This window comes from Vicugna pacos, chromosome 6 (assembly GCF_048564905.1).
Source record: "Vicugna pacos chromosome 6, VicPac4, whole genome shotgun sequence".
Lineage (NCBI taxonomy): Eukaryota > Metazoa > Chordata > Mammalia > Artiodactyla > Camelidae > Vicugna > Vicugna pacos.
In genome coordinates, this window is record NC_132992.1 from 63,419,232 (window position 1) to 63,520,758 (window position 101,527).

The 101,527-nt window shown below is 39.8% G+C and overlaps 2 protein-coding genes and 1 long non-coding RNA gene across 7 annotated transcripts; 1 reads left to right on the forward strand and 2 right to left on the reverse strand.

Moving 5' to 3' along the window:
* Positions 1–2,450: 2,450 nt before the first annotated feature.
* On the reverse strand, positions 2,451–6,312 carry LOC140696950 (uncharacterized). Of its 2 annotated transcripts, none has more exons than XR_012073676.1 (2): positions 6,148–6,312; positions 2,451–3,413 (listed from the first exon to the last, which is right to left on the reverse strand). It is a non-coding gene; the product is annotated as an uncharacterized lncRNA (long non-coding RNA). The 2 variants fall into 2 exon arrangements; XR_012073675.1 differs by having other exon boundaries at positions 5,869–6,312.
* Positions 6,313–8,533: 2,221 nt separating this feature from the next.
* LOC102534605 (coiled-coil domain-containing protein 170-like) lies at positions 8,534–45,350 on the reverse strand. Of its 4 annotated transcripts, none has more exons than XM_031679130.2 (10): positions 44,853–45,350; positions 40,013–40,335; positions 34,246–34,374; positions 22,010–22,266; positions 18,965–19,112; positions 16,964–17,275; positions 15,944–16,144; positions 11,937–12,164; positions 10,927–11,139; positions 8,534–8,797 (listed from the first exon to the last, which is right to left on the reverse strand). In XM_031679130.2, the coding sequence occupies exons 2-10, from the start codon at positions 40,148–40,150 to the stop codon at positions 8,636–8,638; spliced, it is 1,788 nt and encodes a 595-aa protein (XP_031534990.1). In that variant the 5' UTR covers positions 40,151–40,335; positions 44,853–45,350; the 3' UTR covers positions 8,534–8,635. The 4 variants fall into 4 exon arrangements, with proteins under 4 accessions (XP_031534990.1, XP_072819310.1, XP_072819308.1 ...); XM_072963209.1 differs by lacking the exon at positions 44,853–45,350 and adding an exon at positions 42,032–42,895 and having other exon boundaries at positions 18,965–19,100; XM_072963207.1 differs by lacking the exon at positions 44,853–45,350 and adding an exon at positions 42,032–42,894.
* Positions 45,351–45,729: 379 nt separating this feature from the next.
* Positions 45,730–97,221, forward strand: MTHFD1 (methylenetetrahydrofolate dehydrogenase, cyclohydrolase and formyltetrahydrofolate synthetase 1). Its single transcript, XM_006206972.4, has 28 exons — positions 45,730–45,912; positions 57,128–57,212; positions 63,066–63,125; positions 63,541–63,594; positions 64,441–64,577; positions 64,699–64,799; positions 66,575–66,711; positions 67,618–67,729; positions 71,896–72,023; positions 72,517–72,614; positions 72,793–72,966; positions 73,634–73,770; positions 75,837–75,883; positions 76,511–76,618; positions 76,747–76,821; positions 79,109–79,211; positions 81,133–81,209; positions 81,834–81,974; positions 83,183–83,251; positions 83,547–83,658; positions 83,754–83,893; positions 86,152–86,193; positions 88,526–88,626; positions 89,441–89,618; positions 91,950–92,057; positions 92,752–92,904; positions 95,608–95,701; positions 97,084–97,221. The coding sequence occupies exons 1-27, from the start codon at positions 45,872–45,874 to the stop codon at positions 95,695–95,697; spliced, it is 2,808 nt and encodes a 935-aa protein (XP_006207034.1). The 5' UTR covers positions 45,730–45,871; the 3' UTR covers positions 95,698–95,701; positions 97,084–97,221.
* Positions 97,222–101,527: the final 4,306 nt, after the last annotated feature.

The window sequence follows — 101,527 nt, forward strand, 5'->3', positions numbered from 1 at the left end:
GTCCTCCTTAGAAAGGGAAAAGTGTATAGACTTATCTTTTGGAAATTCTTCTTCCCCTTTGCCCAGTTATCTACAACAACAACAACAACAAAAAAAAAAAGGGAGAAAAGGAAGAAGAGGAAACTAGTCAGGGATAGCTCAGATCAGGTGGTTCCACAGTGACAACCAGAGCAGACTCAAGACCTGGAAGAGTCCCTCCTTCAGGCTGTCCCTAACATTTTCAGGGACTCAGGCAAGCATACAAATGAAGGCTAGCATGCTACTGTTTAAAATTTTAAACATGATAAATAAGCTAACAAATTGTTAAATAAAATGTACTTATTGTACAAATATATTTTGCAAAGATATCTTTGAAATGACAAAATTGAAAGTTATAGGTAAAGCTATGGTTTGCTAGGACTAAAAGTTGGCAAAATATCCAAGATGACTAAATTTAATTATTATCGTGCACATTTGGGTTCTGTCAACGGGACAACGATAGGATAAATAATAACATTTGAATGAGTAATAACATGAAAACATACATAATTCACAATTATTCCCTAAAAGTTATGGCTTTGGTCCTTTTGGGCTGCTATATAATAAAATCACAGACTGGATAGCTTATAAGCAACAGAAATTTACTCTCACAGCTCCGAAGGCTGGAAATCCAAGATCAGAGTGCAGCATGGTCAGGTCTTGGTGAGAACCCTCTTCTGGCCTGTACACTACCGCTCATCACTGTGTCCTCATGTAGCGGAAGAGGTAAGGGAGCTTTCTGGGTTTTTTTTTTTTATAAGGGTGCTAATCCCACTCATGAGGGCTCCACCCTCATAATCAATCACTTCCCAAAGGCTTTACCTCCTAATATCATCACCTTGGATATTAGGTTTCAACATGAGTTTTGGGGGGATACAAACACTGAGATCATTGCAGTTATATTTCTTGCCTTTGCTTCAGAAATTCACCAACTTTGTTATAATTGAATTTTTATATAATTTGTTTTATTTTCTTAAAAAATAAAATGTAATTTTAAAAAATTGTAACTTCAAGTGAACAAACTGTGGATATATATTTACCCACAAAAGTATTCAAATAGAAAAGTTAAAATTGCTTTTAAATGTTTTCAAAAGAGCTATTTACTTCTAAAACATTTTTAAACTGCTTACGAAAATTAACAGGCAAAATGTCAAGTTTTAAAATATTGAGGTTTTAAATTAAAATTATTTAAAGCTTTATTTAAAAATTAACTATATAAAATATTTTATAAAAATAAAACTAGTCACAACTGAAGCATTTAATGTCTATCTGGTTGATGCAGTAAAGAAGCTTGTCTAGACTTACCTGTAAGAGTTAATTTGGGGAGGAGATCAAGATGGCAGAGTAGGAGGATGCTGAGCTCACCTCCCCCCACAGACACATCAAAAGTACATCTACACGTGGGGCAATTCTCACTGAAAACAAACTGGAGACTGGCAGAACGGCTCTTATACAACTAACGCTGTAAAGAAAGATCCACAGAGTCAGTGGGAAGGGAAAAGAAGTGATCAGGAAGGGATCTGTGCCTCTAGGAGGGGACACAGAAGTGGAGGTACCAGATGGACACAAAGATCCTGGGGCGTGAGCAGTCTGACCACATACTGGGGACCCTGGCCCTGGGATCAGGCACCAGAAAGATGATTACCCTTAGCTGCTTTGAAAAACAGTGGGACTAACAGGAGGGCTGTAAGAAACCTAGATTCCGCTTGTAAAGGATACACACACACACCTGCTTCCTCCTGGGAGCAAGGCGGAGGAAGCAGATTGAAACTGCCCAGGGCTCTGGTCAGTTTCCCATGACCACCCCAGTGCAGTCCCCAGCCCACACTGAGCACCTACTCTAGCACTTCTTGCTCCAATGCAGCGCCCCACTGGAGCGAAAGCTGCCAGTGCCAAGGAGAGTGCTCATTTGTGGTGGTCAGAGCAGGCTTGGACCTGGCATTGCATCTGAGGGGGTGAGGCGGCCATTACTGCCACTCACAGAGGCGGTGGATTGAGAGTTGTCTGGAGAAATCAAAGAGGAAATCAGAAAATACCTCAAGACAATGAGAGTAAAAACACAGCTTTCCAAAACCTATGAGATGCAACAAAAGCAGTTCTAAGAGGGAAGTTCACAGCAATACAGGCTTACCTCAAGAAACAAGAAAAGTCATGAAATGTAGTATTTGTAGTCTCAGATTCTGTATGCTTGCCACTCAATAAATGTGAAATTAAACTGAATGTTAGTCCAAATTCTGAATCACTAAAGAAGAAAGATTACACTTCTTTATTTGTAATTCTTCCCCATCCCTCCCTGTCTCTCTGTCTCTCTCCCTCCTTTCCTGGTGTTCCAATTTTTTTCTTACCTGATTTGCAAATCATTCAAAATTTAGTAAACAATTTCACCACAATAGACACGCAGAAGGCACTAGCAAAACAATCGCAGTCAATAGTTAATATTCACAAAGTTTATTATTTGCATCTGAGCATACAGAAATGAGAAAGATTATGTAGTACCCTTCTGCCTACAAGCAAATGAAGATGATCTGTAAACAGGATAATAGATTCAATGTAGCTTTAAAAATAGCTTTATTGAAGTTTAATTAATATACTATAAACTGTATACGTTAATAGTATACAATTTAATAAGTTGTAATACATATATACACAATGAAACCACCACCACAATCAAGATACTCTCATCCCCAAAGTTGCCTCATGCCCCTTTTTAGGCCCTCTCTCCTGCTGTTTGCCCCATCCCACCCCATCCCATCACATTCAAGAACTGATCTGCTTTCTGTCACTATTATTTTCATTTTCTAGAATCACTTCCTGGCTTGTAGTATCCTTACATGGTAGAAAGAAGAGAGCTCAGGTCTCTCTTCCTCTTCTTATAATGACACTAATCCCATCTGGAGGGTCCCACCATCATGACATCATCTAAACCTAATAATCTCCCAAAGTTTCATCTTCAAATGGCATTACATTGAGGGTGAAGGCTTCCAACATATGAATTTGGGTGGATAAAATTCAGTCTCTAGCAGCTGTCTTTCATATCTATACATTTTCTATCTTTCCTTTAAAACTATGTCTATCTTGACTGAAATTTGCATTCTTTCTTTTACTATCATAAATAATGCTGTGATAAACACCTTTATACATAATTCTTTGTATACATGTATAAATACTTGTGTAGGATAAACTAGAAGTTAAGTTATCCAAAGAATGTAAACACACAATTAAATTTTAGATAATATCAAATCACCCTTCAAAAAGTTGTAAAAATGTACACCACCTCAAAAAGGAAGAAATGCTGTTTCTGTAGTAACTGCCAATATGAACACTTAAAAAGCAAAAGATTTTACATACCTCTCTTACAAATGGATCATTCTCAGTCTTCATTCTATCTGATCAATCTGAAACATTTGACATAGTTAATTACTACTTCTTCTGCAAAACACTTTACTTGTCTTCCAAGGCTAAATCCTCACCTCATCTCCAGTGCATTTTCCACCTAACACACTGGACTCTCCTTTTCAATCTTCCTTCCTGGTTCCTCCTCATCTCCTTGAATTCTAAACACTGAAGTGTCTAAGGATCAGTCCTTGGTCCTCTCTCTACCTCCACCCATCCCTTGGTCAGATCACATCCAACCTCATGGATTTAAACCCCTTCTCTCCACTTGGATGACTAAGTGGCATCTAAAAACATCTAAAGCTGAATTCATGATTTTAACCCAAAAGCCTGGTCCTTCCACAGTGTTATCCAATATATTTCAACTCAGTAAATGGCGACTTTATCTTTCCAGCTGCTCAAACTAAATCTTTGTTTTCTTTTTCTTATGCCCCAGCTTCCTCTCTTCTTTCAGATTTCTGCTCAAAAAGACAGCCAGATCCCGTCTCTCACCATCATTTCCTATACTCTTAGTTTGCCTATTTTTTTTAAAGAAAGCCTGTCTCAATATCTAAAATTAGAGTATATATTTCTTCAATTGATCACTGTCTCCTCATCGAATATAAGCTGAGGGCAGGAATTTAGCTGATTTACTATGGTATCTCTAGAACTTAGAGCAGTGTTTTTGGTTTTGGTGGCATAGTGGTCACTTTATAATTATTTGATCAGTAAATGAATGAATTGTACAGGTCATACATAGATAATATAATTGGAAACTAGGCTCATGAGGTGGCAAAGGCAACACATTTAGAGATAAAGCATCCAGGGTTGGAGCCTAGCCTAAGCACAAACATGTAACTTCAGGCAACTTATCCTTCAAAGTCAATGTTGTCATCTGTAAAATGGGGTTTGTGCCATATTCTTCACAAAACAAGACACTTGGAATGGTTACTATCTACTTGAAATTACAATACACAAAAGTTTCACTACCTGCAACTTCTAGGAACATTTGCTTCAATTCTCCTCTTAATTTCACCTGCTCAGGTATAACACAACTTGAATGTACATTTTCAGAGGTTCTTACGTTGTATTTCCAAAACATCCACTTAGGCAAACTTTTGAGAATAGTAAAGGCAATCAGCAGGAAAAAAAAATCGCCAAAGATTCTCTAATTTCGTTACAGTGATGGTTGCAAAATTCTGTATATATGTTAAAAATCACTGAATCGTACACTTAAAACAGGTTAATTTTATGGTATGTAAATTTCAGCTCAATAAAACTGTTAATAAGAAACAGAGATTCTCTAATTCCATATATGCGGCTCCTGTAAGATGTCATCAGAATTTAAGAATAAGGAAAAGCCATCTACCAAAACCCCAAAACAAAAAAATGAATCAAATTCAATAGATGAGCTCCACCATTGATTACACTATCCGAAGAGATGGTTTGTAAAAGAAACCATTTGGTCAAGCCCAAAGTGACCTGAGTAACAGGAAAATTATAGAACTGTATCAGGGTAACGGTTTGTCATCTGAGCGCCAAAAGAACCAGTCAAGTTCCCTGAGCAGAGACAGCACTCAATGGATTCAACTTGCAGGACCAGAGGACTGTTCCTCAATCCTCCAAACATCCAATCTCACTTCTCCAGAGTGGACACCTATGGGGAGGAATGTCCACCCTTGTTGGTCACTTGGTATCTAACTCCAGACCTGCATGGGGGATCTGACAAAATCTAGACTAGAAATCAAGCAGGACCCTGTGGGGCCCTCCTGGGCACAAAATCCTTTCTGTGCCCCCCATTTCTTATTTGCAGGAAAAAAGCTACAGGCTCCTAGACATTCCTTAATATCAAAGAACAGATTCAAATAGTTACTAGACAGGGAAATAAGGAAAGGAAGAAACAAAGGAGGAACAATCAAGAAACTATAATGTAGCCATAAAAGCAAGATCCTCGTTTCTCCTCAAGGGATATATATAACATCTTTGAGTTCTTCTGTAGGAATGAAGGTCCCCCACCCAGGTGGAGGATGGCAACTTCAGGCTAAGCCCGAGTCCGAGCACCATGCCTTACCACCAACCAATCAGAAAAAATTCACACACCCTGCAGCCCTCACCCCAAATGTTACCTCTAAAAACTTCTCCCTGAAAACCATCAAGAGTTAGGGGTTTTAGAGCACAGGCCACCGGTCTTCTTGCTTGGCCCTTCAATAAACCTTTCTCTGCTCCAAACTCCGACTTTTGGGTTTATTTGGCCTCACTGTGCAGCAGGCACACAAACAGGCCTTCCATAGCCAACCTGCAAGGCTGAGGACCCTAACGCACACTGGTCAACCAAGGGGCTACCCGCTCAGCCTGAAGAAGCCACACGGCCCTGAGGTTGGGGTGGGGCGGGGGAACCTGAAACAGTGCGCTGGGCTTCGACTTGGCCGAGCATCAGATTCACCCCAAGGGATTTAAAAACAGGGGGGCCTCTCAGACCTTCCGATTCGGTATCGGGGTGGGAGCCCCACACAAGTCTGACGGAGCCCGGAAGGGGACTAGAACGCCCAGAACCGCCGCACATCCGGCAGGTGTAACTCCTGGGGACAGCCCGGCGCCCCACCAGGCTCCGCGCGCGGGAGCGAGGCCAAGACTCTCCAGCACAGGACCCGCGCCTTCAGCCCGCGCCGGCCTCCCGCGCCCCGGAAACTATTCTCCCCCGAGACCGCCCGCTCGGTTCCGCCCTTTGCCCCGCCACGAAACAGCTGGAGTCGACACCCGAACCGCTCTTCAGCTGGTTCCCGCCCCCACTAAGGCGCGATGTGGCACGGCTCCTTCCACCAGCCAATCACTTCCGTCAGCTAATCAGCACTATTTCCCTCGCGTCTTTTTGCCGTTTTCCGCCTGCAGCGGAACCGCAGCGTAAGTTCCCCACAGCCGAGATCCTCGCGCGTCCGCTCCCCGTAGGGCTGCGCACGCGCAGCCAAGTTCAGCGGGGCGCATGCGCAGTAGCGCGGGCTCGCGAACGGACGTAAGCGAGTGGAACGAGGGTTTCGGCGTGGCAGGAGGTGTTGCATCCCCAGTTTGGCTACGTCCACAGTGGACTTTTGAGTAGGAGTGCTGCACAGGAAGATGGACTCTGCCTAAGCAGTTGCTAAGATGTGTTGGACCGCAGGCGAAGAGTAAGGAGTGCAAGTCATAATGGCTCTTCTTTTGCGGAAGGGGACACTTCTAGGGGAAATCCGCAGTCGCCTAGACTCAGAAGAAGGGCTTGAGGTCAGCCTGTCAGACCCGTAGACAGGCATCTTGCGGCTAAGGAAAAGGGCCCTCGGCATAAAGTGCCTAGTGGTTGTGCTGCTGTCTCCTGTATTTATGTGGCAACAAGCTCCACTAATCTGACCTGAAAATGTTTCTGCCAGGGTAGTTGCAGCTGCCTGGAATCTAGAGTTGGAAGTTAGAAATCCAGATCACATTTCATCTACTTTCGAGATGAAGAAAATTCAGGTTCAACCGAGGATGTAACCAAGGGTTATGAGGCTGATTAGTTATAGATGTTCAATAACTAAAGTCTCCTTGCAGGCCACTGCTTTTTCCACCAAGGTTGAGCCTTAACACATGCGAAGTGGAGCTCCAGAAATTGACCGTTTCTCCTCAAACTCATGCTCTCCTCTATATGCTATCTCCCTAGCCTTGGACCTAAAGCCACTTTCTGGTTTGGCTTCTGAGACAATTCAGCATTCCAGTTGACCTCTCCCTCTCGCACACCTAAAAGGAAATCTGAACGCGTAGCTAGTGGATCTGGTTGTCCTGTTTACTCTTGGTCGTTTGGGTGGGTTCCAGTTTGGGACAATTAAAAACAATGCTGCCGTGACTAACTTTGTAAATGTCTTTTTGTGGAATATATACCCATTTCTGTTAGATATATATGTAGGAATGGAGTTGCTGGTTTATAAAGCAGGCGTGTGTTCAATTTTAGTTGTGGACTGTGGCAGGTAGAATAATAGCTCCCTAAAATCGTACTTGTTCTGATCCCGGGAATCTGTGAGTATATTAGGCTACCTGGCAAAAGAGAATTAAGGTTGCTAATCAGCTAACCTTAAATAGGGAGATTATTCAGCATCGTCCAGGTGGGCCTAATGTAATCACAGAGCCCTTAAAAGAGGAGGAGGGTGGCAGAAGGAGGAGAACCAGAGAAATAAAAGTTTGAAAAAGACCTTTATAATCGGAAATACTTGATGTGGCATGCTGAGATCCCTGCCGTGCTCCAGAGTGAGTTGGCACATATTTGAAAACCATGGGTGTGACCATTTAGAAGTGGTTCTCATTTTTTTAACTTGAATGAGTATTCACGATAATCATTTTCTTCCAAACTGTTATTTCTGTAAGGTCCAGTGAAACCTGACTCCTTGTACCCTGAAGATCCCTCCAAAAGTAAGCCCCACAGGAGATCCTTTTGAATGACTGTAGTAGGCATTGAGTGTCCACCTGTCCAGATTCTGACCTGTTCCTACAGAAGACATCTTGGATAAATCTAAAAGTAGTTTGGAAGATGAGCAGTTTCCTATTTTTAGAATTAGAATTATAATAAATTAGAAATTATACTATTTAAAAAGTCGCCTATTAGCTTAAATATTGGTCTATAACTAGGAAAACACTGGCAGACACTATTAAATACTAAGAAAATAAAAAACACAATACAGTCTATTGTACATTTTTAAGAATTTTTTTTAAATGGAGGTACTGGAGGTTGAACCCAGGACCTCATGCATGCTAAGCATGCACTCTACCACTGAGTTATACCCTCCCCTCCAATTTTTAAGAATTCTTAATGACTTTCCTACCCTTCAGCACTTCATATCTGATTTTCAAACTCTCAGTTAAACAAATAGATTAGATTCAAATTATGGACTATAACTTTACTTGGATTTTTAAGAGGGTATACCCCAAAAACTGTTCATTCTAGAAACAGGCCGTTAACTATAGATACGAATATTCCAACTAAGAACAAATGCTGATTAATATCCTATTTAAAATACAGTTAATAAATATAATTAGATAATACTATATATTACAACTAACAATCCAGACTAGACCATAAGTAAATGTATAGAACAAGATTACAACAAAGAAAAGTGAATTGGCAAATATCAAAGGAGAGAACAGATTCATGTGAAAAGTTTCCAATGCATTTTATTCATAATGTAACCATATTCAAGATGCTGGAGGAAAGGTCCATATCTGCTGAGTTCTTGTTAACAGAACTTCTTTATTCATTATCCTGCCCAGTCTGACACTCAGAAGCAATCTTTGGTTTGTTAGATGCTTCATATACTTGTATAATAAGCCTTAGGTGATTGATGATTTTCTTGTCTGCTGTTTTCACGTTAAATCCCAACATCTTCATAATAGTTTCTCGAAAGTCAGCAAGCTACAAAGAACCACCACAATAATCAACACATGTCATTAGTTTTGGTCACCTACTTACTGTGTACAATGAAACTGGTATTAAAAATTTAGTTTTATTAAACATTTCTTTATGAAATGCAACATATCCTACATTCAAATAAGTATTTTTAAGCTTAAAAACTTTTATTACAAGAACTCTAAAGTTAACGTTTGCATTTTAAGATCTGTTTTTATTTTTTAAAGGCTTATAGACTAAATCTAATTAATTGCTGCTTGTTACTCATCCATGAGGTAATTACTTTTTGGATTTCTGATTTGCTGTAGGTAATAGCAGATCCCTAAATACATATCTCTTTGCCCATCCTCCAAAAACTATAGTGACCAACAAGGAGAGCAGATAAAACCACCTATAAATCAATCATGCCTAAAGCCTAAACAGGGAATGCCAAAGACTTTCAGGTTGCATTTCAGTGGGGAAATAAATATCCTAAACCAACAGAGGCAGCTCCAGAGCCCACCCTTGAGGATGCAGCTGGTTTCCTCTGGTGTCCCAGAAACGGGACAGTTCATAAATGGGGAAATACTAAGAACAAGTATGAGACCTGGTAGAACAGAATACTTGCAAGTGGTGAAGGAAAGGAAAGGGGCTTAGAAGCATGTGAGACCAGAAATGGCAGTTCTAGAGGGCAAGGGTTTCTGAAGGGAGAAGTTGCTGCTTGAAAGGGTGAGGTGTTCCTTGGAGGCTCAGTGATAAAGGAAAAGAAAAAAGCAAGCACTGGAAATTAAGGGACTTATATAAACTAGAGTATTGCAGAATCAGGTATCGCATAAACCCCTTCTCAAAATTAAAAGCTTTACTTTCTTAACTTTAGAAACTGCACTCACTGTGTCAACAGAAGAGGGTGGTATTGAGCTAAGAAACCTAGTAAGTAAACCCTGCCCCCTGACTACCCTAAAGTAGAAATGCCTGAAATTAAGAGGGCAGGGCAAATAAAGGGATTTTTAAATGAATAGATAAATAGCAAATATCCATACAGAATTACTATAAGGAAACAGAAAGGCAGTATCATCCAAACTGTTCAAGTGGTGAAAATACTCCCTCCAAAAAACAGCCATGAAGCAAAGGAAATCTGTTTGACACACCTGATATGAATTAAATAGTAATTAAACAAGGATTTGCAGACATGGAGGAAAAACACCTTTCTTTTGCATCCGATATGCAATAATTCAGAATAGAAATGGACAAAAAAGATGTCTAAGATGCCTAATGGGTAAGGAAAATGTGATGATTGAATGCAGGTGAGAAAAGCCAAAATCGTCTCAGAAATGAAGAGTAAACTACAGAGTGCCCAAAGGAGAAGAGATGGGGATGAAAATACAAGGGACACTGAGGAGAAGAATAAAAAAAAATCAAGAAAATGAATATGCAGAAGTTTAAAAGTGGGAAAAAGTTAAATTATAATATCATGATTTTATGTTTTAAGAATCTCTTAAGGGAATTGGTTGAAATTTCATATTCCTTAAGCAACTAATATATGAAGGTGTGACATGCAATCCCACAATAACCCAAAAGTATCATTTAGGCTTTTAAAAATTCTCTTAAAATATCTTCTTTATAAATCTAGTGAAAATGTACCCAAATTTAGAAGCACTACATGCTTGCCCTAGAAAGTGACCTAGCCCAAACATATGGTTTCCCCTGAGCTTCCATTCTTTCTCATCCCTACCCTCTCTGGCTAGTTAGAGGATGTGTTCACAAACCTAAGCTAAGATGATCATATATCCCATTCCTTCCCGCCGTGAATTCACCAAGGATAGGCATTTAACCTAGGCTGGGCTTGTAAGACCCTTTCCTGGGATACTCCCTCCTGCTACAGAAACTCTAACTACAAAACTCTGTGGCTGTCAGTCAGACAAGTTAACAGAGAGATGCCAAGAAGAAATGGTGAGAAAGGCCTTATATTGGAGGTTCCAGGTGCTGATCCGGGGCCCAGGCGCACGTCTGCCCTCTCAGAGCTCTGGTTGTTTAACTCCCTTTGATTCCACAAGCCAATCAATTCCCTTTTGTCTAAGTTAGGTAGAGTATAAATTGAGGTGGGTGTTTATCACTTCAACTTAAAGAATCTTAATATAGTAATTTTTTAAAAAAACCTTCTCTTGTTGTCCCGGTACTTCTTCTGTGCCCTTTGTTGTGCAGAGCTCAGGAGTGACGGTTTCTAACATCGGATGGGCCCTCTCTTTGTTCCATCTTGCCTCTTGCTTAGCAGAGTCTAGTGCAGTTTTCAAGTCTGTTTCCATAACTGCCTTCCCTTTCATTGCTTCAGCTTCTATTAAAGATTGCCTAAGCTTCTCAATTGTTTTGTCCTGTGAGGGTAAGGGTTGGGGAAAGGGAGATGACTGTGATTAGATCTCCTCTAAATAACAGATAGGCATGATGCATGATAACTCATGCTTCTTTTCCTCCTTTTTTTTTTAAGAGCTAGATAATGGAAAAGAAAAAACATTCCACAATTTATGAATTAAGAGGACATTTCTCCACCATCAAACTCATCCATAACCAAGTCACTGAGCACTTTTATAAACTAGGCACTTGGGATTTAAAGAGGTTTAACATGTGTTCCATGTCCTCAAAAGTCTTCCAGTTTGAGCTAATCAAACACAGAAAGAGAAAATAACTGGCTGCAGTGAGAAAAATTCTTGATAAACTGGCAAAAAAAATTTTGATCAATAAGTATCTAGTGCATCTTCTGTTTAAAGCATAAAATGTATGCTTGAAATCCTACAACTGAACCTTGATATAGAGAAGATCCAAAGAGGATCCCCCCAAAATGACTAAAACTTTTAACTATTAACCCAAAAACACAAGTAAGATTAAACCAAAAAGCAAGGGATCTAGATGCCTAACATTTAGAATACCAGCAACATTTGAGGAGGATACCACGGGGCTTCACTGGGACTGATAATACTCTGATTTTTAAGATGAGTGGTAGATTTGCAGGCATCTAATTTTATTATTCTATATGCTTTACTATTATATATATATTTCATATGTATGTAAAATAATTTTCATGTTAATTTAATTTCAGTGAGAAACATGCAGCAAAAATACTAACTGACCCAAGCATAAATGAATTTTTGAAAGCCTCACTTCCTTTACTTACTTTAAGCACATTTACTCTTGTCAGTTGAGTTTTCATATTTTCATTTGACAATTTCAAATCACTGAGCTGTTTCTGAAGTTTCTGAACTTTCTCCTCTAATCTTTGAGTTGTAACAATCTGCAAATTCTTCTGAATAGTCCATAATGTTTCTTGCTTATTGTCTTTCTCAGGCTGCTTGAATGTCTTCTCATGCTCATCCACCTGGGAGGTCTTAATCCTGGAGTTTTCCTTCGTAGAAGTCAACAGTATCAAACAAGTTATGCTTTACAGTGGTACTTCACACTACCACACTAGATCTACTCTAGACTAATAAACTGCAGTCTTAATTCTTAGGTATTTGTAAAATATTTTTACTATAAATATGCATTATTAAAATAATCCAGAAAATAAAATATGACAATAAAAGTGATGGCTTAATGCTAACAAGGATACAGTTAAGTAGACAATGTTATAAACACCAGGTGATAGCATAAATTAGTTCAACTTTTCTAAGAATGTATAAGGAAATAATCAAATATTTAGATAAAGATTCAAGCACAAAGATATTCTTTACAACATTATTCATTACATGAAAAAAACAAAGTGAATGTCAAAAATTACATATGATTGATAATACATTTCTTAGAAATCAGGTTTTCCAAAAATTTACTAAGAGAAAGTACTAATGATATAGTTGAATGAAAGAAGCAGGATAAAAAAAGTTATGCCTATCTTAATAATGTTAAAATATTCATGGAAAATAATCAGAAGAAAACATACCTCTATGTTAACACTGGTTATCTCAAAGTGGCAGAATTACTGGTTATTTTAATTGTACTCTTTCTACTATTCTGTACTTTAAAAAGTTACTACCAGAAAAAAAGAGAGAGAGAGAAAGAATAGGTGCATATTTAATAAAGATACCATATATTTTCATTGTATATAACCTTAAAACTAATAAAATGTATTAAAAAGAACCACTAGTTCTTTCCAAAAAGAAAAGATACTCCAGGCAAGTCTGGTTAAAGAAGGAAGAAAATATGAAAATATGCAATATTAGGAAGGAGAAACACATAGAACTAATGTACGTAAGTTAATTTTATTATGAGAAAGAAGTTATTTAAAATGTCATCACAAATGTTTTAATCCATTAAAAGAAATAAAACAGGTAACATATTAAAGAACAAAAATCAGAATGGCACCATTTTTTCAATAACACATTGGAAATTAGAAGACAATGGAATAATGCGTTCAAATCTCTCTGTGAAAATAAAGTCTAAATCCAACTGAGTGTGAAGGTTAAAAACAAAAGACTTTGCTATTCATGCAAAGATTCAAAAAAATTTCACTCTGCAATATACCACTTCTTAGAAATCTATTAGAGGATGCACCCCAGCAAAATAAGAAAGTAAACCCAAAGAGAGGAATATAAGAGTTTCAGGAAATAGTACAACCTAATTAGGAGACTGGAGAAGAAAAGTCACAGGATCATAGCTGTGCCCAAGCCCACTGAGCACAGTCCAGACTGAAGCAAGAGAATTAAGGACTTTGGATGGGAAAGAATCATCTGATGTTGTATCTGGGGGGAAACTAATAAATGAATGTTGAAAATTATATATATGAAAACACAAGAAAAATATTAACTCTAGGAATAATAACATGTACTACAAGAAAAGAAAGGCGTCAAGAGTATAGTATTTGGCATTTTGTAAACATTAGCATCATAGCGAAGTAAATGCTGATTATGGATTTAGCTAAAAATATTGATATAACCATATTGGGAAGATGGAAGGAGGAGGTGGGAAAGTGGTATAAGAGAGAGAAATCTTCATCTATCATATAATAGTATGTCAACAGATAATGTCTAAAATAAATAACTAAAGATATAGCAGTATAAGCAAATTATTTAGGAAAATAGAATTTACTAATAGAAGTAATAGCTACAAGGGTTAAAGTTAGTTCCCTCTGGGAAAGAGGACAGGTGGAGATAGAGAATGGGGCTACTACTTTTCAATGGGAGACTTTTGGTATATTTGATTTTTTTAATGTACATGTCCATAATATATATGCATAAGTGTAAACAATAAAAAATCTACATAACTTTAGATCAAAGAAGAAATAGAAATCAACAGCAAAATTATACACATATATAAAACATGGTAAAAGAACACTTCATATTAAAATGTGTTGGGAGGGATATAGCTCAGTGGTAGAATACATGCCTAGCATGCATGAAGTCCCAGGTTCAATTCCCAGTACCTTCATTTAAAAAATAGATAAATAAACCTAATTACTCGTCAAAAAAACAAACAATAAAATAATAAATAATAATAAAATGTATTGGGCAAGCTACAAAGGAGTATGTATAGCCCTTGCTGCTTTTATGATTTAAAACAAAGAACCCAAAACAAGCATATTTACATAAGGAAAAAGATAAATTAGGAATGTAGATTTAAATAAAGATACCATATATTTCATTATTTATACATCAAAAATAAACTGGTAAAATGTATTTATTAAAAGAACCATTGGTTCTTTGGAAAGATAAAACAGATGCCCCAGGCAAACCTGGTTAAAGAGGAAAGAGAGGAAGTGAAAACACGTATAATTAGGAAGGAGAAACATACAGAATGCATAGATGTAGAAAAGATGAAAATAGTTCTAAAACACTACTAATTTACAGTTTATATTAAACTTTAAAATACTCACACATTGTAGTCCTGTATTCCCACATTTAGAACCCAACTCCATAGAGGGAGAAAGCACCAATGTAGAAACATATACGTATAAACATACTTATTGCATCATTATTTGTAGTGGCATAAAAAGTGGAAATAAGAATGACCAGTAGTATATTAATAAGGAATTTGTCGATTATGTAAGTTATATATACACACTGTGGAATACTATGCAGCTTTTAAAGGAATGACTTAAGCTATATCTTTTGACCTAAAGAAAGATCATAACATACTTGCTTCTTACCAAGTAAGAAGAGTATTTTGACTAGTACAGTCCCAATTTTGTAAAAAAACACCACCTACATGTATGTACTCATATATTTCCATAACCATGGCAATGGTTGTAGAAGACATAGGCACACTGGTTACTGAGGTGAAGTAGGCAGAAAGAATGTTGGAGAAGATTATGATTGTTTTCTTCAAAACTTTTAGCATGGATTCAAGGGTTGTGGAAAGCATGTATTATTTGTATATGCTTAAAATTCAATATAGTATTTTTAAAATTTGAATGGAAATGACTCATCATCAATTACATACTCAAGAGGAGAGGTAGTCGCTGGATTCATCTTTGGACTCTGTTGAGTACGTTGTCAATACTACTGCATCAAGGGCTGGAGGTTTTTAAAAGGTGAATGACCAAAACATGTTGGATCGATGAATGAGTGAATGGGAATGAGAAACTGAGTGAGTAGAGAGTGAATGAGTTTACGCTTTGGGGCATAGTAGTTATAGAAATAGTATAACATAGGTATGGGTATGACAGGCAACTCTGTGAAGAGGTAGAGAAATAGCATCAAAATGCCCTGAAAATGGATTATACTGCATCCTACCTATTCCCACCCCACTTTCAGGGTTGACTTTTTCCTTATAGATGCAGAGAAGCAGAAAATAGAGAAGTTAATGATCTATAAGATGATTATTGAAGAGTTTTATCAACAGCCCCTTCCCAATACCCATCATATCTAGCTGACACAGTACACCTGAAATTCCACCTTCAGAGAGTCATTCCTTTGCGTTCCTTTCCCTCGAATCCTTCTTAAAAAGTACATTAAGAAAAACATTAACAAATCCCCATACAATAAATATCAAACATGTATAGTAGAGAAATGGGAGATACGGAGTAAAGAGAGGCTTTTTGATAAAATCAGAAACTTTAAAAGTTTGTAGCAAATTTTCCTCTTTCCTAATATTAAGAAAAGTACAAATAGCATTAACAGCTTTAAACGTTAGATAATATAATGATCATTTTCATTGTCAAAGAAACACCTTATACTTCAGAAAAATTCTTACTTTGTTCATGTCCAAGTCTAATCTCTCTTGAAAAAGGTCATTAATAGCAGTTTTTCCTTCCAGACGTTTCAAGGGTCTTATTTGTTCTTTATACTTTTCATCAGTTTGGGATGATTCTCCAGCAGTTTTTTCACATTTAGGATACAGCTTCTCCAGTCGCTTAGTGAGCATCTGAATTTCCTGCTGGAGGCCTTCAGTTCTCTGCAGTGAAAAAAAGCAGATAAGACATCCTGATGGTCCATGATTTCTATTTCACCTCAAAACAATGTGCAAGTTCTACTTATACTGACATTGTAGTAACATTAAGTTACTAAATGGATGAATGGGGACAATTTTAAGAAGACTTGACATGTATAAGCTGGTTTTTAAAAAAAAGAAACAGGTTTGATATACAAAAATAAGACATTTTAGGGAGTACTGAGAAATAAAATTGTATAAAGGATTTTAAGAGAGCAGAGTGTAAAAACTTTGGAACTGTACAATAAAGACTACTAAGTAGCAGGTTTTACTAATACATTGAATTTAAGCAATACCTATCTTCATTTGAATTTTATGGTGGAGAGTCATGAAATTTTTACCAAAATGATTTAGACATAACAAGGAGATATACCACTTAAACTTGCTGGTTCAATCTTTTGATAGACTCGACCAGTAAAATCAAACTAATGACTGATTTTACAATTAATTTTATGCACAGATTAAACGGACAGGAACTATGCTTCCCCAACCCCTACCCCACCCCTGGTCCTGCCAAAATTTACAAATGAAATGAAAGCACAGAGAGGAAGTAATCTGCCCAAGAGCACACAGCTGACAATGGCAGAGCTGGGATTCAAACCAGGCCTCTGCTCTTGACACACTGCACTAGGTCTACTGTGATAATGGACATCCTTTTCCCTTTTATCACTGCAGTAATAAAAATAAAATCAGAGCCACAGAGTTTATGAAGTCAGCTAATATCAAAATCCACATCTTAAACAAATTTGAAAGAGTAAGTCATCTATCAGTATATATACTTACAGACTTCCAAGATTGCCCATTAGCACCAGTTTCCTGAATGCTCTCTTTCACAGCTTCCTCCATGGCTGGTATGGGTTCAACACTGTTGCTGGGAAGAGTAGACAACCGACTGAGGAATTTCTGGTAGTGGGATCGTGCAGTTTTAGTTTCCCAGCTGAATGAATATGGAGGTTTGTCTAACTCGCATATTTTTTTTTCCTTATGGTTCAAATCTTGTTGACATTTATCCCAAATTTTCTGCCCATGTTTTGGTCCTTCAGAGTGAAAAATGTCTCTCTCCAAGTTCTTGGCTAGGATACCTTCATCCTTATCCTAAATATGTCAACACACATGTTAAATGTCCCATTTGGAATTTAATATTGAGACATCTACTTCCTTTTTTGAAATATTAAATATAGACATAAGACATAAGACAAAACTTCAGGAGAAAAAGCTCTCAACAGAAAGAGTTACAGAGTCATGAGAAAGACAAGGGCATACTCAAAAAAGTAAACTAGAACATCAAGAGATATTAAAGTGATGTTATGGAGAAACTGTTTTGAGAACATAGGAAATTTAGCTTAGAGAAGCAGCTAACCAAACCACTCCAGTTTATGGGGGAACTCTTTACAGAAAATTTTGAGCTAATAAGTATAGAAAGCATGATAGAATTTTAAAACTCAGCATTTTGCTTCTCCTAACAAAATAACTGGTTCAGGCAAGGATCATAAGTGAATGCTAATACAATTAAGTGAAAAGTTGGCAGGGAAATGGATATTTTCATAAAGACTTAATTATGATTCTAAAACATCATTTAATAGTAACAGCTTTGATAATGTAAAAGCATAAATAAAAGACTTCACATTTCTTTCGCTCAACCTTTCCCTTATAAGCACCCTACTTCCATTATAAACAGGAGAAAAATAAAAGATAATGCTTGTACTTCTCCCCCACCCCAGCTCCCAGGAAGATTCTGTCTTTATAAATTCTAGTCTTCTTTCCACCCTCTTGCCACCTTCAACTCTGAAAGCTGAGTAAACATGTTTATTTTCTGGGTTTTTTGTCATGTGAAACTGGTAAATAGAAGGGGACCTAGAGTTGTTGAAATAATGATGGGTTTGTATCACTAAAAGTCTAGGAAAAAAACGGCGAATAAAAGAGCAGTGGTTAAAAAAAAAAGCAGATCTGCATGGACTCTGATGTGGGAGAGTTTTTCAGAGATGTGGCAGATAGGTCAGAGAAGTGAAAAAACAATGGGAAGTGCTACTGTGAATTACTTGAAAGAGGTGATTAAAAATTGAAATTACTATAAACTACTCTGAAAGTAGTTGCTGAATTTTTTGACGTGGAAGCCCTCACATTAATTGGATCACGATGGACCTTGTTTTACATTCAGATTGTATAATAAACAATGACAGCCTAAGGATTTCAAAATAGACTTTTACCACTTCCTTGACGACAGTCTGTCCCCCATCCTCCTCCAACATTCTTCCATGAAACTGCTACTCATCCTGAGAATTGCTGTCTACTGCGGACCAGCCTTACCTCTTCTTTCTAAACCCAACACATGCCATAATTCTAGACATCAGTGTCCAGGGTAGATGATCCACCAATTTAGTTCTGTGACTCCTGCGCTTCAGTTTCAATGACTTTCACCTACACCCTCCTTCAACCCTTATACCCAGACCCCAAAGCCCAGATTTTTGTCAGCAGCAGGTACTAACCAATACTGGAAATTTAAAACTCCAATATTTCACTCTCCAAACACCACCTCTTCTCCCAGATCTCTCACAGTTCCATTCCCTATAATCTTTTCTTTGGTAACATAGAGACCTTCAGATCCTTCGTGCCCTTTCTCTCCACATCTCAGAAAGACTTCCCATCTACTATGCTGTACTACTACCTCTGATCCTCCAGAGAGGAGGACCAACGAGCCACTCAACATTTGTCAATTATCTCCGAGAGTAAGACAAGGTAATAAAAATCTGGTTTCTTCAAAAATCAGTCAAAGTATATTCTCACCTTCATTTTGAAACTACTGAAGGAATCTTCTTGTCCTTCCATATTCATACAAGGGGTGAATCTGTTAGCACCTGCTAACTTTTTCTCCAAATGGTCTGGTTTTCTCTCTGCCTTTTTTCTTTCAACCAGATGTACCCTGTGTAACATACTGACAGGTAACCATATCATAAGACCAAGTCAATCAATTTTCAATAATTAAAATAAAAAGAAATATCTTCCATTTAAAGTACATTTAAATATACATATCACATAAAAATGGATTTCTTATGAAAAGAGCTATGCAGTTAACCAATTATTTCTAGAGAGAGATGAGAAATGGTACACAAATGGAGAGAAAAACAATCCAGCATTAAGTCCTGGGGGAGGTCAATTCTGAAACCATCCTTTTCCAGAGGAAATGTGCATATGAATACCTGTCTGCCACTATGGTAATATTGTGATGATCAGGAGGTTCCATGTGGGTGCAAGTACAGTGGGCCCTCCATATTTGTGGGTTCCACATTCGCAGACTCAACCAACCATGGATTGAAAATATTTTAAAAAAATTTTTAAGCAAAACTTGAATTTGCTGTACATCAGCAACTATTTACACAGCATTTACATCATAATACATACTATAAGTAATCTAGAGATGATTTAAAGTACATGGGAGGATGTGCATAGGTTAAATGTAAATCCTATGCCATTTTATGAAAGGGACTTAGCATCTACAGATTTTTGGTATCCTCAGGGGTCCTGGGACCATCCCTGTGGACACTGAGGGACAAGGGATGAAAGATAAGGATTAAGAACAACTGTACTCTTATTTTAGTAACACCTGAAGGGGCTCCTCAAATGAATCCCTGAATGGGATTCCATGAGGGGTAAAGGAATTAAAAATAATGATACAGCAATAGAGAATAGCATATGCAAAAACGTGTTTTATTACCAAATATACAAACAGCTAATTATTTGGCTCTTATTTTGATTACCAATTGCAATACTTAAAAGCATCCAGTTAGAATGGAAAATCAAATCTCTTTGCAAATAACATGGTCTTATATAGAGAAAATCCTAAGGAATCCACATACACACACATAAATACAAAACTATAGGCGCTAATAAATAAGTTCAGTAAGGTTGCAGGACACAAGATCAATATACAAGAATCAATTATATTTCTATTCCTTGAAAATGAACAATCCAAAAAAGAAATTAAGGAAACAGTTCTATTTCCAATGCATAAAAAGAATAAAATACTTAGAATTAAATCTAACAAAAGAAATATGACATGTATGCTAAAAACTACAAAATACTGTTGAAAGAAATTGAAGATCTAAATAAATGGAATGATGCCCCATATTCATGGATTGGAAGATTTAATATTAAGATGACAAAAAAAAAGATGGCAGTACTCCCCCAAACTGACCTATAAATTCAATACAATCCCTATCAAATCCTAGCTGCCTTTTTAACAGAAGTTGACAAATCAATCTTAAAATTCATATAGAAAAGGAAAGGACCCAGAGTAGCCAAAACAATCTTGAAAAAGACTTAGACTTCAAAACTTACTACAAAGCTACAGTAATCAAAACAGTGTGGTACTGGCCTAAGAATTGATATATAGACCAATGGAATAGAATTGAGAGTCCACAATTAAACCTATACATTTATGGTCAACTCTCTTTTTTAGTAAGATTATCAAGACAACTCAACACAAGAAATAAGTCTCTTCAAGAAGTGGTGTTGGGACAATTAGTAGATCTTCAAATGAAAAAGAATGCATTTGGATTCCTTAACTCACACCATATACAAAAATTATTCAAAATGGATCATAGACATAAAGTTAATTGCTAAAACAATAACTATTAAAAGAAAGCATATGTGTAAATCTTCATAATAGTGGATTAGACAATAGTTTCCTAGATATAACACCAAAGACACAAATGACAAAAAAAGAGAAACTTCATTAAAATTTTAAAATGTTGTGCTTTTATCATATATCTGATAAGGGTCTAGTACCCAGAATATGTAAAGAACACTTACAACTCAACAATAAAAAGACAAATAACTCAATCTGAAAATGGACAAAGAATCTGAATAGATATTTCTACAAAGAAGATACACAAATAGCCAATAATCCCATGAAAAAATGCTCAATAGCTTTAGTCATTATGAAGATGCAAATTAAAATCACCATGAAATACAACTTCCTATCCACAAGAATGCTATAATAAAAAAAATGAACAATGACAAGTGTTGGTGAGGATGTGGAGAAATTGGAATCCCTATACATTGTTGGTGGGAATGTAAAATGGTGCAACTGCCTTGGAAAACAGCCTGGAACTTCCTCAAAAATAAGCTCAAAAGGTTAAACATAGAGTTATTTATGATTCAGCAATTCTACTCCTAAGGCATATACCCAAAAGAGACGAAACATACAGTCATATAAAAGCTCATACAAAAATATTGTTAGCAGCATTATTCATAGAGCACCTACAAAAGGTAACAACCCAATGTCCATCAACTGATGGATAAACAAAATGTGGTATATCCTTATAATGGAATATTATTCAGCCATAAAAAGTAGTGAAGTACCAATTCATGCTACAAACATTGATTAGTCTTGAAAACATTGTGCTAAATGAAAGAAGTCAAACACAGAGGCCATGTATTATAAGATTGCATTCATATGAAATGTCCAGAAAAGGCAAGTCCAGAGAGAAAGTAGATTGGTGGCTGTCAGAGACTAGAGAGGGTGGAATGGGGAGTAACTGCTAATGGACATGGGGTTTCTTTAGGTAATGATGAAAATATTCTGGAATTAGAGAGTGGTGTTATTGCACAATCTTGTGAATATACCAAAAACTACTGAATGTATCCTGTAGAAGGGTGAATTTTAATGGAATGGAAATTGTATATCAATAAAATTATTTTTTAAAAATGTAATTTTGAGTCAGGTATGTGAAATTCTACTAGATTTAAGTTCTGTGATTTTGGAGTTTGCATATATTTACAAGCTTATGAAAAGTGACATGTTTGAAAACAAACTAGAAAATTCCCTACCTTAGAAGGTTTTCTAGTTCTAGAATTCTTTCAGTTAGATCCCAGTTGCCTCTTTCAAGATTCTGAATATTGGTGTTTTTCAAAGACTTAATTCTGGTTAGAGAAGCAATAAGTTCCTCTAGGTCCTTGATATCATCTTTCAGGGACATTATCCGGAATGACTGTTGCACATTATTTTCTTTGTAACTTTCTAGCTCACTCTTCATCTCTTGTAATGAAGTTTCTTTTAAGAAAAGTTTGTTTTGAAGATTTCTTAGCTAATGAGAAAGGGAAAGTGTTATTTTAAAATCATTTATAATTTTGGTTTTAGGAAATCATCATTTTAAATCATAATGGGTATTTAAGTTATACATTATTTACAATAAAGATTTTCAAATCTAATAGATTCCAATGTTAAATACATTTTAAAAATCATACCGAATTGACACATAGGTTTTGGAATAAGTGATTTTATTCTCATCAGCACTGAAGTTGTTCAGATCTTGTACTAAGTTATTCAAATAATACATTTTAAAATTCGTAGCAAAAAAGAAATCCTTGGTACTTTGGTTTCATTTTATGATGGATTGTTAAAGAGAGTGTGTTCATAGGCCTCTCTTCTAAAGAACAGTCTATGTTTACTCTACTTGGTTTCTGCCCTTACTTGTGCTGATCAGAGAAGTGAGTGGAGATGGAAGTCAGGAAAAAGAGCCAAGCATAAATAGATAAACAAACAAACAAACAAATAAATAAATTTAAGACAAATAAAGGAAAGAAGAGATCACAGAGCTATAAAGAGAAGTAAGAGTGATGGCTTGTGAGAGAGGGGAAGTGACACAAGAGAGATACCATAGGCTGCCATTGGAGGAAGAGACCAAAAATGATTGGGGCTACAAGAGGTACAGCTGCTGTGAGCTGATTTGTTCATCTTTGGGTAGCACCTAAAAAAACTCTGCTCTTTGATCTGATAAGGGAAGAATGTTCACTAGTTGAAGAAAACTGAGGCACTGCAAACATTAAAGGGTCAATTAACTTTTAATCTAATTTGTTCAAATTTCTTAATAGGCTCTGTATGATCCTGATAAACTAGTAAAAGAACAAGGGGGAAAAAGACACATCTGATTTGACACTGTAAAAGATTGTTAGCTTTATAACCAGAAAAAAGATTAGGAATATTTTGTTATTGAAAAAATAATTACATTAATTAGAAATGCTGTAATTCTCAGCAGCAAAGGAGGTATGAAGCCCAAGCATTTTAAACTACATTTTTGTCCGGTATGTATTTAAGGTGCTTTTTCCCCTATGTCCTAAAAAAAAGTCTGTGAAATTCAAACAATGAAATGAATTTTATATGTTCTCAAAACATACTTTTATGTATTTTAAAAACTATGTTGCCACTGAAAAAAACACACTTTAGTGAAGCCAGACAATTTATAGAGAAAGAAAATACAAAAGAGTGAAAAGACCTCAAAATTTGGAGGAGTAAGACAGACTATGGCCAAGGCAAATCAGTTAAATTTTCTTACCCACCTTACATTCTGGTTGTAAGAAATAAAAATAACATATATCAAGGGCCTATCATAGCATCTGGCACATATTAAAACATAAGTACACACTAAATTGAAGTTTGTGCTCCCTTAGAACTGGAAATTAAGCCATACAAAAAGAGCTCCACAAACTTCCTTAATTAGCTGCAGAACTGACTAAACTGTCTGAAATGGAGCAGGGAGGCAGAGGGCACAGACAAGGTCATAGAAATGAAGTGAAAGATTTGAGCTCAAGCTAACACCCATTTCTCCATTTCATTGCCCAGACACAACAACGATAAGAACCTTCTGTGCTTATTCTTCATCCATCATAATTCAATTTTTATATCGTTCCATCTCTCATCCCTTATGCCTCACCACGGAAACACTTCTCTCTAAAGTCACCAACGATCTCATATCAGATTCAACAGTTCTTCTCATTTGTCACCATACTCCACCTGTTACTGAAGCATTTGACACCACTGGGCATACTTTTTTGCTAGATGTGGTCATTGGCACTTGGTATCCATTCCTAACCCTGTGATGTCTTCTTGTTCCACAGAATTAGAAATAAAACTGTTATTTTTCCAGACTCCCTTGTGGAGGCTGGGATTCTTCTAGGCCAATGGTTTCTCAAACTTAAGCATGCTACAGGATCACCTGGAGGGCTTCTAAAAAAACACCTTGCTAGACCAAACCCCAAAGTTTCTAGTTGCGGCCTGAGAATTTGTATTTCTACCAAGTTTCCAGGTGATGTTAATGTTGCTGGTCTAGAGAACTACACTTTGAGAGCCATGCTATATGTAAACTGAGCTGTACCAAAGAGAGATGCGTTCCCATGAAATTTAGAACAAAGGAGAAGAGACCATCTTCCCCACTACTGTTTCTGCTAGTAAGCAAAGTCAAGGAGGGGGACAGGAAAAAACACCCCATTACCTAGTTACTAGCTTTGTGGAAGTTGAGAGGTGGCTGTGGCTGTGCACTAAAAGCTCAATGGCAGCAGCAGTAATTTCTGAACCTCTGGATCCCATCTACATTGGCGTGTCTTTGAACTCACTCATCCGAAGCTGGCTCCAGTTCCCACACACAGACCTTCCAGTCATTTCGCGTATACATAATTCCCTGTATTAAATCATTTTCCGTTTGAAATATGTAGAGTGGTTTCTGTTTTCCACAGTGACTCCATGACTGAGTCTTGACTTTCAGGAAACTGGCAGACTCCTTCTCCTCTCCCTTCCTGATTACTTCTTTCCATTCTTCTACTATGATTTCTTTTTCTCTTGCATGGAGGCACTCCTAGTGCTGGTATTAAAGAATAGTGCTAAGTTGGATGTGACAGACTCTATGTTGTGTGTGTGTGTGTGTGTGTGTGTGTGTGTGTGTGTGTGTGTGTGTGTTTCTTTAAATGACCATAAAAGAGGTAAATGTGTTTTTTTTAAAAAAATGCATCTTATAGTTCAGAAACCAGATGAAGCTTCCCAGGGTGAAGAAGAATCTCCAGGATTCAATAAACTCTCATGGTCAGTCCCATAGCCTCCAGGGCTGCATTGACTTCATCATTTAGATTGCTTTTTAATTTAATTTCCAGCTCGGGAATAATCTTCTTTATAAAATATTGTTCCATTTTCCCCAAAACATGCATATTAAATGCTACTCTATAGTCTTGACCCTTGAGCAATTCTCATAGGGTAATTACAACCTTCTACCACATAGGAAATGGAAATGGTAAATGGCTCACAGTGGGAAGTTGGGTTTTTAGGATATTTCCGGCAAAATTCTGAAGAGAAATCAGTTTTGCAGTATGAAGTAGTGAGAACAGGAGTTCTTAAAAAAAAATTCCAGCATTATTAAACTAAAACTTCCTAGAATAGAATACAACCATTAGTGAAATAAAATTAGCAAATTTTCTCTGGAGAAAAAGAGTGAAGTGGTTAGTTAAGAGAATTCAGCATCACTGGTTAATAATGAAACATTTTCATTCTTTCCACCTTGTACTAAACCGGAGGATCGGATTTTCCCCCCTTCTTACTTTGCACACAAGTGAAACTCTCACTCCTTGTGTGGAGGAGCTATTCTTTTATGGCATTTCTTGAGCACTTTCACTCCTTCCTGAGGCATTCGTTTGTCAGTTTCTACTTATTATCAAAGACTGTGATTTGCTTCATCCCTAAGTCTGCGTACAGCAAATCAGAACCTGTTTTAAGACCTATCTATTTAATCATAAATTCATTTACTAAAAAGAATGGGTTAAATATACTATGAAGGATGTATTTAGAAAGTATCTTTCAATAGAAAGACCAAATGTTTTAAAAGTAGCAAGTTTAAAATCCATTTATATTTAAATTCATTCACTTAAAAACATGTTAATTAGATCATAGTCATATTTGATTCACCCTTTTTTAAAATCTCCCCCCTCAAGTCTGTTCATTTTACCTCTAACGTGTCTTTCACATCTACCCCTTTCTTCCCATGACTTTGTCTTGTTTCAGAGCCTCATCGTCCATCTCATGCACTGTTTGTTGTAAGACATCCTACTTGGTCTTCCCACCTCCAATCTAGCAACTCTCTGAACCATTCTTAATTCAAAAACAAGCCTTTATTGTCTTCTATGTTCCAGTCATGTGCTAGGCTCTGGGGATCCTGAGAAGATTAAGAATGCTCAAAAATTTCCCAGCTCACCAGGGAGACCAATTTGAAAACAAATAATTAGAATATACTATAATGGGTACAGTAACAGTGGTATGAACAGAATGTTCCAAGAACACAAGCAAAGGATAGCAATTCTGTCCTCAGTTGTTTCAGACCATCTAATACCACTCCTCCTCAAAACCCTGGGATGATTCCCCATGAGCCACAAACTCACTATAGCATGTTATTCTAGCTACTTCATTGGCTCGAACCTACTTATACAGTCCTTCAGCCCTGTCTTCAACCTCTGTAAAGTCCTCAATGTCCTTCAAGGTTTGTCATAACTGCCACTGCCTCCAAGAAGCCTATGCTCACAGAGTTTACCTGGTATTTTCCTTCACTGTATATGTCTGTCTCCCCATTTTCTAATTTTTTTTTTGTAGATGAGAATCGTGGTTACTTAATTTTTCTATCCTCATCTCCCAAGTGCCTTACTTTAGTACTTTTCACGTGGCAGGACCTCAACAAATGTTGAGTTGAAACTCTACTCCTATCAAGTGGATCACAATTTCTAGTAATCACAGTGATTGCTCAAATCCTTCAGCATTTTATTCATTATTTTAACCAGTAAGTAAGGGGGTTCTCTGCACTGCAATGGTTACTGTTCACCAAAAGGTACCATATAAATAATGAATGTCCCCTGGAGTTGTGTGATGCAGGGGTCCCACTTCCCTGTACTATGATATAAGAACTATGTTTTAAGATCTTGTTTTAGTTATCTTACTGTTAGGGTATTGTTAAAATAATGTTAGGTAACAGGTTTCTTGAAAAGTATCTAAATTGCATGAGTCTCAGACTCACACATTGATTCTAGATCTAGCTTAATTTTCCTTTTAATGACCAAACTTTGTCAATTAGTCTTCCAGAGAACTTGACAGTTCTAATATTTACTTATTCCATATGAACTGTGATTTGCAAACTAAGATATGAAAATCTAAATCCTGCATTACAGGTATACCTCAGAGATATTGCAGACCACTGAAATAAAGCAAATATCACAATAAAGTAAGCCACATGAATTTTTTGGTTTCCTAGTGCATATAAAAGTTATATTTACACTATATTGTAGTCTATTGAGTGTGTGATAGCACTGTCTAAAAAAACAATGTACGTTTCTTAATTTAAAAACACTTTATTGCTAAAAAATGCTAGCCATCATCTGAACCTTCAGCGAGTCATAATCTTTCTGCTGATGGAGGCAACTGAAATTGCCTCCATGTTGATGGTTGCTGACTTAACAGAGTGCTGGTTGCTGATGCTGGTGGTGGCAGTGGTAACTTCTTAAAATAAGACAGCAATGAAATTTGCCACATCGATTGACTCTTCCTTCCACAATCTCTCTGGGCATGTAATGCTTTTTGAAAGCATTTAGCCACAGAAGTTTTCCAAAAATTGGACTAAACTTTCAAACCCTGTCCCTGCTTTATCAACCATTTCTGTAATATTCTAAATCCTTTGCTGTCATTTCAACAATCTTAACAGCATCTTCACCAGGAGTGGATTCTATCTCAAGAAACTACTTTCTTTGCTCATCCATAAGAAACAACTCCTCATCCATTCAAGTTTTATCATGAGATTTCAGCAGTTCAGTCACATCATCAGGCTCCACTTCTAATTCTAGTTCTCTTGCTATTTCCACAACATCTGCAGGGACTTCCTTCACTGACGTGTTTGCTAAACCCCTCAAAGTCACTCATAAGGGTTCAAATTAACTTCTTCCAAACTCCTGTTAATCTTGATGTTTTGATCTCTTCCCATGAATTACAAATGTTCTTAATGGCATCTAGAATGGTGAATCCTTTCCAGAAGGTTTTCCTTTGCCCAGGTTCATTAGCAAAATTGAATGGAAGCAATAGCCTTATGAAATGTATTTCATAAATAATAAGACTTGAAAGTCAAAATTACTCCTTGATCCACGGGCTGCAGAATGGATGTTGTGTTAGCAGGCATGAAAACAACATTGACCTCATTGAACATCTCCATCAGAATGCTTGGGTGACCAAGAACAGTAATATTTTGAAATGAATCATTTTTTTCTGAGCAGTAAACCTCAAAAGTGGGTTAAAAATATTCAGTAAACCATGTTGTAAACAAAAGTGCTGTCATCCAGGCTTTGTTGTTCCATCTAGAGAGCACAGGGAAAGTGGACTTAGCATAATTCTCAAGGGCCCTCAGATTTGGGAATGGTAAACGATCACTGGCTTCAACTGAAAGTCACCAGCTGCACTGGGCTCTAAAAAGAGAGTCAACCTGTCCTTTGAAGCTTTGAAACCAGGCATTGACTTCTCCTCTATAGCTATGAAAGTCCTAATGGCATCTTCTTCCAATAGGAGGCTGTTTTGTCTACAATGAAAATCTGTTTAGTCACCTTCATCTTGCTCTTAGCTAGATCTTCTGGATAACTTACTGCAGCTTCTACATCAGGACTTACTTCTTAAGCTTTGGCTTAAGGGAATGTTGTGGCTGGTTTGACCTCTATCCAGATCAAGAGAACTTTCTCCATATTGACAAGGCTGTTTCATTTTCTTATCATTCGTCTGTTCACTTGAGTAGCACTTTTAATTTCCTTCAAGAACTTTTCCTTTACATTCACAACTTGGTAACAGTTCAGCACAAAAGACCTAGATTTCAGCCTATCTTGGCTTTCAACATTTCCTCACTAAGCTTAATCATTTCTAGGTTTTGATTTAAAGTGTGTCTCTTCCTAACAGTTGAACATTTAGAGGTAACTGTAAGGTTATTAACTGGTCTAATTTTAATATTGTTGTGTCTTGGGAAATAGGGAGGCCTGAGGAGAGGGAGAGAGATGAGAAACGGCAGGTGGGTGGAGCAGTGGGAACTTGCACAACATTTATCAATTAAGCTCTCTGTCTTATATAGGCAGAGTTCATGGTGTCCCAAAACGACAATAGTAACATCAAAGATCACTGATCACAGATCACCACAACAAATATAATAATAATGAAAAAGTCTAAAATATTGGAAGAGTTACCAAAACGTGACACAGAGTCATAAAAGTGAGCAAATGATGTTGGAAAAATGATGCTGATAGACTTGCTCAATGCAGGGTGGCCACAGACCTTCAACTTGTGAAAAACACATTATCTGCAAAGTGCAATGAAGTGAAGCACAATAAAATGAGGTATATCTGTATTTTTCATGTTAAAGAATCACAATTTTTGAAAAGTTTGATGTTGGATTTGGGCATAACAAACTAGAAATATGTTCAGAACTTAGCTAAATTCAGGCACCGAAAACCTCAGATACAGCTTGTTGATAAAGATTGTCAACAAAGGACTTAAATCTAGAATATATAAAGAACTCTAAACTCTCAGAAAACAAGCCGATGAAAAAAATGGGCAAAATATTTGAATAGAAACTTTGCTGGAGAGAGTATGTGGATGGCAAATAGGCACATAAAAATATGTTCAACATCACCAGCCATTAGGGATATGCAAATTAAAGGCACAATGAGATACCATTACACAGATATTACACTATCTAAAATACAAAATAGTGACACCACCAAATGCTGGTGAGGATGTAGAGCAACTAGATCACATACATTGCTGGTAGGAAGGTAAAATGGTCCAGCTGCTCTGGAAAATAGTTCGGCATTTTCTTATAAAACTAAATACGCAATTACCATATGACCCAGATATTGCATTTTGGGGCACTTATCCTAGAGACATGAAAAATTATGTCCACACAAAAACCTGTACATGGATGTTCACAGCAACTTTGTGATAGCTAAAAAACTGGAAGCGACCTAGATATTTGTTAACAAGTGAATGTTTAAACAAACTGGTACGTATACACGGTCTCAGCAATAAAAAGGACCGAACTATTGATACATGGAACAGCTTGAACAAATCTCCAGGAAATTATGCTGAGTGAAAAAGCCAATTACAAAAGGTTACATAAGCACTATTTTATTTGCATTTATTTATTTTTTATAGATATATTTTTATTGAAGTATAATCAGATTACAGTATTTGTATAGTATTTTAAAAATGGCTTGTGATATAATTCATAAATTCATCCATTTACAGTATACAGTTGAGTGGCTTTTAGTATATTCATAGAGTTGTACAGCCATATTGAACTGTTTTATTTTTTATTTTTTAAATTGTGATATAACTCACTTGCCATAAAATTCGTCCTTGAAAGTATATAGTTCAGGGCAGAGGGTATAGCTCAGTGGTAGACTGTGTTCCCAGAATGCGCAAGGTCCTGGGTTCAATCTCTAGTACCTCTGTTAAAAATAAATAAATCTAATCCCCCCCACCAAAATACAAGACATAATATAACATACTAACACAGTAATGATAAAAATAAAGTATATAATTCAGTTTTTAGTATATTCACAGCTTGTGTAAAATCACCATGATCTAATTTCAGAACATTGTCAGTATCCCCTAAAGAAACCCCATACCCATCAGTAGTCACTCCCCACTCCCCACTCCTAGCCCCTGACAACCACTAATCTACACTGTTTCTATGGATTTGCCTATTCTGGACATTTTACATGAATGGAATCTTACAATGTTGCCTCTTATGACTGCCTTCTTTTCACTTAGCAAATTTTAAAGGTTCATCCAAGTTGTAGCATGGATCAGTACTCCATTCCTTTTTATGGCTGAATAATATTCTACTATATGAATATACCATATTTTGCTTATATACTGATGAATATTTGGGTGTGTCCACTTTTTGGCTTTATGAATTATGCTACAATGAACATTCATTTACAAGTTTTTATGTGAATATATTTCCAATCCTCTGGTGTATCCACCTAGGAGTGGGATCACTGGGTCATATGGTAACACTGTGTTTAGCTCTGTGAATATACAATATCCTTAAAATGACAACATTTGAGGGGAGGTTGTTGCTCAGTGGTAGAGCATGTGCTTAGCATGCATAAGGTCGTGAGTTCAATCCCCAGCACTCTTAAAATTAAAAAAAAAAATAAGTAAAATGACAACATTTTAGAAATGGAGAAGATGAGTGGTTACCAGGGATCAAGATGAGGAAAGAAGTTAGTGTGGATATCAAATGGCAATAAGGAAGGCTCTTTGTGGTGTTAAAACTAATCAGTATTTTGATCGACTATTTAGAACTTAATACAAACACACACAAAAGTACAAGTAAAACTCAGGAAATCTGAATAATATTGGTAGATTGTATTATATCAATGTTAACATTAAGGCTGTTATAATATAATTTGCCAAATTTGACTATTGGGAGAAACTGGGCAAAACTTGTAATGGATCTCTCTGTATTATTTCTTAAAACTGCAAATGAATCCATAATTATCTCAATACAAATTCCAATTAAAGTTAATAACTGGTTCTCATTTTCTTTTAGTTGCAAAATTTATATTGCCTCCCTTCACCCCCTCCAGAGCTGGCTATATCTACCAGGTTTCTACTATTTGCCTTACTACTACAGAAGGGAAAGAAAACATCTTATCTGCATAAACACAGTCATGTTGCCCTCACAAATAAAAGTTTCTATAAAAATCGAACTAGAACTACCGACAAAACACATTAATCTTAAATTGAAGACACTAGACCTTATTATATATTATCAGTAACATTTTTACAAGTTGTTTAACTCCTATTTATTACAACAGCAGCCCATCTAGCACTATGAAAGAATTTTAACTCAGTATCATATTGCCTAAACTAGACAACACAATCACCAACTGAATATTTATCCCTTCTATACCTGGCTTTTCCTAAATAAAGCTCTCTTGCACCTGTTTCTCCATTATTGGACAGAAACACATGATAATTATTTTTGTATATCCCACAAAGAGATAAAGTTAATTATAAAAAATTTAAATGCATGCGGTGAAGAGAAAGACTGCCTCATCATGACAATTGAGTTCCTGTAGGATTAAATAATAGGTTATTGGAAAAGGGAAAGATGACTCATGCTGAAGGTATTCTGTTGAAATCACTAGACTCTTAAAAAAAAAACTAGCAGTTAAACTGTCACTAATTTTTATTAAATTCAAAAAATGCCAATATGAGCTATGGAATAGTTTTTAATGTACATAGTATCTAAAATCAAGTCAAAATGAGACCTTGTATAGCCTTTTAAATATCTGCTTTGGAAAACAGATTAAAAATATGTATAGGTACCAAATGCTTTATGCACATGTAGAGAACTGCCTTTAAAAAGTACTTTGAAATTCTTGAAAATAGCTTACATATTTTCTTTAAACAAGTTTAAAACAAGTCTTTTTTTTTTTTTTTTGACAATTTGGTAAATTGGGCATAAACATAAACCCTAATCTAACCCAAATCCAAATTATTAAAAAATCTCAAACTTCTTAAGTACCAGTAGTAAGTTATTCTGTGGACAAGAAGAACAATGCTAGGAATTTGACACAACATTGTAAAATGATTATAAATCAATAAAAAATGTTTAAAAAAATAAAAATAAGTTATTTAAAATGCAAAAAAAAAAAAAAAAAGAACAATGCTACCCATAGTAAAACTGCTACAGTTTTCAGGGATTTGCATCACATTTTTCTGAAAGAAAAGACAAATTAAGAAATCTCTACAAAGTGTCATAAGATTTATTGTATCTATATAAATTACACTTAATCTCTATTCATCTTTCTATCTTAAAAGAGGGAAATATTCACATAAAAATTGAAATATATGTTTGTTTACATATCTATCTAGCTATATATTTATATCTATTTAAATAAAACCTGGAGTCAGGGTGAAAAGAGGCCTCAAGGAATAAAGCCACTCTTACAGGCTGAGTTGCACCCCCTCAAAATTCGTATGTTGAAATCCTAATTGCCAGAATGTGATTGTATTTGAAAATAGGGTCTTTAAAAAGGTAATCAAGTTAAAATGAGGTCTTTAGGGTATGTTGATTCAGTATGACTGGTGTTCTTAATAAGGGAAAGAAATCTGGACACAGTTACAGAGGGAAGACCACGTGAAGACACAGAGAACAGATGGCCATCTACAAGCCAAAGAGACAGATCTCAGAAGAAACCAACCTTCTTACCACACACAAGTAATTATGTAAGGTGATGGACGTATGAAGCAACCTTACTGTGGTAATCATTTTGCGATATATATATATACATCAAATCATCATGTTGTACATCTTAAATTTACACAATGCTGTATGTTAGTTATATGGCAATAGAGCTGGGAAAAACATTAAAAAGGAAGAAGAAACTAACCCTGCTGACATCTTATCTTGGACTTCTGACCTCCAGAATCGTAAGAATATAAATTCCTGTTATTTAAGCCACCCAGTCCATGGTGCTTTCTTATGGCAGCCCAAGCAAACCAATACAGACCCCAGAGACAGCTGCTTATTCAAAGGGCTGTTCAATGTCCCAGAATATAAGCATTCAGAACATTTTACTTAGAGGTCACCACAGAGGCAATCCAGACAAAGAGTCACATCATGTTACCTTTAACAATGTCAGTGACCTTTGGAACCCCATTCTCTGGCAACAAATACGCTGACAGTACTTGGGTTCAACTAAAAAACACCTACAAGCACTCTCTAGCTCATCACAGGGTGTCAAGGGAAAAGTCAAGGCATTTCCTACAAATGCGGTTTCTTTCTTTTTCATCTGTTGATATAACTCAGATGGTTCAAGTTATTTAATAAGACTGGAGGATATTCGCCATTTGGTGCTATATTGTAAGTAGGAAATCATCCTTCCCACTGAAAAATGCTTAATATGTGTAATTATTATTATTAATATATTTTGTAATTATTATTATTACATTTTGAGCATGGTAGATCCTAAGCAATGGTCTAACACTACAGCATTCAGCAGTAACTCAAAAGCACTATGTACCATCTTCAAAAGGATTTCTCTGGCAAAAGACAGACTTGGGTCTGCATCAGTGCCCCTCAGTGATAAAAGGGTTCAATATTGAGAAAATTGCAAAACTGAGTTCAGATAATACTTTAAGTCTTTTATCAGAATATTTCTCTCCCTACAGAGGATATAATTTCCCACTGTGTTTTATTTTCAGGTAATCCATATACCTCAGCTGAAAGATTCTTATTTTTCACCAACAAACCAGTAAGGTCAGGATGGACTGGGTCAGCTGCCTTTTTGTTGTACATGACTGGATTCCTGGTGGGAACCACTTTAAGAGGTGGATCCAAACAAGCCTACAAAGAGAAATTTTGAATTAATTAACTAAACATATACCCTAGAAATCACAACCCACAATGTTTTAGCCCATACAAACTCGAGTATGTAGCTCTAAATAGAATACAACTTTAAAATATTCATTTTGAGGTGCTATCCCAACAAATGAAATAGGACTCAAGAAAATAGCAAGTAACATGTTGACCTATAAGGCTTTTTATAAAATTCTTTTCTAAAACTATTTTCTAAAAAATTTCTTTCTAAAAAATTTTTCTAAAAATTCTTACCTAACAATCAGTAACACTAGCCATAAGTAAATGCAGGACATCTAATAAACATACTTTCTGAGAGTACAGGAACCAAGAAAACACACATAAAATGTCTGGGGAAATTTTAATTCACATCTTATAAAACCTTTATAGAAACTTGAACTACCAGTATTTACTTTATTTTTTGTGTGTGACAAATCAATTCCTATGCATTGTATCATCATGCAAATTGATGTTTTAAAAAATCTGATTTCAGTAAATCAACGTTAATTTGGTGTTTCTTTCACACCAATATTGGGGGTAAAAATTAGGGAGATTTACCTGCATTATAGTATCTCCTCCTATTGTCAAAAGAGTGTGAAATGTTTTAATTTTTAATTAGCATAACTGGCTAAGAACAAAGTTTGTATGATTCAAATGAAACTAAGGAAATGTACTCATCTAAATCTCTAAAAGGTGTATAAATACATCACATGGTGCTTAATGTATTAAAGGAGCAAAGTACATTTTCCTAAAGTTACCAGATTTTAGAATTTTATGCTTACCAAGATACTATGAACATACACTTGCACAAGAGAATACAAAGCAACTGTGTTTAAATGTTTAAAGAAACAAAGAAAACCCTGAAAATATAAATAAGTCACAAGAGACCACAAAGAATAAACATATTGGAAAAACAACCAAATAAGGCTTTTAGAAATGAAAAGTGTAATAATTTTAATTTGAAAATTGAATGGACACATTAAAAAGCAAATTAGATCTAGCTGAAGAGTGAGTGAACTTAAATATGAAAGAAATTATCAAGCATATAGGAAAAAAAGATAAATGATGAAAGAGTTTAAAGGCAGAGAGAATAAAATGAGAATGTCTATCATATGTCTATTTGGAATCCAAGAAGGCTTTATTTTTAGAGAATGAGGAAGAGGCAATATTTGAAGAACTAATGCTTGGGAATTTTACAGAATTGTGGTAAGATACCAATCTAAGTGGTCTAGCAAATCCCAAGTAAAGTAAATAAAAAGAATTTCTTTACCTACACATTTATAATGAAACTGCAGAACATCAAAGAGAGGTATCTAAAAAGTGAATAACAGAAAGGACAGATTACAATGAAACAGCAGTGAGATTAGTGAGTGACTTCTCAACAGTAATGCAGAAGCTGAGAAATAGCAAGACGATATCTGTAATGTACTAAGAAAAATATGTCACCTTTCATTGAGTCTAAGAGGCAAAAATTTTCACATCTCTGCAACTAGGGTGCATCTTAAAGTTGATGTCACTTCATATTATGGATAGGTTAGCTGGAAACATACTTTCAAATTTCATAATAGTGTATAAAATAGTATTTCTTAAATCAAGGGCATAAAGTAACTGCCAACTAGAATTTTATACTGAATTAAATTATTTTTTAAGATTCACAGTAAAATAAAGAAATTTTAGACCAAACAAAAATTTATTACCAATAGGTCCTCATTTAAGAAAATTCTAAAGGATGTGTTTCATACGGAAAGAAAGTGAACTTACAAAGTCTGAGATAAAATAAAGAACAGTGAACAAAAAATAATAGTAAATATGTGGGTATATTTACACAAGCATTAATTAATTTTAAAAGTGTGATTTATGGGATTGAAAATAAAGAATAGACCCAATGCAGGACCAAAAAATATATACATTGAGAAGAGAAAAGTAGTTTGAAGCACTATAAAGTATTCAGATTTCTCAAGAGTAACATACAGATTTCAGTTAACTTTGCTAAGTATATATGTTAAAATAGCTAACATAACTACTAAAACAACTTCTAAACTAGTAGAAAATGAAAAATGGAATGAGGAAAAAGAAATGCAACACAACAAAACAAAAACAATCAGTTTTTAGCATGAGAGAAAGAGGGAAAAGGGAACAAAAATAATGGTACAAACAAAATACACATAATATGATGATAAAAATACACCCAAATAATCAGTAATATCAATAAATGTAAATGGACTGAACTTTCCATTGAAAGCAAAAACTATCAATGCTATTTGAAAAAGCAAAGAACTGAAAACAACCCACATGTCAAATAAGTTTAATGGATAAATAACTTATGGTATATTCATACAATAGAATACTACAAGACGATGAAAATTATTGAATAAATTATACATAGATCAACACAAATCTCATGAAATGAAAGAAGACAAAAGCTGTATAATTCCATTAAATAAACTTTTAAAACAGATAAAATTAATATTTATTGGGGTTACACATGAGTGATAAAACTAGGAAGAGAAGGAAGGCAATGAATGACACAAAACTCAAAATACCTACTATTTTGAAGTTTAGGTGGGAATAAAGGGATTTAGTAAGGGGCACACAGGGAGCTTCTAAGGTACTAACAGTGCTTTATGAAACTAGGTGGTGGGTTCATAGGTATTTGTTTTATGACCTGATCTGTGTATAGATTTTATAATTCTTTTCTATGTATGACACATGTTTTAAAAATCCACACACAAAACAAAACTGCATATTTTTAAAAGATGCATATATTCAAAGATACACATAGAACATCAAACTGAGGTTAAGACAGAAATGGAGGTGATGGAGGAAAAATAAAGTGAGAGGTGCCTTGCACAGAAAAGTGATACTGTACCATGAACTAAGCATGATTAACTTGACAATGTCTCTGAAAACAAAAGAGCAAATTGATTAAACTGTGTTCAATGTCTTATTTAGTATACCATAATATCACTAAGATATCAAACACCAATAATAAGAAAAAAAATATTCAATTAGGTTTTTAATTTATAAAAATTAGAAATATTCAGCTTGCAATTAATTTTTGCAGACAAGTTCTTTCAAATAAAGCTTGAAAACTTTTCTTATTTCATAATTTAGAAGATATGAAAAGGAGGCATTCTGTATAAGGATACTCACTGCAGCTTATTTATATAAGAAAAATTAAATTGTATAAAAACAGTGAAACATTAATGTAATTTTTAATGGAATTCTACACAGCAGTTAACATGCACAGACTAAATTTATGTGAATCAAAAAGAACTACTCTCAAAATTGTAAGATTGAGTGCAAATAGCAAGGTAGAAAGTTATGTCTAGTAGAATATCATTTATGTAAATTTTTTAATGCCCAAAACATTAGACGCATTCACATATGTAAGTACTACACACGTGGACATAAAGGCTATACACTTAGTTCAGAATAGCTATTTCTGAAAAGGGAAAAAAAAAGGTTCAGGATGGTCCAATAGATTTCATATAGTTTTTTAACGGCAACTGCCCTAACACCCTCATCTCTCACCACCCAGACCCTGAGTCCTCTCACTTCCCCCTACAATACAGTAACCAAGATGGCTAATGCTTAAGCAGAGTTCCAGGGCCTGCCCCAGTGCTGGGAGTGGCAAAGATTCTTATTGTTTGATGTCAGATCCAATTGTTAAATTCATTCATATCATCGATCCCAAGAGTTCGGAGAATGGGATCAGAGGTTACAAAACAGTGAAGTTTATCAGTGAAGTTTTATTTCTTAAAAGAATAAGTGAAGCAAATTTGGTGGGGGAAATGCCAAATTTAAATCTGTGCGGCCCATACATGGTGTTTTATTTGTCTCCTTACTTTTCCAAATGTTTGAAATTAAATACAAAAATTAAAATTTACAAACATAATCCAGTTGACTTTTTAAATCACAATATAAGGACACTAATAGATGATAAGATTTGTATGGTGCTGTATTATAGGTATAATTCAATTTGGGTTTTTATATATATTACTCCCAAAGAAAACATAAAATATTATTTTTATTATAACTTGTTGCAAACTCAAACTTTTTTACAATTGATATAAAATATAGTTCATAGCTAAATGAATACATGCTGAAAATAAGATTATAATTATTAATACACACTTTATATTTTTATAATGTACCAATATTCAAAAATATTTTGTTACCATATTTTGTGAAAAATGGCAAAGAAATTTTTTAATTTCCTAGAGGGATTCATGAGCATTTACGTACTTGAAAGGAGTTAACTACTAAGACTGTGGAACACTGTCTTTTTGCATTGTATCATTTACTTCTTCCTATATTTACTGAGGTTTGGTTAAAAACAAAAATTATATATATATATTTAAAGTATGTGACAATGTTTTGATATATGTATACACTGTGAAATAATTTTCACAATCAAGCTAGTTAACATATCCAACACCTTACACAGTTATCATTTTTTCTTTCTTTTTTTGTGGTGAGAATACTTATGAATCCATCCTCTTAGCTAGTTTCAAGTATACAACAGAGTATTGTTAACTATAGTCACATTGCTGTACATTAGATTTCCAGAACTTACTCAACTTGCGTAACTAAATCTTCGTACCCCTTGACCAACATTTCCCCATTTCCCTCTCCCCTCAGCCTCTGGAAACCACCATTCTACTCTCTGCTTCTGTAAGTTTGACTGTTGTAGATTTTATGTGAAATCATGTAGTATTTGTCTTTGTCTGGCTTAGTTCACTAGTATAATGTCTTACAGGTTCATCTATGTTTTTCAAGATGGCAGGATTTCCTTCTTTTTAAAAGCTGAATCATGTTTCATTGTATACACACACACACACACACAAGTGTACATATATATAACTTCCTTTATCCATTTATCCATTGACTTATTTACTTTTAATGCAATGTATTTCCATTCCTAGCCAAGAAACTAGGCTTGTCATTCTCATTTAAAGCCAATAGGGAACTGAAATAAACCACTCCCCCTATGCTCACCCCCAGGATCAGACTTCATCTCCTAGGAGCTACAAAACTAGACTAGGTGGATCTTTCTAGTGGTCTTAAAAAAAAAAATCAACAGAAGGGACATCATCTGATCTGAGAGGGTATTTGATTTCCAGGAAGAGTCTCATTAGAGTCTAGCCCTAAAAACAAGGTTGTATACCAAGGGGGTAATATGGTACAATAGAAAGGTGATGGGATTCAGAGTACTCTGTTCTGTCCTTAAATCACTATGTCCTCTCTCTAGTGTTGTTTCCTAATCTGCAAAATGATGGGGTTGGATCAAATTAACAGAGGCCCATTATATCTGTTTTTATATTGTTTTGGAACTGTGGGCCTTGGTGAAATGTCAGAACCACCAAAAAGGCAAAAATAAGTAAAATGCACTTTGAGGTTGCATTAGATTCACGTGTTTCATTGCTACTTGTTCTAGAGTCAAGCCAGGAAACATAAGAAGTGAAAGATCATTTGACTCATGGCTTGCATCATTCATTAGCACAGGGCTCTGGCACAGGAAAGTGAGCAAACATAACTGGACTTTGTCTTCTTCTAGCACTTATGCAAGAGATTGTCTTACCTCTTCCGAGAATGGGGAAAAAAATGCCAGAGTACAACTCACCCCTGGGCTATTCTTCTGAGACGTGTAAGCTGACAGATGCCTGACTCCTGATGGCTTAGCCTTGTGAGGCCCTTTGCTTTGGCCAGTAGCAAGCCTTCCTGGATTTGAGTGGTTTAAAAGCTGGAGAGGGCCTGACATGCTGGAGATAAAAGAAGTATGCAACAGATCTAGTAATGGTGAACCGAGGTGCTTCCAAGGGGAGTTTGCAGAGAGTGGTCAGGAAGAGATGCTGAGGTCTGCCCAGCATCAACAATGTCTTCAGGCAGGTTCAACTTCAGATCCTTACAGTTTAGCCAGACCTCAGAAGGAGCTGCCCGCTGAACCTGTTGGTTGGAGACAAGGCAGATCTAGTTTCTAAATACAGTACCAAAACATCTTTTAAATTGTAACTGCTTGAAACAGGCTGCTGATACACATACATGTACTCATAACAATACACTTAAATGCTACTAGTGAATCATATCTTTAGACAACTGACTTGCAGTCTTCCTTCATTTTCAATTTCTGAATCTATCAGAAATGCTAACTATATCCCTCAAGATTCAGCCAAAAGATGAAGTCTAAAATGAGTTAATAATACAGCATGTGATAGCTCATAGCGTTTTCTGCTCCAGAACATAAAATGTAACTTCACATTATAATTTTTATAAATATATTTTCCCAAGAACTCAGGACTGCCTTAAATTCATTTTCCCTACCCAGTTCAAATCCATATATTATCTTTCTTTTCAAAAATGAAAATGAAAGAAATAGAAGAAATAAGTCTTCCAAATCAATGCCCATATATTTTATTAAGCAATAAGATGGTAGTTTCTTTTTTAAGATCAGAGAAGGTATTCTAGTAGGGAAAAAAAAAGTGGCATTTAGAAATTGTGCACTGGAAGGGTTACACGTAAGTGGGATATGTGTTTCCTTTGCTGATGGTATCTTCCAGAAAATGGAACAGTCCCAGAATGAGAGGAATTTTTATAAGAGGAGGAAAAAAATTAGGATAGTATGATTTGAATAGCATGGAACAGAGTATGAAGGCCTGGTTTTCTTTAGTAACCCTGGAGTCTACTTTGAAATTCCTCTATTAATTCATTCTACATTTATAGATATTGAAGACAATTATTAAAGTACAAATATCTCCAATGAAATTTTAGTCTCTTCCCTATTTTAATCATTTGATACTTAAAATCATAACTATATTAATTCCTTTTCTAAGAACCAAAGAAGAGACTTAAAGAACAACTACTGAAGTTTTGGTGAATTGAAAAGGGAGGATAATGTTCTCCTCAGTTCTGGAACAAGAACGATATTGGAAATAAGGTCTTGTTAAGAATCCTATCCTTTATTTTTATTTTTATTTTTATTTCCTTACCATCTTATGAATCTTATGCTCTTTATTAAAAACAACTTATGAGTTTCACTCATACTGTCTCTAGGGAACAAGCTACTGTGTGGACTGAAGTATATACTCAGAAATATGAACTGATTCTGCAGTATGCCAATACTACCTCCTTCCTTGATTCATGCCAGTTGAGGGAATCTCTCTTCTCCTAATTTGTATAGTATATGATCTATACTTTTCTTTTGATTGTCATCTCATTCAACATTGTATTAGGTCAAAATCTTATCTCTCCTACATTAAAGGTATATTAAAAGCAGGATCTATTTCTAGTTTATCTTTATCATCCCATACTAGGTACAAAAAAACCCCCAAACTGAACAAGTAAAGAACCCAAAGGAAAAAAAAACAAAAGAAAACCAACACCACCCAACCATAACACAAAGTTAACTTATATAGGTGATAGTACTGCCCTCCCAAATTTACCTTTTAGAAATATAATAAAAATATATTAGGAGTCTAAAGTAAAAAGTAAAATATAGCAATACAACACAATTATTCTGTGACTTTAGTTTTGTACATAACTATTTTATTTTTTACACACTCATAAGATTTATCGGTATTTCCCTTTAGAAAGATACAGGATGCTATGCTTCATTTAGTGGAAAGTAAAAACCGTAAATTTTTACCATATCAAGCACAAGAGAAAATTCCAAATCCAAGGTCAATTCCCAGAAGAAACCTGAATTGTCCAATATGAGTGGCTGCTCTGCACAATTTACCAGTAGAATGTTTGCACATCAAAGAAGCTGTTGCTAGGTGAACACATCACAAAGATCCAGGGAAGGGCAAAGGGGCTTCCCAAAGTGATACAGCAAGGCCTGAGGGTCTTTACTTCCCTAATTAATGAAGTAAAAACATGAAGCGGCTTCATCAAGCATTAGTGAACTTAACAATCTTTAGGAAAGTGATCCCACCAACAGTAAAGTTTCCAGCAAAAGTGAAGCTCGTATTTTGGGTCTGTCTTTTGTGAAATTCTTGGAATAGGTCAAATATTTGTACTTCAATACCTACACCTTATCAAGGGAGAAGTACTTAGAGAAGAGGAGAAAAATGATGATTCCATCTACTATTCCTAAAGCAAAAGATGATTTATCTGAAAAACTGGCATCCTAATTCTAAGAAAGTACGTCCCGATGTATTTTTGATACCAAAATCACCAGAACTATACTTCAAATATCATCTATTCTAGTGTTTCTCAATCTGCCCACCCTTTAGAACCTCAAAGACAACTTCAAAAAATACACCGTGACACTACCGCATCATGTTCTGATTTAATTAGTCTGCAGTGGAGCCTAAGCATAAACATTTTTAAAAAGCTACACAGGTAATTCTAGTGTGACTTTAGGGTTGAGATGACTATCTTCATTTATATATGATAAAAATGAGGCAGGGATAAAATAAGTGGTATTCACAGGGATGAGAGTAATAGTTAACAACTAACCCAGGGAAATAAGAAATATTTTTTTTCCTCTAAAGCTAGATTTTAAAAATTAAATCCCCAAGCAGCAGAAGCACACTATAAACAAGCCCAGAAATGCCTTATAAATCTTACATTCCTGTGGAAAAAGCAAAAGATAGTAAACAAAGATTTAAATAAAATCATTTTGGATAGTGAGAAGTGCTATGAATAAAACAGGTTAATGTGATAGTAATGAGGAAGCAAGGGGGCAATTTTTGATAGTGTAATCAAAGGCCTGTTTTGAATATATTAACATAAATCATATTATACATTTTATTGGATAACCTGCCTTTATCATTTAACAATATGTGAAAGCTATCTTACAGTACATCTATAGATGCATATTTACTGTTCCTTTAACAACTGCATCCATCCTGATGGAGATTTTATTATTTTTTTACTATTGAAATTGATGCTGTTAGGAACATTTTGATACACATATCTTTGCGTATATGTGTAATTATTACTCTAGGATAAATTCCTATAACTGAAATCACAAGATCAAAGAATGTATACATTTAAGGTTTTGACAGATATTATCAAATAAACCTCAAAATTTTTCTGAAAATGGAACTTCTGCAGAAAGGACACACATGTTTTCAAGCAACTACCATTAAGAGCATTTGCATAAAAATATTTTGTCTATTCTTTGTGAAATGATCAGTTCTCAGTCTTTATCTTAATTGACCAATCTGCAATATATCTGATAGAATTAGTTACCCCTTTTCCCGTGAAACACTTTCTCACTTATCTTCTAAGGCTGCATGCTCTCAAAGTTTTTTTCTCATAACACACTGCCTCTTCTTGTCAATGCGCTATCCTGTTTGCTCATCTCCTTGAATTCTAAACACTGACGTGTCCTAGGGATCAGTCCTTGGTCCTCTCTCTACCTACACCTATAGCATACCGTTCGTGGGCTCTCATCTAACCTCTAATGGATTTAAATATCATATTTCTCATTTAAATGAATGTCACTTAGACATCTAGATGTCTAAGAGGAATCTAAAAACATTTAAAATCTTAATTCAACTCAGTAATGGCAACTCCATCTTTCCAGTTGCTCAAACCAAATTCCTGTTTTCTTACTCTTACACCCTCATTTCCTTTCTTCATTCAGGTTTCTGTTCAAGTCAGATTCCCTAAAGAAGCCTTTCTTACTACATTTCTAAAACAGCAATCTCCTGCCCACCACCATTCCCCAAACTCTTTGCTAGCTATATTTTTAATGGTATGTCTCAATATCTAAAATTAGAGTACGTATTTCTTTAATTGATCACTGATTCCCCCACCTTAATATTAACGGAGGGTAGTAACTTTATTGGTTCACCCTGGTTTCTCTAGCATCTAGAGCAGGGTCTTTTGTTGTTGGCAAGCAGACACTCAATAACTATTTGCTCAATGAATGAATGAATTGTGCAGGTCAGACAGAGACGTAACAGTTGAAAACCAGGCTGTTGAGATGGTAAAGGCAATACATTTAGAGATGAAACATCCAGGTTTGGTCCCTTTCCCAGGCACAGCTATGCAGCTTTAGGCAAATTATCCTTCAAAGTCTATTCTTCTATCTGTAAATCGAGGTCTTCTTCCTCAGTAAACAGGACATAGTCAATACCTATCTGGTATTATAAGCCACATAAGTGTCACCACCTACAACTTACTAGGCACATGTTTCAACTTTCCTCTTAATTTCAGTTGTTCAGGTATGTGACTGTACATGTTCAGAGGTCCTTATATTTTTAAGTTATTATATAGTTAGCTCTCCCCATCTTCCCGATTCAACCAATTCTGGGCCAAAATTTTTTAAAAGCTCCAGAAAGTTCCAAAAAGCAAAACTTGAATTTGCTGTATAGCAGTAACTATTTATATAGCATTTACATTGCATTAGTAATCTAAAGATGATTAAACTTGCACGGGAAGATGTGTTTAGGTTACATGTAAATACCACGCCATTTTTTATAACGGACTTCAGCATTCGCGGATTTTAGTACCTGCGGGGCGGTCCTGGAACCAATCAAACTTGCAAGACCAGTCCTCACAAACATCCGGGCTGCCTTCCTCCTCCGGTCCTGCTCCCCAAGCAAACATCCAATCTCACTTCTCCTCCGGAGTGGACGCCTACTGGGAGGAGTGTCCGCCCTCGTCGGTCACTAGGCATCCAGTTTATGTGAGCCCTGGGTCTGTTCTCCAGCACCGGATGTGGGGGACTCTGACCAAAGCTAGACTTGGAAAGCTGACGGCCGTCTCTGCACTGGCCAACACCCTGGTTACCCCAGACTCGGAGGGAGCCACGCAGCGCTCCAGCTCGGCGGGCCTGAAACTGCGCTGGGCTTCAACCATGGCCGAGCGTCAGATTCGCCTGAGATGATATAAAGTCAGGGGCTTCACCAGGACCCTCCGATTCAGTATGGGGGTGGGGGCCCCGACACACGTCTGACGGCGCCCGGTAGGGGACGAGAACGCCCGGAGCCGCCGCACATCCGGCAGGTGTAACTCCTGGGGGCAGCCCGGCGCCCCACCAGGCTCCGCGCGCGGCAGCGGGGCCAGGACTCTTCCGCACAGGCCCGCTCCTTCAGCCCGCGCCGGCCTCCCGCGCCCGGGAAACTGTTCTCCCGCGAGACCCCCCGCTCGGCTCCGCCCCCTGCCCCGCCACAAAACGGCTGGAGTCGAGGCCGGATTCCCTCTACAGCTGGTTCCCCGCCCTCACGAAGGCGCGTTCTGGGAAGGGTCCTTCCACCAGCCAATCATTTCCTCCATCCAATCTTCACCGAGTTTCCTCATCTTTCCGCGGCCCTTCAGACCCCTTAGTCCTCCGCTCTTCGCTGCCCGAGGGCTTGCGTCTATTCGGATCGCTCACAGGCAGCCACGTCTGGGGGTGCGCAGGCGCAGTAGCGGCATCGTCCTGGGCGGTCGCTAAGCACGTGTGTTGGGCTGTCCCAGGCTGCAGAAGAGAGAGTCGAACCTCGTTTTTTTGGCGGTGTCCGTTGTGGGCAGCAGACTAATAAAGGCCATGGCGCCGGCGGAAATCCTGAACGGGAAGGTGATCTCAGCGTAAGCACCTGTCATTGTTGTTAGGGCGCGGTTGGGCTGCAGGCGAGGGCCCTGAGCAGGGTGTGCAGGCCCCCAGGCACCCACTTTTTGCAGGAGGGAGACTAGTAGCACAAGAGTCAGGTCAGCCGGGTGGGGAGGAAGAACTTTGTCCTAAGCCCCTTGAAGAATGGTTCCCTGCAACTGAAGAAAGGGGGCTTGGGCACGATCTGCGTTTGCAGATTGATTGGGTGGGTGCCTGGTGGCTGTGCCCGTTGGCTTCTGTGCTTCTGGGACAAGTCCTCTTACTTGGCCCGACGACTGTGCCCCCAAAAGTGCAGTTGCTGACAATTTTCTGCCACAAGAAAGAATAGTTGCGGTTGCCTGCAGCATCACAGTCAGAACTCAGAAACGCAGTTTACTCCCTTTCCCTGTAATTTGAAGGTGAGTAGACTGAAATAAGTGAGGTCACAAGACTTGACAAGGTTACAAGGCTGATTAGTGACAGAGGGTCTCCTTCCAGCCCATGCCTTTTCCCACTACACCAGAGACATCATTTGCTAAGTAGAACCCAATAAACGTTTCCTTTTCCCCTTCAGTTTTATGCTCCTCTAAATGCTATCTCCTTGTCCTATCTCTAGAGTTTCTTTCTGGTTTGGCTTTTGAGCCCTGACAACATTTTGTATTCCATTTGACTTCTGCCATTTCTACCCAATGGGAAATCTAAATGCTTCAGTGGTAGATGTGATTACCAGACTCAATTACCTGGAAGTAACACCTGGCTGCTTTTTGTTTGGGAGGTGACAAGTCTCGGGGGGAAGATGAAAGTAGAATGGGGAAGGGTATATTTTGTGTGATCCTCTTGGAGGTTGCTCTTGGGACATTGGACCTCACCAGTTATTTAACAACAGCTGTAGCTGGCAACAGTAATTGCCCTATGAATCCCTAATTTTGTGAGTAGAGATCTTTGAGTGAGTTGTAGAGTCAGTGGTGGTGAAATCCACCTTGAGCCAAAATGTTTGTTTCCTGAAAGGTAGAGATGGTGGGGACAAAGAAGGTGAGATATAAAAAAGATGGTGGTGAATCTTTCACATTGGTGAGGAGGAACCCCAAATTTTTGGATTAGAAATCACAACATTATGGTTTTCTGCATATGGTTTGCTAAACTGCATTGTTTTTGCCTGACCTTTGTTTTTTGTTTGCTTATACTCAAACCGACTCCCTTAATCAGTAGCTTTTCTTGATAAAATCTTCCCTTTAGAAAGACTGGTTGTGAAGAGATAATTTAAGTTTGCTTCTTGCCAGCCTTCTGAGAATAGGTGCTCCCTGGGTATGTTTTGGTTGAGTGGAGAGCAAGTTAAATATGTTTGTAAGCTCCATAAGGGTAAATAATATGTGCACTGTCTTGCTTGTGTCTATATCCAAAACACCTAGAAACCTTCTTTCTCTCCTTACTAGTTTTGTGGCATTAAGCAAATTAGCTTACCTTTCTATGCCAAATTTTTCTCAAATGTAAAATAAAGACAGTATCTAGGCCACTGAGTTGTTAGGAGAACTAAATGAGTTCTTGGCTGAGAAGCATTTAGAATTGTTCCTGGTACATAGTGTTTAATACATGTCAGCTGTTAATAATTCGTAATTAGTTAATGTATACATAGGTGATTGATTTATCTTTTTGACAGTGATAGTTGCCTTGAGATCATTTGAGTAGTTCTCAACACATTACCTGCACATTAAAATCACTTAGCTTTTTGGGGTTTTTAAATTTATTTTTATTTAAACATGAATACATGCAAAAAAAAGTGCACCTTTTTATCATAACTGTTCAGCTTAATGAATTTTTCACTACTGAACTTACCTGATTAGCACCCAGATTCAGGAAATGGCATTGTTAGAGCTCCAGAAACCCCTCCCTCACTCTCATGCAGTCACCACCCCAATCCAACAAAGATAATCACTGTCCTGACTTCCAACACTGTAGACGAGTGTTGCTTCTTTTGAACTTTATGTAAAAGACTTCATACAGTATGAAGTCTTCTGTCTGGCTTCTTTAAGTCAACATTGTGTTTCTGAAATTATTTCACGTTGCATGTAGTGTAGCTCATTTACTCTCATAGCTGTTTTGTATGCTATGTGAATATACCACTACTTACCCGTGGACATTTGGTTTCTAGTTTTTGATGAATATGAATAGTGCTGCTATGAGCATTCTTTTAAATGTCTTTTGGTGGGACATATACACATTTCTGTTGGTTACACCCCTAAGAGTAGAATTGTGGAGTAATAGGCAATATATATATCTGTATCTATATCTGTCTCAATAGTTAAATATACATATAGATAGACAGAGAGAGACAGACTGACAGAGGCAGTTTTGGTAGAAATTGCCAATCTTTTCCAAAGTAGTTTTACTAATTTATAGAAAGCATTCATGCTTGGTGCCCACATCAGGCTGATTTAATTGGAATTGCCAGCAATAAGCCACTGGACTCAGTATTTTTTAAATCTTTTAAAAGGTCATTCTTGATTCTAATGCGTCTTGAAGGTTGAGAACCACTTAGCTAAAGTCTTAAATCTAAGTCCAAGTTTCATCATTGAAGAACAGTATGGGATTGATTTGGCAGCAGCTTTGAAAGCATTCTCTGGAAAAGACTGTTTCAGGTACTGGAGAGGTTCCTCCCCCTGGGCTGCTCAGAATTAACATAGCTGAGCTTTTACATTGCCCAGGGGGTTGAGCAAGCAGTTCATTTTTACTAACACAGTTCTTCAAGGTGCATAAAGGCTAAAGCCTATTTGTGCTTACAGAAGATTTTTCATATAAAATGGCTCTGAGACTGCCACACCTTGGCACCTTGACCTTCATGAAGAGCTTGAATCCAGGAGCAGGTAGAGCTCACAATTCCTCAGAGATGGGGAGCTCTGGAGGAGGGACCACCTGCTTGATTCTTGGAGTAGTGCAGTCACCCAGCTCCTTTTGCTGGGGCTGCTGCAGGCAGCTGACCTTTGACCATGGCCCTGGGAGAACCCTGGACAAAAACGTGGTTCATACAGTTGAGCAGTTTAGGCTGTAGCTGGAGGCTCTGGGCAGGATGTCTCTATCTTTCCTCTTTTAATAGCTCAAGTACACTTTAGAAAGAAAAGGTGAATGAACTTCTTGACATTATAGCCAGGGATGCTGGAGTCTGAGGAAAGGGTCCCTCATTCCCCAAGTTTGCAGGTCAGCTTCCTTGGTTGCCACCAACTGTTGGGTCTCTCGGGGGACATATTTGCAAGCCTTGAAGTGTCCTGGGCAGTTTCTTGCCTGATGTAGTACTTGAGTTGTAAAAATTTCTTCCTTGGAGGGAAGAAGTGTGGGGCAGGTCAGGAGTTCCACAGTCAGAATTTCTCCAAAATCTGTTCCACTCTGCATCCCAAGGAGGAATCCCACAGCTGAGGAAATAGTTGAGGCAAGAAAAGTGATGTGGGGAGGGGAGGAGATAGCTTAGTGGTAGCGTATGTGCCTAGCATGCATGAGGTCCTGGGTTCAATCCCTGTTTCCTCCACCAAAAAATTAATAAATAAATAGATAAACCTAATTTCTACCATCCCCCTGCAAAAAAAAAAAAAAAATGATGTGATTTGGCCAAAGGTTACTTAGCTGGTTAATGGCAGAGGCTCAATTAGAACCAAGGTCTTCACCTAGTACATGGTGTTTCTTATTCCATCAGGCACTTTCTACTTTTGCTAAAAGGAATTTCATAAACTAATTTTTTTTCTTTACAACAGTGTTCCTCTCTTTGTTATGCTTCCCACTCTCCTGAGAAGACTGTCCCCGACTTTTGTTTAATTTTATTATACTTCCTGGTAACCAGGAATAGACAAAGTCCATCATTCCAGATTCCTTCTGGGCTTTTTCCCTGTGGGAAATCTGGATCTAGTTGCCAAATTTTGTCCCTTTGGAAGGAACACTTCCGTTTGTTCCTTAGAGGAGTTCCAAGATTGTAACCTGGATTTGGAAACTGGGAAGGATCTGAGGATTAGGGACAGGTGTGTCTTTTGGGATATTTATTCACTTAATAAATTTCTGTGTGTCTTCTCTATGCCAGGAGCTCTTCAAAGCCACTAGACTCTTTAACAGTCAACAAAATAGATGATGTCCCTACCCTCCTGGAATTTGTGTCCTAATGGGTAGAGACAGATGACAGATTCGATGAAATAGAATGTAAGGTAGTGAGAGGTGCAAAAAAGAAAACCAGAGCAGGAAAGAGGGACAGATTTCTGAGACATGGGGGTTGTAATTTTGAATATGGGAGTTAAGCTCATACTCATTGTAAAAATCACAGTTTTAAAGGAAGTGGGGCCATGAGCCGGCCAATGTTATGGGGTGGGGAAGCCTGCCAATGTTATGGTTCCTAGCCAAAAACAACAGCACGTGCCATGGACCTTTGACCTCACAAGTTATTAAACTACTGCCCTGGGATCAGCCATGATGGCCTCAGAAGAGCTGGAGTGAGTAGAGGAGTGAGTGAAAGTCACGGACGTTGGGGCTGAGAGCCCTCCCTGGCTCAATGGAGGTGCTTCTCAAGAGATAATAGAAAGGGGTGGGAAGTAGTGTCAGAAGAACCACCCTGATTTGGCGTTTAGACTACAAACCACAATTCTTGCCTATGTGTGCTTTTCAAAGTGGAGCCGACAAAATTCTGTATGGTTTATTTGACCTTTCCTTCTGTTAGCTTGCTAGAGTTGACCCTGCCATGGGTGGCATTTTTCTTGATCAAGTCTTCTTTCTAGAAAGACTGCTTGAGAAGAGACAGATGGTTTGCTACTTGTCAGGCTGCTGAGAGAAGGTGCTCTGAGTCGTGGGTTGAGCAGAGTGAGTTAGGTATGTTTGTAACACACTTCCCTCTGGGTGGGATCCCTCCTCTGAGGCAACCTAGTTTACCTCCTTGTGCCTTAGTTTCCTCAGCCATATGTTGGGCAACTAATTCATAAGGTTGTTAAAAATTAAACAAGTCATTACTCATAAAGCATTTAAAGCAGGCCCTGGCACATGGTTGAGTTTTAGTAAATTGATGCTTAGAAAATACCTGTTGAAAAACAAGTGGTGTTTGTGTTTATCCCAGCTGTATCTTTGGTGGCCGTCTTATAATCTTGAGCCGTAAAATTAGAGTGTATCCTACTGTTCGAAGATAAAAATGGAACCATGACTGTATGCTTAGCTACAGGGCTTGAACTATTTTCTATAAAAAGAGTCTGCTCACCACAGTGAAGTCGATAAGCTTTCATCTTGTCCTGGAGGTAAAGTACCTGTAGGCCCTTTTGTGCTTAAAAAGATTTGCCTCTAATGAGCTCCAAAGTGCAGGCCTTTCTGGAGTTCTTTGGAAGCTTAACTGTCAAAGCTAGCTGGATTCTGGGAGTCTGTGTAGGAGAGCAAGTGGGAGTTCCTGAGAGGTGGGACCTTCTGCTCAGCCTTAAACAGGCCACCCAGCCAGGCTGTTGGGAGTGTTGTAGCTGGACTTGTAGAGTCTGGACTGGCAACCAACCACCCTGGTCATGGCACTGGCAAGAATTCTGACTAGGGATATGGTCCAAGAGCAAGTGTCCATCCTCGTTTATCAGGAGGATGGGGATCAGGCAATTTGGGATTTGGACAGTGGGGCTTTGAGTCTGAGTGTGTGGTCCCCTGTTATATCCCCATGTGCATGAAGAATCCTCCGGGAAAAGGGCTATCAGGCTGGCCTAGCACAGAAGAGGGTCCCTGGAGCTAGGGAAAAGGCTCCCCTCTCCTCCAGTTGACTCTCCAAGTGGAGACCCTAGTTTTCCATACTCTTTCCACATTCCCCTTGATGATGATCCAGAGGCCTGCTTGGGATTTAGGACCATAGTCTGCTCTGATGGGCAGATCTGTGGTTAGATAGTCCTGAAATAGGCTAATTTGGGGTGTTGGGCCTTTTCTTACAGATCCTCAGACTTGGGGCCATCTTGTCATGTCTCGTAACTTGCTGAAGATTACAGAATGATAGCCTGGAGGCCATATGCTTTGTTGGGCTTACAGAGTTATTTTTAAAAATTAGATTACTTCTCAGCACATTAATATGGGTAATTACACATAAGAATCTGGATGCCTGAGTTTTTGAAAGAGCATGGAAAGTTTAGCAACACTGTGCTGCCTGTTCTTAGTGTTACCAATTTATCGGATCCGAGTAGAAACTGCCCCCACTTCCATGAGTGGGTAGGAAGGTGGGACCACATTGTTCAGGTATCCTACCACACCTGGTGTGTGCACCTGGGCTCTGACAGTACTTTTCTCTGTGTGACCTTTCTCTAATGCTAATGCACTTTTAATCTGTTTTTTAAATCCTGCATTTTATGAAGCCTTTCTCCACCAATTCAACCTAGTTCCCAGCTCCATTTGTTCCATCCTGATCAGTAGTTCTCATACGGGGGCAGTTTTGCCCCTTCTTCCACCCCAGCCACATTTGGACATGCCTGAAGACATATTTTTGATTGTCATATGGGGAGTGGCTGTGTGCTGGTGGTATCTAGAAGCTATAATGGACAGGACAGCCCCCCAGAACAAAGAATTGTCTGGCCCAAATGTCAGTAGTGTTAAGATCAATAAACCCTGATCTAGAAGCCTAAAAAGCATTTATTGTATTGTTGGGTATATGGATTAATGAAGACTTTTACACTCTATGGGAATTGGGGGATTCGTTAGAATTGCATGCCTTTTGGCTGTTTGCATGTCATAAACATTGGGCAATTTACCTTTCCCTTCTTAGGTCTTTGAGAGAGTTTGAGAGAATTGGATGGAAGAATTTTACATTACAAATTTTCATTGGAGCATAAAATAGATTCACATTAAGCATTAAGCTTCAAATATTTGAGATACCTGTCAAGTTTAGTAAATATTTGCATTAAATTGTAATAATTCTTATTTAAGTATTTTATCCTGAAACATAATAAAGGAAAGTACTGATATTGGTTAATCTGTATACTTTATAATGTAGCTTTTGCTGTCATACTACATATCAGTGAAAACTGTTTCAACAAAAAGGTACTTTGCTCTTTTAATTTGACATAACTGACTAGGAATTTGAAAAACATGCCTTTCTTGGAACACTAGGTGGCCTCAATTGTTTTTACAAGGAACTACATGTTAAGTTTTTCAAAAAATTTGAAGTAGTTTTTAGCAGTATAAGAGTTGTAATGGAAAATGAAATAAAACAGCAAGTGAACAAAATGAAAATAAAGCAAATGAAATAAGACATTTGTGGTGTAACTGCATTGTTAATATCTTATGACAGTAAGATATTACTTCCTCCTTGAGGGGGAAGAAAGAAATGTGTGTCCTTGTTTAGAATAGCCCTGCATGTTGAGGATGAATGTCCTCACTTTCTTTCTCCTCAGTTACCGGAAGTATATTCTGTGGACCTTTAAAGATCATTTGCAAATTCCTCTAAGCTTGTGCTACATTTCCATGATTGTTGACTGGGCAGCTTTATTTTCGGGATTTAGATTTCTTAGCCATGTAAATAAATACCCTTTACTCCTTCTGCTACCCATAGCTTCTTGTTGAAATGTCCTTGTTAGGTTATATTTAGCAATGATTTTTTTTCTCAGTCATAAAATGTCCACAATTTGATAATGAGCCATTGTGTGAAACAGAATGAGTTGGAATGTGTAATGGAAATTTTCAGGAATAATTGTACAAGACTTGGGGCAAGGGATCTGGGTGACTGTTGAGGGACGTTAGGCTCTGACTAGGACTCTTCAAGGGTATTACAGTTCTCTGGGGATGTACACCTTTGACTTTTATTGACTAGGCTCTTTGATGACTGTGTAGGGGAAGTCAACTTGGAGAAAACTAGATCTTAATGTAAATGATCTTACCCACAGAGATTCAAACACATTTTGACAGATTGAACCATAAATGATTTCAATCTTGATTTTTGCCCCTTGGAAAGAAAAGATAACTCGAAACATTGCATTTTATTGGCCAGTAGCAGGGTTTCTCAACCTTGGGCGCTATTAACATTTGAGCTGGATAATTCTTTGTTGTGAGGGGCTATCCTCTGCATTGTAGGATATTTAACTGCATCCCTAGCCTCTACCCACTAGATGCCAGTAGTAACTCTGTCAAAACTATATCTATGTCTGTTCATATTTAATTGGCTATGACATTTTGCTAGTATCTGTCCGTCAGGATCAGCGAGTCTTCATTGGTTTACTGCTACTTTGTCTTGCTGTATTCATTGGCACTCTAGTTCTGATTTCTACTGTGTCGAGATTGAGATATGTCTTCCCTTAGATTTTAGTGAATGTTGATAGAAGATGGTGTGACTGGCATGTGTAGTTCTATTCAGGGATCAGGGCTGTTTCTCCATATGCCTATTTCTGCCTCACCTTACCCCCAGAATCTTCACCAGGATGGTATAACTCACAGGACCATGGATGGAAATGGGAGGCATCTGCAACTAAGTTTCTGTTGATTTAGGAGGTTTCAGTGATTTTAAAGTTCTTCTACTATAGCATTTAAATTTTTTGGAAATGAGCTATAAAAATTAAAGTGCTTCCTACCATTTAATTCATCACAGCTCTATGACCCTAAAATAGACAGACAACAGAGGAAATGTTAACTTTTCTCTCCATATTCTTCTTTTATAGTTTCTTCAACTTCAACCATACCTGACACTTGGCTTCCAGTATTCCACTTTTCATTTTAAGTTGCCTCGTTTAGTGACCAACCAAGAAAACCAGGCAGGAAAAAAATTTAAGGAACTTATAGAGACCTAATTACAACTGCCTTGATTTTTTTTTTCTCACCAGGGCAGAAAATTTTCTACCTGTTGCTTTAGTACTCTGGGCTGTCTAGCTCTTGCTGATTATGGTTTACGTACATTTTTAAATATCTCGTTGTTGTTCTGCCCCTGTCCCATAAAGAGATCGAAGTGTTAGCTTTTAAACAGATCTTTGTAGTTGGAAGAATATCCCTGCTAATGCAACTTTAAAGCAATCCTGCTTCTTAGAAGAAGTTGAAAGGAGTTGGTGTAACTGATCTCAAGCTATAATCTATTTTAGGAATAAAAATGCACACTTAGACTCATTTAAATTATAGCATAGAAAATACAGAACATTTTGTTCTTTGCTCTTACCTATTGGGCTGAAACATTTTCCACCTGTAGCACCTTGTGGAACTGGATTCCCAATGCTTGCTACCTGCTGGGTGTAAGTATTACTTTTACTTCTCTCTAGATGCCCTTCCTCGGGCATGCCTACTTGTTCTAGAATCCTTGTAAGATTTGGTAAGTAAATTCACTGTATCAGTATGAAATCAGCTCTGTCCCTACAGTAATTGTAGTCGGTCTTTCCAGCTCCGTTTCCCAATCCTAAAAACCTCAGAATCATCTGTAGCCCCAACATTTCCTGTGTTTCATGTTTAGTATATTGGGAATCCATCCACTTCTTGCCAGCTTACCACTGATACCATGACCCAAGCCACCATCACCTCTGGTCTGGATTTTTGCAATTGCAGTAACTTCCCCCTATGGTCTGTTCCTAATTCAACCGCCAGAATAATCCTTTAAAAATGTGAGTCCTATCATGTCAGCCCTGTTCAAGACCCTCTAATAGGTTCCCATCACATTCAGAATAAATGACAATCTACCTCATCCGGTAACTGATCCCCCTTGGACCTCATTCACCCTCTCAGGACCTTTGCACTCGCTGTTCTTTCTGCTAGTTGGCCCTGGGGAAGCCACCTCATTGCTTTGAGCCTGTGTCTGCATCTGTGAGCAGGAATAAGAAAGCTTTTCCTCCCTTGCTTACCTCACAGGGTTACTGAGAACTTCAGATGTGTTTTATCTGTTCTTACTGTTGGTTGTTGTCCCATGTTGCACTAGGAATGGTTGTTTTTCATACACACCCTCGTCCCCACCATGGTTTTCTTTGGGCTGGGGACAGCCAGTAGAAACCTTTGCCTAGCCCTTTGTGTTAATATAATGGTTGGAGGGAAAGGAGGGGAGAGAGTGGAGTCTGGAAACTTGGCCCCTGGGAGAGGCCTTCTGCAGCTACCCAGGCACCACTTCTGATTGTTGAGCAGGGGAAACTGTTCAGGCTGGAGCAGCTGGGGAGTTTCAGTGGCAGCTTAGTGAAAACTTGGCAGCTCTAGTATTTCCTATTATCTTCTGTCAGAGCAGAACTGTGACCTTTGTTCAGGTCAAAGCCCAGTAAAAGAAAATCCAACGGTCAATTGATTCTTTTGAACTATGTGATTTATAGAATATTGACTTGAGAAAACAAGTTAGTAGTTAGAAGTTAAATTCTGAAGTCTTTGGTGTGAATTCTCGCATCATTCAACATTCTTACCATATCGTAGGCTAATCCAAATAGTGTCTTTCTTGTGACTCCTGTGCCTTTTTATGCCAGATATTTGTCAAGAGAATTGGGGAAGGGAGTAACCAAATTAGAATGAGGGAAGAGATGCTTGCTAATGCCAGGTATATTTGTGTGTCAAGTGTGGTTAAGATGCATATAGACAAATGGCAAAACTGGTCCTTCCAGGAGAGACAGATCTTGTTTGAGTTTATGACTGTATCACAACTGGACAAGGTTGAACTGTTTGGAATATTTACTTATGGATATAATGTAATTTACTTGATGTCCTATTGAATTGTTAAGAAGTGTGTTAGTAAACGGATGTATCTTTGTTTCACAAGAAGTTATGCTTTCAACTTTGGGTAAGGAAAATTCTTTTGTAAATTAGGATATAATTTGTAAATTCATATTGAAATCAGAGTGAGAGTCATTGATTTATTGCTCAGCCTTATATGGATACCATGTGATTGTCTTACTAGGTAGGGTAGGTTGAGCAGAAGGTGTAAGCTTGAGTTTTTTCCTGCCAACTTTCGAACAGCACCTGAAGAGTGGAAATGCTGAAAAAGACAAGGGTTAGATGCCTTCCAGAAGTGCTGGTCCAGGTTTTTATTTGTTCACTGTATGATTTTGAATACTGTCAACTAATATGTTTAAAACTAACTGTCCCATACCCCATGGCCCAGTCAGTGTCAACAGCAGTTAGATTCATATCTACTTGAAGCCTAGCAAATTGTTGGGCGCTACAAGGAGCATCTTATGCCAGATAACGTATGTCCAGTGAAGGTGCTTTTAATTTGAAAGAGGAATACATCCAGTAACACACATCGCTTATTTATAGCTTGAAATATTAAGTGTTAACTCCAATCTTTTCCTTTTTCTCTAGACAAATAAGAGAGAGACTGAAGAACCAAATTACTCAGATGAAGGAGCAAGTACCTGGTTTCTCACCAGGTCTGGCAATTTTACAGGTATTGTGATAGTGTATTTCCACTGGTCCCTTCCTTTGTCAATCTCAGTAGCGCTGAAGACCACAGGCACCTCAGACCTCTCCCTCTGCCGCAGACCTTTGCAGCTTCTCTTTGAGGCTCCTCCTCCAGCCCAACTTCTCCACGCTGGTGTGCCCCGGCCCTCTGCCGTTCTCTGTGGGGACCCTTTCCTGAGTCCATTGTCTCTTCAAACTTTGTTCTCAGGCCCCCTTTACACTCTTAAAAACTTAAGACCTTAGAGAGCCTTTGTTTATATGGCTTTATCCATTGACATTTACTGTATTAGAAATAAAAACTAAGAAATCTTAAAATATTTATACATTTAAAAATGCCAATAGTAAGCTCATTATACGTTAGCATAAGTAACATTTTTATGAAAAACTAACTTTTAGAAAACAAAATTGAGTGAGAAGAGAGGCATTGTTTTACATTTTTGCAAAACCCTCAACTGTCTGGCTTAGTAGAAGATAGCTAGGTTCCCATCCACTTTTGTGTTCAACCTCTTGCTACGCTGGTTTGATTGAAATATATGAAGAAAATCTGACCTACAGATGTATGGTTGTAAAAGAAAGAGTTCTTTTAATAGTCTTCCCAGATAATTTTCTTTTAATACTACAGGGCTCAGTAAGACATGTTTTTAAAGAATAGTTGCAATGTGGCATCTGAAACCGTATCAGTGAACTTTCATACTTTGTTAAGTCAAAATCCTGTTTTATGTTGCTATTTGAATGGATATTTACCTGTTCGTGGTTTTGTTGTCTTTTGTCTTTCATGCCTCATTTGGAATAATTCACTGAATTATGCAGATCCTTCGAATGTTAACATGTTTCATTATGCAATATTTTAAAAACCATAATCATTAGTATTCCCAATGATCTCGTCAGAAAAGTAAGTATTGAGAAGTTGTCAAGCTCACGGGAGTAGATAAAAGACTCCAGTTTTTGCTGGAAAGCTTGAATTTTACCATTGGCAACAAATACTGTTAGTTATTTTCCTTGAAGTAGCAGACTGACTTTGTCCAATTTTGAGAAAATATTTGCCAAATTTTCAAGCCCAAGTAATCATTGTTTGTCAGTTGTTCTTTCAAGTAAAGATGGTGTTCCATTGAAAAATTGGCTAGTTTGGCTTGCAGGATGTCAATACAGTGAAAAAAGCAAATGACATTGTAGTATTGTGGTGGCACTCACAGATCTTCTCACAGGGTCTTGGGTTTTCCCCGAGAGTGTGTGAACCATGCTTGGGGAACCTTTTGCCCTAGGCAATTTAATTTGGCCTCAAATATCAGCTGTAGGTTAGGAACTTATAAACCTGGATCTCTTCTGAGTTCCAGACTTTTGGTTTCTAGGACATCACTCCCTTCTCTTACCTCCTTTGTTTGTTGTTGGCCATCTTCCTGGTACCTAAACCATTTGAATGCCTCAAGGCTCAGCCCTCAGACCTCTTTGCCACCTTATTCTTTCCCTAAGTGAGCTTACCCAGTCCCGCAGCTACATGGGAGAATAATTCCTAACTTAGGCCTCTATCCAGCGTTTCTTCCAAGAGCTCCAGATTCACCCAGTATAGGAGGCAGTAAAGAGTGTTAATATGTGTCATGTGAACAAATGTACAAATGAATGTTTGAAGAGTTGATTGGGAAGTTAGGCAAGTGATAGCTTGCATTTGAAATTCCCTTTAGAAATACCTGCTTCCTCACTTTTTGTTTCTCTCTGTATGTATGTCTCTATATACATCATTTAATCCCTTGCTAAGTTTCTGTTCCATGTTCATCAAGAATTTCAGAGTGCATAGTACTTAAATATTTTCTCTTCCTTGCTACTCATGACCTACAGGGCCTTAGCTGAGAAGAAAAGCACAGAAGGCCTGTTGTTCTGCCTGGTGTGGTCTCTGCTGTGCTGGATTTTCCTTTTTTGGCAAATTATTAAGAATCAAAGGTGTATGTTGTGGGTGTACACTTGGTACATTTGCGGGACCCGCTATTTCTTGGCTTATACTTGTGAATTATTTGTTGTAGGAAGAGTAGGTGTCGTAGACAAGAAATCTGTTTCTGTAAACCTTTTGGTAGCAATATTGAAGGTTTTTATTTTTTTCTGATTTTTAAGATTGGCTTCCAAACTCGTATTTTAAATTTATTGCTTGCAAAGTGTGTTTGTTACATAAACGCTGTTCTGCAGCTTGTCTCCTATGTCCTTGCCAAGAAAACAGTGTTGGAATATTTTAATCTTGCACTTTAGCACCAGAATCAATGTCTTTCTATGATGCAAGGCTTATATATTATGTTGTAATCACATCTGTGCCACCTCCAACCTCTTATTTCTTCTCCATCCTGGTGACTGGCGCTACCATTTCCCCACGTACTCAGAAAAACCTGAAAACTAGAAAAACCAGGAACCTGAAATGTCTCTTTAGGGTCTCTCCCTGCTCACCACATCCCCTTAGGGACTGTCGTGCTGTTGAAAATGCCTCTCCTGATCTTGGGATCTGTTCCCTCCTTTTGATTTCTGCTGCTTTCACCCCATGGGCCACTACAGTGCCTGCCTCCAGGCTTCTGACCTGGGCGCTTCCAGTTTGTCCTTTTAACCTTGATTGCAGCCCTTGTCAAAATGCAAATCTAATTGCAATCTATCCAACCACACCCACTCCTCATCCTTTATGGAAAGAATGACAGACTTGTGTAGAATGTCTACTGTATTTCAAATGATTTGCATATGTTTGTAGTTGTTCTAGTTTTTAGCCTTTGTCTACAGGATGGGAGCTGTCACCTTACAGTCACAGTAACTGATACTCAAAGATCTTGGGTAGCTTACCCAAAGCCACAGGCAGGAAGGTCCTGAGTCTGGATATGACCCCAGCTCTATCTATCTCCAAAACCCATTTGCTTTGCCCCAATTTTCTTTCTAATTCCTTAGCATCACATTCAAGGATATTCAGGATCTGGTCCAGGGATATATGCCTAAAAGTTGGAATTTCTTTTGAAACTATGGACTGGTAGCTTCCCAAACAACTAAATATTCAAAGGAAACTAAGACTTGGCTTTTCATTATAACAGATACAAATAAGGTTGTGTTTCCATAAATATGCCCATAATATATTTTAACTATTATAATAACTAACACTTGCTTCCTACCAGGAGTTATTCAGAGCACTGTACATACAGTAACTCATTCAGTTCTCACAAAAGGCACGGACAAAACAAAAAAAATTAATAAACTCAGCTAGCCTGAGTTTATTAATCTGCAAAAGGCTCCTGGAGCAGAAGAAAACTTAGCAAGTAGGCTAACACCCAAGAAATTTTATGGTGTAAAGCAGGGATTGGTAAACTGTGGCCCATGTTCAAAACTGCTCAGGTTGTAAATGGTTAGATAAGAAAAATGTATGACAGAGTATGTGGCCTGAAAGACCTAAAATAGATGCTGAAAGACCTAAAATAGATGCTGTCTGACCCTTTACAGAAACAGTTTGCAGACTCCTGGTGTAAAAATGTTATCCCTAACTTGTTCTGGGATAGGGCCTTTTCTAGATGATGTAATTCACCTTCTTCAAGGAAGAAATTGGGTATTTCTGATAAAAATCCTCAAGTGATTTTTTTTTTGATAAACTGTAATGGAATTAAGATTTGTTCTGGGAAACCAGTCTTCTATCCACCCACTTGACTGTCAGTCAAGAATCTACTGTTCTTCAACTAAATGTTCTTTCTGTCTCCAGTCTGTCAATGTTGTATAACCATTTTTCCCTATAAAATGCCTCTACTAGGAGTATTTGAACTGCATCCCAAGAGGTCTTTTCCTTTGCATTAGGATTACAATAAAACTGTGACATGTGCTTATAACTATCATTACCGAAAGAGTGAGGCCAAACAAACGGAAACGTTGGAATTTGGAGCAGAGAAAGGTCTACTGGAGGGACAAACAGGAAAACAGATGACTCATGCTTAAAAGACCCGAACATTAAATTTATATAGGCAAAATTTGGGGGGAGGGCTGCAGAGTGTGCAACTCTTCAGATTGGTTGGTGGTGAGGTAATGGGGCAGTGTTTCTGGAATCTTGTGCGCAGCCTGAAGTTGTGGTCCTCCACCCAGTTTAGGGGAAGATCTCAAAGATATGATGTAGATTCCTTGAGGAGGAACCTGGACCTTGCCCCAAGGCTGTACTGTTGTTTCTTGACTGTTCCTCCCTAGTGTTTGCATTCCCTCCCTTCCCTGATTAGCCCAGGAGACTGCCTCTTGGATTGCTCGTAGAAACTGAAGAGGTAGGGGAGGAGCCAGGATATATACAAGAATTTTGGCTGGGGGAAACAGGCAGTGAAGAGCTCAGTGAAAGAATACTGCTAGTCACAGGATCAGATATCTCAGTTAATGGTTTTAGTGCTTTTCTTTTTGTGGGAAGATGCGAGAATCTGGGGTCATTGAGAATACTTCCTTAGATGTGTATTTTAACAATGGAAGGGCCCATGTATCCAAAACACAGAATGTTTCATCCTGAATTTCTTTCAGGGTGTACTTGCAGGTCAGAGACTGTAGCGGCTAATGACTTGATCCTTGTGGAACTGGAATGGTGGGGAACATTCTTTGTTTACAGTATTAATAAAAATGAAAAAACAATACTCTGATATTTCCTACCTTGAGCTAAGAATCCCAAAGTATATTAAGTCTGGTAGCTGAATCAATGAGAGTTGGATGATAGGGGCAAAGACCATGTATAGAAAATGACCAAAGAAAAAACATGAGAGGCACTAAAATTCTAGGAAAGCCCCCACGGGAAGCAACTAATGGACTGAGGTGCACATAACCCATAGAAAAATCAAATTCCCCTCACCGGACTCATTGGCCTCTCTTGACATTCAAATTAGCACTGGCAAAACTGAGAATCTCTCTAGAAAGGACACCTGAAGCTAAGAGTAAGGCCATGTGCTGTGAGTCTGACAGGGGCTTCCCAGAGCAGCATCAACAGGACAGGAACTGGAGAGACTCTTCTTAAGGCCAGCTTCTTTCTCCACAGTCGTCCCGTTTAAAGGAACCGTGCGTCAGTTCATTTTGGTGTCAAGGGACCTCCCATTTTTTCCACTGCAGTTTTGGGAAAAACCAAACTTACTGTGGCATATCACCCTGAGAGACCGTTTCAGCCTTGAAAAGGACAAAAGTCAACCATCAGAACATGAAAAAATATTTGTAAAATAAAATTTTACAGATAAATGATTACAATGAAAACCTAAATATGTCTGTAATTAAAGAACCGGGGAACATAGTGAGACCTAGAGTGGCGGGTCAGAAGGTTCGGCTTCTTCGTGCTTTTTCCTCCCCATCTGGAGGGCGGCAGACTGCCCTTTGCCTCACGTAGGTCTCTGTTTTGTGTGAGCTGGGATTAGGTCCACCCTCGCTGGTTTCTCTTCTCTGTGTGGTGGGGCTTGAGAGCTTTCCTCTGTCCCCGGGGTGGGGAGAGGGTGCAGAATGTACACCAGAGCTCTGATGACATTTCCTCAGCCGTCATGCCCTTTTGTTCTGGCACGTCAACCTGGTGGCAAGCAGAAATTCCACACGTTTTAGGCAGGCCTGTCACATCCTTGCTTAGTTTCCAAGGCCGATGCAGCTGTCCCCCGTTTTCTCTTCTTTTGGCTTTTCAGTGGGAGTCAGGTGTACTTTGTTCAGAGAGGGCTGGGTGGTACCACTTACGTTCACATCTCCATGCTGTCCCTACGTTCTCCTGATTCTCCTGTAAAAGTTCTCTGCAGCAGGAATCTCATGATTAAACATTCCTTTTATCAAAACTAAAATTTTAGAAGCTTTTCCTTACACTTTGGCTTTCCCTAATTGTCTGATTTGCATGTCTTTGTCATTCTAGGTTGGCAACAGAGATGATTCTAACCTTTATATAAGTGTGAAGCTGAAGGCTGCTGAAGAGGTAAGGCCCAGAACAGGGGTGCCATCACCCCCACCCCTGCCCTTACCCGCCTCCAGGTCCTGTCTGTTGTCCTTTGCCCCTTTCGGTCCTCCCATAAAAACGTTTATCGCCCTATTTTGCAAGTTAGAAATGGGTGGCAGAGCTTTGGCCTCTATTTTGCCCTGGAATGTTTTCTAATCAGTGATCTGTGTGCTCCCAGAGGACAGGAGTCGTGGGCAGGAAACTGCAAAGTGCAGTGGTGACAGGCAGCAAATACCTGACGAATGGGTCAAACTGAGAGACTCATTCTCAGGACAGAGGAGGGTGACATGATGCTCAGCACCGTCTGGTTGGTTTTACTCCTATCTGTGGAAGAAATGGGCCCATATCTCAAGTCCTTTTGCCATGTTCCTGTTTTAAATGTTCATTCTTGCAGGTTGGGATCAAAGTCAAGCACATTAAGTTACCACGCACGGCCACAGAATTTGAGGTGAGCTGTTAGGAACCGGCTGTTAAGAGGGCAGCCAAAGTGCTTTCCTGTCTGGTTTTGGCTTGGGGAAACTTTGGGAACTGATAACATTAAACATATAAGAGACCACCAAGTCTTCACAGACTGGGCCTCCGGAAGAACCTTTGGAAATACCCACAGGGTAAACGGGGCCGTCCTGCGTATGAGTGTGTGGCTCTCACAGTGGGACTGCCGCGTCGTTTGCTTCCACATCACCTGCGATGTTCATTAGAAACTGGTCCTTGGCCTGTATTGCATTTTAAAAATGAAATGCATATTCTATATACATGATGTTCAAGGACAGGCAGAACAAACCATTGATGATTAAAGTCGGAACTGTGGTTGCCGTAGGTGGGGGATTAGCTGTGAAGGCTCAGGGGAGAAAGAACCTTTCTGAGGTCATGGAAGTGTTCTGTGTCTGCACTGAACGGCAGGGTGGCCACTCGCCCCATGTGGCCATTTAATTAAAATGAAATAAAGTTTAGAATTCAGTTCCTTAGATGAACTAGCCACATTTCAAATATTCAGTAGCCACTTTTACATTGTAAGGTGCAAATTATGGGGTATTTCTGTCATCACAGGAATCTTGATTTGGATAATGATTTTTACCAAAGTTCTTAGCTCTTTAATTTGATGGATTTCTTACCAGACACCTGAAGGTTACATTCTGTATTAAAGTAGAGTTGCCCTCAGGATCCAAAGGAAGTTATATTCTCAGAGGATTACAATTAAACTCTCAGGGGAAAATGTGGCAGCCTGACTTTTGACTTTGAAAGTGTTTCCACCCTTTCTATGTGGTATACAAATTGTATGTGGTATTACTTCTAGGTGTTAAAGTGCATTACGTCTTTGAATGAAGACCTCACTGTACATGGGTTCATAGTGCAGCTACCTTTAGATTCAGAGAATCCCATTAACACTGAAGCACTGGTCAATGCTATTGCACCCGAAAAGGATGTGGACGGGTGAGTTTGGCTTGGCTGTCTGTACCACATTGCATGATTCTAATTATAATACATTTCTATTTCGGGAACACATCATTTTGCTTCTAAAGAGGAAAGACATCTTTCACTTCCCTTCTTTTAGACTGAGTAGCATCAATGCTGGAAAACTTGCTAGAGGTGACCTCAATGACTGTTTCATCCCTTGTACACCCAAAGGATGCTTGGAACTCATCAAAGAGACAGGTAAAAACAGACAAAAGTAAAGTACCATTCTATGGAGCCTGGTCTTGACCTGTAAAAGTATAAGGGAGGTACGCTGTGGGCCATAAGTAAGTGGATTGGCACAAGACCTATCCGCTAGGGGCTTCCTGACCTAAAATCTCAACTTTCTCAATAGCCCTATGAAGTAGGTACTCTTATTGTTTGACAGCTGAGAAAACAGGCTGGGAGATGTTGAGTAATTTGTCCATGAAGGAACAGAGCCAAGAGTTGAACTCAGTAGTTGAGTTCAAAGCAATTTATTTTGTATGAAAAAAATAACCTGTATGGTAAAAAGGATTCAGATAGTCTGTAAGGGTACAGAGTGGAAAGTCCCCACCCCAGAGTGGGCACCAAGTCTCCATTGTAGTTCTAGGACTAGACAGACAGCTGGAAATGAATCTCTTGAGCAGTTGGCCATATTAGCCCATTACCTGGTCAGCATCGTGGTATTTTAATTTCATCATGAATACTTTCAGCAGAGGTTATTTTTTGCAAGGCATGGCATCCTGTTTAAAGGAGGTGGATCAGAAATTTCAAGTGGAAAATGTTGGCTAACATAAGGGAAAATTTTCTGTGGCTGGCAAGGAAAGGTCAAGCTATAAGCCTTGGGACAGCTATTAGTGTTCAGTCCTACAACTAAATTTATGCTCGATGGCGTGCCGAGCACACAGTGTGTTACAGCTTGATAGAGACAAGTCCTGTGAGCCACACGCCTGCAGGCTTCCCACTTCCTTCTGTTGATAGTGAAGCTACCATTTGCCCGAATGCAGCTTCAGGACCTTTGTTGAACCCTAAGAAGTATAGCCGGGTACCTTTTAAACACTTCACACTTTGAGGGCTTTACTTCTAGTTTTTCATGATGTGAACATTATATAGAAACTTATCTTTTGGGGATGGAGTTAATGTTAAGTGACAAGTGCGCTTTAAACCCACACTCCCCGAGGCAAGCGTCCACTTCCGCAGGGCTGGGTAGAGGGACTCAGCGGAGTCCTCAAGACCTTTCCTCTGCTCCCCTCTATGTGGTAGCTCATCCTCAGCTCCACTTGGTGGCCCCGAGCAGCTCCAGCATGTTCCATCCTAATGCCTCATAGCCATGGGATGGATCCCATTGGCCAAGGATGATTGTGGTCACTTATCCACTGGTGCTCACCCAGACCACCTCTGCAGAGTAGAGTATGTCTGCCTTGAAAAGGACGTTGGAATAGTGCCAGAAGAACGGGTACTGAGTAAACGAAAAGAAAGCTTTCTACTAAGTTACAGTGCCCCTTTACCACTTCCCTGCAAGTAACACTGTGGCTCAGGCCCTAAGCCAGAGGAGAAGTTTGGTTGGAGAACTAAAGATTTACTGATACTGATGTAATTTCCCTCGCTTCCCTCCACCCCATTACGTGCACCCTGTTTGTCATAGCTGTTCTTCCATGTGGTTTAACCTGCTGTCTTCTTCCATGTGGCTGTTGAGGTGTATGTCAGGGTTTCTTTTTGCCTTGAGTGTAGGTTTTCTTCCCACTCTCCTATGACTCAATGAATGGATCTGGGCTTAAGCTGCTCTCAAAAGCCCACAGCAAGTGGGACACATGTATATGTCCCAATTTGAAACTGAAACACTGAGTTGCCAAAGAAGGAATAGCTTTAGGAAGATGTCTTTTTGATGCTAAGAACCTGTTTTTGTGCACTTGTTCTGAATTTTCCTGTTGAGGTGGCGTGAAAAGGAAGGCAGCTTGCCCCATTTCTCTGATGCAAGCTGGCTTCTCTTCCAGGGGTAAAGATTGCCGGGAGGCATGCTGTTGTGGTTGGGCGCAGCAAGATAGTTGGTGCCCCGATGCATGACTTGCTTCTGTGGAACCATGCCACAGTGACCACCTGCCACTCCAAGACTGCCAATCTGAACGAGGAGGTAAGGGGTCAACGGAGTGGAAGGCGTTCTGTGTGTGAGTGTGTGTGTGCGTGTGCACGTGCATGTATGCACGAATGTTCCCGTATGTGGTGGGGTTCTTGCATAACAGGAATAGCTAACATTTAAGTGCCAGAAACTGCCATGTACTTTACCTCGTTATCTCCTTTAACATAACAGTTCTGTGGTTCTTGTCTATTTCACAAGATGAAGAAGCAGATTCAAATTTAAAACTTGCACAAGTGTATACAGATTTTGTTTTGACTATATTCTTTCTACATTGGCCCATCTCATGGTATGTAGGGATGAGCGGCATAGGAACTGGGGGGCAGCCAGATCCCAGACACATGACAGTGGTAGCCTCAGAGGTGGAGGTGTCCCAGGGAGGGTGTAGACAGTGGTCTTGTGACATCAGTCACAGCTTGTTCTTGACCCCTGCCTGCATCAGATTCCTGAGCCCAAGAATTCTCACATGGACACATCCCATTGACAGCACAGCCTCTTGAATGTGGGGAGAGCCCAGCAGAGAGGCCCAGCACCTCGTTTGTCCTCCCTAAGCAGTGCTCTGTGGAAGGTTGTGACCCTTCATTCTGGAGGAGATGGAGCAGTCTCCAGGTGTCGTGTAATTCAGGGACATTGTCCCGGGCCTGTGGCTCCAAGCCTGTGCTCCTCCCTACCCTGCAGGTTCCCAAGTTCCTCATTCAATAAAATGTCTAGTGGAAGGGGAGGTTTTGACGTGTGTAGGAATGAGCACAGTATATGAATGGCTGTCGGAGACGGCGCGTGACCTGCATAAAATAGCTGATGACAATGAAGAATTTCATGCAAAGTTTAGGGATGTCTTTTCTGCACCTAGATTTTTTTATGTGTCACTGTTTAATTTCTGAAGTCAGAACCCTCTTTCCCTAGGTAAATAAAGGTGACATCCTGGTAGTTGCAGTGGGTCAGCCTGAAATGGTGAAAGGGGAGTGGATCAAACCTGGGGCGATAGTCATCGACTGTGGAATCAATTATGTCCCAGGTGAGTGTTGCTGGAGGAGGTGGGCTGGGCAGAGGAAGATGTAGCCCAAGTGAGAACCCCTTGTACTGTTTTAGGCTTGAAGTGCTAAGGTTGAGAAGGCTTGGCCTGCCCATGGGTGCATGCAGGTAGTAGGTGGTGGAGCTGCCCCTCGAGGGCAGAGCCCATGACGTCAGCCAGTGTGCTGTGCAGTCCCAGATGACTTTGTCCATGGAGAGGGTGGGGGAGAAGGCAAGAGGAGATCTCACTTTATCATCATGTAGAGATCATCCTCTATTTTAACAAGGGATGGATGGATTTAAAATACAGCGTGATCTTTGCAAAGTGCTTTGAGGCTCCAGGAGAGGGATTCATGCTGCCAGGAGTCCTCTAATTAGGTCTTTGCAAAGAAGACATTTGACCTGGGCCTTTTCCAAGCTGAGAGGATAAACCCAGCCTTGTAGTCATGTCCAAAACAGACTTCGCATCCTCATGCCTGAGTTACTCCTCACTCCCCTGTTTGGTTAGTGATATTCTTCCTTCCCACAGGTCTGAAGCCCTTTCGGTTTCCCTCCCTATTGTTTTATATGTGAATCCATTTTTTAATATTAGAAATTTTTCCCCTCTCTTCTTTGTTCTCATTGTCCACTTCTCCACCAAATGCAGTGTTTGAATTTCTCCCTGGTCTCCCTGCTGCCGACTGACTCTCACTTAGATCCATCTGCGTGCTCTTGCCACATTCACGGGTCTTGATGTGGACCCGTGAGCCTCCTTCTCCGCTGTTACTTGTCAGACTCCTTAGCCCCATGCTAGTTTCAGCCACCTCTGCGGCCTTGTTCTTCACATGCACTTTGTGGATCCTGTCTTGAACCATCGTACAAGGAGCCATGTGCCCTTCCCACGCATGCCCCGTTTGTCCTTTGCTCTCCTGTGCCTGCATCTCACATGGAGCAGGCTGCTCTTTCATCATGAAGTTTTCAGACTTAAACTCTGAAAGGACAATTCAGTGAATACTTGTATGCATACCTTGTGAGTTCAAGAAAGGAACAATCCTTTTTAAAAAAGATTTATTTTTATTGAAGTATAGTCGGTTTACAATGTTATGTTAGTTTCTGGTGTACAGCATAGTAACTCAGTTATCCATCCATCTATCTATATATATATACTCTTTTTCATAATAGGTTATTAGAAGATATTGAATGTAGTTTCCTGTGCTATGCAGTAGGACCTTGTTGTTTATTTATTTTAGATATAGTAGTTTGTATCTGCTAATCCCAAACTCCTAATTTATCTCTTTCCACCCCCAAGAAAGGACCAGTCTTTAATCAAGCACCTGTTTCTGTGCATCCAGCACCATCCCAGGCTGTGGGCTGCACAACTGAATAAAGCTCAGCTGTGCTCTTCACTTTCAGAGACTTCCTCCCCACCTCCTCCCTGTCCGAAATGTCCATTCTTCCCTCCAGACCTTGTGTGATTGCCCTTCAGCAAGAGATGATCTCTCCTCCTCTGAAAATTCTTCTCCCCCAACCCTGTTCTGCACACCCCTCCCCCCCCAACAGAGCTGGTGTCTCACGCTTGGTATCTCTGCGGTGCCACGTCCAGCCTGTGCCCTCTGACTGCTGGCACTTGCATCTGTTGGATTGTTGAAGAATATTCCTTTTTTCTCCCTTCCCATCTCAAGTTTGAAATATAGACACTAAGCTGCCAGGAACATTAGTCACTGTCAAGCCTTCACCGTTTTTAACCTCCCTCCCACTCTCCGTACCATGCTTTTAAGACAGTAGCTCATAATTGATCACTCATTTTCTCGTGGTGTAATTATCTAATGGATGATAAAGAAATTGCTCTCCTACAACGCCTCACTTTCAGCCCTTGCAATATGGCATTCAGGCTCATTCTGTTGAAAACCTTGTATCTTCTGTATCATATTTCTGCTTTTGGCTTTTTTTCTTTTTGGACTGGATTTGAGAGATGGAAGAAGCAAAACCCGGGTGGGGCTCTTGAGTCTTGCAGACAGGTATGAAATGTTGACTTACGCACAGAACTTACCATCCTGCACAAATGTATTCCTCATGTAGATGGTAAAATGTGAGTTAGGTCAAAGCAGTATCTTCCCTCCTGGTCAGCTGTACTTTTACTGACCCTGGGCATGTAGGTGAATAAGTGTCAATAAGACTAGATGTTATTGTTTCCCAAGGACAGCGGAATCGGACTTACAGGTTCCTGGAAGACCTGAAGACTGTTCTTCGCAGTGTTCATTTTTGAAATACCGTGTTCCACAGCTGGGCCACTTCTTGAAGGATTCATGTTTTGATTATTTAAATTGTTTGCATGGTCCATTCAGGAATAAAATCTTGAGTCATTTTCCAAATTAAGGATGAATTAAGATATGTAGTTGTTTAAGGAATATTTTTTAAGATTTAAGTGCAGAGCAGAAAGTATTGGCCAGAGAAATATGTGGAAGTGTTCTACCTGCTTGGCTTACTAAAGATAATTTGAGAAGGGTTGGATTAATAGTGTGCTTTATTTGGAAGGGTTATAAATTTGGAAGGGTTATAAATTTGGAAGGTTATAAAATTCCCCAATCCAGCCTCAACCTATCCAGTGTAGCAGCTTCTATGCTGGACTCTCTTACTGGGGTCCCCAAATTACATGTGAAGGAGTCAAGGCTCAGCTGGATCTGAAGTAGATTTGTACTAGTAGTTCCCGTTGAAAGAGAAATTCTAGGGCTGGGGTAGACAGCCAAAATGTTGGTTACTGAAGCCGTAACTTTCGCTGAGACATGGTCCACTGACCACATCACTCTTCCCATGAAACCCTGTACTTACATCAGAGGGCGCTTGAGTCAGCCCCGAGAGTTAAAGAGCAGAGCTGAGCTCACCCAGGGCAGCATTAAGTGGTGCAGTGATTGACGTGTCTTCTGTGTATGGAGAAACACACAGAGAAAGTGACTAACACTCCGAAGTAGAAATAGCTGCCGGGACATTTTTAAGCAAACTTCAGGGTTAGACAATTGAAACCTGTACAAAGGGCAGCGCTCAACTGTATTTCCTTAGCTTTTTGAGACGGCCTTAGTGGTTAGGAGAGGAAATGTTCTGCCGTAGGAAAAGCTTGCTGCTTTATAATCTAGAAACCTGAAGCCATCCCAAGGAGTTGTGTTCCTTAGATTACATACAGAAAATATCTTACGTATCTAGGATGGGGAGAGAAACCCTTATGTTTGGAGAATGCTTCTTCAGTTTCAAGGAACATACACAATTTCTCACTTGATTCTCAGCAAGTTTGCGAAATAGGTGGTATTCATCCTTCTTTGCACCTTTGGATTGGACTTTTGATCGGTAAGGAGACCCCAGGGGCTGAGAACTAGCAGTTAGGGGAAGAGCTGATCCTAGAGCCTAGGTCACTTATTTCTGGCTTTTTGGTTGAACTCTGAGGCTTCCTTTCTCCGTTGTGGCGATCTGATCAAAGAGATGAAGTGGCTAAGATCCTACCAGATCCTGCCTTGGAAGTCTTAGAGCCGAAAGGTCTAGCTCTGTCCCCAGCCCCTCCCGGAAGTGCTCTGAAGCCAAGGGTAGGATGTACTTGGTGTGCATGAGCAATGATGCATCATGGGGTTTGTTCTCTTGAATAGCTCTTCTTTGCTGGTAAGATTTGTAGTTGTTCTGGTATCCTTTTAAGGGAAGTGTAATTATATTCTTTGCCTTTTGCATACATTTAAGTAGCTGCTCGTCTTTGGAATTGGATGTTAAATTGTTCCTCCAGCTCATGCCTGGAACTTACAAAATGCTGACAGTTGCTGTAGAAACAGTATCCGGCAGCTGTGATATAGTTGGAGCTTTGTGCACCCAAAAAATTCCTTTGAAGGCCTTGGCAAATTAACATTTTAAAAGGTGCTCATTATATATTGGGTGATTGGCTTTAAGAATAAAAAAAAAATCACCTGGTTTTGAGAAACCACTGAAGCATCTTGTGGAATTTTGCAGGTAAAATAAATTTCTTCCTAGGAAATAGCGAATACCTGTCATCCCGTGGCTTTTGAGTAAAGTTGACACTTGAACCAGATGGGACTACACACCCTAAACTCGACTTAGATTTTGGAGCAAGCTGTCGTAATTGATCACCTAACTTAGAAATAAACACCAGGATTGTGATTCTGAGGCTGTGCTTTGATTTTTTCCCCACTTGACCAGACAATACAAAAGCAAGTGGGAGGAGAGTTGTGGGTGACGTGTCATACAACGAGGCCAAGGAGAGGGCGAGCTTCATCACCCCCGTTCCTGGAGGCGTTGGGCCCATGACAGTGGCGATGCTAATGGAGGTGGGTGTGAATGGAAGTTTCTGTAACAGTTCTAGACAGACAGAATTCCAGGTACTGCTTTTCTCCCCACATGGAAATGTCAGAAGGACCTACTCAGAGTCTAAGTAAGGATGGGAATCTTCTGAAGTAAAAAAGGGAATGGAAGAACCGAGAGGTTGAATCGGTCATACGCATGGAGGAAAGCAGGGGCAGCACGATTTTCATTGACTCTGGAATGTGATAACTTCAGGGGAAGAAAAGTGCAAAGACTCTGGCTTTGCTCAGTGTGTTTTGGCTTCTTGCCCTTCTTAACACACACCAGCTGGCGGGGGAGAGGCAGTCAGCCCGGGGCATTTAAGCTGCCTGTAGACTCTGGCCTAGAATCGAATCATGTTAATAGGCGGATCATGAAGCTGTTCATTTTGTGATTAAACTTGAGTGACTGGGATTAGGAATTGAGACGGAGGTTAAAACCATCACCTCTTCTCAGTTCCATTTGTGTCCTTTTGTTTAGAGCACGGTAGAGAGTGCAAAGCGTTTCCTGGAGAAATGTAAGCCGGGAAAGTGGATCATTCAGTATAACAAACTAAACCTCAAGACACCTGTGCCAAGGTAAAAATAAAATTTTACTAGTTTGAACCTCTGCGGACTGTGGGTTTTTAGCTGATGGAAGCCCTGGTTGTGTGTACGCCCCCTCAGAAAGCACCACCAGTGGTTGGGGTGGGTTAGGATGGGATTAATTGAATCCAGTGGATAAAGATTGATACATATTTTCTGTGTTTCTTCTAAGTGACATCGATATATCACGGGCTTGCAAGCCAAAGCCCATTGGTAACCTGGCTCGAGAAATTGGTCTGTTCTCTGAAGAGGTAGAATTGTATGGTGAAACCAAGGCCAAAGTCCTGCTGTCAGCGCTGGAACGCCTGAAACACCAGCCTGACGGGAAATACGTGGTGGTGACCGGGTATGGTTTTTAAATGTTCCTCTGCCAATTGAATCTTTCTCTTTTTTTCAACTGAATCTTAATATTAGTCCTGATTATTATTACCAGGGGTTGTATTTGCATGTAGCATGTATATGTAGAGGTTCCTTTAATTTCGTTCTAGCATTTCGACATGTATTTGATTTGATTCTTACAGCAACCCTGTGAGGTAAGAGTAGATTATAATTCTGCAGAGATGAGAAAATTTGCCAAGGTTATTCATCTAGTAAGTGGAAGAATTTGGGTCTTAAAACCTGGTCTTCAGATGGGATTGCCTTTTTTAACCCAAAATTCAGTAATTCTGTAGTCCTTTTGAACATTCATCTTTCTTTTTGCTTGGCCGAGTTATTTACATATAAAAGCTAGTTTCTGAGACTAAATTGAGAAATTAAAATTGTAGCAATGTCTCTTATAAGGTAAATTATATTTGCCCCTTACAGTCAGAAGAGCTGAAGTGCAGAAGTCTTTTTTAATTTAAAACTGAGGGGAAGTTACAACTAAGACTCTTAGAAAAGATCACTTTCATGTCTTTCATCTTTCTAATTATTCAGATTAAGAGTCATTCTCCAGCATCTGCTAGACCTGACTTAGTGATACATGGATTTAATTCACATAAATTTAATTTTCCTCTTTTGATTTCATCTTGAAGAATAACTCCAACACCCCTCGGCGAGGGGAAAAGCACAACCACAATTGGGCTGGTGCAGGCCTTCGGTGCCCATCTCCATCAGAACGTCTTTGCGTGTGTGCGACAGCCTTCGCAGGGCCCCACCTTCGGAATAAAAGGTATTAGTGGGACCAGACCTGGCTGACCAGGGGGCACCTGCCCCTCCTCCATTCCTCTGGCCCCCTCAGCCTGTGAGTGTCTAGGGGGTCTTCAACTCATTCAGGCACTGGGAATGTCTTCCTCTCACCCCCTGTTGTGTTTTTGGTGATGGCGTTCATCAGATCACCCCCGCTGCTGCTGCCACTGTCTGACACTGCACAGGGATTCCCTGGGATGGGTAACATGTAGCCAGGGATGCTTTCTTTAAAATTTTTTTTAAACTCTTTGTTTGTTTGTTTTGGGCAGAGAGGTAATTATGTTTATTTATTTATTTATTTATTTAAATGGAGGTACTGGAGATTGAACATAGGACCTCCCATGTGCTAGGCATGTGCTCTACCACTGAGCTATACCCTTCCCCCTTTAAATTCATTTTTTATTGAAGTATCATTGATTTATACTATTAGACTAGTATGTTTCAAGTATACAACATAGTGACACAGTATTTTTATAGGTTATACTCCATTTAAGGTTATTATAAAATATGCCTTACAATATAGCCTTGTATCTTTTTTAACTTTATTTTTTATTGAAGTGTAATTGATTTACAGTGTTAGTTTCAGGTGTAGAGCAAAGCGGTTCAGTTACAGGGATGCTTTCATATGACTGATAGTCAACTGTCACAGTAACAGTGAAGGTAATCACAGCTACTGATCACCATGCTGACTTTCTAGAGACAAAGACAAGCCCTACAGATGTTTCCCCCTGTGGGAGTAAGAAAAGCCTTTGCTTATTAAATATAAGCTTTGTGCCAGGTTTTGTGCTAAGCGGTTTTTGCCAGTTGTTTTATTTTCTAATAGAGGGTAGTAGTATCACCACTTACAGTGGCATCTGGGACTTAGAGGTAACTTGGTCAAGGCACTGTCTTCAAGTACCAGAGGGAGCCCCCGGGTCTATTTCAAGCTCTAAAACAGCATTTCTTCTGATGAGATGAAAACACGTCAGTAACTGTACTTTGCCGTCAGTTTTTGATGACTGCAGCACGGCAAACGTGTTCTTCTAATTCAAATTATTATTCATTGTAATAGGTTCTCAGCATTAGCTTTGTCATTTGCTTAGTGTTAGGGTGTCACATACCTGCTTGTTCTAGTACTATGAATCTTTACACAGGGTACACTTTTGCCCCTCTTTAGCCAAGTGTGTTAACTTAGTTCTGCTTTTGAGCTTGTCTTAACAAGCCCCTTTTAATTCAGAATGAGCCTTTCCCTTTGTTCTGCTTTTTGTTTGTTTGGTTTTTGGAGGGGGGGAATAATTAGATTTGTTTGTTCATTTTAGTGGAGGCACTGGGGGTTGAACCCAGGACCTCGTGCATGCTTAGCACTCACTCTACCCCTAAGCTATACCCTCCCTCCTTGTTCTGCTTATTGAACCCAACGCTCTGCTTTTCCTCTTAACACGAATTGCCCCATTTTCATTGCGTGATCTCTGTCTCGCAAAAAAGCCCACACAAAAAACCATTACCTCAAATTGACTTTTATCTCACTGATAACCTGATAACCTGGACACTGTTTTTTTTAACTGACTTTTGGTTAATAATCCAAATGGGCCAGCAAAAATCTAGCTGTTAAGCTGTTTTCTAACATGTGTGTCCTACTTAGGAAGAATTGCAGACTCTGTGTTGGTGTGTGTATTTTAAATATTCTTTTTTAAAAATGTCAGAGTAGTGTTTATAAGAGTAGGAAACTGAACAGGTCTGCTTTTATGTAACTGTAGGCTGGGTCTTTTAACACATGGTAGGAATCACGGGGCACCTGTTTCTAAAGATAGTGAGTAGGTTATGTATGTGTTCATGGTTTCATCAGTTAGATTCGGATCCAACTGAGACACTATTCAGCATGAACAAGATCAAATGGTTTAGCATGATAAAGAAAATTAGAAAACACTTGATCAAATCTGTCCAAATGGTTGGGAAAAGTAAATAAAATAATATACATAGCAGTGATGAAAACCGATTTGCTTTTATTTGATATCCAAGTCATGGAGAAACATGCTTAACCTGAGTCCTCACCCTTGACGTGTCCTCTAGGTGGCGCTGCAGGCGGTGGCTACTCACAGGTCATTCCAATGGAAGAGGTAATGTGATCCGGGATTTGGTTGAAGTAGACTTTTTTTAATAGGTTTTCCTTTCCAAGATTAACCTTTTTTGTTAAGGTCTTAGTGGACAAATGACTTGTAGCTGAAGCAACACTTAAGGAAAAAACATCTCAACTTGCTAATTTTTAAACTGCTTAGTTTTTTTAACATGACAAGGACTTCAAAGTCTGGCTTTCAGTGGAAATAGTCATTTTTAGCAGATGATCAAATAAAGCATGAGATAGGGACAAACCAACATGAAGTGGATTCAGAGTAATAACTACAGCTCTGGGAGCAACATACCGGCGTGGAGATGGGTTGATCTGGTGTGCTTCTTGCTCACTGCTCAGAGGATGTGAGTGTTCTTACTCATCCAGTGTTGCCGTTGATCCCGGTGGTGTGGCATTTGTGGTTACTGGACCTGTCTCTTATTGAAAATCACAGTTCCTTCTGGGGACACATAGTAATTTGTTCTCAAGAGCTACCTGTGTTGGGTGTTTGTCCACTAGCTGTGCTGCCATCCGTTTCCCACTGGCTTTAGTGTAGGGATTGGTTTGGTTACAGTACAGTGATGTTGGAAAGATGCAGAGACCTTGGAAGGCTGATGTGGCCTCTGCCCTTTTGTAGTTTAATCTCCACCTCACTGGTGACATCCACGCCATCACTGCAGCGAATAACCTCGTTGCTGCAGCCATCGACGCCCGGATTTTCCACGAACAGACCCAGACAGACAAGGTAGGCTGCTGAGGCCGCAGGGCACTTGTGAAGGGTTTAAAGCACTGAATTAATATGGGGCCCTCGAGTGCCGATAACGGCATTGTGGTTCCTCTCATTTAACAGCCCTTTTCCTCCTTTTTCTTAAGGCTCTCTTTAATCGTTTGGTACCATCAGTAAATGGAGTGAGAACGTTCTCTGATATCCAAATCCGAAGGTTACAGGTAAGCGTCTCTCTTCTTCATTTTTGATTTGTATGAATTTGGGTGAATGATAAGGAGGTAAAAATCTCCTTAAGGTAGCCTGTTTTGCATCAAATTATATCCATAACCATAATCATAAAGTCATGATATAAATAGCAGAAATTGGTGGTAGAGGTTGTTTCTCATTTAACTGTAAATTTTTAGTGGTTAGTCCCAGAATAAATAGAGCACTGACAACCTGCTCTCAGCTAAGAAGAGGAGTGACACTTCCTTTATACCATATAGGAGTCAGGATGCCAGCACAGCAGCGTGGCAGCTGCTGGAGTTTGAATACCTGCTCTTCGCAGCATCAGGACCTTAATCAAGAGTGGTTACTTCTCTATTTTATTTGACTTCCTGTAACAAATATATAGTCATTAAACATATATGTACCATATGCCTAGAAATTCCACTCCTAGGTGTTAAGCCAAGAGAAATACAAACTTGTGTTCATACAAAAACATGAATTTCTTAGCAGCTTTACTGATAATTTTCAAAATCTAGAAACAACCCAAATGTCCCTCGGTGGGTGAACAGATAAACTGGTATGTCTATACAGTAAAAGGAATGAACTGTTCATACACACAACAACTTGGATGAATCTCAAAGGCACGTTGAGTGAGAGAAGCCAGTCTCAAACAGTTGCATACTGTATGCTTCCATGTATATGACATTATTTAAAAAGACAAAGCAATAGTGATGGAGAGCAGATCAGTGGGTGCCAGAAGTTATGGATTAGGGAAGGTATGACCAAAAAGGGATAGCACAGGAGGATTTTAAAAATAAAATTCAAAAATATATTTCTGTGTTACTTTTACATATGAAGGAAATTTTATGTATCTATAAATATTCTTTAGACTACCTGGCACAGGTACGCATTCACTCACCGGTATGTGCTGCCTTATTATCAATAATAGTTAACACTCACTTTAATTTTTTGCAACTTAGTATTTTGATGCTGTGAGAATACTCCGTGATGCTCCCCTTTACCCAGATGCAGAAATAGTTTACATTTTGCCCTACCTGCTTTACAATTCTGTCATGATTTATACTTAAATATATGCATTCTTCTCTGGACTTAAGAAAAAGTGACATTTATACAGTTTGATATTTCTTAGCTTCTCTTTGTTTTCACACTCCCCCCTAGAATCTTACGCATGAGGTAAGTCGGTTCTTACCCTGTTTTGTAAGAGTTGTGTTCTGCAAGGCAGCAAGTGCCATGGAAAGAGCAGGCAACTTCTAATCTTACCTTTGCTGATGGAACTTTCTGTCAGATGTGGGGAGGGGCTGGACTAGATGTTTAAAAAAATGATCCTTTAAGAAGCTCTGGCATTCGACATCAAAGGACTTGTCCACGGCCACAGCACCCCTTGTTGGACTGGAACTAGAACTTCAGTCTCCTGTTTCCCGGTCCCTAAGCATCCTCTTACACTGTTATCAGCTAGTCCCCGGGTGCTCAGTCAAGAGTGGGTTGTCAATAGCAGATTCTTGGCTTAATGACTGAGGATTTTGCCGACTTCTGTAAACAGTGTCATGTGCCAGGCTTGTGGAGGCTATTTGACAAGCCAGTGAACACCAGCTCTGATGACACACCTGAGGTTTTAAAACAAAGTCCTCTCCGCACAGGACCTATGGGAAGAGAAGGGCTTGCTGGGCCCACTCAGACCTACCTCAAGTTATAAGAAAAAAAGAATACATTTTACAAGCACTTTCCGTTTCAGGATGTGACCATGGTACACCTTGTAAATAAATAAATTCCCAAGTTCTATGAGGAGGAAGAGCCAAACCCTTCTTGTGCCTTTTGAAACAGTAAGAAGGCAGTGAAAGAGTAGTGCTACTTCAAAAGCATGCAGAAGTGATTTACATTGATTTTTATTGTGGATATTTATTTTTGCCCTTCCTAATTTTGCATTTGAATGGGGATTCTCAACTGATTGAAAAAGCTTTGAACATCTTTTCCTTTCATTATATCTGCATACAATGAATTGGGTACAAGGCTTTTTGGTCGCTGTGCTTACATAGGGCTTTGGTTTAGGGAAATGCTCTGGTGCCCAGTGACAGGGACAATTGTGTTAATAATTCCTTTGTACTTGTGTGAGTGGGAAACGCATTTAACCAAAAGGATCATAGTTTTCCCTTCTGAATTTAATAGGGTTCGTATTTCCTTAGAGGGGACCCTATCTGGAGATAGGGATAAATTTCTTTTTTTAATTTAGTGTACATTTGTTTGTTTTGTCTTATTTTTGTTCTAATTTCCCTACCTCTTCAGAGACTAGGCATCGAAAAGACCGACCCTACCACGCTGACAGATGAAGAGATAAACAGATTTGCAAGACTGGACATTGATCCGGAAACTATAACTTGGCAAAGAGGTACCAGAGCAGTGCACAACACCCTCCCAACTCCCCCTGCCCGCCACTGGTCTGGTTATACTGCACGCCCCATGCCCTCCCTAAGAGTTGGTAAAATGTGAGGTCCAGAAGCTTGCGTGTTGGTATTTTTGTAGTTAAGGCCTGATTAAGATGGCAACTTGATCATTTTTTTTGACTACCTCCATCAGTCTCTCCCCTTTTTAGGTGTAATCAAACCTCCTCTCGTTTGGTTAGCCGGACGTTTTGCTGGCTGTGCAGTGTTGATTGGTGTGAAGAGATTGGCTTTACGGAAGTTCATGCATAAACCAAAAATAACATCTTGCAAATTTCATTTTAGGCAAGAAGTTTTGGTGTCATGAAGTAGAGAAGTCATGTTGAATCACTTCCTGAATCATGTTGTCCTTTAGTCTTAGCGCTCTCGTCTGGCATAAGTGACTTGATTTTTCTCATTTTTACCTCATTTTATTAAACTTTCTTGTAACAAAGTAGGCAGCCTTCAAGGTTTAAACACTTAACAGATTATTGAGTGAGTTGCCCGGTTTCACCGCCATGAGTTGCTTTTCTCTATGTACAATTAGCATGGCTTAGAGTTTTATTTTGTACCAACAGCGTATCCACCTAAACTCTATCACTGCTGAGAAGGACTTTTCATCCAGTGCGCAGAATACAGCTGACAACCAATTTATTGACTGTTTTTTTGTGATTGTCATTGGCTCAGTAACTGTGCTAGCTACTGGCATTTTTAAGGCAACTCGTAATATCTAACTCAACACTGCTGTTTCTCTGCTTCAGTAGCTTTAGACACATAATATAATATTTTGAGGAGTAAGCTAAAGATCTGTTTTGAAAATTTAGTATCTCATTCAGTTTTCCTTTGCCTTATGAAAATTCATGCTTTCTAAGAAAGTAGAAGCAGACAAAAATATGGATCATACCCGTTGACTGGCTGCTTCATACAGAGAAGTTAGATATAAGGAACTTGATACTTTTTAAAATTTTGTTTTGTTTTTGAAAAATAAGGGTAGGCTCCAATAACACGTTACATACTTCACTTATCAGATGGGGGGTGTGTGTGTGTGTCCAAGTGCTGTACACGACACTGCTTTTGGTGTTTAAATTATTACAGTCTTTATGAAAAATAACTTGGCATGTTGTCAAGTACCTTAAAAATGCCTCTCCGCTTTGACCCACCCTAAAAGAGTGCGAACTGGTTTGCTGCTATTGTTCATTATATGTTTTGTTGTTATTTTTGGCATGTAATACAAAAAACAAAATTGGGAAAACACTGAAATTCACAGTAGTTCGATGTAGGAGGAGGGTTAAGTTTAGTTAGCAGGTTGATCTTTGCCATGTTTTCCAAGGGTATGCAATTGGACAATTACTTTGGCATCAGAACGGAAATTATTTCTTCTAAGTGCACTGAAGGAAAAAGCAGGGCTGTTACCCAGCCCACTTCAAAAGGCATTGTCTTTGCCCTGTGCTCATGGCCCTTGTGTGTCTCAGGAGTGTGTAAGGTCAGTGAGTCATCCCACAGAACAATGCAGACCTCAGCCTTTTGAAAAACTATGGCTTGCCCTGTTTTTCATGGGCTATGAAATACACTTTGAAATAGATTCCAGATTTCTAGTTAATTGTTCAAATTTTCTAGGCAGAATAAAACCAAGCCACTCCACATTCCTGTCTTTAATTCCTGTACATCAGTGGTATGTGAGCATCAGTACTTAACTTGGACCCATATTCTAGCTTTACCATTAAGTTTAAAATCAAATTATTGATAGATGGTCATTAAGTTGGACTTGTTGCTTTAAAGTTATGCTGGTTCCTTTACCTTTATGGTCCTTTTCTCTTTCTACTTTCTACTGCATCTACTGTGTCTTCCCTTCCTACTGTATCTTTTCTTCCTAACCTCTTTGTGCTGTAGTGTTGGATACCAATGATAGATTCCTGAGGAAGATCACAATTGGACAGGCTCCGACGGAGAAGGGGCACACACGGATGGTAACTATCTGTTCCTTTCCAAGTACATCAGCTCATGGGAACGAGGTCCTTGCTTCCTCTCTCCTCCTCCATCCTCTCCCGGTGCACTGATACTGCCAGGTGTTGTTCTGCCTCCTCCCTTTTAAAATGTGAGTGAGTAGGTGTGTGGGGTATTGAGCACTCCTGACAGCTTTTGCAGTAGATCCCATTGTCACCTGTATGTTTTCCCCCTTCATTTTTTTCCTGAAGGTGGAGAGCCCCGAGTAAATATCCTTGTACCTAAATTGATTAAAACTGCTGCTTTTTGTTGGCCATTTCATAGTATGTCTCTTTGGTGTAAGAGCTTCAGTGCTGTTCCCTTGTATGTTAGGGAAACCGTAATCACATGGTTATAAGCTGCCTTCATGGGGATTGTTGGTCCTACTGGAACATTTATTTGTAAAAATTGATTACTCAAGGTCTTGGAATAATTTATTACAAGTTTTTGCTATTGGGGGATTATTTTCTTTGAGTTATTTGCGTACTATTTTATTCTGTCCTTTTAAGCTATTTGTTTGGGTCTCGGGTGCAAACACAGATTGCTTTCGCAGTTCACATGTCTGGTTTAACACAGTTTTCCCTGTTGTGTCTTTTCCCTGCCGACAGACCCAGTTTGATATCTCTGTGGCCAGTGAAATCATGGCTGTCCTGGCTCTCACCAGTTCTCTAGAAGACATGAGAGAGAGACTGAGCAAAATGGTGGTGGCATCCAGCAAGAAAGGGGAGCCCATCAGCACTGAAGACCTGGTGGGTGCCCCAGCGGCCTAGACTTGGAGACACGTCTGTGTCTGTTGTCCCAGCGTGTCTCAGCCGTGACCGATAACAAAAACTGCCGTACTTAAGCTGCTGAAATTAATAAATTCATACGATCTTGCTGTTTAAAAGATAATTATGACGTTTATAAAAAATACTTCTTAGTGAGTGACAGGCGGTATGCTCCAGTAACAGACCACAGGTTTCAGGTGATTTGAGCAGTATCTTCAGCCTGTGAGTATTTCCAAAAGAGGCTGCATGACTCCAGTTTAGAGAGCATCGGGAGTCCAAGTGAGGCCCTCTGAGCTGAGTTGGAGTCACACCATGGCCCCTCCCCGTGGCAGGCCTCCCAGCACAGAGGACCTTTGGCAGAAGCTCGTTGGCACCATATTCGCACCGGGAATGACTCAGCCAGTTCTTCTAATGATCCTACTAGGCTTGTTGTCCACTTCGAGATTATTTCTGAACAGTCTACATGGGATTATGAAGTTTGGAATGAGATGATCTTATGGATTAATTTTTTTTAAAGCATGTTTGTGTTGATACGCACCAAAATGGTTGGCCTGTGGTTAGCGGTATGATAGATGAATTCAGAAAAGTGGGGCAATAGTAATTTCCAGTTTTCACAGTTAATATGTGTAAGAAAGGAAATTGTTTTAAATTTTTACACCTAAACTAGAAACTTAGAAACTCATTAAAACTGAATATAAGTGAATACAGATTTATCTTACTTTGATACCGGTTTGTTTATCTGTGGTTGGATGGCTTAAAAGAGGGACACGAGTTAGTGTTGAACTCCTGGGTAGATTTTCAGTCTAAGGCACAGGAGACGCATACTGAATCTGGTTTACAGCCGTTTCCGCCAGACACCAGAGTTACATGTAGTTCCAGACTCTGGGAACTGGTCTAAAGTGGGTTCCCCACGTGGGTCAGCAGCAGAGCTGGACTGAGATGCACGTTTCCAGGGTTCCCTGTCTTTCCAGAATTTACATACAGATGTCATTTTCATTCTCTGTTCTCCCTTAAGATAACTGGTAACTTCATATTATATCCCAAAATAAATAAACAAATGAATGGATGGTCTAGTTTAGGTAAAAGTGCTAATTGGTCCAAGATGGTTAAAGAGGGAAGACCTAAGAATGTTGATTTTGGCTTGGTTTTCTTGTTGGTGGGAATCGACGATTCACACTTTTGTCTTCTAGGGAGTGAGTGGGGCACTGACGGTGCTTATGAAGGACGCCATCAAGCCCAATCTCATGCAGACACTTGAGGTGAGCAGAGTGACTCCCGCCCTCCCGGGCTGGTTTCCCGCATTTGGAGCAGAGTGGTGGTAAAGCCCACTGTTCTCAGGGATCTGAGACCTTCCCTCCCTGCTCATCCCTTTCTTCCTGTCCTTTCTCACAGTTGTGACAGGGACATGACTGAAAAATAAAAGAGGCAGCCTCATACTTTCCCATGGGAAGTCTTCTTCTTTGGGATTCTATAGCTAACTTCTGTCCCCTGGGCCATGTCATCCCTTCTGAAGCAGGATTGGCATCTTTGCTCATGACGTCTCGATATCCACAGGGCACTCCAGTGTTTGTTCACGCGGGGCCGTTCGCCAACATCGCGCACGGGAATTCTTCCATCATCGCAGACCGGGTCGCACTCAAGCTCGTTGGTCCTGAAGGGTTTGTAGGTGAGTACCTGTGCGAAATCAGTGAGAGACTGCTTTTCTTATAACATCCAGGGAGTTGGGATGGCATTTTTAGTTGCGTTTCTCCTCACTTACAGTGACCGAAGCAGGATTTGGAGCAGACATTGGAATGGAAAAGTTCTTTAACATCAAGTGCCGGTATTCGGGCCTCCGCCCTCACGTGGTGGTGCTTGTTGCCACTGTCAGGGCTCTGAAGATGCACGGAGGCGGCCCCACGGTGAGGATCGGGAGTTGGAGGAGTTGGATTCTCAGAAATGTTCTGAAGGAAGCTGGATGACTTGTGCCTGTTTCTTCATTAAGCTGCTCTCAGCCTCACAATGAATAGGATGCCGAAAGCAGGGGGTGTTCAGACAGCACTTGTGCGGGCTGCCTCATCACTCACAGGCAGCCCAGCTCTCAGTGTTTTAACGGAGCCCAGGCTGCCTTCACGGCCTGCCTTTCTGAGGAAAACATCTGATAATATCTCGGCCCCTCCAAGGACACGTGTTTCTCTATACTTACAAAAACTCCTTTATGTTCAGACTGTCCTTTTAAATTCTGAGTCCCATTTCCCTCTAAATGGTGACACTGGCAGCCAGCCAAGCAAACCATTTAGCCGAGCTAGAGGTCAGCCCCTTCTTGAGAGGTGCGTGCTGGGCAGGACCACGGACCGCCTGGAGTTGGCGGGGAAGGAGGAGTGCAGGAATGCTCAGGACAGCCTCCGGGTGATGGGGAGAAACAGAGGTTAGGACACTTTATCTTCAGCTCCGACCTGAGCTTTGTGTTTTCCTGAAACTCATACTGCTTAGAAATTGTACTTTGTGTTCTCTTATTTTAACTCTTTTTCTTCAGTGCCTGCATGTGAAGAAATGGTGCTAGTTTTCAGAAAGTATTTGAAGTATTAAATTCCTGTCCTCCAGGAGCTGGTCTTGTAACTTGAGAAATAAGTTTTCCCTCACCTACAGAAGAAAGTCACTACTTCTTAGTGCAGTGATCAGGGTTTTTCCTAATATAGCAGTTCTCAAGAATTTTGGTCTCAGAACTTCTTTACACTGATGAAAAATGTTAAGGGCCTGAAAGAGCTTTTGGTTCAGTGGGTTATGTCTACTGATATTTACTATATTAGAAATCAAACATTAACATAAATAACATTTTTTAAAATGAAGTGACTGTATTTTCCAAAACATCTAGGCATTGTACATTTTTCAGATCTCTTCAGTGTCTTGCTTAATGGAAGATCCCTGGATTCTCATCTTCTGCACTTGATCTGTTATCACATGTTACATATCTTTGGGAAAGTGCATCGTACACTCAGTGAGAGAATGAGAGCGAAAAGAGCCATGATATCTTAGAATTATTACGGAAATAGCCTTGACCTCTTGGGCCCCATGAAAGGATTAGGTCCCCAGACCACTCAGTGTGAGCCACGGCCATCTCGACCCCAGCACACCTCTCCAGTCCTACTTGTCTGCAGACACCAGGAGCTCTCCTAACCCAGGACGCCCCTTTCTCCCAGGAGTGCAGGACGGACTTCCTTTCTCTTCCTGATCAGAACCAACATTTCTCTGTCTCGCACCCCCTCACTCACCCTCACGCCATGAGGTCACTTTCCTCCTTCCCTCCTTTCCTCCCAGTGTCATTGTCTGAAAAATAATGTGACTGTGTACGCTGGGCAGTACTGATGGAGAGCTTTCCACACACTCCAAAAAGGAGCCACACCTGTTGCTCAGGGGACCTCGTGGAGCTCCGTGAGGCTCAGGGCCCTGCTTCCCGCCCCGTCTCTCTGGGGCCCCTTTTGGAGTTGGAGTGCCGCACTGTCTCTGAGGAATGGGAGCTGACCAAGCTGAAGGCTTCTTAATCACTGTTCATTGCCCACAGTGGGTCCCTGGAGTCAGCACCTTCACCCCCATGCACTTCCCTGTGGATGCAGCAGGGCTGCCCCACCAGGTACCTCTGTAACAGTGAGCGCCTGTAGAGAAAGAAAATCTTGTGTTTCCCTCTTGTTTGCGTTGCTCATGTGCTCTGATTCAGCTCCAGAAAGGCGTGGGCTGGCTCCATGGACCAGCTCTTGAGCCCGTCGCAGGGCGTGTCACAGATGCTGCAGTGGACATCTCAGGGGGGCTTTGCAGGGCTGACAGCTGTCTTTCTCCCTACACTCACCTTTGCTCCCACCCTTACTACTGTCCGCGTCCCTCACTGGGGTAACTGCCCTGCGAGAGCACATCCCTTCCCCCGCCCGCCTTCTTAGAGCCATCTCTTCTCACCTCCTCAGTTCAGGCCACAAAGGTCTCCCACTCTGCTCCAAGCGGTTATTTTTGTTCTGTGCTGTAGAACTGGTCATATGCTCTAATCCTTAGGGCAGAAAACAGCCTTCTACTACTGTGTATGCCCCTAAGCATGCAGCTTCTGGCCTTTAACACAGGGCAAAGCACCATTTTAAGCTAAAGTCTAATTATAAATGGAAAATGCCTCTGACTTTGCTTCTTTTCCTTCCAGGTGACTGCTGGACTTCCTCTTCCCAAGGCTTACACAGAGGAGGTAACTGCAGTCATTTCTAATTATTTGTCCTAGAAAGCACCACATGCTGAATCCACATTTCTCAACCTGACCCATTTAGAAATGAGCGGGGCTGTCACTGTGACCCAGGGAAGCAACTGGGAGCAAGGGATGCCGACGGCCCTCAGTGTGCTGCAGAGCTGTTAGAGGAAACAGGAAGAGTGGCCTCATACAGCAGTTGCCCACATAGGATGTCAGTAAGACCACTCTCCTAGACCGGTGGGTGGTTCTCAGTCTGGAGCAATTCCCCCACCCCACCCCCACCCAGGAGCATTTGGCAGTGTCTGGAGACGTTTTTGATTGTTGCAACTCGAGGTGGGGTTGCCACTGGCATCCTGTGGGTAGAGCCCAGGGATGCTGCTAAACATTCCATAATGCACAGGCCAACCCCCACTACAAAGAAATGCTCGGCCCAAAATATCTAGTGCTGCACTTGAGAAACCCTGCCCTAGACGATGGAAGTTTCCTAGTCTTCCCTGCATTGGCTGGTTGATTTCCAAATACCATTCGTTTTAGAAGCAAGTAGGGCCTATTTTTGAAACGCTTTTTCCTCTGCAGACTTAAATCCATATTAAAGGGCTGAGATATGGTCAGCATCCTGGTTATTTTTCTAGGCAAAATTTTCATAAGCTAATTTGGTTTATGACATCAAGCGGGAGCTCGAAGAAGAATTGGGAGCACGAGCCTTTTCATATTTATATCATTTCCCATCAAAGAAACATCTCTAGCGCCAGTTTGGGGTGGTCCGGCCAGAGAAGAGCCCCTGTATGAGATGGTAAGGTCAGCCGCTGTCGCTGTTAATTATGATTTCTGCCTTTTTGGGAGGCTTTTAAGTTGTCAAGCAGTACAGGGTCACTGTTCAGCCCCCAGATGAAGTGATTCGAAAGCAGCTAGAAAAGAACTGCTGGTGCCTTGAGTCTGCTTGTCTCCTGAGTTACGATTTGCCTTTTATGGGCATTTGTCTGATTCATGCGTAGGAGGGGAATTCACAGATCTGGCCCTCCTGCCACCCCGCAGCCTTTCCTGTGTCTAATTAGAGTGACTGCCCCTAACTGGCCCAGCTGGTGTCTTCATTTAAGAAATTCTGCTTAGTTAAAACTGTTCTCAATCAGTCCTACATATTAATTGGTTTTTGTGTGACTAGAAGTAAGGAATTAGCTGTGCCCTTTAAAATATCAACTAAATTCTAATCTCAGTTTTCCATTATTAAAGGGAAAAAAAGTATAAATCATGTTTATAATGATCTCAATTGTTTTCTGCCTTAAACTTACCCTTTTTTTCTGCTGTATTATGGAAACCACAAACCAAGCACTATTAATGCTGGGTTTTTACTCACAATCTAATGTACATACTTTTGTATACGACTGACATTTTCATTTGAAAAATATTTAATGTATTTTTAAATGGATTTTAAACTTACATAATACATACCCTTTGTATAAGAAAAATTAAACAATACAAGAATACAATATATATGATTTGAGTCCCCTTTTAACAGTTTGGTGCATATCTCAACATTTTAAAAAATTTCCTGAATATACACAAATATTGTTGTATTTGTCCAAAAACAGAATTAAGCTCTTCATAGTTCTGGAGTTTTAGTACATCTTTGAATGGTTCCACGCTAATACAGATGATTTTACTTTTCATAACATCTGTGTGGTACATATTTATGGAGTGCATATATCGTAGTTCACTGGCCAGTCCCCTGTTGAAGGAGGTTTGTGTTGTTTGCAATTTTCCAATGCTGCAGGCAGTGCTCCAGGAAGCATATTTTAAAGTGTTTCCTTAATTACTTTCCTTTAAAATTTCATAGTATTTGCTTCTTGAAGTTGATATTTATCCTATTTCTGAGACAGGAAGGTTTATAGTTGAGTTCATTAAAACCTTTGAAAGCGTCACTGATGACTCCACGTTTTCTGACAAATACCAGGCACTGTATCTTCTGATGGAGGGGCCTATGCCATGCTGAATAGAGTCAGTTTGTATCACTGTACCGTATAAGTACGTACAATCTATAAAACAGGGGTTATAAGTAGAATTTATTTAAGGGCAGCTGATTCCCTTCAAACAGCAAATAAGGTGTTAAGATTTGGTGGGCTGACAGCAGATACACCAGCCCCCCTCCAGCGTGGCAGGCTCTGGAGCGCAACTCACTGCGGCCCGAGAAGCGCATCCGCACTTCTGCTCTCTGGCCGCTTGTCCTGACAGTGAGTGGCTGTTGGCTCAAGGAGACAGTTTCCCTCTTAAGAAGAACTGGAGACTGTTTTCAGTCCTGCTCTCTGACCTCACAGACCTTTTGCTGTTTCTGCAGAACCTGGAGCTGGTTGAAAAAGGCTTCAGTAACTTGAGGAAACAAATTGAAAATGCCAGAATGTTTGGAGTTCCAGTAGTAGTGGCTGTGAATGCCTTCAAGTGAGTACAGCGTGTAAGCATCCTGGGGACTGTGGAGAACGGCCAGCAGATGTCTCCTGGAGCAAGTTGTGCAGCACTGCTTTGAGCTTCATTTCGTTCTGCAGTTGCTGCTGTTGGTTGTTAAGCCTGTGCTTTGGGAGATGTCGATGAGAGCCTGCCGCATTACAGGCACCGCTTATGTCACAGCGACCCGGCACCTCACCTGCTGAGGGTCTGCAGTCAAATTCGGCTCCTGTGGGTGCCCTCCTCCCTGCGTGAAGTGGGTAACACGGGCCAGTTATTAGATATTCTTTCTGGTCTCTAATCGTAGCCCTACAGAGTCCCATTATTTCACCAGGTCTGGTGGGATGTTATCCTGACAAATCGTTATTGAGCTGGAACTGTTCATTTAAGAGAGAACTAATGTGGGTCATTTAGGTATCACAGTGCCAGTTTTGGTCTTGTTCTGAGGGTTTAACGACAGCAAAATGGGAAGCAAAGATTTCTTAAAGCTAGTGTTTTTCGATTCCTTATGATGTGCCTAGAATGTTTTAAGTGCTTTGCGTGTACTTACCATCTAAGCCTCATGACATCCCAGTGATGTACTGTGATTATTCCCATTATACCCATGTGGAATCCAAGGCACATAAAGGTTAAGTAACTGGCTGCAAGTCTCCAGATAGTACATTGTAGAGCTACAATTCAAACCCAGGCACTATTACTTGATTAGTGTCGGTTTATCCATGGGTAATTCACATGGGTTTTAATGGCAAAAACATTCTGCCCTCTCCAGCCATCATCAGTGCTTTTACACGAAGTGCTGCCTGTTTTACAGGACAGATACGGAGGCCGAGCTGGATCTCGTCAGCCAACTTGCCAGAGAGCATGGGGCCTTTGATGCAGTGAAGTGCACTCACTGGGCAGAAGGGGGCAAGGGCGCCCTGGCGCTGGCTCAGGCCGTCCAGAGAGCAGCTGAGGCGCCCAGCAGCTTCCAGCTCCTCTATGACCTCAAGGTGGGTTGCTTGCTGGGTGCAAAAAAACAAAAAGCACAGTGAGGTTTCTGTGTGGCTGCTTTTGTTTGGAGCCCATGTTTAGCAGCTACAGCCTGTGGGTTTGATTCTCATGTGGGTGAGTTATACGACCACAGCCTAGACTCCCAACTCCAGACCGCTTTCTTACCAGCACACATTGCTGCTTTGCTTACTTCTAGAGGAGGGGGTCCAGGCAAGAAAGCCCCGGGAGGTTGGCTCACATCCTGGCTTTTGAAAAGGCTCACAGTATAGTCCCTCTGCTGGCAGGAAAAGGGTTACATATAGAACCAAGAGTGTAGCTCACTACAGTCTTTACCCTAGGGCACCAGCCACATTATGGCAAATTGGCAAGGGGCTCCATCAAGCTCAGAAAAGTTTTCCAACCACTGCCCAGCATAAGGGAAAGCAGTGTGGTCCTAAGGGCACTTCCTGGTACAGGGCTGCCTCACGTTCAGAGCAGCACTCAGGTGCAAAACCAAAGCATCCGAGCAGGCTTCAGCCTTTTTTCCATCACTGAGTAAATTATAATAGGTCTGGCTCAGCCAGAAGCACTGCTTATTCTGGGATACAATAAAGTTAGTTCACAGGAAGTTTGTTCTTATTATGGGGCTGTATTTTATTTTCAGTTCTCTATCCTGTGTTTCAGGATGTGATTGGACACTAAGTGTGTGCCCACAACAGTTGGGAACTTTGTGCGGAACATGGGATGGGTGTTGCAGCTACTTCTGCTTGTGTCATCTAGGCTGCTCCTTGGCTTGGTTTTTAGAAGATAATCATAGACTTTCAAAACTAGCCATAAAAAGATAGAAGGAAGAAACCCTATTGCTCTTGAATTTTAACATTCTCTTAACATTTTCTTGTTTTCTTTACCCTTTGCAAATGTAATACACTTCTCTTAATTACAGTTAATTAACATTTTCCTATCGACTTGGACACTTTATTTAGTTTTATAAACTGGTTTGAAAACCTGTTCAGCCAATCTTACCTTTGTAGGAAATGGCCATGAACACAAATTTGTGCACAAATACAAAGCATTTATAGGCATCCTCTCTAAGTCTCCATCCACAGTGCCTAAATTAGGAACCCCAGTCCTGGAAGGCAAGCAGGAGGCCTGGAAGAAGAGGACTTTATAACCCATTTCTACTTGGAACTCTTCTCTGTTCTGAGGAACAGGAGGCAGCCACTTTATGTCTCATTCAGCATCTGTTGGTCTTAAGTCACCCCTCAACAAAAGTGCTTCTGCTTCAGAAGCTCTGAATGTGCCTTAGCATTGCTGGAGCTCCAGTAATAAGAGGCCTATGAAAATAATCTGCTGCATCTTTATGAAGCTGTAATTGAATAGTCACTTTATTTATATCCATTTTACAAAGCCCCTTCATAAATTATTATTGTTTAGTTCAAAAGGAAATGTTTATTTTCATGGATAGATGATTATTCCTTTGAAAAAACAGAAGGCACCCAATGTGTTCTCTTAGCCTTAGTTGCTAGGGAGCATAGAGTCCCCTATTGCCTAATTCTGGTGACTTGCTCATCCAGGTTACCTATGGGTAGCTGTCCCTCCCATTTCCTTTAGGCAGCTTCTCTCTATGCTGTTTCCTCTGAATCCTAGTGCCCTGAATTTGGCTGTAGCAGCATTTAAGAGGCTAGGCCCCACTTCTGAAAGCTTTGCCCTAGAGGAAGCAGCCCTGCACTTCCTCATTAGACCTAGAGGTCACTGGTTAGGCCACTGGCCTCCGTCCACTGCTCTCTTCGCTTCAGGTGCTATGGAAAGCATGTCTTTTCACACCACTCCTGAAGCATATTGATTGTGTAAGTCACTGGGTTGTTTTCTAGGTATGTAGATGATTTTATTACTGTTTCTCACTGACAGTGACCAACAGTCAATATACTGTATTAAAACAGGTTGTGTGGATGGGTATCAGTTGCCTTATTTCATAAACAGTATCCCAGATCTGCTTTCACAGGAAACTGGTCTGTAGCATTCGAGTATTATTTTCCGCTTGTGAAGAAATAGTTGCTCTTGGGTAGTCAGCAGTAATGTTTATAATGTACCTAGTGAGATCTTAAATACACACACACGCACACAGTAACCTTATACCTTTGGGACATTTTCCACTTATAAAATCTGAGGCTTGGTATTAAAAAAAAGTTTCTAACCCACTAAACCTCAAAATACTTGCCTGTCCATGTAAGTGTATAGAAATTAAAACACCTCTGGCCTTTTTGGGGATTCTGACCTGGAAATGGCCATGTTCCCGGTGAGTGTCTTCACGTGTATTTAGTCACGGTCTCCCCTTTTTTCCTGTCTGTCAGCTGCCCATTGAGGATAAAATCAGGATCATTGCACAGAAGATCTATGGGGCAGATGACATTGAATTGCTCCCTGAAGCACAGCACAAAGCTGAAGTCTACACAAAGCAGGTAGTTGTTTGGTTGGTTTGTTCTTTCATCTCTTCCTACAGCAGGCCTTGGAGTCAGGATGCCTGCATTCTTCCTGCCCTGCCAAGCACTGCTTCACCTCTCTGGGCAGCAGCCTCCTCCCCTCGTAAAATGCTGAGCTTGAATTAGGTGATCCAGTCCCACGTTGTTTATCTACCCAAAGGTGATATATAAGTGTGTGGAAAAGCTGTGAGGAAACATAGAATGTCTTACTAAAATGTTGAGAGTCTGCTTTTTTTTCTTTTTCTAATTTTTAAAATTTTTTTTATTTTGAGGGAAGTAATTAGATTTATTTTTATTTGATGGAGGTACTGGGGATTGAAGCCAGGACCTCATGCATACTAAGCATGCACTCTACCACTGAGCTATATCCTTCCCCGCTGAAAGCGTGCCATTACTTGTATCCTCATGTCTGCTCCAAACTATCGTTTGTAATTGGTTATATAAGTGAAGGTAAGATATTCACTTGTGGAATATGGCTGTAAGTGCTCACCTCCTCCCAATGAAGATTTTTAATCTATAATAACTCAGCTGGAGGAGGGCAGTGCCGTGTAAGGGGTATAAGGGGAGTTAGATGGTTCACATAAATTGCAGAAGCCACGTCATCACAGTGCCCGATTGTTCTTTGTTGCATCTTCAGCTTTTCATTTGTCCCACTTCTGCCCCTTTTCCCCAGGGCTTTGGGGACCTGCCCATCTGCATGGCCAAGACACACCTGTCCTTGTCTCACAACCCAGAGCTCAAAGGCATGCCCACAGGCTTCGTCCTGCCCATTAGCGACATCCGTGCCAGTGTCGGGGCTGGTTTTCTGTACCCTCTGGTGGGAACGGTAAGTGAGTGCTGTGGGCAGAGGGCTGCTCATTCACCTCTGCTCCTCAAATCGATTACTGAAGCCATCACACAAATGCCGAATTAGCAGAGTTCGCTGCTGAGGAGACCGTTGGAATCCAGCCTGTTACGATTAATCATCTTGGGCCATCTTAGTGTCAGTTCAAGGATGACGCCATGACTGCTTGTACTGAATAATCATTTTGTTGCCCAGAGGCAGTGTGACCTTGACGGAGTCCAGGATGAGCCTAATTCATAGGCTGTGTTAATGCTTCTGTGTAATCACAGCTGACTTTTATTGGGCACATTTCACCAACTAACTCAGCCCAACTTCTTTATCCATTCATCTGTCTATGGACATTTAGGTTGCTTCCATGTCTTCGCTGTTGTAAATAGTGCCGCTATGAACATTGGGGTGCAGGTGTCCTTTTGAAATAGTTTCCTTCAGATATATACCCAGGGGTCTCCCGGGTCTCCTTGACAGGCCTGGAGCTTATGTCTAAAATTCAGGGAATTCATCATTTTTGAGTAAAGAATTTCCCCCTTCAAATGTGAATAAACCCTGTAGATGTGAAAGGTGAGGTTGTTTACTTACGCTTTAAGATGAGTTAATTATCAGATGCTTTCTTATCTTATGGGTTTTATGCTTATTAAAGAGGAAAATTGCTAACAGGGAGGTAAAGGGAAGCTGAAGGGCATAATCACAGTCTGGACTAACTTTGTCCCAGAGTCAACATTGGTCCTGTGCCCAGGTTTCCCCCATAGATCTGGCCAGTGTCCTATGTCTGCAGATTGTACTTACCTGCAGTACAGGATTGAAATAGTAAACTAAGCCAATACACAGATAAAAGAAACCAGTAGGTCTCCTTTCGGAGCTATTATTCTTCCAGTGTAAGGAAATGGTAGGAGGTGGTATCATGGAGTCAACAGTTCATAACATTAAAGCCGAATCTACTTTCACCTCCACTGGTTTTGGCCTTGGGCAAGTTACTGAAGAGGGGAGCCCTGCACCTCCCAGCTGTCTGTGGGGCAGTGTCATCCCATGACAGTGGTAGTCAGACGCGTGCCTGCAAATCAGCGCCCCTCAGCCGCTCCAGAGACAGGAGATTTTGCTCTATTATAATGCTCATCGGTCCTTGGGGTTTGTAGAAATTCCTTTTTAATAGGAATGGCAAATCATTTACCCAGCACCTGGAATATTGCAGAAATGTGTGTTCTTTCTGGAGACATTGTCTGCAGCTGGCAGCTGAAAAAGCAGTGTTGTCACTTCTGATGTCTGCATGCAGGAGGGTGACTCTAAGAGACGAAAGCAAAACTGAAAGCAGTCGGGCCTGAAGTTCAGAGAGAAACACAGCCTGCCTAGTTCAGAACTTTCTCATCTAGAATAAATTCTCACGTTAGACGCCAGCTTGAACCAAGACATTTCCACACATAATCTAGATGGCTTAACAATGACTGTTCTTCACGCCTTCTAATTCCTGTTGGGGCCTGAACAGGGCTCAGGGGATCTGAGCATTTTACATATTAATTCAAGATGTGGTGGATTCTTTTTGGAGTTTTAATGTAACTTCCTGTATATGTGTCCACATAATCATTCCATTTTTTAAAATTTTCTGGTTATTGATACGACCAGCATTTCCTACTAATCCCTATTTCTGGGATCATCTTCAGAGCTTTCTGCCAACACACACATGCGTGTCTACGTCTATGGGCACATGTCCTTTATCTTTGTAATGTCATCTCCAGGCTTTTCTGTTAGGTCTGAGGACCATTCTCTTCCTTTTTCCTACTTGTCCCCATGTTCGGCAGTTGTTTATTTCTAATAGAATTTGAGACTAGAGACCGATGTCAGTTCCCTCCTTGACTGGCACACAGATGTCAGGATCAGGTTTTCTAAAGCCTAGGTGTTTTGTGTTACAGAAGGTGACTGATCCTTTTCTACGTCATTTTTACAGTTAAGTGGTAGAAGTTCAGCTTAAACTCTTCTCCTGTCTAGATCTGATTTGGAATTTGTGTATTCATCATAAAGGACATTGTTACAGATTAAAATATACCGAGTTTTCACTTACAAGCCTTACAAACTTACATCTAAGTACATACCTGTCAAAGCCAACTCTTAAGGAAAAGAAGCAAGTGCAAATAAAATCCGTAAGCATTGCAGGTTCAGGTTCAGAAGGCCAAAGGGACCTGTAAAAATGGTGATTGTGAAACCATCTAGATTATGTACAGAAATGTCTTAGCTTAGCCTAAGTTAATTGATACTGATTCCTAATGTGCTGCTGAAGCAAAAATAATAGCGGTATCTGCACAAGACTCATTAGAATAAAATGAAACGGCAGACAAGCCATGCATCTCCTTTTTATTTTGTGACGTGAGAACTGAGGAGGTAAACAACTGACCCCTCAGCCTCTGCGGCGCCTGCCATTGTGGGATGAAGGTGGATGCATCTCCTCTACCTCTTGTTGCAACTGTTGGTATGGGGGGCTTTGGTGAAGTCTGGCATTTGGTTTGCAGGAGGACCCGAGGGATTCCTGCTGAGATCGTAGCAGGATCAGTGACTTGATTTTTAATGTGTAACATGAAGAGTGCCACTTTATGGACAAGTGTAAAATAATATTTTATCTTTGTGCCTTGGGCTTTCTATCTGAAGGGAAGGTGAAAATAGATCACATTCAGTTTGTTTTTAACGGTATTTCACACCTAGATGAGCACCATGCCTGGACTCCCTACCCGGCCCTGTTTCTATGATATTGATTTGGACCCTGAAACTGAGCAAGTGAATGGGCTGTTCTAAATGGGTAAGTTGTTACTGGTGAAAGTTTTGCTTTTTTCCTTATGAGGCATATCTGTGAATTATAGGACTCCAAAGCTATGAAAATGCAAATTCTAATGCTTTCAAAAGATTTCTTTCCAGACATCACTGCAGGGTGGGGGGACTATAATAAGAGCTGGCAGTAACCAGTGAATGAAACATTTATATTTCAATACATTTTTGGAAGAGGAACACAGCTCGTCACAGGTTGGCAGTGTAGGAGAGATAGCTGCCATCTGATGAACTACGGAGGGGCTGCAGTGGAGGTTAGACCTCTTCTGGGGACCCGAGGAAGCCCTGGGCTTTGAGCTGATAGCACATTGGAGGGCAGGAGCAGCTGAAGCTCTGTATACCCTGAATAGACGGTTAGCAGGAGAGAGTGAGTGAATGTCCCAGAACGTAGAAAAGAGAAAGGAAGCAGGATCGGTCCAGGAATTCGTGGGGCCTTAAGTGAAGGGCCCCCACGCACTCATCACGATGAGCCACCCCTGGATACACTCAGGTGAAATTTCAGAAACATCAAAGATGAAAATCCTAAAAATCCTTCTCCAGAGAAGAAAAAATGGCTAACCTATGGGGAAAAAGAAAAAAGTACTAGACTGAACCGCTGTCCTCTTATCAGCAGTAAGAGGCTTTTAGACGATGGAGAAACGCCCTCCAGGTCTACAGGGAAAGGTGACCTTTCGCTTGTACGTACACCCCACCGAGTCTATCCAGAAGTTTTCACATATGTACAGGGTTGCCACCCCCACATCTCTTCCTGGGAAGGGAGCTAGCAATGTACTCCAGCAAAGTGAGGACTAAACCAAGAAGAAGGAAGACATGGTTTTCAGGACACCAAATCCTGATCTGGACAGTACTGAAGGGGAGTCCTGACAACTGCAGGTGACCCAGAGTTATAAATCCATCAGGAGAAGGGAGGAATTGAAAAAGCCTAGAGAGGGCGACGAAGTCAAGGGTAATGATGCAAAACAAAAGCTCTCACAAGGTTTAATAAAGTAAGGGTCCAGGTGGAGGCAAACTGCAGTCATCAATTAGGCAACTGTAAGGACGGTTGCTCCCAGAAGCAACTCTGCTTCCAAAGAAGAGAGACCTCGTGCTGATGCTGGGGGAACGCTGTTCTGCAGGAGGGTGTCTGTGACGTTGGAGATGTCATCCTGGCTCATGCTTGGACTGGCCTTGAACAGTAGTCACATGGCCACGACGTAAATGCTGTTCCTTGTTTTCAAGTCTGTGGACAGACCCTGGGAGAGTCAGCTGTGGGGAAGGATATGAACGTTGACAGCTCTGGCGGTGCGAGAGGGTGATGGTGAGGTGAGGGAGGGTAGAGGAAATACTTCAGCGCTTTCTTGTTTCTTTTCCTTCCAGATTGTCCATCTTCAAGAAGCTGCTTTGAAAATGTGGCCAGTGTTTATTCAGGCCTCCTGTCAGGAAGTGGGGGGAAGTCGAGAGAAGTCAGTCCCTGCCCCGAAGTCCCTGAAGCAGTGGGAGTTTCCCCCAGAAGCCTTTCTTCAGCCTTAATTCCCATCCTCATGTATCAGTTAGCATAAATCATGCTCATGTCTAATTACTTTACTGAACTCATAGAATAAAAGTAAATAATTTTGCAGTTAATCTCAGTGTTCAAATATAAATGGCAGCATTAACAGACTGTGCGGCCAGATCTCGGCTGTCCCACGGGACCCCGTTTGCCGGGCAGGCCCTGGGACTGAAGAAGCAAGCTGCAGTGTGTACTTTATGATGCTGTTGTGTTTAGAGGGGAAACAGCACACACTTGTGTAATAAAGAGACCTCCTGAGACGGTTGAGGGAGAAGCAGAGTATGGAGGATGTGCCTTTTTATCATGCACTTTTCTATATTGTTCCATTTTTTTTTTTACCCTGAGAAAGTATCGCTTATACAGGTTTTTGTTCTGAACTTCCTTAGAATTCTCATTTCTGTCACAGCCTTAGCACCATTCTTTTTCTTTTTTTTTTTTTTTTTGGATATTTTGCCATTTGTGGTCCTTCATTCACTTTCTTCCTTGTTGGTTCAGCAAGTATTTACTGAGCTTCTACCATATGCCTGAGCTCTAGCCCTCCCTACAGAATGTTTTATTTCCCTCAAATGTTTTCCCTTCTCTTCTTGTTATTTATCTTCTATCTCTGTTCTTATCCCACTTTTCCTCCCTTTTCCCCTTTTTCTTCTTGCAGTGGATCCTTCCAGATGTTGCATCCCCCAGTGCCCATGCTAAACACTGCTGGCATTGGCAGAGTGGTATTTTTCCTGGTGCCCTTGGTTTTATTATTTTTAATCCCCCAGGTAAACACCAGTGTTGTAATATGGTCAGTTTTGCAGTCTAAGGAGTGATGGCAGTGCTTTTGAGGGCATGGGGCAAAGGGTTCCTGAGCGCACAGCCCAGCTGCATTACGCTTTGAACACCACCTGGCACATTCTACACACTGTACACACTCAGTGATGTTCCTGTTACAAAGCATTGTTTGGACCCTGCAGAGTTCACTGTTTCTGGTGTGTTTTAAAATGTCCTGTAAAACATCTGGAATGGGACTTGCTGGGAATTCAGTTTGTAAACAGGAAGAAAGCAGTCTATTGTCAGACGTGGTGACTTAAAGATCATCTAAAGAATTTAGGCTTCCTTATATCACCAAAAGCCATGTGGGTTTAAATCTTTCATGTTGACAGAAATAGTGAACTGAATTGGTGGGAGAGATGTGTGGAGGTTTAATAAGGCAAAGATTATAAACAAAGCCCTAATACAATAAATAAGTCAAATTGTTTTTACCAGGTATTGCTTGGAGTGAAGGGACCATCACTAATGCAAGAATTTCCCTAAGTAGAAGTAAAACATGCCTTCAGTAAAAATCCAAATGGTACAATTTGCCTTTTCCACTTGGCAGTATACCTTGGCGTTCTTACTCCATCAGCAGTTTGGGATACATCTTGTTTCTTATGGCTATGAAGTGTTTAAATAGTCCTTTTGATAGACACTTGTTTCGTGGTTTTTACTGTTACAAATAATGTCCTAGTGAATATTCTCATATCATATGTATCTTTGCAACTTGTGTAGAAGCATCTTTAGGATAAATTCCTGAAAAATTTGTGCAGAGTGACCTCTAGCTTCAGAATGGGAGCTGACCTTTGGTTGGAGATATGTAGAGATAAATGATAATAGAACACATAGGCAAATTATGTGTCTCCGTTGTACAGAAAAGCACTTCACAATTACACTGCTACTCTCTGCCAAGTGCACTTGTTAAGGTCATCTGACTCCAAAGCCTGCACTCTTTAACATCATTGTGCCTTCAGAGCCCTTTGTAGCAGGCAGCCCCTGCCAAGTTGTACAGAAACAGACATCCTATTTGTGACAGGCAGAAAGGGTTGATAAAATTGTGGAAGAAGCAGAGAGAAGAAATAAAGAGGTTAGGAAGGCGGGTGAACAGTTATTGATGATACGGGTTTTGTGGAATTGAGTCTTCAATCTGTGATTTAAAAAAAAAAAAGAGATGTGATGAAAGAGAAAGCATAAAGAACAAGAAATACCTGCAGGCTGACTGAAGACCTGAATTCAAGACCTATGGGAGCATGAATGCTGGGGATACATAGTGTGTGTAGCCAGAGGTGGACTGGGGCCTTTAACTTGGGGCTAGGAGTCCTTCAAGGTCACTGCCTCCCTGTCCCTACTCTGACCCTTATCTGGGCTGCTAATGGCTTCCCTCCCCATATTCATAATATTACTATCACACAGACTGCACCTTCTCTGATCTGTACTTCGGAGGCTGTTGCTGTGCATTGAAAATGTATACATACTCTCAATTCAAAGAAAGGGCAGCATATGGGTGCTGTCAAGTGAAGCAGATTACAACAGAATTACAGTTGAGTTTGTGTTGGCTGCTGCAACCCTGATCGTGCCCAGGAACAGATCAAAGCAGCAGAAAATGAGCCACAGGTTCATTTAATGGCGAACCAGGAATGGGGGAGTGGAGGGCTTATTCCCAGCAGGTCTCTAATATGTAAGAATGATTATCACAGAGTTATAAAACATTTTTTGGTAGATACCAGCCCAGGCTATGGGTGGATAGGGACCAGGATGGGATAAATGTTACCAAGCAGTAGAGGTCAGATAAATAAGCTATTTTATTGGCACATTGTATCTGGTGATGTTAACAAGATAAGCTGTAGGTAGGATAATTTCTCATCAGATGGGAGATATATTTAGAGCCTGTTTCTCATATAATGAAAAGCTACTAATGAAGTTGCAGACACTGATATGGGTAATAGCTTACTAACTGTCACTTAAGTGAGTTCAGGGATGACAGGTTTCTTTCACGTATGAGATACTGGATACATTTTTAAAATTCAGATATGGTGTCGGGTTCTAGTTATATCCTAAAGAAAAACCATAGTGCAGTATTTTATTTATAGTTCTCCACTCTCTGTGTGTTGGAGGTTGGGGATGAGTTATATGTAATGTACCTTAAAGAAATCTGCCCTTCAAATACAAAATCAATTCACCTCCTACCTCGAGCCACCCTTCAGTTCCCTTTCATTAGTCTTTTTTTTTCAAGTAAGTGGAATAAGATCTGTAAGTCATTAAGATGGCCTTTATTGTTTTAACCTGTCCCTTATTTCATTTCCAATTATTCCTAATAAGATAGCTGTTCTACCTCGTCTTCATCTAGATAAGCTCATCTTATTTTTGCCTGAAATTGTTGCAAACTCTGAGGCCTGCTAGGTTTGAGAAAACTTGGATCTCAATAAATAATAGTATCTCAGTTGGTTATGAGTGGCATGGATTTCTTTTGGTTTGTTTAAAGTTCAAAACTGGCAGTAAGCAGGGTTAGTACCCCATCTGGGGATATAAAGGACATCTTTACAGACTAGGGTTTGCTGAATGAACAAAGATATAACTGAATTCTTAATTACAACTACTATAAATTAGATGCTTTTGGATATTCCTGTTTTGCAGCTCTTGTCTCTAAGATGTTGACAGCTTAGACTCAGCTTTGCTATTGTGTCTCAATAGTTCTTTCCTTAATAAGTCTCAGTGGAATCTATAGAATATATTCTATATGGTAAAATATATTCCTGGAAAAACACTGAAAAATGGGTAACTGAAGTTTACTCTCTCAAAGATCATGATCCTATTGAAGAAAAGAGGTAAGTACAACTGCTTTTCAGTAGTTCTTCCCTCCACTTTAATAGCTTCTTCATCCGGGTTGTGTGCCTGGAAGGGGCCAGAGGAGGAGGCAGGAACTCATCCTGCAGGACCTCACTGCTGGAGCTCCTGGGAATGCCCTTTTGTAGGTAATATTAAACCCAAAGCAAATCACCCTAAACTCTCAATGCAACAACTTTTATTGGTGTTAATGCATTGTACGCAATGGATTATGTGTACAAATAAATGCTTATGGTGCTTTTCACTATGTTTAGATAAAGAACTTGTTCAGATAAAGATTCAAAATGTATGAAAATATACAGCCTAGCCAGTCAGGCAGGAGGGAAGATATTGTCTTGTGCCCTTTGCTCTGATCAAGACTGGAATTGTGAGGAAAGGCTTCTGTTCTCCATCCCTCAACCCTACTTAACTGAGAGGGACAAGGTTAAGCAGGCACCTAGGAATATCGGAAAGGGAAGCACGGATAACTTGTAAGCTCCTTATTCTTGGAAATACATAAGGTATAAAGAATGGAAGGGGCTGGGCTCCTCTGTTCTTCTGACCTTAATGGCACACAGGCTGCATCATCTCTACCTGCCTGCTAGATACTTAGGGACACAGAGGTCTATATCTTGGGCCTCTGAGAGCCTTTGGCAA

Bases quoted from the DNA above. Each gene is read 5' to 3' on its own strand.
- LOC102534605 (XM_031679130.2), bottom strand. From the start codon at position 40,150: ATGTCAGGCCCTCTCCAGCTTTTAAACCACTCAAATCCAGGAAGGCTT. The intron at 34,375-40,012 runs GTGAGTTGTACT...TTCTCTTTGTAG, and splicing joins CTCAGAAGAATAGCCCAGGG to GCTTGTTTGGATCCACCTCT. The intron at 22,267-34,245 runs GTATATGGATTA...CTTTCTCATTAG, and splicing joins ATAAGAATCTTTCAGCTGAG to CTAAGAAATCTTCAAAACAA.
- MTHFD1 (XM_006206972.4), top strand. From the start codon at position 45,872: ATGGCGCCGGCGGAAATCCTGAACGGGAAGGTGATCTCAGC. The intron at 67,730-71,895 runs GTGAGTGTTGCT...CCACTTGACCAG, and splicing joins TGGAATCAATTATGTCCCAG to ACAATACAAAAGCAAGTGGG. The intron at 86,194-88,525 runs GTAACTGCAGTC...CTGTTTCTGCAG, and splicing joins CCAAGGCTTACACAGAGGAG to AACCTGGAGCTGGTTGAAAA.